We start from the raw sequence: 144,179 nt of genomic DNA, 5'->3' as shown, positions 1-144,179 counted from the left end.
TGGATATAGGAAAACAGAAAATTCCCATGTATCTCTAAAGGACAAAGGGAAAATGGGATTTTCTTGTGTTAAAACACAAATCCAAAAACAAAATACATAAAAGAATTATTGTTATTTTTTCACTAAAATCAGCAAGACATAAAACTTATATCATCAGCTAATATCTTGTATAAGGATGGATGAGTCAACGCACTTTCCTTAAAAAGAGCTTTGACTCTTTGAAATGTCATACCCCACAACTGGATACAGAAGATCAAAATCCCAGAGGGATTTAACCAATGAGGAATATGTGTATTTGCAACAACCACAATATTAGTAATCTATATAACAGTATGGTCCATCAGTGCCCATATGGGACCCCAGATAATGATTCATAACTGCAGATATGATATCCAACAGACATATAAAAACAAGGTACGCCAGACTGAGGAACCACCCCACTTGCAACAAACCAGTGCATATAATAAACAATGCCAGAAATCAAAGGATGAACCACAGGTTAGCATAAGGATTGTCAACATTAGACATCAAAACTCTGGGAATTGAGAGATGTCCACAATGGTGGCAACACGTGTGGTGACAATCCAAAATTTGGGATTTTCTGTCACTTTTATTCTCAGAGATAATGGTAAACACGACAAATCGAGAGAATGAAAATCCTTAATGAGGCACAGAAAGCAAAAAAAAAAAAAAATTAAAGGTAAGTAATCCTATAATAATCACTACACGTATTAGGATTAAATTGCTCATCAGACTTCTTTAGTGACAGTGTAAAGAACATGTGTGTCTATTGATGACAATTGTTAGTGTTTGTAAACATCAGACATAAAATAGCATCAAAGCATAGTCCTCTACAGTGTGTACTTGTCTCAATCCAAAGTACTAAGTGTCATTTCTGTCTGCTGCCTCATTCCTTTGCTGTAAGCATGCATCACTTCTGATGAGTTTTCCTGATATCAGGAGAAAAATGGTGACAGGGGAGGGACCTCCAGCAGATTGATAGTCTCAGCTCTGTTCCTGTGTGAAGGGAGGTGTGTCCTTTCCCTCTAATCAGCTCTCAGAGCTCTCTTCACTGACTGGCAGCTTGCCACCCACTGCTTCTCAGAGCTGAGAGATCCTGTGTAAATTCTGCACTTTGAGGCTCCATGCACACTAGTGTTTTCATAAGCTAAAAAAACACTAGATAAAACCATTGGATGAAAAATGCTCATAATAGCATTTTTGTGCTGGCTTGTAGTAGCATTTAGAAGTGTTTAGGAGCATAGCATTTTATTAGCATTTTTACAGTACATGAAGGAAACAAAATGCTCGAAAAAATCGGGTGCCACTTGGCATGTGATTTGCATGCCAGGCGACTTGTAAATCATATGCCAAGTTGCACCCTATTGTCCACTATTAGAGCAGTCATATCGGTGCGGTTCTGACTTGGTCAGACCCGCACCGATTTATAAAGTAGTGCATGCGTAATTTGCATAGACATCTGTGTCTGATGTCTTGCAAATCGCAACTGAAATCGGCAGGTCACCTGATTTTGAAATCACGCAACTTCACTGTAAGTCGCATGATTTCAAAATCGGCTTTGATGTGAGCAGGGGCTTAGGGGCATTTTAGTAGCATTTAGGAGTGTTTAGGAACATTCAGCGTTTTCCTCTGCTGAGAAAACACTCCGAAAAAACTATACAAATTTTTTATTTTTTTTTGTCCTGCTCCTACAAGCTGAAGCTTGAAAAAAACTTCTAGCATAAAATAGTGTGCATGGACACATAGGAAAACACTTAGATTCTAGTAGCATAAAAAAATTGCTCGTAATAGCTTCTAAGACCTTGAAAAAAAAAATGTGTTTGAATGGATGTACAGTAGGGGAAAGCTGCCATAGATAAACAGGTACAACTTATGTAGTAGGATTTGTTTAATTTCTGTGTGTCACCTGAGGTCAGTCACTTCACTGGGTATACATGAAGGTTTACAACTACTTTAAAAAGAAGATTGATATGAGCTGAAATTAGTGGCTATAAAAAGATTCTATGGTATTGATTTACTAAAATTGGAGTATGGAAAACCTGGTGCAGCTCTGCTTACAGACCAATCAGCTTCCAGGTTTTATTCGCAACGCAGATGTTAGACATTGATGGGCTACCATGCACAGCTGCAACGGATTTTGCACTCTCCAGCTTAGTAAATCAACCCCTTTGTATTTAATAACAGGTGTAAATTCAAATGATCCAACACAATCTGTGAACAGATTTTCATTTGTGCTTTCCTGCGTATGTTGTAATAAAGTGATATTGTGTTATATACAGTACACAGTATTTCACCAAAGAATAAACTCAACAAGAAAAAGATGTATTAGTTAAAGTGGAAATGGAAGTTTTGGGCTGTATCCATTGTCTAGCAATAAATGTGCTGTATTGTTCTATCTCAAGTAGATGCAAAGCTACATAAGAGTTTTATGCAATAGATAATAGAGGCTCCTAATTATAGCAATGCTCAGAACCTGCATTATGAATCATATTCCTACAGTTTCCAAACACTTTAGGAAATGCCATAGGGGTGAAATGTCTTTGTTCCATCATAGTGGCATTGAAAGAGTTGCTACTGTGTGCAGAGAAGGCTCTTGGAGCTAAAGCTGTGGTTGATTTCCAGATTGCAAACCAGAACCCCACATGGACATAATTTATGTTGAGATTTCGATCAGCACCTAACATAAATCCATAGGCTTATATAATCTTTTTTTCCCCACTCTTTCTTTCTTTCTCATGAGTGTTTGGTTGATTTTTTTGATTCAACCAAATTGATTCTATGAACCTTTTTTAGGTGAAATCATGTTTCCTTAGGGTGATAACATTGATACTTTGTTATTTGCTAAGGCCACTTAATGCATTTTAGGAATTACATTTTTAGCAAGGATACACATATTTTTATGTGTAACATTTTATTTGTTTCTTCTGTTGTTTATGAAAGTACTCTAAAGATTAAATTATGCTCCCATCCCTTTGGTTGAAAGGAATAGGAGTATCAAACCAGATTCGTGTGTGTTAGATAGTTGTTATTTATGTATTTATTTTGGGTACTTACATAGCGCTTTCAATTTACGCAGCACTTTACATACAGGTGAAACTCGAAAAATTAGAATATTGTGCAAAAGTTCATTTATTTCAGTAATGCAACTTAAAAGGTGAAACTAATATGTGAGATAGACTCATTACATGCAAAGCATGATAGTTCAAGCCATGATTTGTCATAATTGTGATGATTATTGCTTACAGCTCATGCAAACCCCAAATTCACAATCTCAGAAAATTAGAATATTACATGCAATCGATAAAACTAGGATTGTACATAGAACAATATTGGACCTCTGAAAAGTATAAGCATGCATATGTACTCAGTACTTGGCTTGGGCCCCTTTTGCAGCAATTACTGCCTCAATGCGGCGTAGCATGGAAGCTATCAGCCTGTGGCACTGCTGTGGTGTTCTGGAAGACCAGGATGCTTCAATAGCGGCCTTCAGCTCTTCTGCATTGTTCGGTCTCATGTCTCTCATCTTTCTCTTGGCAATGCCCCATATATTTTCTATGGGGTTCAGGTCAGGTGAGTTTGCTGGCCAATCAAGCACAGTAATCCCATGGTCATTGAACCAGGTTTTGGTGCTTTTGGCAGTGTGGGCAGGTGCCAAGTCCTGCTGGAAAATGAAGTCAGCATCCCCATAAAGCTAGTCTGTGGAAGGAAGCATGAAGTGCTCCTAAATCTCCTGGTAGACGACTGCATTGACCCTGGACTTAATGAAGCACAGTGGACCAACACCAGCAGATGACATGGTTCCCCAAATCAACAGATTGTGGAAACTTCACACTGGACTTCAAGCATCTTGCAGTGTGTGCCTCTCCATTCTTCCTCCATACTCTGGGTCCTTGGTTTCCAAATGAGATGCAAAAGTTGCTCTCATCAGAAAAGAGGACATTGGACCACTGAGCAACAGACCAGGTCTGTTTTTCTTTAGCCCAGGTAAGACGCTTCTGACGTTGTTTGTTGTTCAGGAGCGGCTTGACAAGAGGAATACGACATTTGAAACCAATGTCCAGGATCCGCCTGTGTGTGGTGGCTCTTGATGCACTGACTCCAGCCTCAGTCCACTCCTTGTGAAAGTCCCCAACACTTTTGAATGGCCTTTTCCTGACAATCCTCTTCAGGCTGCGGTCATCCATGCTGCTTGTGCACCTTTTTCTTCCACACTTTTGCCTTCCACATAGCTTTCTATTAATGTGCTTTGATACAGAACTTTGGGAACATCCAACTTCTTTTGCAATTACCTTTTGAGGCTTTCCCTCCTTATGGAGGGTGTCAATGATGGTTTTCTGTAAAACTGTCAGGTCAGCAGTCTTTCCCATGATTGTGATTCCTACTGAACCAGACTGAGAGACCATTTAAAGGCTCAGGAACCCTTTGCAGGTGTTATGGCCTAATTAGCTGATTACAGTGGGACACTTTGAGCCTAGAATATTGCACCTTTTCACAATATACTAATTTTCTGAGATTGTGGATTTGGGGTTTTCATGAGCTGTAAGCCATAGTCATCACAATTATGACAAATCACGGCTTAAACCATCTTGCTTTGCATGTAATGAGTCTATCTCATATATTAGTTTCACCTTTTAAGTTGCATTACTGAAATAAATGAACTTTTGCACGATATTCTAATTTTTCAAGTTTCACCTGTATACAGTCAGGTCCATAAATATTGGGACATCGACACAATTCTAACATTTTTGGCTCTATACACCACCACAATGGATTTGAAATGAAACGAACAAGATGTGCTTTAACTACAGATTGTCAGCTTTAATTTGAGGGTATTTGCATCCAAATCAGGTGAACGGTGTAGAAATTACAACAGTTTGCATATGTGCCTCCCACTTGTTAAGGGACCAAAAGTAATGGGACAGAATAATAATCATAAATCAAACTTTCACTTTTTAATACTTGGTTGCAAATCCTTTGCAGTCAATTACAGCCTGAAGTCTGGAACGCATAGACATCACCAGACGCTGGGTTTCATCCCTGGTGATGCTCTGCCAGGCCTCTACTGCAACCGTCTTCAGTTCTTGCTTGTTCTTGGGGCATTTTCCCTTCAGTTTTGTCTTCAGCAAGTGAAATGCATGCTCAATCAGATTCACCACCAGTCAGACACTCTGCCACCACGTTGGGCCATCCTAGTGGTTTGGTAGGCCTTTGTAAGCACCTCATTTTGTGAGTATGTTTGCCGTTCTTATATTTTTAATAAACCTTGGATAATGTGCTAGGTTTTTGCGCCATCTGTGTGCTTCTTTTTCCCATTTTTGGTTTGATCTCCCAGTCAGAGGAGGGCTGAATCACCAAGGCTTTACTCCAAGGCTACTAACACGTCTGAATCCATGGTTTCTTCCTGATAGTGACCCCTTTGAGGCCCTGGAGAGGTAGTTCTTTTTGCCACCAAGAAGTGCCTACTCTTGCCTTTGTCACTTTAACACATTACTTGTGTTTTTACACCTGAGGAATTCCTCTCCTAGAGAACTGTTCCCTTCCCCAGCCCAGGAAATAAACTCCTAAAGCTTGATACTCCTAAAGCTTGATACAAGTGCAAAAGTGCTTGTATCAACATCTGTAAAACCCTTGAAAAAAATGCCTAAAATCACCAGGTATATGCTCAGCTTACACTCTGCTCAGGTGCGAATGCAGGCTAATACATTTTTGGATGTTATTTTGAAGATCCATGGTGTTCGGGCAATATATGCTTTGACTTTTACTGATGAGATCCACAGTTGAGGAATACAGGGGTCAAATCACTAAAGGATATTTGTGTTTTTTCTTTATTTTTTTGAATATCACATAAAATAAAAAAGTAAATTCATCAAATAAAAATATTAAATATGAGGTAAATACTGCACATTTGATAAAATGTAAGCTAAATACCGCAAAAGATACGTCACTAAAATCAATTCACAATAAACCCCCCCACACACACATTGTTATTTATCACCTGGTGTAGGCAACCATTATTTTATGAATGTACAAAATAACAATGAGGTGAACTCTGCACCAGAAAGTGAAAAGTATACAATGTATCATGTGGAAAAGTTCTCCTCTGAGCTCAGGAATGAAAATAAATTGTAACATTTCACCAGAGGGAAATAAATTGTAACATTCCACCAGAGAGTGATCGTTTGTGAATGAAAGCACACTAGAATTACTTTTTTTTATTGATCTTTGGTTGTTTCTATTCTTAATTATCTTTATATTTATGTACTAATTGTATTAATAACAGGGGTGCATAGTTATACATCGGCCGCCTACATGTATCGGCCGAAAATATGCTTATTGGCATTTTGCCGATAGAAAAAAAAGGTGCTGATAATGGCCACTGAAAATAGAAAAGTTAATGCTACCGGGTTAGCCCTGCCTCTCCTCCAAACTTAGCATTCGGGCCCGCCTTCATTGCGCATGTTGGCAGCCAACAGCCCGCTGATTGGACATTCTAGGCAGCCCAAATCATGCGATCTTGGCTGTCCCACCATCTGATTGGCCAGGGCTGTTCGTGCTGGCTAATGATTGGCCCCTGGCCACTGTCAGTCAGGGCTGTCTAGTCCTTTTCATTATTTTCAGTCAAGATCAGGCTGGAGATGCTGTGTAGCCTCCACAGTATCATAGTGCTCACTGGAGGCGGTGAGCTGAGGAGGCTGCACTGTGCTGGGAAGAGTGCGCCGCTCACTGTCCCTGCGGGACACTGACTGAGGGAGGGGAAGCGGAGCTGGACCCCCTTCCAGGGTATGTGTGCTGTGCTATCCTCGGGCTCCATCCACACGGTGTCCCAAGACCTGTAATCCCCATCCTGACACCCAGACTAAGGTCCAGAGAACTCACCTCCACCCCTGTCCATTTTGGTTTTTGGTCAAATGCATCCTGAATTTTCTGTTTTGGCAAAGGAATTATCATTTTGGTGCACCACTAAATATTAATACATTGTTGCTGTATCTACATTTGTATAAGTGGCACCTTAAGGCCCCTTTCACACGCAAACCTTTGGGCCCGTTTTTCAGGCAGACTCAATTTGACAATCCATTGCTCTCTATGGAGCAGCACATATAAACGGACATGTGTCTGTTTGCACCTGCCTGCATCTGATCTGCTAAAAACAGACCGATGAGGATCTATTCCACATTCGTCTAGCGGATTGGATGATAGATGGAAAAGAACAGGCAGTCCATTTACATCCGACCATCAAAATAGGACAGTGGCCTGTGTCTGCTCTGCATAAGCGGTGCAGACACAGACCTGTCATCCGTCTGCTCAGTGGGGATCAGCAGACAGATCCTTCAATGAGAAGGTGGATCCATTGGTGGAAAGGGACCTAAAGTGACAGCGCACCTGTTTAGTGAGAAAAATAAAGCATGCAGACATGGATGGATAAGTTTGCTTTGAATAATGAAAATTAATTAAACAGTGTTTTCAGTTTGTGGTGCTCAGATACAGTTAAACTTCACGTGGAACTTTAGTCAGAAAATTAAATCTTGCTAGATCACTTCAGGCTGACCCCTTTTGCAGAAATAGCTATGGAAAAAATTAAAAATAAGTGCCTATACAGTTTAAAACCAGTAAAACACTGTCTCACCCTGCTCTGCACTTGCTCAGTTGCTCTTCATTTTAGACATTTTTAGGCACTGTGCTGAATTTGTCTGCTAACAGTCTAAAGATTAAAGCGGAAGTAAACCTACCAATTTGACAGTTGCAAAAAAACAGTTAGGGCCAATTCACACTGACTTGCGCTAAAATGTATAGCAAATGGATGTACATTTCCATCCATTTTAGTCACATGCTGACCTTCATTGCCATAAATTTTTGATGTCCATTGACATGCATTTTAGCACGCGTTAAAGCGTACTGCATTTTCAATGGATATCCTGTGTGTTGTGTTGACATCCTCTTATATTCGTTGCATTGCGATAACAGTGTTATGGTGTAAATAGGACACATTGGAAATTATTGTTTTTCAGATGTCCTTCCGTTGATCTTTTTGCAACTGCTCTAAAATGCAGATCAGTGGACTGGTGTAAATTGGCCCCTACATTCCTGGCATTCCAGGAATACCAACTGCCACATTTGTTTGTGTTCTTAACCAAACTGTCAAACCATCAACAGACTGGTGTTCATATGTGCAGCATCATGGCAGTTGCAGATCAAACAGATGGAAGTTTACTTGGCTGAAAAGATAGGAGGGTTTATTTCAGTTTAACTGCTGCTCAGGGTTCTGGGCTTCAACAAAATGGCAGCATCCAGCAAGAAGAAAGAGGAACAATGCTGGGGGTAATTTATAGCACACACTAATATTGGTTGCATAATTATTAATGTGGTATATATGTTCCTTGGTAAAGAAATTATTTTTTTTATCAAGTTGTTATGAGTAAAGTTCTGCTTTCACTTTAAAGTGGAACTAAACCTATCAGTTTAACGGTTTAAAAAAAAACAGCATTCCCAGCATTGCTAACTGCCCATTTGCTTTTGTTCATAAACTGTCACACCATCAAATGGCTGGTGCAGGGGCGGACTGACAACTCATGGGGCCCCCGGGTAATAGGGGATCATGGGGTCCGTGTCCTTGCCCACATTCAAATCACACCCAAAAAAGCCTATAAAAGCTGCCAGGGGCATTTCATGGGGCCCTCTACTGACCCCCGGTCCTCGGGCAGTGCCCGAGTACTCAAATGGTCAGTCCGCCCCTGGGCTGGTGTCATAACTGATCACATGTGCAGCACCATGGCAGTTACAGATCAAACAGAGGCTAAGATGGTAGCTTCCTTGGCTGAAAAGGACATGAAGGTATAGTTCCGTTTAAAATTGGATCTTCATGCATGAAGGTAAAAATCCTTCTGGCTGCAGCACCCCCTCAGTCCCCCTATTACTTACCTGAGCCCCATCTTGCTTCAGCAATGTGCACGACAGTCATGACTCTACCAGCTCTTTCTCACCTCACTGGCTTACACAGCAGCAGAAGCCATTGGCTCCTGTGGCTGTTAATAACAGCCAGTGAGCCAATCAGGAGAGGGTCGAGCCGAGCCATGATCTGTGTGTGAATGGACAATGTCCATTCACAGGAGTGTGACTTGGGAGTGAACCTGCTTGAGTGCCCCAATAGGAAGAGGCTTGCTATTTGGGGCATTCAGCTGGTTGGAGGAACCAGGAGAACTGGTGGGGGGCCAAAAAAAGGAGAGGATCAGAGCTGCCCTGTGCAAAACCATTGCACAGAGTAGGTAAGTATGACATGTATGTTATTTATTTTTTTTTAATCCAACCTTTAGAATCACTTTAAGTCACTGGTTAATGCCCCAGGAGTGGAATCCCCTGTGCTCAGAGGCATTGTCAAATTTATTAAGAAATCCACTCTTTCACTTAAAGAAGGTTCTGATCCTACAAATCAGTGCTAAGCATGCTGAACCCACCTATGCCAGCCCTCCAGGAAGCTGTCTTCAATCATCTACAGCTGGTGCATTCTCCACTCACACATATACCCACCCCTTGCATAGATGAGGCTGTGGGGAAAGCCCAAGGTACAGATAATTGGCCTGTTTAGGTGACAACTTTCAGGGTTTAAGCCCTTTTCACACGAGTGGACCGATTAGGTCCGCCTGCCCGTTTTTCAGGTGGACCCGATCGGACCACTCATTGTGCTCTACAGGGAAGCAAATGTAAATGGAATATGTGTTGGTTTACACCCACCTGCATCCAATCCGATAAAATCAGACGGATGGGAATACATTTAAATTTCCACCGGCCACCAGCGCAAGGGGGCAAAGTTCCACCGACCACCAGCACAAGGGGGGGGAAAGATCCAGCGACCACCAGCGCAAGGGGGCGAAGGATCCAGCGACCACCAGCGCAAGGGGGCGAAGGATCCAGCGACCACCAGCGCAAGGGGGCGAAGGATCCAGCGACCACCAGCGCAAGGGGGCGAAGGATCCAGCGACCACCAGCGCAAGGGGGCGAAGGATCCAGCGACCACCAGCGCAAGGGGGCGAAGGATCCAGCGACCACCAGCGCAAGGGGGCGAAGGATCCAGCGACCACCAGCGCAAGGGGGCGAAGGATCCAGCGACCACCAGCGCAAGGGGGCGAAGGATCCAGCGACCACCAGCGCAAGGGGGCGAAGGATCCAGCGACCACCAGCGCAAGGGGGCGAAGGATCCAGCGACCACCAGCGCAAGGGGGCGAAAGATCCAGCGACCACCAGCGCAAGGGGGCGAAGGATCCAGCGACCACCAGCGCAAGGGGGCGAGGACCCAGCGACCACCAGCGCAAGGGGGCGAAGGATCCAGCGACCACCAGCGCAAGGGGGCGAAGGATCCAGCGACCACCAGCGCAAGGGGGCGAAGGATCCAGCGACCACCAGCGCAAGGGGGCGAAGGATCCAGCGACCACCAGCGCAAGGGGGCGAAGGATCCAGCGACCACCAGCGCAAGGGGGCGAAGGATCCAGCGACCACCAGCGCAAGGGGGCGAAGGTCCACCGACCACCAGCGCAAGGGGGCGAAGGTCCACCGACCACCAGCGCAAGGGGGCGAAGGTCCACTGACCACCAGCGCAAGGGGGCGAAGGTCCACCGACCACCAGCGCAAGGGGTAAAGGTCCACCGACCACCAGCGCAAGGGGTAAAGGTCCACCGACCACCAGCGAAACGGGTAAAGGTCCACCGACCACCAACACAAGGGGCAAAAGTCCACCGACCACCAACGCAAGGGGCAAAGGTCCACCGACCACCAATGCAATTGGGCAAAGTTCCACTGACCACCAGCACAAGCTAAAATCTTGTGTTAAAAGCAAATGTATTAAAACTCTCAGCCAGTCCAATATATATATATCCCTGGCAGCGCACTGACCAGCCATGCGAATGCTCGGACAAGTCGTGGCTTGTGACGTTATCTCCTGGTGCCGCTACTCCTTGACGAGTATGCACATATGTGCACTGTTATCTGCTGCTCAGCTGCTGGGGCGACTTGGCTCACATGCCAACAGAGAGGGCTCTGAGTGAACACTGCGGCACACATGCCATAGGTTAACCACCACTGGTCTAGTGAATTGGATGACAATCAGATGTAAACATACAGTCTGTTTACATCCGACCACCCCATAAGGAATAGTGGACACAAACCGGTCATTCACCTACTCAGCGGATAGATTCCCCGTTGAGCAGGCAGATCCGCTTGACGGAGTCTGCCCCCCATGAAAGGGGCCTTGCACACATGGGCTCCTAGTCCAAACACATCAGGACTCCTCACTATTACCTGAAGATCTAGGGAGGCCCATATTTTATACGCCCCACGTAGAAAAGGTATACAGTATTATTGGTCTTATTGGTTGCCTTTGACATTTTGGTAAGAACTAGGCAATGTTGTGGCCAATAAACCAGCAATGTGAAAGTTCTGTCAGAAGCCCTCCTTCAACATTCTCCCGGGCTCTCAGTTCACACTGCGTACGCTCCACCCACTTCCTGCTTCACTCACTAACATCACTTCCGGGTTCTTCCAGTGGTTGGGAAGTGTCAGCTATATTGCCAGTGGTGGACCAGTCGGTGTTCCTATAGTGGCAGTGATGAGTGGCCGGTGACATAGAGAAGTACAGCCATGCGCTCCCTCAGCTACGTCCAGCGGGCCGTGTTGGAGTTCAGTGGCTCGCTCTTCCCGCATGCGCTGTGCCTCGGGGACGCAGATAATGATTCGGTAACCGGGGAAGGGGGCGGTACACGAGGGTGCCTGGTCATGTGACTGATGTATTCACCACGCCCCCTATACCTCTCTCCTTCCAGCTGAATGAACTGATCCTAGGAGACACCAGCGGGAAGCTGCATGTGTACAAGAACGATGAGAGCAAGCCCTGGCTGACCCGCTGCTGTACTGGCATGGTGAGCGGCCCTCATACTGCTACATGGACACCTTCTGTCTAATATTTGATTTATGTCACGTATACAGTGCTGTCAATTTATGCAGCACTTTAACACACACACACACACACATATATATATATATACAGGGATGGACTGACAACTCATGGGGCCCCCAGGCAATAGGGGATCATGGGGCCCCTGTGTCCTTGCCCAAACTCAAAAAATCCTATGAAAAAGGTACCAGGGGCATCTCATGGGGCCCCCTACTGACCCCGGGCCCTCGGGCAGTGCCCGAGTTTCCAAATGGTCAGTCCGCCCCTGTGTATATATATATATATATATATATATATATATATTTAACATCCACGTCAGTCCCTAACCCTCAAGGGGCGCACTATCTAAGGTCCCTAACTCACATTCATACATACACATATTAGGGCCAATTTAGACAGGAGCCAATTAACCTACCAGCATGTCTTTGGAGTGTGGAAGGAAACTGGAGTACCTGGAGGAAACTCACACAGGCACAGGGAGAATATGCAAACTCCAGGCAGGTGGTGCCGTGGTTGGGTTTTGAACCAACGACTCTAGTATTGCCAGGCTGGAGTGCTTAGCCACTGTGCTTCTAGGACTTCCATTCCTGACAAGTGACCCTGATTGCTAGGAATAATTGTGGAGTTAACAGGTTTGTCCCTCCCTGGAAATGATCTAAAATTGTAATGAAGATATTGCCATTTGAAATATGTAGTTTTTTTTTTTTTTTTTTTCCCGAAAAAAAAATCGGCCGATTTTCGCACCGTCAATGGGTTAATTGGTCGGCCGTTTTTTGGGGTTTTGGCACATTTTTTTTTTATATCGGTAAAGTTGGAAAAGAATCGGCCAATTTTCCTGGCAATGATGGGCAAATCGGCCGATCGTTTACCGATAAAAAATCTGAGCATGAGCCGTGACCTGCAAGAAGAAGAAAAAGAATAAGAATTCCGGTCCGCTATTATATTTGAGAAGAAAAAGTATTGCGGTTGCAACAATGTATCTATTTGTATCCGAATAAAAACATCTGTATCCAAAATGGATACAAATCGACACATTGTTGCAACTGCAATACTTTTTCATGTCAAATATAATAGCGGAGCTCTCTGCAAGGGACAGAAGTAATTAAATGCCGGCCATAGACTGGACGAAAATCGGCCGTTTTTTTTTTTTTAACCATTGGTGGTAACGTCGGCCTATTGAACGACCGATTTTTTTACATTTTTTTAATTTTTTTTTTGTTTTTAAAAAACGGCCGGTTTTCGACCCGTCTATGGCCTGCATTAAAGTGGAACAAATTTAATGGTTTCAAGTACATGCATGCTGGAAATGCAACTGTCACATTTGCTTGTGTCTTCTGCCAAACTGTCAAACCATCAAATGGCTGGTGTCATAACTGATCACATGTGCAGCACCATGGCAGTTATGCAGGCCATAGACGGTTCAAAAATGGTTGTTCTGCTGCCACCAATGCTTACGAAAATCGTCCGTTTTTCATAAATTTTCCAGCATGACCGATGAAAGAAACGAGGAGGAACCACGAAAATCGGTCGATGACGTTGCCCCACTAACAGTGCGAATATCAGCCGATTATTCTTTCGGACAAAAAGTCGGCCGATAAACGAACCGTCTGTGGCCTGCATAACAGATCAAACAGAGCCTAAGATGGCAGTTTCCTTGGACGAAAAATATTTAGTTCCACTTTAACCACTAGCCTACAGGGCACTTATACCCTCTTCCTGCCCAGGCCAATTTCCAGCTTTCAGCGCTATCACACTTTGAATGACAATTGCGCGGTCATGCAACACTGTACCCATATGAAATTTTTATCATTTTTTTGAGACAGAGCTTTCTTTTGGTGATATTTAATCACCTCTGGGATTTTTTTTTCTTAAACCAAAAACCACTGAAAATTTTGAAAAAAAAATGTTTTTTCTTTAGTTTTTGTTATACAATTTTGTAAATAAGTGATTTTTCTCCTTCATTGATGTGCGATAATGAGGCTGCACTGATGTACACTGATAGGCTGCACTGATGGACACTGATAGGTGGCACTGATGAGGAGGCACTGGTAGGTTGCACTGATAGGCATTGACAGGCATCACTGATGGGCACTGACTGGCAGCACTGATAGGTGGCACTGATTGGCATTGATAGGTGGCACTGACTGGCACTGATGGGTGACATTGAAAGGCAGCTCAGATGGGCACTGATATGTGGCATTGATGTGCACTGGTATGCACTGATATGTGGCATTGATGTGCACTGGTATGCACTGATATGTGGCATTGATGTGGCACTGATGGGCACTGGCACTTGGCACAGATCAGATGAGCACTGACAGGTGGCACTTCTGGGGCCACACTGATCATCAGGGCACACTGATCATCAGTGCCCTGATGATCAGTGTACATGTCCCCTCCGCGGAAAGCCGATTACCGGCTCTCCTCTCCTCTCGAGCTGTCAGCGTGACAGCTCGAGAGGAGAGAAATGCCGATAACCGGCATTTCCGTGTTTACATGTGATCAGCTGTGATTGGACACAGCTGATCACATGACCGAGCCAACATCTTTGGCTCTTTCCATGATCCTGCGCGCTCCCTGAGTGAGTGAGAATGGTAGGACGTCATATGATGTCCTATCAGAACGAGAGAACCACCTTGCGCCCGTCGTACTATAGGGCGGGCGGGCGGAAGGTGGTTAAAGTGGTTGTAAACCCTCACATATACCTAGTGAACTGACTGGCCTCAGGTGATACACAGAGATGAAAGCAATCCCCCTACATCCATTCAAAATGCAGAATGTACACAGGATCTCTCAGCTCTAAAAGGCAGGGGGCTGAATTTTATATCCGTGAGGAGAGTTGATTAGAGGAAGGGACATACCCCCCTCCAAGCAGGAGCAGAGATGACTGTCAATCATAGCCTGTGCCCACTCCTGTCACCATTTTTCTCTTGGTGTCAGGAAAATCAGTCAGAAGTGAATCATGCTTATAGCAGAGGAACAGGGCAGCAGACACAAATGACACTTAGTACTCTGGAATGAGACAAGCATACACTATCGAGGGATATGATTTGTTCATATTGCATGTTTGATATTTACAACCACTTTAAGAATATATTCACGTCTCACACAGGTAACGCTCCTGGCCGGTAGGGAAGACAAAATCATTTCTGCTTGTACCTGGGTGGGAAGTGGATATCATCTTCTGCTGTGATGTTATGGGAGTTAACCCTTCCCCCCCCCCCCTCATTTGCTCACATTGCGTACTATACCTACCAGTATATAGAGTCCTGAAATCTTTGATAAGCATCACAGCCCCTTTCACACAGGGCAAGAATCTGATTAACAGGTCCATGTCTGTTCAGTTTATGCAGAGTGGACACAGACAGAGTCTACTCCGCTCTATGGCCGGTTGGGTGTAAACGGACTTGACCTGTGTTTTTTTTTTTTTTTTTTTTTTTTTTTATAGGATCAGAGATAAGCAGTCCATAGGAATACATGGACCATCCAATCAGGTCCTCCTGAAAAACTGACAAGTGGACCCGATCAGATCGCACATGTGAAAGGGTCCTTACAATTATTGTTTTCATCTGATTCCTCAAGAAGCAATACGCAAAACATGCTGGCCATACCGAATACCTTCTGACTAATAAAAGCTTTCTGTTAGTCCTGGATACTTGGACTTGAGATTTAATTTTGTATGCTTCGTATGTAAATTGGTATTTGGCGTATTTAGCCTATTTGCTATGGGGGGCACTCATGCGGTTTTGTTCCTGAATCATGCTCTGTGTGTCTATTGACACACGCAGTGTGGCTTTGCCCTATCCCTCGCTCTCTCCTCACTGGCTGTTAGCTCCGTCCTCACTGGCTGTGATTGACAACAGCAGGAGCTAGGGTGTGCGCGCAAGCTGCCATACAATGCCTCGGCTGTCAATCACTGGGTCCCTGCCGGTGATTACTCGCCAACACCCAGTGATGGTCGAGCATTACCGACGGGGGAGAGAACTGTATGTAAACAATACAGTTCTCTCTGCTGTCAGCTCCTGCAAACTGCTCTGTATGGCTCTGCATACTAGAGCCATACAAAGCAGTGTGTTTACAGTTGAAAGCACACTTACAGCATACTGTGAAACAGCACACAGTTAACCCTTTGATCACCCCACAAGTTAATCACTTCCTGCCCAGTGCCATTAGTACAGTGTCAGTGCTTTTTATTAGCATTGATCACTGTATTGGTATCACTGGGGATGTCAGTGATACCAAGTCAGTTCCCCCCAGTGTCAGAATGCCCGCTGAAGTCTATAAGTTGCTGATCGGTACCATTACTAGTAAAAAATAAAAAATTCCAATATGTATAGCAACATTTTTTAAATGCTATATCTTTCACATAAATCAATTAATTTACACATATTGGGATTTTTTTTAGCAAAGACATGTAGCAAAATACATTTTGCCCTAAATTTATGATGCTATTTGATTTGTAAATTTTTTTTTTTTTTTTTTTTTTATTGGACGTGTTTAATAGCAAATAGTCAAAAATATTGTGGTTTTTTTTTCTCAAAATTGTTGGTCTTTTTTTTGTTTATAGAGCAAAAAAATAAAAAATGCACAGGCAATCAAATACCACTGAAAGAAAGCTCTATTTATGGGGAAAAAAAGGATGTACATTTTATTTGGGTGAAGCGTTGTATGTTGCGCAACTGTCAGTTAAGGTAACGGAGCACCGTATCACAAATCATGGCCTGGTCAGGAAGGGGGGTAAATCCTCAGGAGGCAAGTGGTTAAATTTTACCTTTTAGGTAAAATATGAAAAAAAAAGGCGTTTACCTACACTTTAAGGTGAAAAAAAACCTGCTTCCTTTAGAACCACTTATTATTATTATTATTATTATATAATATAATAAATTATATAGAACCACTTAAACTTACTCTATTGTGTGATTTGTTGAGGGTGCACCTGTGATATTTTTACTGTGGTCAATTTAATAAAACAAAGATTTTAGAACAATGGTGGCTGTGCGGATTGATTTCATTTGCACCTAAAAAGCCCTGCAATAAATTTTTGTTCTTTTTGACATATTTGTTTGGTATGTGGTATAACTTTAAATTCTTTGAGAGACCCCTTTTTTCCTGCTCTATCCAAAATGAAAGAAGAAAGTTTTGCCTTTAGTTCTGCTTTAAGGAAACATGAATACACGTAGTGCTGCCTGGAGGTCACTTCTGTCTACTTCTCACTCATTTACATTTTACTTCATGTGACTTATTTTCCAGCTGACCTGTGTCGGTGTTGGAGATGTTTGCAACAAAGGAAAGGTAAGAGTAAAGATGTCCCAGTTTGTCTGCAAAGATTTCAAATGTTTATCCTGCATGTTTTCTGTTTCTTTTTTAAATTTCTGAGTTTTATTTTTTTTACAGTATAACTCCAGCCAAAATAATAACCTTAATTAATAGCCAGTTAAAGTTTTTAAATCAACAAAATCAGCTCTGTTGTTAAGCTTAAATCTAGAGATTTCCCTTGCAGTACTTTTTCTGCTGTTAGATGTTCTTAATCTGATGGAAAGCATCATTCCACCCAGTTTCTCTGAGCCCATGTCATCTTGGACCTGTCCCTTCCTATTACTGGACAGTGAATAAAGAAGCAGCACAGTGGTGCACTCGTGTCTCTGTCACTCCTATCGACATGCTTCTTGTCAATGTATGAATCCTCCCAAACTCCCCGGTCACAGCAGAATGCTGAACCGTTCTGACAGGCTAATAACAGACAGTTTTGGGTAGTGTCAAAACTTGCTATTAAGCCTCCCCGCATGCAGTATCATAAGCAGGCTTACTGGTCAGTAGGAATGGCAGGGGGCAGAAAGGACCTCTGTATTATCAAGACATGTTGGCACTATTCCTGGCAAAACAGCTTAAGATTCAACATCCTGAGAGCATTTAGGAGGATGTTACAGCTATGGTGCAGACACCTCTAGGTGCTTGTTCATCTTACCTAGAGCAGTTTACCCTCTTCTCCCCTAGTTGACAGACTCTCCATTATCTTTATACATGTGAAAGAGTATATGTTAGGATATTTTCTTCAGAGTTTATTTTAATTCTTCCATCTATGCTCCAGTATCGAAGGTAATATCCACTAATGATGGCACACTACAGTGTTGGTTAAGGAAACCTGTACTAAGTAATTGTGCAGGCTACTGTTGCTGGCTTTGTCTTCTGAAAATGCTGATCACTTGACTATCATGATTATCTACTGATTTCCATACATTAATTCACTGATTTTGAAGGGTAACTCCACTTTTGTGGATAAATATGTCAAATACAAAAAAAATATAGTATATACAATTGCAGCACAAGCCATATTGTGATTTAATGTTCTTAAAAATGACTTTTCCTTTTCAGTCTGCAGCACTGTAGCTTTCTGTAAAATTCAGTGCAATATGGCAACCTGGAGGTGTTCTGTATACAGTTGGTGTACAGAACTTCCCCAGAAATGTCATTTCTTGCTTTTGTGATTGGCTGACCTTATTTTCCCAGACATCTGCACTGATAGTGTCAGATTTAGGCATCCTCTGCAGCAAAAAGTACCTTTTTGGTGGAATTCTCCTAAAGGGTTAATCACTTCTAAAGGTATGCAGGCCTTGCAACTTTCCTCATTAGAACCCTGCAAATGCATCAGATCAGTAATAAAAGTCACCCCGTTAAGAAACAGTATCCAAAAGACACAGAAGAACAAACTGCTTTTTCTTCAGAGCAGAAATAGGTAGACATCTACAACAAAGTTTGTTAAAATCCCTGTTCAAAACATGAACATTGATCACTGAGTACTTGAGTGTTTTTTTTTTTTTTTCATCAACAAAAGTGCAGTTACTCTTTAAATCAATATTTAATAAGACAAAAAGCAAACATTTTTGGAATAAACTGAAATCTGTTGGTAGCGCTTTGTATATTCATTGCTCTTTGCATTACCTTTAAAAAAAAAACAAAAAAAAAAAACACATGGTACAGTGATTGATTTAGACCTTTACTGTTCTTTATCACTTTTCTTTAAGAATCTCGTGGTTGCAGTCAGTGCTGAGGGATGGTTTCATCTTTTTGACCTAAGCTCCAAATTGGATACTACATGGGACTTTATGGGAGAGGAAATGAAAGCCAACTACACTCAGCATCTGCCTGCCAATACAAAGCTTGTTTTGATAAGTGATATAGGTAAGTGCTGATTTACTGAAATTCCATACCTTTTGTGTTTATTGATGGCTATATTTGGAAGATGTGACTGTTTTTTATAAGCTTTGTATTTTTTTTTTTTTCTTGAGATTGAGGCAGGGGCATACAGTTCTAAGGCCTCATGTACACTGGATGGTTTCAACGTGGCTGTTAGGGGTGTCTGGTGTGGCTTTTTTTTTCTGCCTCTAAATGCCCCTGTGTGTTAGCCTATGTGTCCATACACACTTTTAGAGTAGTTTAGAGGCAGGGAAATTTAGTGGCAGAAAAAAAACTTGGCCTGTCCAGGAGAAGCGTCGTTTTAGCAGAAAAAATGCTTGATGCATGTAAACCAGCAATGGGCAAACTACGGCCCGGCGGACCTTTTAATCCGGCCCGCGGAGCGTGATACATTGGCTGTCAGGGTGTGTATGCGGGGCAGCGTGACAAACGTGAGGGGAGCTAGGCTCCTCTCACAGCCCGCCCTGAAGACCGGAACGGCGCGGGAACACGGCGAGAGGAACGCGCGGAGCAAAGGTAAGTGAATTGACACAGGGGGGACTTGGCTTACTACTTGGGGGGAATAATACTGTGGGGGATGAAATACTATATGGGGGATGAATTAATATGGGGAATGAATTACTATAGGGGGGATGAATTACTATATGGGGGATGAATTACTATATGGGGGATGAATTACTATATGGGGGATGAATTACTATATGGGGGATTAATTACTATGCGGGAATATTACTATACTTACTATGGATGACACATACACATCATTCATCTACTCTTGGTCCGGCCCCCGGGTCCAATATATGAACCCATTGCGGCCCTCAAGTCAAAAAGTTTGCCCACCCCTGATGTAAACGCACGTTCATGCTAGGCGTGTTATTCTGTCTAATAAAATAAATTAATGCCCAAGTGCTTGATGCATCTAAACTACAAGCATTTGTTATGCCAAAATGCTGCCAGAAGGAAAGGCATCTAGGAGAAATGGTAAAACATCTGGTATGCAAGAGGCCTAAATCTTCCCTTGAGGTGCATACAGGGAGCACAACCAACCTACTTAGTACTTTGGTTTTATTATAGATGTATTGCACCAGCTCACTCCACTACCTTTTGTTCATAGTCCATTGACCTTGGAACTGGACTAGCCAGTTGTTTGTTTTGATTCATTACCTTAAAGCTGGCCAGTGGAACAGCAGTGAAGGTAAGATGCTCTCAAATATAGTAAGTATTTTGGTTCTTTATAAAGTTTACATGTTTTGAACTGACGTTTTCAGTTTCAGAGCTGTCTCTTTGATGGATACATTAAAGCCAGCTTATAACTGTTTCACAGTGAATGCTGCTTTACCAAAGCTAATACAGGTTACTAAATTTCTGCTTACAGTTCTGCCAGTAATATTGTATGACTATGTTTTGAGTGTTCAGTAGTTCTCTATAGCTTATGTGCAGTTTTCTTGTTTAGATGGAGATGGCCGCTATGAGCTAGTTTTGGGTTACACTGACCGTGTAGTACGTGCTTTCCGATGGGAGTGTCCCCCAGATTCTGACATATCCTATGGTCAGCTTGTACCTTTGAAAAAATGGCTTCTTGAGGGACAGGTAAGTTATTTAGAAACTTGTAAATGTTAGTTTGGTTGCCAAACACAGGTTAATGGCTGTGATTTCTGGTACTGTATTGAATCTTGACTTCAGAGTATTGCAGTTAGTTTTAAACTATTACACTCATTACACTCTGGCTGTATAATCTCCTCTAGATCTATCAGCAGCTGTGTAGTACAAGGGCCTGCCTAATTGGATAGAGATTGATAAGATAGGTACAATATTTGCAAAGTGTTATTATTTATGAGGAATTTGCCTTTCTTTTCACAGTGCTATTTAACTGCTACTCCAAAGATATGCTGTTAGGTTATAGTATATGTAAACACTTGTAAAACAACCCAACCATCAGCAGTGCACTGATACTCCCAATAAATGGCTGTGCATAGGGGGTGTCAGAACCTTGGCTCACTCAAAGCCTAGGGGCCACACAGCAGCTCAGTCCCATTATGGCTGTGTCCCTTGGACACAGCGCATCACAGATCGGAACATGGGCTCCCTGATTGGCCCTCCTGATCTTGTGATGGGTATGTCCAGTCAAACAATGTAAACAGAGGCACGTGTCTCCTATATTGGCTGTCCCTCTAAGCTGAGGAGAGTGAGAGTGGGATTGCTGCAGCCTGTCAGCGATCTGTGTGTAGCTGCTGTTTACTGTACAGCTACACACAAATCACACACAGTGCAGCCATCCCACACCAGTGCACCAAGCACCATCTGTCCCTGTCCAAGTGCACATCAATATCTGTACCAGTGTCCCATCCACATCTGCCGCTTTGTACCAGTGCCCCATCAACATCTGTTGGTGTCCCAAGTGGGCCTCTAAAAATGTGATAGGTAGTCAAGAATTTGGATAATTTATGTCCCTATAATGCCTCAAGGTGCTCCTTGGATTTTGGGCCTTTCTATGAGGCTAGGCTGGGAAAAAGTCTCACACATGTGGTATTGCCATACTCATGTGGAGTAGCAGAATGTATTTTGGGGTGTATTTCTTAGTATGTCCATGCTGTGTGTTAGAAATATCTTATAAATTGACAACTTTGTGTACAAAAAAAAAAAAATTTCTTTCCACATTTTACAAAAACTTGTGGCAAAAAAGGCGTGTTCACAAGACTCATTCCCCCTTTAAAATACTTTGTAGTGTTTGGCTTCCAAAAAGGGGACATTTTGTGGGTGTTTCAATTGTCCTGATAGTCCAGGACCTTCAAAAGTGCCATAGTTAGCCAGGAAACGAAATGTGTAATTTTATGTGCTTCTTGGATTTTGGGGCCCTCTGTGACTAAGCTGTGAAAAAAATCTCACATGTGGTATCCTCTTACTTGGGAGGCGCAGCAGAATGTGTTTTGGGGTGTAATTGCAAGTATACCTATGCTGTGTGTGAGAAATAAGTTGTTAAAATAACAATTTTGTGGCAAAAGGAAAAACTAATTTTATTTATTTTTTTTTTTTCAAGGAATTGCAGGGTAAAATACAACTTCAAAAAATTCACCATGCCTCTGACTAAATCCTTTGTGATGTCTACTTTCCAAAAAGGGGTCATTTTGGTTTTTTTTTTACTGCCCTGGCATATTAGCTCCTCAGGAAATTAAATAGACCATCAGTACATAAGGATTGGTAGATTTTTCATATACCGTATTTTCGCTCCATGACCATAAGACGCACCTAGGTTTTAGAGGCAGAAACCGGAAAAAAAATATTCTGAACCAATGGACTGCAGACGTAGTACAGGAGATAACCAGAGACTGGAGACATAGTACAAGAGATGACCAGAGATTGCGGCCACAGTACAGGGGATGACCAGAGACCCCAGCTACAAGGAGCGATTTACATAGATTAATCACTTTTGAAAAGAGGTGCTTAAAAGGGGATATGATTACAATATACAAATATATGAAAGGAGACTCGGGTAATTGTAATGAATTGTTTATTCTAGTATCCCTGAAAAGGACACTTTGCCATGATTTGAGACTAGAAGAATGTAGGTTAGGTCGTGGAAGGCGTTCTTTACTGTTAGAGTAGTTAATGTGGAACTCTTACTTTAAAGTGGTACTAGTTGAGTTGAGTGACTTCAAAAAGCTTATGAATGCCTTCCTCAGAATTTACAGGGCTATGGTAATTTTTAGGGAATAAAAATCACGCACAGGTTGAACTGGATCTCTCTCTCTCCTATCATATATATATAATGTGTGTGTATTTATGTAGCGGCAACGGTTTGCTCAGCGCTTTACATTATAGTGGGAGACAATACAGTTCAATACAAGAGGGATTTGAGGGCCCTGCTCCTTGGAGCTTACAATCTAGGAGGGAGGGGTGAATGGTACAGTAGGTAATCACTGTGGGGAATGGAGTGGTTGGAAGAGTGGAGGATTCCAGAATTAGCAGAGGGTGGGATAGGCTTTCCTGAAGAGAGAGGTTTTCAGTGATTGCCAAAAGGTAAGTAGAGTAGGTGATAGTCTGATAGATTGGGGTAGGGAGTTCCAGAGGATGGGTGACGCCCTGGAGAAGTCTTGGAGATGAGCATGGGAGGAGGAGATAAGGGAGCTAGAGAGTAAGAGGTCTTGCGAGGAGCGGAGTGTACGGTTTGGGTGACATTTAGAGATAAGATCGGTTATGTAAATTGGGGCAGTGTTGTGGATGGCTTTATATGTCATTGTTAGAGTTTTGAATTTTATCCGTTGGGCAACTGGGAGCCAGTGGAGGAATTGGCAGAGAGGGATGGCGGATACAGAACGGTTAGTGAGGTGGATGAGTCTGGCAGCAGCATTCATGATAGACTGGAGGGGGGATAGCCTGCGATGAGGTAGGCCAATGAGGAGGGAGTTACAGTAGTCGAGGCGTGATATAACAAGGGAGTGAATAAGTTGCTTAGTGGTTTCTGGGGTTAGGAATGGTCGTATTTTGGAGATGTTGCTGAGGTGAAGTCTACATGATTTTGTCAGCGATTGGATCTGGAAGGACAGATGGGAGTGTAGGATTACACCTAGTACCCAGGTGTGAGGGGATGGACTGAGGATGGTGTTGGCAATGTTTTTGGTGAAGTCAGTGGGGGTGGCACGGGCTGGGGGGAATACTAGGAGCTCAGTTTTGGAAAGGTTGAGTTTGAGGAAGTGGAGTGACATCGTAACCGATTTGTCACTTAGTAGGCTAGCGATGCGGGTGGAAACTGAAGGGGTGAGGTGAGGGGTAGACAGATTTGCGTGTCATCAGCATAGAGATGGTAATTGAAGCTGTGGGAGCTTATCAAGTGACCAAGGGAGGAGGTGTAGATGGAGAAGAGAAGGGGTCCAAGGACAGAACCTTGGGGTCCCTTACAGAGAGAGGGAGTGAGGAGGTGGTGGCAGCGTTATAAGTAACACTGAAGGAGTGCTGCGATAGATAGGAAAACCAGGAGAGAGCGGAGTCTGTGAGGCCAAAAGAGTGTAGTTTTTTGAGGAGGAGGGGATGGTCAACCGTGTCAAAAGCTGCGGAGAGGTCGAGTAGTAGGAGTATTGAATAGTGGCCGTTGGTTTTTGCAGTTAGTAGGTCATTAGAGAGCTTTAGTAGGGCAGTTTTGGTGGAGTGTAGGGGGCGAACGCCAAACTGTTAGACTGTTTATATATTTTTTTTTTTCCTTCTGAAATATGTGTCCCTCTTCAATAAATCCTATATCTAACACTAGAGTCTCAGTAATAACCTGATACATCCGAGTATGGGACTTGTGTAACCAGTCATGGTGCATCCTTGATATCTACTGTAAGTGGGCAGTTACCAGGCCAAAGCACTGTCACTTGGGAGTGTCTGCACTGTCCTGTGCAAGTTTTTTAAGTCATGATCTGTAAAGGATTTTAAGGGAGGTGGCTCTAAGAAAGCATCTGTTGTATGCTGCTCTGTTTTGAAAGGGTCTGGCTGTAGTACATGGTTTTTTTTTTGTTTTCTCCTTTTTTATAGTTTGTAATCCTTTATAAAGCTGTGTCTGTTCTCTGGGACTAGAGATGATGTTCTGGATATTTTGAGACTTCAAAATATTTCTTGCTTTGTAGGTGGACAGTCTTTCTGTGAACCCAGGAGCAGACGGTACTCCGGAACTAATGGTGTCCCAGCCAGGTTGTGGATATGCAGTTTTGAGGTGTACTTGGAGTGATGAAACTAGCCTGGCATCTGAGGGGCCAGGAGCAGCTGAAGCAAGGTGAGGAGAGAGATTTTTTTAAAAGCCATAGCGGAATAATTGTAGCCTTTTCTAAATTACTTTAAAAATATGAAAATAAACTACTAAGATTTGACCTGTTAGAGCAGTATTAAGTAATAGTGCAGAAGCTCAAACATGTACAGTAGTATTGTCATTTGTGCATTTAATGACTTGCAATAGAACACCACTTTTTAGTTATACAGTGCATTCATAAAGTATTAAGACTGCCTTCACTTTTTTTCAGTTTTGTTATGTTGCAGTCTGATACTACAGTTGTGTAAATGTATTTTGTTTCTCATTAATCTACACTCAGTACCCCATAATGACAAAGTGAAAACAGAATTATAGAAATGTCTGAATTTAATCAAAATAAAAAATTGTAATCTCTCATGTACCTAAGTATTCAGGCCCTTTAATCAGTCATTTGTTGAAGTACCTTTGGCAGCAATTACAGCCTCGAGACTTTTTGGGTATGATTGGTCCAGTCACGTGATCTCCCCAAGCGGCTGTCTTCAGGGGAAAAGAGAGAGCAGCAACAATGGCTGCACTGCCTGGGTGGTGATGTCCCTTATAGGCTTACTATGGGGCATCCGCCGTTGTCCCTTCTCTGGAAGCCACCACTGGGAGCCAACCATGTGACTGACTGGAGCTGCATGAGCTAAGAATAGGTAAATAAAAGCATCTTCCTTCTATAATATAGGGTAGTTGGTATAGGATTTAGAAGGGGGTGGGAGCATATTTAAGCTTAGTTAATAATAATCTGGACTTCTTCTTTCAGTTGATAACACTTTATTATGCCTTGGAGCCATTTATATAACTGCATACAGTACATATCTGATCTATCAGCTGTGAAATCCAACTCCCTTCATATTTTTCAAATCATGCAGTTTTTCTCTGTTTTTAGGGAAGTTTCTTCTAGAGATGTAATCCTCCATCAAACATCTGGCCGGATTCACAATAAAAATGTTTCCACACACCTCATTGGTAGCATCAAGCAGGGTGGGTATGTAAAGCTTGTAGGTTTTTTTTTGCATTTACAGAACAATGCTCAGCCTGGTGTCACTAATAATGCAGTTGTCTTTCAAAATTAAATTTGACTATTGCTAATTTTTGAGGCCCAAGAAGAAAACTTCTGGGTAAAGTGATAGTGATGAAGAATAGGGGACATTTATCAATAGCAGTCACTAAAAATTAATCATGCTAAAGAAATGCAAAGATTTTTGCAGCAATCTTTCTTAGCTGCTGTGAGTAACATTTGTAAACTGCTGTATACAAATAGCAGCAAGGAGCATTTTTTAAACTTGCAGATGTGTTTTGCTTCCTAAATTAGACACTGAACAATTGCAATGCTAAGAAATCTTCCTGAGGACTTAGTGTTCCTAAACCCAGGACCCTGCATTCACTATATCTGATCTCCCACAGTACACAGAACACGGAAGTGCAATTATTTTAGTAAATATAAACTGCTAAATATCTTTTCTTATGAGAAGTTAGAGCAGTCTTGTGACATATATCCGTGTCCAGCAGAGCACTGGTTAAAGCTTGTAGGAGTTTTCATTCTGCTCTAGGAGGATGCAGCACCCCTGATCTCTGTCTGGACAGTGCTGATTGACCCTGTGCAGATCACATGCACTCTCCCAAGAAAAAAAAAAAAATCTCTCTAGCAATACACACCAAACTGAGCATGTGCAGAGTGTCTTCACACAATGTCTTATCAGGAGATAAGAGGGGGACACTTGCAGAAGGGGAGGATCAGAGAAGTCAGGATCAAACTGCCTTAACAGATGCCTTAACCATTACACTACAACACTAATGTTGTTTGTATATATAAAGCCAATTCAGTATATATAAAGCCAATTCACTGGGTGCATGGAGAGCCTATCAAATTGAATCCTGGACAAATAAAGGTAACTGTGCAGGAGAATAACATTGCCATATGCTTTTAATGATGTTGCGACTGTACACATACAGGATGTATATGTGGATTTAGATATGCCCTACATCCAGGATCCAGCTCCAAATCATGAAAGAAGGTTTTTTTGTTTTTTTTGTTTTTTTCATGCAAAGTCTAAATTTTGTGATGGCAACCTAAAATAGACATGGACCCAGCCTAGCTCTAGCGGTATTATTGTGGACCTTGTGATTTTATTAGTGTGGCAATCCCTTCTTAGCTATGGTGTTTTAATACATGGTGGTCATTCTTTAGTGTGATATTAAAGTTGACTTGATATCAATAAGGCTATTTATATTAAACATTTAAAAATGTTAAGTATAAATGATGCTAGAAGTGAAAAAATAAAATAACAGAAGGCACAGCTTCTAAAGATCCTGGCGCTGGATGCCTACTGGCAGAATAAGCGATCATTCACAGAGTGGACAGGAGCCTTCAAAAAGAATCTGAAGAACAGAGCAGAGCTCGTCATGATCAGCACTCTTCTGCTCATCCCAGAGTCGATTATACTAGCCGCATGAACACATAGGAATCTTAAAGGAACCATGTATCATATTGCCTGGAAATACTGTGCAGAACATCTAGAGAGACCCCAGTGGACAGGAGGCTGAAGTCCTAAGGAGCTGAGAGATTGTAGTGTATTATGTGCTCAATTGCAGTATATTGGAGGTGTGAGAGTTCTGGGAGCCTTGAGGAGGCACATGGTGTATTGCAGGGGCACTTTTGTTTCTATTGTTGTGAGAAACCACGAAAGATTTAAACCATGTATAGGAAAGTTTCTTGAAGTTTTCTGGAGGACTGTCACATAAAAATCTATGAATTGATCTAAAATTTTTTATTCGCTTGCTGGTTTAGCATTGTAATATTTTGTTATTGATAGCTTGAGCATGTGGACGGATTGATGGGTATGTTCATATATCACCCTGTAAACACAATGAATGAACATGCAATACATAATAGTCCTTTTTTTTTTTTCATTTCTAGCTGTGCAACACCATCATTTATACTAATTATTTTATTTTTGTGGGAACACAAACCGGTGTTAGAAGCAGCAGGTCACATTTATTTTTCGTTTTGACACTTGCATTTATTCACATTTACTGGTAGCTCAAGAGGTTCACATCCTCTTTAATTAGAAATGTTAGTTGTGTCCATGTAGAACACCTGAAGAAAAATGATCCTTTTTGAATTCCTACTGGAAATAGCAGCGCACATTCTGGTATGCGAGGGTGCCTAGGCACTCCTGTACCTACATCCTCATAGCTGTATACCTGCATTGTGAGAAAGTATTGCTAACACTGACTGCTAGTCTCAGGAGATTTGATCAGCCCCTAGTTGTATTGGTCAGTGCTGAGAGAGAGAGAGATTTTTAATGGTGATACCTTTTCTCAGAACAGATTAGGCAGAGACATTGGGAGCCTTCACTAATGCAGGCATATATATGTGTATTTTTTTTGAAGGACGCTACCTCTCCCTCTTGTGCATTACCTTTTGGCTTTGATTTCTGGTTACCAGCTTCACGTCAGTTCCCTCTATGCCCATAGCCACATCATGAGGGCATTTTCCTGGTTTGAGTCAAACTTCCCCCTTTCTTGGGGCTACTTGGTGACATCAGCCATATTCAACTGCACTCTATGAACCCCTGAACAAGCAAAATGCGTCAGAATATAGGCACCCCCTATATGTATAAGGTGGTTTGCGGTATATAGAATATGTATTTAGGATATTGAGGAGGGAAGGTGCCTTTCTGGGGAGCTGTTGTTGGAGGAATATGGTTCACTTTGATCTTTTAGGGAATTATTTATTCCCCACTTGATTTTAAATGAAATCTTGTAATAAAAACAATTGAATATTTTTACCTTTATGTCTCTGCCTAATCTGTTTTGAGTCCCACTTTTCTTTTCATTATCTTTCTCAACATGTCCAGGGATGTGGTGACTGTACTATTCAACTGAACTTATTGATTTGCTTACATATGTTGATTGTGATGATCACTTTCCCTGTGTCCAGTATTGATCCATTACTTTGTATTTGAAGGCTCACCTGGCCACTTAGTCCAGCATTGTACTTCGTCACTTTTCTAGGTTTCCTACATTCCTCTGGCATTTGAAAAAAAATGTCTCCGGCTTACTGGCTGCTTGGCTAAATGTTATGTGATCAATTATAGAGAGATGGAGTGGAACAACAGTCAAACACATGTTGTGTAAGTGACAAAGAGAAGAGGGACCAGCCAGGTGTAAATTTTATTGGCCACAGTGACTTAACACCAATTATTGACCCAAGTCATTATTTGTGACTTTTAATTCAGAAATGTCTTCTGTTTAGGACCAGGTGTGGGGAACAGAGAAGCTGGTTTGTTTGCACTCTGTACACTGGATGGTGAGTAGATATATTTTATTTTAACCTGTATTAGATTAAGGATATAATGCATTTTGAGGGGGCACAGGACAACCGACACTGTCAGGTTATACTGATACCTACAGGAGGATTAGACTTCCAAACAAATTGTAAGCCGGCCCCTGAATAACCCCCTCCTCTCTCCAGCCTAAACTTTTTTTTTTTTTTTTTTTTTTTTTTTTTTTTACTGGTGGCCTAGTAGGACGGGCATGTCTTCAGCTGTGCTGTGAAAAGTCTAACCAGTCTTAATTAGACTTTTTTGTTTCTTCAACTTCAATCACGATTTCTCGTTATGTTGCTGCTTTAGCGGTGTTTACGTAGGATCTATCCTAATCGGCCTCTCCTAAGCCTGACTTCGGAGTGCCATACCTGTACCCTGCTGGACTGGGGTTCAGGGCTAACCTGTAATGCTGCCTTTGGACATTTGGGCTCTGTATTGTGGTGTGTTTCAGACCTTCATGTACTGGCAGGAGGTATCTTCTGAGCACTTTACAACTTTTACTGCAAATGGCTTGTATGGCCGGGTTGCCCTCATCTGAGCACCAATTGTCACCATCCAACCGTTTTGAAAGTAAATGGTCTTTATTGGTCTCAAAATCAAGCAAACACAAATCGTTTTCTTAAGTAAAGTAAATGCAAGCAGTTCAAAGTCCTGTATAACTAAGACCTTACAAAATGGCTCACCACCAGTATCTTGATCCTACACCTGTTTCGGGACCAGATTGCCCACACAATCTCACAGCTGTGGATTACTCCACTCCATCTCATCGGTATGCACGGCCTTCTTCCTGCTGCTTTTCCTTTCAGGTGGGTTAACTTTTTTGGAATTCAAGTCCCCGCAATCAGGGTTTGGCTTTTTCCCACCCAGTCTTTGAGTCTCCAAATTCCGGGTCCCAAATGAGGACAATCTTTTTAGAACAGTATATTGGACCTTTTCTCTCCAACAGGACTACCATTGAACTACTCGCTCTGCATGGGTGGGAATCTCTGAGTAGGTCAAAGAGCACTTTATTTTTATAAAGGAATCGTTTTCTTCCTACTCCAGTTTCATCCTCAAATCACAAATGCAATCTCAGATCATTTGTAATGTATGTAGTGCCACATGGTGTTATAGCATAAAAAAAAATTATTAGAAGTCTATTAAAAAACACCCTCTGATACACTTACAGTGCTCTGCATTAATGGGTACACCCCAACAGATTTGTCAGAAAATATTTACTTTCCTTTGAGAATGAATATTTTCAATGGGACGCTATACTACAAAATACTCCCACAAATGCGGGACATTGTTTGCAAACAAGAGTTGTTAACCACTTGCCCTCCTAAGGATTTACCTCCCCCCTTCCTGACCAGGCCATTAGGACGCTGTGTTGCTTTAATGACAATTGCGCGTTCATGCAACACTGCACCCAAATGAAATTTACATCCCTTTATTTTCCCCACAAAGTGAGCTTTCTTTCGGTGGTATTTGATCACCTGTGAATTTTTTATTTTTTGCGCTATAAAAAAAAGACAATTTTGAGTAAAAAAAACTATATTTTTGACTATTTTGCTATTAAATATGTCCAATAGAAAAATTTTAAAAATCTAATTTCGCCATCAATTCAGGCCAAAATTTATTCTGCTTCAGTAATGGCGGCAATCAGCGACTTTTAGCGGGACTGCGGCGGACATTCTGACACTGGGAGGAACTGACTTGTTTTCACTGACATACCCAATGACACCAATACAGTAATCAGTGCTAAAAAAAAAAAAAAGCATGGTCACTGAACTAATGGCACTGGGCAGGAAGGGGTTAACATGAGGTGCGCTAAAAGGGTTAACTGTGTGCTGGGTGTGTTTTTACTATGGGGCGGTGTCTGTGTGCTTCACTGTAAGCACACTGCTTTGGATGGCTGCACTGTGCACAGCCATCCAAAGCGGTGTGCCCGCGCTGACAGGGAGGAGAACTGTTAGTAAACAAAGCAGTTCTCCTCCCCATCAGAGATCCTTGGTAATTACTGGGCACCGGTGATTGGCTGACGTGCCCGCAAATGGCGGCATGGGTAGGGTGCGCACACCCCCTATCCTGACATGCAAAATTGCGCGTGTGTATGTATGTGTGTGTGTGTGTGTGCGTGTGTATGTACAGTGAGGAACAGAAGTATTTGAACACCCTGCGATTTTGCAAGTTCTCCTACTTAGAAATCATGGAGGGGTCTGAAATTCACATTGTAGGTGCATTCCCACTCTGAGAGACAGAATTAAAATAAAAGTTCAGGAAATTACATTGTATGATTTTTAAAGAATTTATTTGTCTTGCACTGCTGAACATAAGCATTTGAACACCTAAGAAACAGCAAGAATTCTGGCTCTCAAAGACCTGTTACTGTGCCTTTTAAAAAGTCCACCTCTACTTCACTCATTAATCTAACTTAGTAGCACCTGTCTGAGCTCTTTAAACACACCTGTCCACCTCACAGTCAGTCAGACACCAACTGCTACCATGGGCAAGACTAAAGAGCTGTCAAAAGACACCAGAGACAAAATTGTGGACCTCCAGAAGGCTGGAAAGGGCTACAGGGCAAGTGCCAAGCAGCTTGGTGAAAATAGATCAACTGTTGGAGCAATTGTTAGAAAATGGAAGAGGCTAAAGACGAATGTCAGTCTCCCTCGGACTGGGACTCCATGCAAGATCTCACCTCATGGGGTATCACTGATAAGAAAGGTGAGGAATCAGCCCAGAACTACAAGGGAGGAGCTGGTCAATGACATGAAGAGAGCTGGGACCTCAGTTTCAAAGGTCACTGTCGGTAGAACACTACACCGTCACTGTTTCAAATCATGCATTGCACGGAAAGTTCCCCTGCTCAAGTCATCACATGTCCAGGCCCATCTGAAGTTTGTCAATGACCATCTGGATGATCCAGAGGAGGCATGGGAGAAAGTCATGTAGTCAGATGAGACCAAAGTAGAACTTTTTGGTCTAAACTTCACTTGTCGTGTTTGGAGGAAAAAGGATGAGTTGCATCCCAAGAACACCATCCCTACTGTGAAGCATCGGGGTGGTAACATCATGCTTTGGGGGTGCTTTTCTGCGAAGGGGACAGGACGACTGCACTGTATTAAGGAGAGGATGAATGGGGCCATTTATTGTGAGATTTTGAGCAACAACCTTCTTCCCTCAGTCAGAGCATTGAAGATGGGTCATGGCTGGGTCTTCCAACATGACAACGACCCGAAGCACACAGCCAGGATAACCAAGGAGTAGCTCCGTAAGAAGCATATCAAGGTTCTGGAGTGGCTTACCAGTCTCCAGACCTAAATCCAATAGAACATCTTTGGAGGTAGCTGTTGCTCAGCGACAGCCCCGGAACCTGACAGATCTAGAGGAGATCTGTGTGGAGGAGTGGGCCAAAATCCCTGTTGCAGTGTGTGCAAACCTGGTCAAGAACTACAGGAAACGTTTGACCTCTGTAATTGCAAACAAAGGCTTCTGTATCAAATATTAACACTGATTTTCTCAGGTGTTCAAATACTTATGTTCAGCAGTGCAAGACAAATACTAACCTGGATGTATGGTAGCCAATCAGCTTCTAACTTCAGCTTGTTCAATCAAGCTTTGAAAAAAAAACTGGAATCTGGTTCTATGCAGAGTTTCACCAGATTTTGCACTCTCCAGTTTTAGTAGATCAACCCGATACTGTAAATCTAAAGCTAAATTGCTTATTGTTTATGGCACATAGATTGTGTGCTTACCACTTTACATATTTTTACATCTCTTTTAGGCACTTTGAAACTCATGCAGGGTTCCGATAGGCTTTTGTGGTCAGTTCAGGTTGATCATCAGTTGTTTGCTTTGGAGAAACTAGATGTGACGGTAAGATGCTTCCACAAATTTTCCTATGTGCTCTTTATTCTGTTAGCTACTTTGTACTTATTCTTTTATATTTGGTTCGCACCGTTACGACTTCATGCACCTGAAGTCGCATCTAATGTATTTCTATGGCACTGTCTTAATAGGTGGGATTTCAATTAGCGCAATTTGAAAAATTGTTCCTGCATTACTTTTTCACCACTTCAGTGCAATTTAACTCAGACTATAAGGTAAATGGCACTAAAATCGCACCTGTGTCTTTATCAGCACTACTTTGAAGTTGTGCTTTAAATGAGACCAAATCACATCACTTTTAAATTACATTCGGTGTGAACCAGGGCTTAAAGATTTAAATCAATAGCAGCAGTGGTGGGAGCTATTGATGTGGTGGGAAGGTTGTCCAACAGTGTTTTACTCCTTCCTCTGATTTTAAAAGTATAGGACCTGTGTCCATTGTTAATCAGACTAGTGTGTTTGTGTGATCAGTCTGATTTTTTTTTTTTTTTTTTTTTTTTCTTTTATCTTGCAGGGAAATGGCCAAGAGGAAGTTGTTGCCTGTGCATGGGATGGACAAACGTACATTATTGATCACAATCGCACAGTACTGCGCTTCCAGGTTGATGAGAATGTTAGTGCCTTCTGTGCCGGTAAGTGACAGTCTGTATATAGTGTGATAGCAAGTCTTTGCAGATGATATTTCATTACATATTTTTATGTACATTTATGATTCCATGCTGTTTTTACCAGGGCTGTATGCCTGCAGGGGAGGTCAGAATAGTCCATGCCTGGTTTACGTGGGTTTTAACCAAAAAATCTATGTATACTGGTCAGTGATTCTGGAAAGAATAGAATCTTCCAATATCCTTCGTGTTTTGGAGGGAAATGAAGAATTTGCTTCGGTTCTTAAAGAATTGCATGTGGGTAAGTGTTTCCTGTATTAATATTATAAATGAAAATGTTAAAAAACGTATTAATGGACTAGTTACACTCAATGTATCTTTTGCTGTGAATGTACACCGTTTTTATGTGTACTAGCAAATGTGTCCCTGTTGTGGAACAGGGTACTAATAAAGTTGAACTCCAGGCAAACAAATAACCACACACATTAAATACCCATAATGGAGTTGATATTTTTTTCTGTCCATCCAGTCCTAAGTCTTGCATAGCTCTGCCATACCACACAGCCATGTCTGGCAGTGCAGCAGGCCTGTGTTTTTTTTTTTTTTTCTCTTTTTCCTTTTCTCTACTACACTTGCATGTCTTCAACACCCCCCACCGCACTGACAGCCTGTGCCTGGACAGCACTCATTGGGGTTGATTTACTAAAGGCAAATAATCTGTGCACCTACTTGCTCTAGATCTGAGGGGAAGCTTTGAAATGAAGGGAAGCTCTGCTAATTTCTATCATCCAGTCATGTGCAACCAAAAATGTTTATTTTCCTTACGTGTGATTAGGTATTCTTTGCCAAGTGGAGCTTTACCTCATTTACTAGGTTCTAGAGCAGCAATGGGCAAACTACGGCCCGCGGGCCGTATACGGCCCGGCGGACCTTTTAATCCGGCCCGCGGAGCTAGGCTCCCGCAAGGCCAGTGGTCGGCAAGCTGCGGCTCTTTACAAATTTAGATGCGGCTCTCCTGTGTGCCGGGCGCCCGCTCCCCTCCCTCCTCTCCTCCTCTCCCCTCCCCCCTCCCTCCTCTCCTCCTCTCCCCTCCCTCCTCTCCTCCTCTCCCCTCCTCTCCTCTCGGATGGCCGCCCCCCTCCCTCCTCTCGGACGTCAGGACTCTGCAGCTGTCAGGATGTAGGCGGGGCAGCCAGGATGTAGGCGGGGCAGCGTGACGAACTCCTCTCACAGTCCTCCCTGAAGACCAGAACGGCGCGGGAATACGAGAGGAACGCGCGGACCAAAGGTAAGTGAATTGACACAGGGGGGACTTACTATATGGGGGACTTACTATATGGGGGATGAATTACTATATGGGGGACTTACTATATGGGGGACTTACTATATGGGGAATGAATTACTATATGGGGGACTTACTATATGGGGAATTAATTACTATATGGAGGACTTACTATATGGGGAATGAATTACTATATGGGGGACTTACTATATGGGGAATTAATTACTATATGGAGGACTTACTATATGGGGAATGAATTACTATATGGAGGACTTACTATATGGGGAATGAATTACTATATGGGGGACTTACTATATGGGGAATTAATTACTATATGGAGGACTTACTATATGGGGAATGAATTACTATATGGAGGACTTACTATATGGGGAATGAATTACTATATGGGGGACTTACTATATGGGGGATGAATTACTATATGGGGGACTTACTATATGGGGAATGAATTACTATATGGGGGACTTACTATATGGGGAATGAATTACTATATGGGGGACTTACTATATGGGGGATGAATTACTATATGGGGGATGAATTAATATGGGGGATGAATTAATATGGGGGATGAATTAATATGGGGGATGAATTACTATGTGGGGGATGAATTACTATGGGGGATGAATTACTATATGGGGGATGAATTACTATAGGGGGGATGAATTACTATGGGGGACGAATTACTATATGGGGGACGAATTACTATATGGGGGACGAATTACTATATGGGGGATGAATTACTATATGGGGGATGAATTACTATGGGGGATGAATTACTATATGGGGGATGAATTACTATGGGGGATGAATTACTATATGGGGGATGAATTACTATATGGGGGATTAATTACTATGGGGGATTAATTACTATGCTTACTATGGGGGAATATTACTATACTTACTATGGATGACACATACACATCATTCATCTACTCTTGGTCCGGCCCCCGGGTCCAATATATGAACCCATTGCGGCCCTCAAGTCAAAAAGTTTGCCCACCCCTGTTCTAGAGCAACTGCACTTGCAGTGCACCGTATATTTGCGTTTAGTGAATCAGCCCCATAGTGTTGCTTCTCCTTCTCCCAGTGTTTGCTCTGCTGTACTGAGACTACAAAAGACTTGAAGTTATATTCAGGTATTTGAACTGCGTATATTTGAGGAACTAAACTGTAAAACCTGTGTTCAAAGATAGTTGGCTAGTGCAGAGGACTAGTCACCAGAATTGCCTGTAGGTTCTCCGCAACTGATCTTTCCCCATTACTAAATTTCTATACCTTTTTTCCTGCACAGTGTCTCCGTGGAGGTGGCCATATTGGTGGAGGCAGCGTTTTTGCTTCCTCAAAAAAAGATTGAGCAGCCCAGTAGTGACGACATCATATCTCACTCAAAATCTCCTATGGCTAGTGGTCAGAGGCAGCTGGTTCTTAGCCATATATCTGCACTGTGATTCTATGTAGGCTTAGAAGTGCCTAGTCGACTTACAGGAGTAGTTGAAGAAAAGGAGAGATTTTTTTGGGCACTGCTAAGGCACAATTCATTTCTGAATGTTTTGTATAACTTGGCATATCTTCACTTTTGAGTCTGGGCCCATCTAAAATAAATTACATGTAATAACATGTAATGAATTATTAATAGATACAGAGCTGCATTGATTTTGTTTATATCTGATTGGGGTTCACCTGTTAGATGATCTATTAGAGAAGCATATCACATAATGCCACAGCAGAACAGACCTTAAAGGATAAGGTCACCTTTTTCAGCCAGAATTTCACTTTTCATAATAAATAGAAGCGTTTTCCAGTGCCACTTATTGCCTAGCCATCTTAATGTGCTTCTGTTTCACCTTATCCACAAGAGGTTTACTTTTTTGTCAGTTTATTTGACTATTTGAACAAATTTTCAGATTGCTTCATTTCTTGTAGATGGTCTCTCACCATTCACTTCCTGTAGGCCACTTCCCAGAAGCCTTCACTTGTTGCATCACAGAAGGGAGTGTGATAGGGTGTGTTCACCACTCTGGACCACACCTCCCTAATTATAATATTACCTGCCTATACAATCGGATTGTAAAATCTCATTTAGATCTTCCATCAGTAATGTAGTACAAGGATAGAAGCAGTGCAACTAAATTTTGTATAACGTACTAAAATGTGCAAAGAGAATGATAAAAATAACGGCAAACACATAAAACACAGTGATATAACTGATGATAAAGCAAATAGAAAAAATGCGGTGCAACTACATATGTTAGAATAAAGCCAGTGAATGGCAATCTCCCAGGGATTCCTCTTCACCACTAGTGCTTATATGTGAATTGCACACTCACCAGAAAATTTTGACCCCCCCCCCCCCCTTTTAAGGATGGTCAAACTGTGCTGTATCTCCCAGACATGATAGTCTCCAGGCTTTCATTCATTCCAATATGTGCTTTAAATGAGCAGGAAACTGAGACCCGCTGTTAAAGATGGTAAAGCAGTGCTATTTTCCCCAGACATGGTGGTTCTCCAGACTCTCCTCCATTCCAGTACATTCCTCATATAAGCTCAGTAAACGGCAAACATTTTTTAAAAAGCATCAAAGTACAGTAGTTAAAATGGCAATAAAACAAGTTTGAAAAAAACACTCACATGATTAGGTGCCTAGAAAATACCAGTTTATACAGCCTTTGAGTGTAGATGCAACGCATCTGCTATGGCGGCCAGCGTGCATCTCAAGCCTCGATCTGGTGGGCCAGAAGTGGGGACCCAGAAGTGACGGTCCACGATTCAACGTAAGTATTTGCCCAGACAGTGTCTTCAGGCAGTGGTAGGCTGTCATTTAGGGACTTATTTATACAACCAAATCTCTTATGGTTGGATAGCTCTGCCAAAATGGCAGCCACCCAAAAGGCAGTCATGGCTATCAAATGTTTAATGGCTGTACAAGCTGTTGTTTAGTATATGTTGTAGCTCCCTCTATTGATGATCGTCATAATAGTACATAGCTGTGAGCCCCTAGGATCATCACACCCTCCCCCCTTGGGCATTTTGTATTAATCATTAGTCTTTATAATCCTTGTATTAGGTCTTTTAGTCAGCTCCTATTGTGATGTTATTCATTATTTTTTGCACTATATAGGAGCAGTTTAGGTACAGTTAAACGATTGGAAGGGATTTTCACTTTCCACTTTGGCACTTCATAACAGGGAGCCTAGGCGGGGAGATTTTCCAATGTGATTATCCCACAGGCTCCCAGCTATGGACTACTATGAGAATCATCAATAGAGGGAGCTACAACATATGCCAAGCAGCCATTGTAATTGAATCCCATGGAAATGGTACTTTCTCTATATATGTAAAGTTCCTGGTATATGTTTGTAAGTTTGTGTCCAAAACTTATTCTAAACACGTTCTTTTGAGAAGCATTGTATTTGTTTAGGTATTCGGTGATTGTACCACATCAGCTTGTACAGCCATTAAACATTTGATACCCATGATTGCCTTTTGGGCGACCGGCATTTTGGCAGCGCTATCCAATCATAAGAGATTTGCTTGAGTAAATAAGTCCCAGAAACGGCGGCTTGTCACTTCCTGAAGATGCCATCTGGGCATATCGTACATTGAAGTATGGACTATCACTTCTGGGTCCCTATGACGTCACATCCAGCCCACCAGATTGAGGCTTGAGACCCATGCCGGCCGCCATACCAGATGCGGTGCATCTACACTCAAAGGCTGTATAAACTGGTGCCGGTATTTTCTAGGCGCCTTTTATCATGTGAGTGTTTTTTCACACTTTGTTTTATTGCCATTTTAATTAACTATATTGCATTTAGATGCTTTTTTAAAAGTCTTTGCTTTTTACTGAGCTTATATGAGAAATGTATTGGAATCGGGGAGAGTCTGGAGAACCACTATGTTTGAAGAAAATAGCAATGCTAAACTATCTTTAACAAGGGGTCTCAAATCTGCTCATTTGAAACACATATTGGAATGAATGAAATCCTGGAGACTATCATGTCTGGGGGGGGTACAGCGCTGTTTGACCATTCTTAACAGGGGGTCTCAAATTTCCTGCTCATTTGAAGCACATATTGGAATGAATGAAATCCTAGAGACTATCATGTCTGGGGGATACAGCACAGTTTGGCCATCCTTAACAGGGGGTCAAAATTTTCTGGTGCGTGTGAAATTCACATATAAGCACTAGTGTTGAAGAGGAATCCCTGTGAGATTGCCATTCACTGGCATTCTTCTAATGGATGCTCAGTTTAACCTCTGGGATATGCACATTTTTGGACTGTAACTAAGGTTTTTTTGGTTTGTTGTTCCATTTGGATTTGTTTTGTTAATTTACACAAATTCTTTTTATTGTTTTGAGCAAGTGCCCTCATTCATTGTGTTCTTACGTTAGTGGTTTACACCTACTAGGGGCAGCTGTTCTTATTCTGCTACTTTGGTGTTATCACTTTCATTGGAATAGGATTTGTCAAAATTGATTCACAGTAGATTTATCACATGTATTGTATAGTTAAGTAGGCACCAAAATATTGGTTTTTGTATATGCAACTAAATGTGCATAACTCACTATAAATGTGCAAGAAAAATTATAGAAATAAAACATGATCTACATATAAAACACAACTAGTGATACAGCGGATGATATAACTAGATAAAGTGCAATAAAGCCCAACTTCCCTTGGGCATACAGTGCTTAATAAGTCATAATTCCCCTTTTAAACTTCATAAATACAATGGAAAAAAAAAAGGATGTAAGCGCATACACATAAAATGAATATAAAAAAAATACATTGATAATTGACTAATATAAACAAACAAATAAACTAAAAATTCTAAGTCCCAAAATATCCAGTGAGAGAATTGTTTCTTCAAAGTATTGTGTTTCATGACATGTATATGCCATAAGTGCTCAATAAATACTTGCTGATGTGCTCCACCACAGCGAACTATCTTCCAATGCTGCCACTTACCTCAAGGTTTGACCTACACAAAGGTAAGGTCAAACACGTTTTCCCTAAGTTATTAAACCCAGAGTGTTGGGAAAGCGTGTTTGACCTTACCTTTGTGTGGATCAAATCTTGAGGTAAGCGACAGCATTGGAAGGTGGTGGTTCACGGGTGGTAGAGCACATCAGCAAGTATATTGGGCATGCATAAAGTATGCATGTCATGGAACAAATACTTTGAAGAAAGAAATCTCACTGCATATTTTGGGATTTTTGTGAATTTTGTATTTGTTTATATTAGTTTTATGTGTATGCGTTTTTTTTTTTTACATGCATTTTTTATAGTATTTATGAAGTTTAAAGGGGTATTACGAATTATCAAGCTCTGTACTGTATGTACAGGGGAAGTTGGGATTTATTTCACTTTATCAAATTATATAATCAGTTTTATCACTAACTGTGTTTTATGTGTTTTACATGCATTTGTAATTTTTTTATTTTATAGTGAGTTATACACATTTAGTTGCGCTGCATTTTTTTTCTATTTGTTTTCTCATCAGTTATATCACTAATTGTGTTTTATGCATGTACGTGTATTTTGTCTTTTTTTTTTTTTTTTTGTGCTGTTTGCACATTTATAGTGAGTTATACCCATTTAGTTATACTTCTTTTTTTCTACATTTTGATTTCTATTGGTGGTTGAACACACAACAGTGAGGAACTGCAACATATGTGGGTTTTTGATACACATATGGGTTAGCACAGAGGTTTACATCTGTTTGGTATGTAGTACAAGGGCCTGCCTGATTTGAAACAAATGGAATAGATTGTTCAGGTGTGTCCTCCTATTCCATAGTTCTGGTAAATCTAAAGGAAATTGTACAATCAGATTGCATAGTGTATGGCCATCTTTATACAAGTACATAGGAGGGAGTGGATGGAGGCGCTCAGTTGTCAGGCCCCTTTCACATCTCCATGTAGTGAAGGCTTACATTCCTGCATGCATTTTGGGTGTTCTGGAGCGTTTTCACTTGTGTCATATAGGGCAGCCCATTCACTTGAACGGCTGCCCTACGCGCAACAGTCACCCCAGAAAAGCTCTAGAAGGTTTTTTTTGTTTTTTTGTTGGAGCGGAATACGATGTGTTAATGCAGTTTTTGGTGTGTTTTGCCTCACTTGGGGTGCCTTTACCATGTAATGACAACACAAACACAATGCACATTTACAGCATGTTTCTAAAACGCATGGCAAAGAGTGCATTTTCTGTGCCGATTGCCATGCATTCGGGAACACACAGATGTGAATGGAGCCTCATTGTTCTTGTGTAAACAAACCACTTTCACTTTCAGGACCCATTCACACCAAGAGTAGTGGGAGCGCATTTTTTTTGGCTCGTTTTTCCAGTTAAATGCTTAGGACAGCTCATTGATTTCAATGGGCTGCGCTACACGTGGCAAAGTAGTTCATGGCACATTTTGGCATGGTGCGAGTTGCATGTATTTTACTGCACATTTTGCTGCATTTGTCCCCCGTATTTCATGTGGCATAATGTGTGTTTTGTTTCTGTGTTTGGTGTGCAGTTAACAATTAATGACACTGAAACTGCAACTGGGTAATTTTAGGTGTGTAAATCTGGCCATACACTATACAATCTCTGTACGATCTCCTTTTAGATTTACCAAAACTATATAATTGGAGGACAAAACATCTATCCAATCACTTTCTATCCAATCAAGCAGGCCCTTGCACTTAATCAGGGGTGTCCCATGGGCTAAATGCAGCCCAGGGAGTTTAGCATACGGCCTGAGCCTGTCTGTAGAGATGCTGGAGTAGCCATGAAAATGCACTTGTGGAGAGATCTCGGGGATGCTGTGAAAAAATAGTTGATGGGTAAAGGGTGTGTGCTAATGAGGTCAGTGCAGGATGTACACTACATTGCCAAAAGTTTTGGTACTCCTGCCTTTACACACACATGCACTTTAATGGTATCCCAGTCTTGGTCCGTACGGTTCAATATTGAGTTGGCCCAACCTTTGCAGCTATAACAGCTTCAACTCTTCTGGGAAGATTGTCCACAAGGTTTAGGAGTGTGTCTATGGGAAAGTTTGATCATTCTTCCAGAAGCGCATTTGTGAGGTCAGGCACTGATGTCGGATGAGAAGGCCTGGCTCGCAGTCTCCGCTCTAATTCATCCCAAAGGTGTTCTATTGGGTTGAGGTCAGGACTCTGTGCAGGCCAGTCAAGTTCAGTTCCTTCACCCCAAAGTCGCTCATCCATGTCTTTATAGACCTTGCTTTGTGCACTGGTGCGCAGTCATGTTGGAACAGGAAGAGGCCATCCCCAAACTGTTCCCACAGAGTTGGGAGCATTAATTTTTCCAAAATGTCTTGGTATGCTGAGTTCCCTTCACTGGAGCTAAAGCCAACCCCACACCGTAATCCCCCTCCAGCAAATTTTACACTTGGCACAATGCAGTCAGGTAAGTACCGTTCTCCTGGCAACTGCTAAAACCCAGATGTCCATCCGATTGCCAGACTGAGAAGCATGATTTGTCACTCCAGAGAATGTCTCCACTTCTTTAGAGTCCAGTGGCGGTGTGCTTTACATCACTGCATCTGACGCTTTGCATTGCACTTGGTGATGTAAGGCTTGGATGCAGCTGCTCGGCCATGGAAACCCATTCCATGAAGCTCTCTAGGCACTGTTGTGTTAACCTGAAGGCCACATGAAGGTTGGAGGTCTTTAGTTATTGACTCTGCAGACAGTTGGTGACTTCTGTGCGCTTCAGCATACTCTGACCCCGCTCCGTCATTTTACGTGGCCTACCACTTGGTGGCTGAGTTGCTGTTGTTCCCAGTTGCTTCCACTTTGTTACAATACCACTAACAGTTGACCGTGGAATATTTTACAAGGAAATTTCACAGATGGACTTATTGCACAGGTGGCAACCTATTATGGTACCACGCTTGAATTCACTGAGCTCCTGAGAGCAACCCATTCTTTCACAAATGTTTGTAGAAGCAGTCTGTATGCCTAGGTGCTTGATTTTATACACCTGTGGCCATGGATGGGCCACCTGAATCCAATGATTTGGAGGGGTGTCCCAATACTTTTGGAAATAGTGTATGTGCTAATGATATCAGCTGGTAATCTGCTTCCTGGTCATACTTGCTACTCCGTCCTAACTTTGCATACCAGGAAGTGAAAAAGCATTCTATGAAATATAGCCAGGGCTAAGGGGTAAGGCCTTGCTCTCCAAATCAAAAAGAGCTTGTATTTTTTTGCAACTGAGGTACATTAATGATATATTGCTACCTAAGGGAGCTGGATTTAAGAAAAAAAGGTGATCTTATCCTTTAAGAAGATGGCATATGATGTTCATTATGCCCCCTTCCCACTCTTGTTTAACTTTATCGAATAAGTTTTTCTTTAGTGCTTTTAAGACAATGCAGTATGCTACAAAGCATACATTAAATTAACACGTGCTCTAAATAAATAAAAAATTAGGGTTGCCATGACCCAAACAGTATTGGATTCAAATACCGTTTTTAATATTGTGATTTTATGTTTCAGATGCAAGTGATACTTCTGCTGTTCGTGAACTTATCCATCAAACCTTGTATTCTCCTACTGGACAACATTAACATCAATCTAAAGAGAAGTGTTTGGTGACCTTGGGAATATGACCACTTACCTTGTGGATTTGGATATAACTTTAATCAACTTTGCACAATGTGAAGTGTTCATTGATGGAGAGTGGCTTTCACTGGCTTTTTACAAACTCCTGAGATGCAGTTGAACAGCTGTACTCATTCCAACCATGCTGTGGCCTTTTAGATGTTGGCTGTCAATTTCTGGAGCACGCTGTTGTCTACCATCCAATTGGCTGTAGAAAATCTGGTTATATGAAAGTAAATAGTACCCTTGGGTGATTGCTTTTTCACCTGCCAATCTCTTATTTTAATACATATTAAGTGAACGACAATTGTGTCCTCAGTTGCTATCTTTTTTGCCTTCTTGTCAAAACAAAGCGTAACAAAACATTGCTTTCCCTGTATATTGTGTGTACAGGTTATTAGTTGACAAAAAATAATTAGCTTTGTATGTGTATTTAATAAACACTTTGGCAGAACCATGTGAAATATGGAGACTAATTCAATAATAACTCTATTCTTGAGCAGTAACCAGCCACACTTCATCTTGTAGTGGTTTGACTTAATCAGTGTGAATTCTGATTGGTTGCTCTTAGGTACTGCGCTTAAAAATATGTTGTCATCATTGAGGGGCTCTAACATATATGAGGGGCTCTGTTCACATAAAACAGGAATAGCATAATCTACATTTATAAAGGTGCAGCTCGGGTATAGACCAAAACCGAACTAACATACATGAAAATAAGTTTCCACAAACAGAAGAATAGGCAGGGAATTCCCTGATGTCTTGCAAGATTTTTGGGAATTGAGTTACCATACAACTGGTTTCCCTAATCATCTGCTAGGACATCATGTGGAAAGATGAGTGAGAAGATAACCTACTAAGGAGGGATGACAGCCTGTAGAACTTTTTCTGCTGATGGTTTGGTCCTAGTTTGACGGAAGGTTGATCTGGTAAAGTTCTCTGGAGAGATGAAAGCTTGTTTAAGGTTGCTGCTGTACAGATCTGTTCAAGCAATGAAACCTGTGTTTAGTGCAACAGACTGAAGATGGTGTGTATTGGTATTTTGAAACTTTAGAAAAAAAAATTAAAAGGGGCAACAGGCAGGAATTTTAATGCAGAAGAGACATGCTTTGTCTCTTCTGCATTAAAGATACTTGCCTACCTGTCCTCCTTTGTACAGTGCGCAGCACACGTGCAGCTCACTGTACAAATTCAGCAATGCCAAATCTGACTGAACTCCCACGCATGCGTGGATGTGATGTCATCCCTGGCCAACAATTGAGACCTGGAAGCTGACCGCCAGAAGATGTCAACGGCTGGGCATGGAGATGGGACACCTCATCGCTGGAGCCACGGTAAGTGTAGTTCCACTTTACAGTGGAATTTTAGTCAAAAAATTGCCATGATAGATCACTTTAGGCTGGCCCCTTTTGCAAGTATAGCTATGCAAAACCTTAACATAAGTAAAATAAAAATACAGTAATACACTGTCTCACCCTGCTCTGCACCTGCTCAGTTGCTCTACATTTCCTGGCACTGTGACTAAAATCCAGCCACTAGAGGCTAATCAGCTGACATCTTTGACATTTTCCCTTGCTGAAGGGGGAAGAAAGCAACAGGAATGACAGACTATGCAGAGGGAACACATTAGGGAGGTAGAAGAGAAAAGCTGGAGAGGTGACAGGACAAACTCTTCAGGAAGAAAGGAGAGAACATCAGGGAGATAAGACAAGACACTATCCTTGTTGTTTTAACTCTTTTGTGTCTCCCTGACAGCAGTCTTGTCAATTTCAGAACTGTAAGGCTACATGTACACGAGAAGCTCCTAAACTCAACTTCATAAAATCCTGTGTTTCCATGTACACATAGGCTTTTAGCAGAGTTTAGGTGCTGCTGTGTTTAGGTGAGGTTAAACCTCCCTCTCCTGTACGCAGAAGAATCTCCCTCAGAATAGGAACGTTTTGACTGCTGACCACAGGAAAATGCAAAAATTGCAGTACTGCGTTTTGCCGCGATTTGCAGTTTCCTGCGGTCAGGGTAGGCTTGTGTACATGGAGCCTAAAGCTTCTGTTAAGGTTGGAATGTATATATATGCCACTATACAGATAGTGGCATATAGTTGTTTAGAGCAAGGAGATGGGGAGTTTCCAATAAGGAAACGACTGCTGTGGACTTCAGCAAAATGGCAGCCTCCAGCAAGAAGAAACTGTAGTAATGTTGGAGGCAATTTACAGCACTGACTTTTGTAGCTTAATTATTGTGTAATGTATTTTTACTAGACTTTGGGCATGCTAAACACATACACTCAAAGAACTTAATTATTGTACACAGGACCCAGTAACTGTAAAAAAAAAAAAGCAGTCTGATTCAGTGTTTTTAAACAACACTGATCCAGACTGTGGTTATACATAGATACAAAGTAACCTATTGTTACATTTGTATCTTTCTGTTCATTCATCTGCAGATCTAAGTAATGAACGTGGATGTGCAGATGTTGTTAAAGCAATTGACAATTGATTTATTTTTTGTTTGGTAAATTGTTCCTCTGTTTAACCCCTTATTAACCCTTAGTTTCTCTAATCAGCTCTTATTTACTCCTTGGTCTCCTCAACTTTTATTTTCCTGGTGGTTTTTTTTTTGTTGATTTTTAGTTTATTAACTAAAAATATTTAAATGGTTTTTGTGTTTTGTTTTGTTAATATTTTTGCAGAATGAACATATATTGACACATTTAGCATTTAAGAAAAGTGCAAAATTGAAAAGAAAAACCACTTAATTTGGAAATCGCTTTGCAATGCTTTGTACCAGAATCGTTCTTTTAGTGTCAATTTAAAGCAGAGTTCCAGCCGGTTTTGTGTTTTTATTAAGTCAGCAGCTACACAAACTGTAGCTGCTGACTTTTAATAAACACACTTACCTGTGTAAGTGATGGAATTCTTCTGTAATGGATTTCAGTTCCTAAAATATTAAGATGTGTGTGCCTAACAGCACTCCTATGATCCCTGTATTGTTAATTGTTCCATGTAAGCACCCCATCCCCAGGTGCTGACATTTCTGCTTATCAAGGTTGGATTCAGTTCACTCCACAGTTTGATTGCATACAGCTGATCACATGGTATAGGGCTGCTGCGATTGGACCTTTACCTCAGTCTGTGGTCAGCTGTGTCCAAAGGATCACCCCTGATATGTGTCGCAGGGGGAGAACATGCATGGATGCCCTTACAGAACTAGACAACAATGCTGCAGCTGTCTTTTGGCTATACCATGTTGAAGTGGTTAAAGTGAAAATTTGTGTTTTGATAAACCACTGTGCAAATATTGTATGACAATATTGGAACAACCTTATTTTTTTTTTCCAGGCTCTTCAGTTTATTAGAAAATATATAATGGTTAAGGGGTTTAGGTAATTTTATAGGATAAAATGCAGATCTTTACAAGTATGTGAGAAATGTTAGAATTGGGTTTGAAGTGGTTAAAGTATAAATTTATGCTTTTATTACACATTTCTACAAATAATTTTATTCAATCCTAAAAACTGTGTGCTTGTTACAGTATCAAGTATGGAATAATTTTCTTCTCCATTAATACTTGCCCTCCTACACCCCACTGAAAAGCTACTTGTGATTTGTGCGGCAGAGTTTCTCAGCTAGGGTTCCTCCAGAGGTTGCTAGGGGTTCCTTGAGCAATGAGTAATTTCTGACTCTTCGATAAGTTCCCAATGCCAGCGTTGATTTTTTTTTTTTTTTTTTTTTAAGTTTAAGATATCTGAATGGGGGTAATTCTTCTCAATGTTCACAAGTGTAAGGAGCATGCTTCTCACTGACTATCACACTAATGTATCATTTGTTGTAGAGATAGTAATTTTTAGCAGTGGTTCCCTAAGAATGGAAAGTTTATTTCAAGTGTTCCTCTGTGTTGAAAAGGTTAAGAAATGCTGATATACGGTATTATACAGAATCGCTTTCATTTGTTTCCAATACTTGAATCATTTGATAGGATGATTCAACAAATACTGTATACTGCTACTTCTGGGAGAAAAAAAAGATGAGTCTGAAAAATGCACAGTGCATAACCGTATCTCCAACATATTATAATCCAGATACACTTCAATTCAATGATATTGCATGATTGTATTCTCCACCATAGACTACCGCTAACCCCAAATGCGTTCCCACATACAGGGTAAACTCGAAAAATTAGAATATCGTGCAAAAGTTTATTTCAGTAATGCAACTTAAAAGGTGAAACTAATAGGAGATAAACTCATTACATGCAAAGCAAGATAGTTTAAGCTGTGATTTGTCATAATTGTGATGATTATGGCTTACAGCTCATGAAAACCCCAAATCCACAATCTCAGAAAATTAGAATATTACATACAATCAATAAAACAAGGATTGTACATAGAACAATATTGGACCACTGAAAAGTATACGCATGCATATGTACTCAGTACTTGGTTTGGGCCCCTTTTGCAGCAATTACTGCCTCAATGCGGCGTGGCATGGAAGCTATCAGCCTGTGGCACTGCTGAGGTGTCATGGAAGACCAGAATGCTTCAATAGCGGCCTTCAGCTCTTCTGCATTGTTCGGTCTCATGTTTCTCATCTTTCTCTTGGCAATGCCCCATAGATTCTCTATGGGGTTCAGGTCAGGTGAGTTTGCTGGCCAATCAAGCACAGTAATCCCATGGTCATTGAACCAGGTTTTGCTGCTTTTGGCAGTGTGGGCAGGTGCCAAGTCCTGCTGAAAAATGAAGTCAGCATCCCCATAAAGCTCGTCTGCGAAAGGAAGCATGAAGTGCTCCAAAATCTCCTGCGTTGATCCTGGATTTAATGAAACACAGTGGACCAACACCAGCAGATGACATGGCTCCCCAAATCAACACAGACTGTGTAAACTTCACACTAGACTTAAAGCATCTTGCAGTGTGTGCCTCTCCATTCATCCTCCATACTCTGGGTCCTTGGTTTCCAAATGAGATGCAAAAATTGCTCTCATCAGGAGCGGCTTGACAAGAGGAATACAACATTTGAAGCCCATGTCCAGGATCCGTCTGTATGTGGTGGCTCTTGATGCACTGACTCCAGCCTCAGTCCACTCCTTGTGAAAGTCCCCAACACTTTTGAATGGCCTTTTCCTGACAATCCTCTCCAGGCTGCGGTCATCCCTGCTGCTTGTGCACCTTTTTTCTTCCACACTTTTCCCTTCCACATAACTTTCTATTAATGTGCTTTGATACAGCACTTTGGGAACATCCAACTTATTTTGCAATTACCTTTTGAGGCTTTCCCTCCTTATGGAGGGTGTCAATGATGGTTTTCTGCACAACTGTCAGGTCAGCAGTCTTTCCCATGATTGTGATTTCTACTGAACCAGACTGAGACCATTTAAAGGCTCAGGAACCCTTTGCAGGTGTTATGGCTTAATTAGCTGATTATAGTGGGACACTTTGAGCCTAGAATATTGCACCTTTTCACAATATTCTAATTTTCTGAGATTGTGGATTTGGGGTTTTCATAAGCTGTAAGCCATAATCATCACAAATTATGACAAATCACAGCTTGAACTATCTTGCTTTGCATGCAATGAGTCTATCTCATCTATTAGTTTCACCTTTTAAGTTGCATTACTGAAATAAATGAACTTTTGCACGATATTCTAATTTTTTGAGTTTCTCGTGTGTGTGTATATGTGGTATATGTATGTATATATATATATATATATATATATGTACACACACACACACACACACTATTGCCAAAAGTATTGGGATGCTTGCCTTTACATGTATATGAGCTTGAATGGCATCCCAGTCTTAGTTTGTAGGGTTCAATATTGAGTTGGCCCACCCTTTGCAGCTATAACAGCTTCAACTCTTCTGGAAAGGCTGTCCACAAGGTTTTGGAGTGTGTCTATGGGAATGCTTTACCATTCTTCCAGTAGCATATTTGTGAGGTCAGCCACTGATGTTGGACGAGAAGGCCTGGCTTGAAGTCTCTGCTCTAATTCATCCCAAAGGTGTTTTATCGGGTTGAGGTTCTCTACCCCAAACTCATTCATCCATATTTTTATGGACCTTGCTTTGTGCACCGGTGTGCAGTCATGTTGGAACAGGAATGGGCCATTCCCAAAGTGTTCCCACAAAGTTTGGAGCATTAATTTGTCCAAAATATCTTGGTATGCTGACACCTTAAGGGTTCTCTTCACTGGAACTAAGGGGCCAAGCCTAACCCCCTGAAAAACCCTACACCATAATCCCCCCTCCCCAAAATGTTACATTTGGCACAACGCAGGTACGGTTCTCCTGGCAACTGCCAACCCCAGACACATCTGTTGGTTTGCCAGACAGAGAAGCATGATTTTTCACTCCAGAGACCACAGCTCCAATGCTCTAGATTCCTGTGGCGGCGTGCTTTACATCATTGCCCTTGGTGATGTAAGGCTTGGATGCAGCTGCTCGGCCCTGGAAACCCATTCCATGAAGCTCTCTTTGCACTGTTGTGATAATCTTTAGGCCACATAAAGTTTGGAGGTCTTTAGCTATTGACTACAGACAGTTGGCGACTTTTGCACACTGTGCGCTTCAGCATGCGCTGACCCCACTCTGTCATTTTACATGGTCTGTTCCCAGTTGATTCCACTTTGTTATAATACCACTAACGGTTGACGGCAGAATATTTACGATGGACTTAATGCACACGTGGTAACCTATGATGGTACCATGCTTGAGTTCCTGAGGGCAACCAATTTTTTCACAAATGTTTGTAGAAGCAGTCTGCGTTCCTAGGTGCTTGATTTTATACAGCTGTGGCCATGAAGGTGATTGAAACACCTGAATCAAATGATTTGGAGGGTTGACCCAATACCTTTGGCAATATATTGTATCAGAATCTAACAATATCACAGTGCAGGAAGGTCATAAAATACCACTTAATAACATATCCATTACAGTCATATATACTGCTCAAAAAAAACTAAAGGAACACTTTGAAAACACATCAGATATCAATGGATAAAAATATCATGCTGGATATCTACACTCCTATGTACTGGGCAATGTATTAGGAGTGTAAGGATGCTCCATCGTTTGATGGAAATTTAAAATTATCAACCTACAGAGGACTGAATTCAAAGACACCCCGAAAGTCAAAGTGAAAAAATTATGCAGCAGGCTAGTCCATTTTGCTGAAATTTATTTGCAGCAAATCATAATGGTACTCGGTAGTTTGTATGGCCCCCATTTGTATGCATGTCTGACAATGTTGGGGCATGCTCCTAATGAGACGACTGATGGTGTCCTTTGGGTATTTCCTCCCAGATCTGGAGCAGGTCATCCCTAAGCTTCTGGACAGTCTGAGGTGCAACCTGGCAGCGGCAGAAGGACCAAAACATGATATCCCAGAAGTGTTCTATTGGAGTTAGGTCAGGCGAGCGTGTAGGCCATTCAATGGTATCAATTCCTTCATCCTCCAGGAACTGCCTGCATACCCTCTGCTCATGAGGCCGGGCATTGTCTCGCACCAGGAGGAGCCCAGAACCCACTATACCAGTGTTAGGGTCTGACGATGGGTCCAAGGATTTCATCCCGATACCTGATGGCAGTCAGGGTGCCATTGTCTAGCCCAGCAATGGGCAAACTACGGCCCGGCGGACCTTTTAATCCGGCCCGCGGAGCTAGGCTCCCGCTAGGCTCCTCTCACAGTCCGCCCTGAAGACCGGTGTAGCAAAATCTGTCTCCTATGAGGATCTGTCCCCCTCGACGTATCTGCGCATGTGCCGGAGATCGCCGATCGGCTGCTAATGCCTGAAACTGGCACATGCGCAGATACGTCGAGGGGGACAGATCCTCATAGGAGACAGATTTTCATGCTACACCGGAACGGCGCGGGACACGGGAGAGGAACGCGTGGAGCAAAGGTAAGTGAATTGACACAGGGGGGACTTGGGGACTTAATATGGGGAATTAATTACTATATGGGGGGTGAATTACTATATGGGGGATTAATTACTATAGGGGGGTGAATTACTATAGGGGGGATGAATTACTATAGGGGGATAAATTACTATAGGGGGATAAATTACTATAGGGGGATGGATTACTATATGGGGGATGAATTACACTATGGGGGATGAATTACTATATGGGGGATGAATTACTCTATGGGGGATGAATTACTCTATGGGGGATGAATTACTATATGGGGAGTGAATTACTATATGGAGGGTGAATTACTATGGGGGGATGAATTACTATATGGGGGATTAATTACTATGCTTACTATGGGGGGATATTACTATACTTACTATGGATGACACATACACATCATTCATCTACTCTTGGTCCGGCCCCCAGGTCCAATATATGAACCCATTGCGGCCCTCAAGTCAAAAAGTTTGCCCACCCCTGGTCTAGCCTGTAGAGGTCTGTGTGTTGGTAATAAATTGTGTCTTGACTGTATTGGATGAGGCAAAGAAGCTATAAAGTGCTGTACAGTATTTGCACATATCTCCAACTATCTAATGGTACTGTACCCCATTTTTCCTGTAACTCTTGAACATAAAAGGCCCCCCTTCATTATGTTAACTGTATGTGTTTTTCTTTACCCAATGTCAAAAAAAACAAATTATTTTCTCTGCAGCATGTCAGCAGTGGGACAATCAGTATTGTAACACAGGGAGTCCATAGCATAGATGCCACCCATGCTTCATGCTGAGTGTTTGTTCTTCCCCCTTCCAAATAAGCAAAATATCATCAATATTTTACCTGATAAGCCAGAAATCACGTTTAGGAAAGCTATACCTTTAAGGAATAAAATGGCACCTAATATAAGTAACCCTCCATATAATATTTCCTTTTTTAATGGTTTCGTTGGTTTCTTTCCATACAATAAGAGTGTAATATGTACATGTAACACACAGAGGAAAAAGGTGAATAATTTTGTCTCTTCCACTACCGCTAAATCTTACAGTATTGATAAATTCATATCTTGCACTAGCAAATATGTGGTATATCTGCTTCAGTGCCCATGCAAAAGACAGTACATAGGGCAGCCTGTTCTCACGACTCAGTGCTAAAGGAACTTATGCGCTCTCTTCTGCAGACGGGGCTGGCTGACGTATATTTATGCATGTTCATCAGCTTCTCTTGGTCAGGTGGATATCTATCCCCTCCTTGCCCTTGTCAGACCACGATCCCCTGGTCCTACTCCTTGCCCTCTCAGGGTTGGTACTACGCCCCTTTCACTGGCGCATTAACGAATCATTACGAATCATTAACGAAACGATGCGGGAGCGCCATCTTTTGGATCTTCATTCTCTACTGGCCTCTGCAGATGCTCGTTGGAAGTCAATCTTATCCGCGGCCCATAAACGCATAAAACGGACTCTCTGGCTGCAGAATTGGATCTACTTGCTTCTTCAGAGGCTGAACGGGCCTTGCATTGGACGAAACATACATATTATTCCTGTGCTAATAAGCTGGGTCCGATGCTGACCAGGAAACTAAATTCTGTGGGGAAACCCCACAAACCGATCTGTTTGCAACTTACTGCGGGTGGCTGTACTTCCAATCCCCAACAGATTGTTTCCTTTCTTTCCGTTCTTTCAAGATCTCCAACTTCCTGGATTGTCCGAAGCAGCGCAGATGGCCCTCAACACTGGTGTCACCATATTGGAAGTGCTTCAAACTATCAAATCCCTGTGGTCCACCACAGCCCCAGGCCCTGATGGCTTTTCCCGTCACTATTATAAGAAATTTGCGGCCTTGTTGGCACCCTTCTTGGCTGACTATTTCAATGCGTTACGACAGGGCTCTTTGCCCTCTCCAGACATGCTCAGAGCTCATATTTCAATGATTTCTAAGACGACATGATGTGCAGGAGCCGCAAGCCTTTCGGCCCTTTTCTCTTCTTAATGAAGATATTGGGCAAGATCCTTAGTCTTCGTATCAATAAATATTTGCGTAGTCTGGTCCACAGGAACCAAGTAAGTTTCGTCCCCGGGAGGCAGTCGGTTGATAACGTTCATAAAGTGGTCCACCTTATACACCTACAGCAGCGGAAAATCCCGGGATTCTTACTGTCCTTAGACATATACAGTATAAAACATTTGATTCTCTATCGTTGGAATATCTACAGTTTGTGCTGTCTCGTTGGGGCTTTGGGGAATCCATTCTCTTTTGGATTCAAACCTTGTATTTTTCCCCTTCGGCTTCGGTTAAATATGCTAAGTATTTCTCTGATCCCTTTCCTATTTGGCGAGGGATGAGACAGGGATGCTCCATGTCCCTGGCGCTCTTTGTCCTGGCACTTGAGCCGCTGGCTTTAGCGTTCCGGGTTGATTATAGCATATCGGGTGTTTCATACGTAGGACAGGAATTCAAGTTCAACCTTTTTGCCCTCTTGACTCTCACTAATCCCCTGACGATGCTCCCAAATTTGCAACAGGTTCTTGTGCATTTCTCCTTGATTTCGGGTCTCCGTATTAATTTGGATAAGACTCTCAATATTACTTTGACTTCAGATTTGGTTTCACGCCTACAATCCCACTTTCCTTACAAATGGGCCTCCTCTATACTTGAATACCTAGGCATTCGCTTGATCCCCACGTATGGCTTGTTGTTTGCTACAAATTATTATCCTTTGCTTTGCTACAAATTATTATCCTTTGCCACGTTGGAGGTGGCTTACAAAGTATTGTTTCGTTGGTATTGGGTCCCAGCTCGGTTGGCCCAGGCGAACCCTGCGTGCAGTGATTGATGCTTTCGGGGGTTGTGGTCATTGTGGAGATGTGTTAGATATATGCCCGAAATTGATTAATTTTTGGTCTCGTGTTTGTGGCCTCCTTTTCACCTTGTTCCATCTCTCCATATGCCCGGATGTATTCGGTACGCCTTGCTTCATTGTCCCATATCGGGCCTGTTGGCTCACCAGCAGAATTTGGCTTCCTATTTGTTTTTGTCTGCTACTAGAACAATTGCTCAGGCATAGAAGAGCCCGTCTGTCCATCTTCATGGGGTGAGGGACCGTATGATGCTCCATGAACAGATGTCGATTATCTGTAACGACTCCCAACGGAAATTTTTGAAAGTATAGGAGCCGTGGTTGACATGCTTTTCCCACACTCCCCCTGGCTAGTCTGGGGTTGTGATGTTGTTCGGTATTGGCGTTCCCAGACCCCTGCTTCTGGTCTTGTGTTCTTCCTTTTCTATTCCTCTTTCCCTTCTATTTTTGTTTGTTTATTGTAAGGCAGAGGATAGCTGCCTTTGAGCTACTGTCTGTGTTATATCACTGTTTTTGTAATCTATGTGCCATTGATAGCCCCTGCGTGGGCACACCTTTCGCTCTGTTGGTGTTAGAGCGCTGTTTTCTTTATTTTTTTATGTGCAATTGATAGCCCCTGCGTGGGCGTGTCTTGTTGCTCATGTTTTCTTGAAATGTTTATAAGGTAATAAAAATCTTTTGAAATACAAAAAAATGCCTTTAGTAACATTTTAAAGTGGAACTTTGACCTCTTCTTTACAGCCTAGGATTGCATCTTAGCTTTTGTTTGATCTGTTTTTCCCATGGTGCTGCACATGTGATCAGTTATGAAACCAGACATTTGATCGCTTGTCAATTCGGTTGAAAGCTCCCATAAGCACACTAGTAACTGTTATCATTCATGTCGTGCCTTAAATGATAACTGTTTTAGGAGACAGTTTAATTGGTTTAGTTCTGCTTTAAAGTGAAACTAAATCCATACATTCAACGGTTTCCCAAAACCGTTACATTCCCAGCATGCTGGGAATGCTGTCACATTTGCTTGTGCTCTCAACCAAACCATCAAATGCCTGGTGTCATAACTGATCACATGTTCAGGACCATGGTAGTTGAAGATAGATCAAACAGAGGCTAAGATGGCAGCTTCCTTGGCTGAAAAGGAAAGGAGGGTTCAGTTCTGCTTTAGTGAAATGCATATTTTGAATGGGGTCTCAGACAGTTTTGTATAATATGGGTTTAAGCACCACTTAGGGCTCATTAACAATGGCATGCAGGCATACAGCTGGGTGGGTACAACCAGCTGTTTGTCTGCATTTGGACCAGGGGCAGACTGACAACTCATGGGACCCCCGGGCAGTAAGGGATCATGGGGCCCCTGTGTCCTCACACTCAAACCACACACTTGGGCAGTGCCCGAGTTCTCAAAGGGTCAGTCCACCCCTGATTTGGACTATGAATCTGTTCCTAACTGCTTGTAATCACTCCATATGTGATTACATAGGAACAAGCTGCTATCAGTTTGCCATTGACTTGCATTGGTTGCACAGACATAGCCAGATCTAAACACCTAGCCTTACCAGACACAGAAATACTCTTAGTAGAGTGGTGTATGGCCCCGGACATCTGTAATCCCTTATGTATTCTTTGGCAGCCATGAGGTGTGTTCCCCTGGACACACTCACCAATGCTCGGGACCAGGCAGAGACCATGGCCCTGTGAAAATCAAACATTATGGCGATTCCCCAACTTAGGAGTGAGCTGTGCACCATATGCAGTAGTGTGAAAGGCAGAGTTCCTCTGTAAAGCCTTCCATCCCATGTCACTTGCACATCTTGCTTGTGAAAGGTTGCATTTAGGCCAGAGAGCCTGTGCTCTCTCCACCTGTCCAGCATACCTCTGAAATTTCCCTCTCAGTGGCAGAATGGGGTCCTGCTATGCACCCAGTGTGGACCTCATGTGTTTACTTGCTAACTCATTCACTCTCATACCATGCAGCTAGACTAGGGGTTGCTGTAGTGCAGGTTTGGTCCCAGTTGGTTTGGGAAATCAACCTCTGGAGTGGGAACCAGCTCATGACCCTCTCTCTTCTTAAGGACGTATTACCGACATTGGGTACCATGTTTCACGGCTGGCTGCAATGTTCCTTGCTCTAGTTTTGGGTTACCTATGACTACTGCTGCTTCTCTTTCTGGGTAGACCTTTTGTGGTGGCTTCATACCCCACTTGTGCTTTACTGACTAGTTCTTTCATACACCAGGAATCATCATGCACCCCTTTATAGTAACTTCAGACCAGGCTTAAGACAGTAGATGCCTTTCTACTGAACATTCTGCAACACAAAATCTCAGCTGGGCTGCCCAGACATACCCCAGCAAGGTGAAAGTCCATAACTGGTGTTTTCCAAGGCTTTGTGGATCTCTGGGGTCTCTGTGTCTTCCAATGGCCTGCTGGGCGCTGTCCCTTTCGAGCACCACAGCAATCACGGATCTTCCTGTGTGGGCTGAAGCTGTGGTACCCGACCTTCCCACTATTTATATCACAGGGTGGATAGGCTAGGTCCAAAAAGCCTGGGAACAGAGGTGCAGATCATTAACCCCTTCTATAGCCTGGGCCAGCCAACTACCAAACCTACTGTAGGCAACCTGCCTTCATACTAGAGGTTAAACGGGTGCTGCAACAACTCCTGACCAATCACAACATTCAAGAATGAGATATCACCAGCACACCAAAAGGATTGTGCCATAGCCAAAAACCTCTTTTTACTGCACGTCCACATAGTTAGAAAAAAACTTTTGGACCATTCAAGGGCCCTTTATTAGGTATGCTAGATGACTGGTCCCTTCAAAGTCCTGGAATGTTGTTTATCAATGTGATCATGCAATAAAGGGAACTTTTGAATTTGAAACAAGCTTGGCCATGTGCTTGTGATATATCTTACCTTAAAGTATTTTAGATTACCTTCATTAACTGTTCAGTGGTGGTTTAAAAAAATGCCTTACAAGCATATTTTGCTCAAAAATAAGAATTTGGTCTTCCACAACCATGAATGGAATTAATGGAAATGAAGTACAATCAGGGGCGGACTGCCAACTCATGGGGCCTCTGGGCAATAGGGGATCATGGGCCCCTTGTGTCTTTGCCCACACTCAAACCACACCCAAAAAAGCCTATGAAAGGTACCAGGGGCATCTCATGAGGCACCCTACTGACCCTGGGCCCTCGGCAGTGCCCGAGTACCCCAATGATCAGTCCACCCCTAAATACAATATAATGTTTTATGTGTATTTATTACAGGAAAAGTTTCACAAATGATTGGACAAAAGACAAGGTGTGGTTTTTTTTTAGCTATTTAAAGTGTTACTAAGCCCAGGACCCTGAACTCACTATATCTTGTCTCCCACAGTACACTGAACATGAAAATGCAATTATTTTAGTAAATATAAACTTCTAAATACCGTTTCTTATCAGCAGTTAGACAAGTCGTGTGCCTTCTATCAGTGTCCAGCAGAGCACTGGTTAAAGCTTGTAGGAAGAGTTTTCTTTCTGCTCCAGAAGGATACAGAACCCCTGACCACTGTCTGGACAGTGCTGATTGGCCCTGGGCTGCTCACATGCACTCTCCCAAGAAAAAAAATATCACTAGCAATACACACCAAACTGAGCATGTACAGAGTGACTCCAAATGATATGTTTTATCAGGAGATAGGAAAGGGACACTGGAAGAAGGGGAGGATCAGAGAAGTCAGGATCAAAGAACATTTTTACACAAGATAGACAATTAACCCCTCAAGATCCATAGTGAGTATAACACGCATGCTTTCTGCATATACAGACTGATTTTACTGTTGTGGGTTTAGTAACACTTTAATGCAGGAAGTGTTTGTTGAAATACAACAAATATGTTTGATGTATGTTTAAATATTTACTGTAATTAAAATGCAAATATTTCCCTGGATTTTATTTTGGAAGTGTTGGTAATGACGCTATACCATGTTATTTGTATACCTATCCTTTTTATGTGCAATGTATGTATTTTTGTGACCACTTTGATGTGTTTTATACTAGTATTGGTGTTACGCTCACGGAAATGATTTAATTGTTTTCTAGAGTACTTTGATTTTGAATAGTTTCTTTAACAAGTACTTCAGTTAAGGCCTGTTTGAACTTGAGCTTGTCAGATTTAGTCACAATGCTTCTTGTTAAACATGCCCACTAGGGTATGCCAGTAGAAGAGCAGCCTTCATCCAATAGGTGTAGGCGGGACTCCGTCTTTAGTATGAAGCGCTACTTCGTTTGCCCTAATTAAAGATGGCGCCGGTTCTCCGGTAGGAGTCTTAACCATGTGGTCTCGGAAGATGGCCAGTAGGTAAAATGGCAGACGTAGCTTCACGTACGTGCCGGATGCCAGCTGCGCCGTAACCTTTACCCTGTTGGCAAGGGGCGTGGAAATGGTCTACAGCACGCCGCCATATTGGCTGTTGTCCTGTCCAAAGCGTCCAGATCTGGGCTGTTGACTTTGGGGGGGATATTTTTGGTGTTGGGGTGAGTCGTGTGAGTCCGGGGGGCCGTCTAGAAGAAGGAGACATGACCAGGAGGAGGAACAAGCAAGGCAGCACCCGAAGGGAACGTGCAGTGGGCCAGCAGAGGCCGGGGAAAGGCTCTCCTGCTTCTGATGGAACAGATACAGATGCCAGAGAGAGGCTGGAAGATGTGGGGAAAGGAGGACAGGTAATGTGCCACACCCCCTACATACCTTTCTTTGGCAGTGTATGTACCCCCCACTACTTGCAGGGTACACCCACAGAGGATACACACCCCCTCCTACATATCCTGCACCCCACATACTGTCTCCCTCATCTTCATACCTATCATTGTCAGTGTGTATACACCCCAATACCTGCTTGGTACAACCACAGAGGATACACACCCCTCCTACATATTCTGCACCCCACATACTGTCCCCCTCATCTCCATACCTATCATTGTCTGTGTATATACACCCCACTGCCTGCCAGGTGCATCCACAGAGGATACACACCCCCTCCTATATATCCTACACCCCACATACTGTCCCCCTCATCTCCATACCTATCATTGTCAGTGTATATACAGCCCAATACCTGTAGGGTACACCCACAGAGGATACACGCCCCCTCCTGTATATCCTGCACCCCACATACTGTCCCCCTCATCTCCATACCTATCATTGTCAGTGTATATACACCCCACTGCCTGCCAGGTGCATCCACAGAGGATACACGTCCCCTCCTACTTATCCTGCACCCCACATACTGTCCCTCTCATCTCCATACTTATCATTGTCAATGTATATACAGCCCAATGCCTGCCAGGTACATCCAAAGAGGATATACACCCCCTTCTACATATCCTGCACCCCACATAGTATTCCGCTCATCTATATACCTATCATTGTCAAGGTTTATGCACCCCACTAACTGCAGGGTACATCCACAGGAGTTACACACCCCATCCTACATATGCTGCACCCCACATAAAACCCTCTCACCTACGTACCTATTATTGTGAATGTATATACATCCCACTACCTGCCAGGATAATGCACACTACATCCTACATATCCCACACTGCACATAGTGCCCCTCTGGCCTACATACCTGTCAGTGTGTATACGCTCCACTACCTGCAAGGTACACCCACAGGGGATACACATCCCCTGCTACATACCCCGTACCCCACATACTACCTCTCTCGTCTACAATGCTATCGTTGTCAGTGTATATACACCCTACTACCTTCCAGGTACATACAGAGGAGTTACACACCCCCTCCTACATATCCTGCACACCACATACTACTCCTCTCACCTACATAGCTATCATTATCAGTGTATATACACCCCACTACCTGCCAGATACATCCACAGAGGATACACACCCCCTCCTACATATTCTGCACCCTGCATAGTTACTTCTCACTTACATACCTATCTCTGTCTGTGTGCATCCAGAGGGGATTCACCCCTGTTGCTTACTTTGTAGTGCACATTGTACCCCTTTTACCTACAGTTGCAAGAAAAAGTATGTGAACCCCTTGGGATTACGTGGAGTTTTGGATGAATTGGGCATAAAATGTGCTCTGAACGTCATCTAAGTCACAACAATAGAAGAACACAGTCTGCTGAACATAATACTACACAAACATTAGATGCTGCCATGGTTTAATTGCACATAACATGTAAACATTCACAGTGCAGGGAGGAAAAAGTATGTGAGGCCCTAGCTTAATGACTTCTCCCAGAGCTAATTGGAGCCAGGAGTGAGCCAACCTTGACTCCAATCAGTGTGATGATATTGGATGTGTTGCTGACAGCTGTCCTGCCCTTAAAAAACACACACCTGTTTTGGGTTTACTGGTTTCAAGAAGCACTGTCTGATGTGAACCATGCCTCGCAGAAAAGAGCTCTCAGAAGACCTACGATCAAGAATTGTTGACTTGCATGAAGCTGGAAAGGGTTACAAAAGTATCTCCAAAAGCCTTGATGTTCATGTGTCCACGGTAAGACAGACTGTCTACAAATGGAGAAAGTTTTGTACTGTTGCTACTCTCCCTAGGCGTGGTCGTCCTGTAAAAATGACTGCAAGAGCACAGCGCAGAATGCTGCATGAGGTACAATCTACAATAAGGAAAACATTAAACAAGAATAGAGTACATGGGAGGACACCACGGAGGAAGCCATTGCTGTCCAAAAAGAATATTGCAGCACGTTTGAAGTTTGCAAAAGAGCACCTGGATGTTCCACAGCACTACTGGCAAAATATACTATGGACAGATGAAACCAGGATTGAGTTGTTTGGGAAGAACACACAACACTATGTATGGAGAAAAAAAGGCACAGCACACCAACATCAAAACCTCATCCCCACTGTAAAACATGGCGGAGGGAGCATCATGGTTTGGGGCTGCTTTGCTGCCTCAGGGCCTGGACGGTTTGTTGTCATTGATGGGAAAATGAATTCCAGAGTTTATCAAGACATTTTGCAGGAAAACGTACGACCATCAGTCCGCCAACTGAAGCTCCGCAGAGGATGGGTGATGCAACAGGACAATAACCCAAAGCATACAAGTAATTCAACAAAACAATGGCTGCAACAGCACAGAATACGCCTTCTGGAGTGGCCCAGTCAGAGTCCTGACCTCAACCCGATTGAAATGCTGTGGCATGACCTTAAGAGAGCAATTCACACCAGACATCCCAAGAATATTGCTACACTGAAACAGTTTTGTGAAGAGGAGTGGTCCAAAATTACTCCAGATCGTTGTGCAGGTCTGATCTGCAACTACAGGAAACGTTTGGTTGAGGTTATTGCTGCCAAAGGAGGGTCAACCAGTTATTAAGTCCAAAGGTTCACATACTTTTTCCTCTCTGCACTGTGAATGTTTACATGTTATGTGCAATTAAACCATTGCAACATCTAATGTTTGTGTAGTATTACGTTCAGCAGACTGTGTTCTTCTATTGTTGTGACTTAGATAACGTTCAGAGCACATTTTATGCCCAATTCATGCAAAACTCCACGTAATCCCAAGGGGTTCACATACTTTTTCTTGCAACTGTATATACTCATGATACCCTGTACTCTTCACAGCATACCATAACCCTCTTACTGTATGCACCACCTTGTGACTAATATACCCTTGGTGTGCGCAGATCCAGTGACAACATTAACATGCATCCACACCACACACAGCTACCTGAACTCCAAGGACATTTTTTTTTTTGTTTTTAGTTTTAGTGATGTTTGAGCACTAGTCCCTGATCTGTAGTTTAGTTTCTGATAAAGTGTTATGGTCCAGAAGACTTGAATACATCAACAGTAATTACCAGTTAGACATTATCATTTTTTTCATATAAAGTGAAGGCCTTTTTAGGAGACCATGCAGTGACAAGCATTTTAACCTTCTTAAAATGTGTTGATATATGAGAATGTGTGTCATGTTTGGTGGTTTCCTCTTGGTTCACTTTTCCTCTAGACATCCCCAAAAGGAATTTGTGGAGGCCAATTCTCACTTACCATTTATGTCTCTTTCAGCATTGGGCGTAATGTGAATTGTGTGTCTGGGGCTCACTGTGCAAATGAGCAAATCAATGGTATTTCCCGCTACTGCGCTTAGTGTGCATATAGTGCCCTTAACAAAGAATTGCTTTAAAACTGGTTTTTGCAGAATATGTAAAGTGTAACTACACTGCATCCAAGCACCACAAACAAAAAATGCTATTTAAAGTGGTTCTAAAGGCTCAAGGTTTTTTTTACCTTTGTGCATTCTATGCATGAAGGTAAAAAAAAAACCTTCTGCGTGTAGCTGCTTGCTATGGGGGCACCTGAGAGGAGTGAGGGGCCAGTACCCGCCAGTAGGGGACCTGAGAAGAGGAGGATCTGGGCTGCTCTATGCAAAACCACTGCACATAGCAGGTAAGTATGTCATGTTTGTAGTATCACTTTAATTCATTTTATAGTATTCACAGTAAATTAATTTATATATCCATGCTTTATTTTGCTGAGAAATCACTTTGAAAAACACCCCCTAGTATTTCTGGCCATTTTGCATAAGAGCAGATGATTCATGTAGCATTTACTTCCTGGAATCCATCTGCCCTTAGCTCAGACATGTAGGCAGGAGAGGATGTGCTTAGCTGAGAAAACCCCTCCTGAACATTCCTGGGATGTATGACTTTATTTGCCTAGGCCTGGAAACTAGGAAGTAACTAAAGAAATATAAAAAAAAAAAGTATAAAACAAGTAAGTATGACATTCAAAGCTGCACAGTGTTTTTTTTTTTTTTTTTTTTTTAAACAGACACCCCTTATCTGCATAGGCAGTTTTTTGGTAAAGTGAACTAACTTGTTGAAGGCCTGTACCTCTGTATAGGCTTTCTGTTAGAGAAAGTGTCAATGAACTATAAAGGTGCTCATCAGCACCCTAGCAGTCCATTGAGAACTACAAGCTGTCTGCCGCAGTGGCAGATGGGTCTTCCAATTCCTTTTCATTCACACTGTGAGTGGATGACGAGGCTGCACGGGCAGAGCCCCATACAGCTGCTCTATTTTTAAAATGTGACAGCGGGTGCGCAGAGAGGATCTTCCATCCACTGTCACAGTAGAAGGTGTGAGAGGGAGGATGAGCTGGAAGGTCATTTTCATTATTTTTACTTCTGATGAAGACTGCAAGTGCCTGTTTTTAAGATCCATTACACAGATATGGTTCATTGTTGTCACCTTCCAGAAACTCACCCTGAGAAATGTTATGCGGCCCTTTCTGGAGTGGATGTATGTAAGCTGGTTGCAAAGAGGCTGCAGGAAATTGGCAGCAAAGAGATGCAAGCAGTATATTATTATATAAAAAATATTATATAACAGCACTTTAGCAAACAAAGTTTAATTCACAGTTTACAACTACTTCAACCACTTGAGTTCCCAGCACCGTTGGCACAAGCTGTGGATCACCAATTGTCCACGACAATTGACATCCAGCGCTAAGCCCAGTAGCTGAAACAATCAGCTCCTGATGTTCCAATGTAGTTAAAGATTGCTCCATATAAGAACACTTTAAAAGTGAATGTAAATACATTTTGGTTGACTTTATCAAAATTGGAGCAGATGTGCATGGCAGCTTCTGTCTTCATCTTGTTTAAAGAGTTACTAAACCCACAACAGTAAAATCAGTCTGTATATGCAGTAAATCATGCTTGTTATACTCACTCTGGAACCTAAGGGGTTAATCCTCCGTATTGTGTAAAAAGTCTGGCTGATCCTGACTTTTCTGCCCCTCCTCTTGTTCAAATGTCCACTCTGATAAGACAGACTGAACCCGTAGCCCTCCTGCACATGCTCATTGTAGTGTGTATTTCTAGAGAGGTTTTTTTTTTCTTGGGTGAGTGCATGTGATCAGCACAGGTCCAATCAGTGCTGTCCAGACAGAGGGTCAGGGGTTTTGCATCCTCCTAGAGCAGAAAGAAGACTCCTCCTACAAGTTTTAACCAGTGCCTAGCGGAAGTCACAAGACTGCTCTAACTGCTAAGAAAAGGTATTTAGCAGTTTATATTTACTAAATAATTGCATTTCCATGTTGTGTGTACTGTGGGAGACCAGATCTAGTGAATGCAGGGTCCTGGGTTTAGTAGCACTTTAAGCTTTGAAAATGAAAGAGGCTGTTTGGTTGCCATGCACAGCTGCCCCAATTTCTAGCTTCTAAATGCTTCTGTGTTGTGTTTACATTGGGAGTATGATGGCGTTATGAGTGATGTCACAGCACTTCCTCTGAGTATGAAGGCTGGTGAAGAGCTATTACAGCTCTGTCTGGTGTATTATTGCTATAGTGATCTCTTATTGACTATTTTCAGTGGGCGGAGCAATGCTGTGCCAGCTCTTGGTCTAATAGCTGGTGGATGGAGAGGTGCTGCGGTTTACAAAAGAGGCTGTCGGTCTTAACTGGTGGACAGAGTAGTTCTATGTTTCACAAAAGCAGCTGTCTGTATCTGCTTTCCTGTACAGCTGTACTCCTAAGAATTCTTACCTAAGGGTGGCCCCAGGGGGATCCTGCAAGGCAGTGAAGCCACCCTATAGACATAATTGTATTCTTTCAGTTCTTTTGTTTTCCGAAACAATGGTATTGAGGATTAAAGGTAAATATCAATTGGTCAAGTATGTGAAGGATGCATCCATGGTTTTTTCAGGCCTAATGCACATTGGCGTCAAAAACAAACTGTTCAGGTCAGCAAGGAAAACATTCTTTAACAGATCTGAATGCCATCCTATGGTTTTCTATGTACTTTTGTAAGAGTTTACAAACTCCGTGTTTAGATGCACTTACCAAATCAAGAAAATCTTGCATTCACTGTCCAATTTTAAGGAATTAGGTCACCTTTTGAAAAAATAATAAATGCATATCTTTTTGCAAGTAAAAAAAAAAGTGCATTTATTTTATTTTTTCTTAGAGCCTAGAAAGCATTGCACCTGCGATCAGCAGATTGCAGGTGCCATGCAGGACTCTTGCAGACTTGTCAGTGTATCTGTGCTTGTATCTCATACAGGAAGGCAGATACACACCTGACAGGAAGAGACAATGTACTACCACAGCACTGTGATAGTTCATTGAGAAGTAAAAGCCGGCAGCCGCAAGGGCTATTGGTACTTCTAGTTTTCCATTCACAGAACTCTGTGAATGGATGACGTGGCTGGATGGATGGAGCCCTGCACAGCCGTGTTTTTATTTAAAATAGTGACAACGAGGGGAGAAGATCCCCCTACTAGCTGTCACTAGATGCAGCAAAGTGGACAGCTGGAACATGTAACCTGTTCCCAAAGGTGAACTTATTCTTTAATGTTGGTTTTGCAGAGTTGAATGTAGCAGAGCAGATGTAAATGCATGTAAACTTGCTTTAAAGCAGGAACATTTAAATGCAGGAAAACTTGATCTAGATATCATAAAGTTCTTTATACTTCCCAGATATCTTCTGCATTTAGAAAAGCTAAACACAGTTGTGCATGAAGCCGTATAATACACTATAATAACACTTTTTAATTGTCCTTAGGCTTTATGTACACTGCTGCTCCTAAACGTGAGTATAGGTGTTTTGGGCATTTTTATGCTCTTATACATGCTCAGGCTTTTACTAGAGTTTAGGGGCAATTAAACATTCCTCTCCGGAACACAAAAGAATCGTGTTCAGGAGAGAAACCTTTTGGCCAAATAAAACCGCTAAACGCGTCAGCATGTGTCTAAGTGTTGGCCGCGTTTAGCGCTTAGGCGTTTATGCATTTGATTGACCACAGCATTTACAGTTGACATGAATAAATGTCGAAGCGCTATACGTGGTACCACATTTACACGCAATTTTGCTGCGTTTAGCATTTTTCTGCTGCCAGTAGAGCTAATTGCCTAGGGGACTTCATGTGTACATGAGGCCTTACTTTCACTTTTTATCTAGCCTCAGTACAGGTCACTGGTTCAGAACTACAGTTGAGAAGAATACTTGGTACAAATAGGCTTCGTGTCAAAGCAGAATCCAGAAGTTCACACTAAAAGGCCTGCAAGTGTTTTTTTTTTTTTTATTAAATGCTAAAAAGAAAAAAATTTACCAAATTTTGTGCACAATGATGCTAAAGACTTCTAGGAACTGTTTGGATGCAGTCATTACAGCTATGTCTGAGTTCACATGGACATTGAATGTTGAAGAGCATCTGTACTATTAAAGTTGCATGTTGAATTGGTTTTCCGGGGGGGTTGGTAGTAGTCAGGACTTAGGAAGTGAATTGCTAGCCACTACCTGAACACTGCACTGAAGAATTGAGCTTGCCCTGTCTACTTAGTGCTCACACATTCTGAGCCATTCGGCTAGGTTCACATGTGTGCGGGGGCTCCCACTGCGGGTCCACACCTGTTCCCACAGCCACAACTACCCCCCACAGAAAAATGCAGGAGATTTGTGCTGGTGCCATTAATCCTCCTGCCCTGGGAATCACACCGCACTTGTAATTCCCGTGTAGACTTCAATTCCAAAAATGGTGCTGGGACCTTTTCTCTGTGTTTCAGGAGGCACGGCAGCCCTTTCAAATGAATGAGCTGCCGTGCCCATGCAAAACGCAGTTTGAAGAGAGGCATAAATGTGAACCTTTTAAAATCAAGCATAAACATGACCAAAGGGGCACTTACCTTTTCACACATTTGTTAAAATATTTTGTGCATTCTCTAAAGTTTTCTTTATTTGGATGCCCTTTCTCCGTTATTAAATCTTGATTTGAACTTGAAGAAACTTGTAGGAAATTATTTTTTATTATACAGGATTTATATAGCGCCAACAGTTTGCGCAGGGCTTTACAAAATGAAGGTAGACATTAGTTACAATACAATTTGTTACAAGAGGAAACAGAAGGCCCTGCTCGTTAGAGCTTACAATCTAAATGTGTACAAATGGTAAAGCAATGCACACTTCTTACTATTTGCCCCTGACTTCCATTGTCTCCAGTTATATCTGCCCTGGTCTTTGTCATTGGGCAGTGTAAAAAACAGTGATGATATGCAGTGTGTGACAATCAAATTTGCAAATAAAATTGCCTCTATTGTAAGTTATATTGTCAGGCCATGTGGGGCACTGCCACCCATAGCTTGAATTTCTGCCGATTTAGCAGAAATCAGCTGAAATTCAAGTCATGCATGGCTAACGTAACACTCTGTGCCATATGTACGAGATATATTAATCTCTGGCTGTAAAGTGTAGCCTTTCTTGCTCTGCATTAGCTGCAATGTTGGACAAAAAGAAGCAGCGACAGCTGGTTGTTTTAAAGAGCACAGTAACCTTCCGTTTATAGGCATTTGGTTTCAGTGGTACAAACTGAGAGGAGACTTTAGTTTTTAACTTTCTGTGTATATGCCAGTTACAGGCACAGGTAAACCGAACCTATTCAGCTTTATTGTGATGTGAGTGGCATCAAACTAGCTTGCAGAGAATGACTGCACCACCAGAAACCTTTGAGAGAGTTGGTAAGTAACTGCCAAATGGAATGCCAGGCTTTTAAGGATACCTTTCTGCTAGAAGTGTGCAGCAAGTTTACAAACAGGAATTTAGAGGTGAAACTCTGAGACTGGTGGCATCTTACAAGTTAAGGTTCACTTTAAAACCAAAGTCTGGCCAAGTGTGACAAATTTGGAACCTCTGTTATTTGCCATGCGTGCCTATTTTGTGAACTAAACCCTCCTATTTGAAAGGATGGCGCCACCTTGGCTCTGTTTAGATCTGCAGTTCCTATAGTACTGAACACGTGACCAACCATTTAATGGTTTGAAATTTCAGGTGAGAGCTCACATAAACGCAACAGCAACTGTATGGGTTATCACCAAAGACATGCCTTGAATGCAGCATATATTGCACATGTAATAGGCAGAATGTGAGTAAAAATGCTGCAGAAAACAACAGTGATATGTTCGATTAAAATTGATCTTTACATAAAGTATAGAAATGTGCAAACAGCCTGGGTTTTTTTTTTTTGCTTTGCAAAAGAGACATACACATGATGTCTCTTCTTCAGTAAAGGATTCTTACCTGTCTGTGATTGGCTTTCTGAACATATATACTGAGCTGTGCATGAATCAACTATGAAAAATTTTAGGTACTGTAGTTTTTTGCCGTTTCACAGGCACAGGGAGTTCCATCTTCCAGTGGTTACTAGGAGCTACTTGAGCTGTGGCTGATTTTGACCTTCCTTCTTGTGTCTATAGTCCAGTGCCACTTGGCAGAGTCAGGAGCATCAGACCAATGATCTTTGTAGCTGTCTGTAAGGGGGGCATTGACCACCAATGTAAGGGACATTTTTCCAATGCCCTCCCCCCATAAATTTATTTAAAGTGTAACCAAAGTCAGAACTTTTTTTTTTTTTTTTTAAATTTTAGATAGAGTGGTGGAAAATTAGAACCCCTCGCAGATTTTTATTGCTGTTTGTGCCACCATTAGGGAGATTCGCCCTCTCTAGGTGTCAGATTTACCATTATCCTCAAAAGTACAAAAAAACTCACATTTTGGGTTGTCCCTGGAACATTATTATTATTATTATTATTATTATTATTCAGTATTTATAAAGCGCCAATAGTTCGCTCAGCGCTGTACATTACAAAGGGGGACAGAACATGTGACAGAACAATACCAATACAATGCAAAACATGAGGGGATCAAGGGCCCTGCTCTTTCAAGCTTACAATCTAGGAGGGAGGGGATGGTGGCACAGGAGGAGATAGCTGTGGGGGATGGAGTGGTAGGAAGAGTGGAGGAGGTCGGCAAGTTAGCAGGGGGCGGGGTAGGCTTCCCTGAAGAGATGGGTTTTCAGGGTGCGCCTAAAGGAGAGGAGAGTAGGTGATAATCTGATGGGTTGGGGCAGGGAGTTCCAGAGGATGGGTGACACCCTGGAGAAGTCCTGGAGGCGGGCATGGGAGGAGGAGACCAGGGAACTAGAGAGAAGGAGGTCTTGTGAGGAGCGGAGTGTGCGTGCTGGGCGGTACTTGGATATTAGGTCAGTGATGTAGTTCGGGGCAGTATGGTGGACAGCTTTGTACGTCAGTGTTAGGATTTTGAATTTGATCCGTTGCGCAATCGGAAGCCAGTGGAGGGATTGGCAGAGGGGGGTGGCGGAAACGGAGCGGTTGGAAAGGTGAATGAGTCTGGCAGCCGTATTCAGGATGGACTGAAGCGGGGATAGCCAGCGGCGAGGCAGGCCAGTGAGGAGGGAGTTGCAGTAGTCGAGTCGCGATATGATGAGGGAGTGGATGAGCTGTTTAGTGGTTTCTGGAGTTAGGAACGTGCGGATTTTGGCGATGTTGCGGAGGTGGAGTCTGCATGAGTTTGTTAAAGAGTGGACTTGGGGCTGGAAGGATAGGTTGGAGTCCAAAATGACACCAAGTACTCTGGCCTGCGGGGCGGGTTTGATGGTGGCGTTGTTGGACATGATGGAGAAGTCAATGGGGGGTGGTGTCCGGGCTGGAGGGAAGACAAGAAACTCGGTTTTGGAGAGGTTCAGTTTAAGGAAGTGGAGCGACATCCAGTCTGATATGTCGCTCAACAGGTGTGTGATTCGGGCGGAGACCGAGGGGGTGAGGTGGGGGGTTGAGAGATAGATTTGTGTGTCGTCGGCATAGAGGTGGTAGTTGAAGCCGTGAGAGTGTATGAGTTGGCCAAGGGAGGAGGTGTAGATGGAGAAGAGAAGGGGCCCGAGGACAGAGCCTTGGGGGACCCCAACAGAGAGGGGGAGTGAGAGGGAGGTGGTGGCATTATAGGTAACGCTGAAAGAGCGTTGTGACAGGTAGGATGAGAGCCAGGAGAGAGCAGAATCTCTGAGGCCGAGGGAGTGTAGTTTTTTGAGGAGGAGGGGGTGGTCGACTGTGTCAAAGGCCGCAGAGAGGTCAAGGAGTAGGAGCACTGAATAGTGGCCATTAGCTTTGGCGGTTAGCAGGTCGTTGGAGAGTTTGAGTAAGGCAGTTTCGGTGGAGTGTAGGGGACGGAAGCCGGACTGTAGGGGATCGAGGAGGTTGTTGTCGTTGAGGTGAGAGCATAGGCGGGCGTAGACTAGGCGCTCGAGGAGTTTAGATGTAAATGGGAGCAGGGAGATGGGTCTGAGGTTGTTCGGGTCATTGGGGTCCAGGGAGGGCTTTTTAAGTATGGGGGTGATGTGTGCATGTTTCAGAGGGGAAGGGAAAGTGCCGGAGGAGAGGGAGAGATTGAAGATGTGGGTGAGGGAGCGTAAGATGGAGGGGGAGGGAGGTTGTAGGAGTTGTGTGGGGATAGGGTCAAGGGGGCAGGTGGTGAGGCGGGCATCAGAGAGGATCTTGGAGACTTCTTCGATGGTAGTAAGGTCAAAGGTGCGGAGTGTTGGGGGAGCTTCAGTATGAGGAATGTAGGGTGGGGTGGGAGAGGAGGTCAGAGCAGTGGTGGGGCCGTGGGAGAGGGGTGTAGAGGGGGTAGCTGAGTGAGGGGGAAGGGGGTTGGAGGGAGTTTGAGCAGCGACGAAGTCCCTGTGGGTTATGTCGAGGGGGAGGGGGGATGAGGGGGTAGCTGTGTGAGAGGGGACGGGTTGAGAAGGCGTGTGAGTTGCGGCAATGTCCTTGCGAATTGTGTCAATCTTGTTTTTGAAGTGATTGGCAATCTCAAGGGCAGTGAGTGAGGTGCTGGGTGGAGGTGGGGGTGGCGAGAGTAGAGAGTTGAAGGTGGAGAAGAGTCGGCGAGGATTGGAGGAGAGGGCCTTGATGAGGGTCAGGAAGTAGGCTTGTTTGGCAGTATGGAGGAAGGAGGTGTAGGTGTGGAAGGCAGATTTGTATCGGGTGAAGGCTTGTTGGGATTTGGTTTTGCGCCATAGTCGCTCCAGGGCACGACTGTGTCGTTTGAGGGTTTTGGTGTGATCAGTCTGCCAGGGCTGGAGCGGTCGGGGTCTGATGTTGCGTGTGGTTAAAGGCGCTAGTGAGTCAAGGGCTGTTGACAGCGCATTGTTGTAGGCGGTCATAGCCAAGTCGGGGCAGGACAGGGGGAGGATGCTGTCATGGAGTTGATCAACTGCGGAGTGGAGGGAGGCAGGGTTAAGGTTGCGGAGGTTACGGCTGGTAGTAGTGTGACATTTGGAGGGGTAGGCGTTGGAGGATGAGGAGATAGAGAAGGTGATCAGGTTGTGGTCAGAGAGAGGGAAGGGGGTGTTAGTGAGGTTGTGGGGAGCGCAGCGGTTGGAGAAGACAAGATCAAGGATATTACCGTCGGAGTGGGTGGTGGATTGTATGCACTGTGCAAGTGCAAAGGAGGAGGTTAAGTGGAGGAGACGGGCTGTGTCCGGGTTGTCGAGGTTGACAGGGATGTTGAAATCCCCAAGGATGATAGTGGGTAGCTCAGAGGAGAGGAAGAAGGGTAGCCAGGAGGAGAAGTCTTCCAGGAAGCGGGGTATGGATCCAGGAGGCCGGTATATCACAGCAATCTTCAGGGGGGTTGGGGAGAATAGTCGGACGCAGTGGGCCTCGAAGGAGGAGAAGGATAGGGAGGGGGGGTTTGGGAGGACTCGGAAGGTGCTCAGCGGTGATAGGAGCAGGCCAACCCCACCACCTTTACGACCGTTGGGCCTGGGTGAGTGGGTCCAGGTGAGACCGCCGTAGGAGAGTGCAGCAGGGGAGGTAGAGTCAGTGGGCTGGATCCAGGTTTCCGTAATCGCCAGGAGGTTGAGGGAGCGGGAAACAAAGAGGTCGTGGATGGCGGTAAGCTTGTTGCACACCGATCGGGCGTTCAGGAGTGCACATGAAAACGGGGGGGAGATTTTAGGGAGCAGGGGGACAGATACTAAGTTGCGGGGGTTGTGGCAGGACGTGGAGGCGGGAGGGTTTTGTGCGGGTGAGGGAGGTGGTGGAGGGCCAGGATTCGGGGAGATGTCCCCCGCGGTTATGAGGAGGAGAAGGGTGAGAAAGGTGGCATGGGAGCGGGATGTGCAGGAGCGTGAGAAACTACTAGTGGAGGTGTTGGGGTCAGTGGGAGAGTGGAGTAATAGGAGGAGGTGGTGGGTGCCATAAATGGGTGAGGGAAGCAGTGAGGGCACAATATACAAATGTTTGGGAGGAGCAGAGGGATATAGTGAATGGATTTTGGGAACAGAGGAGAGGAAAATGAGAAGGAGGAGTGGAAGAGGCATTTTGGGGAGGTGATGAAAGCAATAGTAGGGAGATGATAGCAATGAGGGGGAGATGTACAAGTTTTGGGGTGGAGCAGAGGGGTAAAGAAATGAGATTTGTGAACAGAGGATAGTAATATGAAGAGCAGAAGAGGGGTGTATTATATAAAGGTACACGGAGTGGGACTCAGGTGTGTAAGAGATGTTTCCCAGGGTGTTTCCTTGCAGTCTGTCCAGCATGCAGTAGAGTTTCTTGCTGTTGTTGTGTCTTCCTGCTGCTTAAGGAACATTAATAGAGTGGAGATTTTCCAGTGGTGACACTAGTTCTGGTGACTCCAGGGATTTCCTCGCTTTGGAGGTATTTCCTCTCGCTTCTTGTTTTGGCTGTACAGAAAGTAAATAAAAATCTCCCCAATGAGACAGAGGTTATAACCTTTCCTTTCTCTACCCAAAATGAAAGGCTGCCTTAAGAGATCTGTGATGGGAGTGACTTTGGGTGGGGGGCCCATGGAACACAGCTCACTTTGGAGGGGTGGGGAGACCCCTGTCTCCGCTCCCCATATCCTTCTTATGTGTAAGTCGCCCTGTGCCTGTATGGGGTGCAGGGTGAAATGTCCTGATATTATGTAGACATGTATAGGAGATAGGTGGGGATTGTGGATTGTTTGGTGTTATGTGATTGCATCCCATTGTTCTATTGTGTGTCTTGCTTGGGAGCAAACTATTATGGGATGTATGTGTTTGTGTATTGGCTTGGTGGGAGGTGTCTTCTGATGTGTTTCTTGTTGCTAGATTTGGTTTGCCCCGCCCTGTGTCCTTATACAGGGAGGGGAGAATTGTTCCCTTGAATGTATAATATCTTGTGTGTGTTAAAATAAAGCAATCTATTTCCTGGTTTCGTTCAAGAGTGGTGTCCATGGATCTGTTTGGACAGAGAAACTGGAGTCTAACGGAAATACCCTAGTGCAGTTGGGGTCCGGTTCCGTTACAGGATCTGTTTCTTGTCTGTGAAGGGTTTCAGGGCCGGTTTACATTGGAAATGGCACAGGAGTGTGCTATGCATTCCTGTGTGGCGTGCACCCCATCACAACAAAAGAAGTACATGCACTACATTTTATAAACAAACTACTACCTCATTGCATGGTACTTCTATACCATGTGATCCTGCGCCAGCAAATGCACTGCATTTGCAACCTTTGTTTGGGGTGTCAATAATTTTGCGATATACGCTATCTGCAGTGCTATTTGAATGCTGTGTGGGAAACACAGATGGAATGTGAGTTTCCCACACCATGTTCTGGTATGAACTGGCCCTTATTCTAGGTAAATGTGTCATACAGCAGAACTCTCTGTGCAACATTGTATCAATTCTCTATAGCATCATACACTTCCTCAGGGATGTTGGGTGCCTGATGCCTGGGACATGTAGTTTCGGGCGCTGGGCAGGTAGTTTCTTTCTAACTTTAGCCCTGCTGCGGGCAATTTTTAATGGTAAAAAATAAAAGTCACACTCAAACACATACCACCCCCCCCAAAAAAACAATATTGAGACCCCCACATATATACGCACATACAAACGTAAAAGCACACGCTGGGGTGCCTATGCATGAAACCGTCGATTGTGATACACATGTCACATATATTCGCACTCGCCAGAATGAGAGCAATAATTCTAGCACCAGACTTCCTCTGTAACGCTAAACTGGTGACCTATAAGGAGCTTTAAAAGTGTCAACCTATAGAAAATATAGGGTACTGAAGTTTGCTGCCATTTCACGAGCACGCACAAATTTAAGGTTTGCCAAGTTGGATTTCTATTTACTCGCTGCAACCTCATCTATTATATTTTACAAAAAAATAAGGCAATTTATTGCTTTTTTTGTGCCCTAAAATTACTTTACTTGTATTTTTTACTGAGAGTTTGGTAATGTCATGCGACATAAAAAATTGGAACTGCCACTGTTTTATTCTCTAGGGTCCCTACTTTCAAAAAAATATATAATGTTTGGGGGTTTTATGTAATCTTCAGGCCTAAAATTATGTTTTAAACGTGTACAAAAAACGCCTCTGGCAGCGAAAGGGATAAAGTATAAGCCCTGACCCACCCTTTCCTGAGGAGCAGCCAATCGGTGCTCATTACACTGCAAGGTCTCTATCCTCCCTGCTGGTCCACAGGTGGTGTGCTGGAGACAGGCAGGCAGGGAAGGTGGAGATAAACTGTGCAATGTTAAAACTATGACACATTTAAGTCGCCATAAAGCCTCTTTTTGTTTTTAAAAGCCCCAGACATTCCTAAAATCACCTCCGATTTAAATACAGTTTTGGTTAAATTTTTTTTTTTTTATCTGGACAAGTAGATTGTCATGAGTAGATTGAGGCTGCATTTTAGTCCCTGGACAAGTAGTTTTTTAAAAGATTTCCACGTCCCTGCTATGCCGTAGTTGATTCATTACACTGTTGGTGGTGAGTACAGAAATCCTCATACAATTTGTACACAGTGCAGATGTCTCCCTGATAACATTCTCTTCTGGTTTTTAGCTTACATTTACTTTTTTTTCACTATTATTTTAGGCTCCAATCACATCTGGGCGATTCTGCTCGTGATTCCAACACTCTGTACAAAAATGACAAATCGCACCACACATGTTCAGTTGCCATTCATTTTCAGTGGCACCTAAAACTCGCAGCAGTTCTCGTGTTGCGATCATAGCAAAAACCATCACGCGAAGCTTGTCGCCAAAAAAGGAGCAGCAGCTTCTTTTGGGGCGACAAGCTTCACGCGATGCAATTTGCAGCCATTGCAGCATGAGTTATCGCAACAGTTTTACGTGCCTTTGAAAATGAATGGCACATGAATATGCGTTGATGCGATTTTGTCATTTTTGCACAGCATTTAGGGAGCGCCCAGATGTCAGTGGAGTCTAAATTTTCTTCAGCTCCTCTGGTTGAACATCATTCTTAAAGCAGAACATCACCCAAATGGGAAAGATCAGTTTTCCTCCTCCTCCCCTCCTCCTTTAACTTTTTTGACACATCATTTTTTTTTTGGGTGGGGGGGGGGGTTGACAGGTAGGCAATCCCACTTTTGCTTTGATCACCTAGGCAATCCAAGCAGAAGTTCTGTTGCACCCCTCCCCCTTCATCCTTTTGGGACAAGTCACTATTCACAAAGCACAGTGCAAGCAGTCATAGCCAGCTAGCCACAGTTAATTCGGCACTGAGTACTGAAGACTGGTGAAGAAACAAAACCAGGTTAGGATAGCACTGGATCCTGGGACAGGTGGGTGTCTGTTTATTAAAAGTATCTGCTTTTTTAAATTTTTGCGCAATCTACTGCAGAACCACTTTTTTCTTTTATGATTGAATGTTATAGAATGTTACATTTGCCTTGTGAAAGGCAGCAAAAAGGAACTGACATTTCACACACATTATAAATTTTGCAGGTATTATTTGTGACTTTTGAGCAGATGCTGAGACATTTGCAAAATAATGTTTTTATGGCTTTCCATAGTAGTTGGATTTTGCATTTGTTTAGACTATCATGCAGGAGACTTTAGTCATGCTCTAAGTTCTGTTGCTGCTGCCATTTTATGTCCTTACTACTATTCTGAAAGTCCACATCTGCACATACAGCGGATATAGAAAAGAATTACCCACCTTAAAATAATCTTATTTTGTTTCTTTGCAGCCTGAAATGAAGACTTACAGTTTTTTTTTTGTTTTTTTTTTATCCAGCTGTATTTTCTCAGTACAACTTATAATATCTAAGTAAAAGCTATAACATCAATATGTTAGAAAAAAATTTAAAACAGAATTGGAGTTGGGAAAAAGGATCACCCTCCTAAAAATTACTTGTAAACTTAATCATGTGTAGCTAATCACCTTCTCAGTATCACACAAAGCCATTTAAGTTTCAACTTTGATCATCTATGGTCATTTTGATTATCTCGAAATGAAGAGCTTTCCTGGAGCATCTATTGGTGGCAAGGCACTGTCAAAGGATCTCTTGGGGTAAAGTTGTGGTCAGGCACAAGTCAAAAGATGGATACAAAAAAATTTCAAAGGCTTTATCAATGCCTAGAAGCACAGTGCAGTCTATTATTAAGAAGCGGAAGATATTTGGTACAACACAGGCCCCCCCTGGATCAGGATATCACTCAAAATTGGATGAAAGAGCCAGGAGGAAACTGGTCAGAGAGGCTACCAAGAGGCCTACAGCACCTCTGAAGCAGTTGCAGGAACTTATGACAAAGAGTGCTCATTGTGCGCATGTGACAACAATATCACAAATTCTCCACAAATGTGGCTTGTATGGAAGGGTTGCAGGGAAAAATGCTACTCCTCAGGAAAGGCCACATGCAGTAACGACTGAGCTTTGCCAAAACACAACTTGAATATTCTGAGGCTACATGGACAGATGAGTTTAGTTGGCCTCAACACTAAGCATTATGTCTGGTGGAAATCCAGTACAGCTCACCATCCAAATAACACCATTGCTACAGTAAAGCATGGAGGTGGTAATATCCTGTTATGGGGGTGTTTCTCTGTAGCAGGGACTGGAGCAATTGTCAGGATAGAAGGAAAAATGGATGGGGAAAAATAAAGTCAAATTCCTGAGGAAAATCTTCTGCCATCTGCCAGAAAGTTGTCAATGGGAAGAAGGTTTATCTTCTAACATGACAATGACCCAAAGCACACAGCAAAAATGACCACACAGTGGTTGAAGGAGAACGTGAATGTCCTTCTATGGCCTAGTCAGAGCCCAAACTTAAGACCCAGTGAAAATCTCTGAAATGACTTGAAGACTGCAGTCCACAAATGGTTATCATCAAATTTAACTGAAGAGTGGGCAAGTATTGCAAAGTCTGGATGTGCAAAGTTAGTAGAGTCATTCTAACAGACTAAAGGCTGGAATTAAAGCAAAAGGTGGTTCAACAAAATACTGATACAAGGGGGTGGGCATTTTTTTTTTGTTTCGATTTTTTTTTTTTTTTCCTGACATGTTGGCGTTATATCTTTCACTTGGATTTTTTAAGTTGCACTGAGTAAATACAGATGGAAAAAACAAAAATGGTGTCTTAATTTCAGGCTGCAAAGCAACAAAATGTGATTATTTTAAAGGGGGAAGGGGGGTGATTCTTTTCCGTACCCACTTTATATATGCTCGTACTACTGCTTTGTGCAATTTTTTTGTTCATGCACCAAACACTATATTATTGGAGATAGGGGTGTAAACTGGTGTGCTCTACCACACTAAGTTTTACATGGGTGGATACAGCAGAGAATGGGGAAATTGTGTATAAGAACTAAAGGTACTGTTGTACATGTTGAGGGTGTTTGCTAGTGAAAGAGTTTATGTGGGTTTCCTTTAGCATTAACCGCTTTCCCGCTGCCCTATAGCAGATATACTGCTATAGGGTGGCAGGGGTGCGCAAAATCACGTAAATATATGTGATGTTGAATTTCTGGGTAGGGGGCGCGAGCCCTACCCACACCGTTATTTTCAGCCTCGGCTGTCAGTCACCGGGTCCCGGCCGGTGATTAATCACCGGCACCTGGTGATCAAGGAGCTTTACTGATGGAGGGAGAGAACTGTAAGTAAACTATACAGTTTTCTCCCCTGTCAGCTCCTGCACACTGCTATGCATGGCTTTTCATAGCAGAGCCATGCAAAGCTGTGTGCTTACAGTGAAGCACACGCACACAGTAAAACATCACACAGTTAATCCTTTGATCACCCCATGTGTTAACCCCTTCCTGCCCAGTGCCATTAGTACAGTGTCAGTTCCCCCCAGTGTCAGAATGCCCCCCGCAGTCCTGCTATAAGTCATTGATTGCCGCCATTACTAGTAAAAATTAAAAAAAAAAAAAAACAAAATCCAGTATTTATACCACCATTTGTAAATGCTGTAACTTTCACATAAACTTTAATGTACTCGTGTTGGGATTTTTGTTTAGCAAAGACATGTAGCAGAATACATTTTGGCCTAAATTTATGAAAACATTTTTACTTGACGTGTTTAATAGCAAAAAGTCAAAAATATTGTCTTTTTTCTCAAAATTGTCGGTCTTTTTTTTATAGCACAAAAAATAAAAATCACACAGGCGATCAATTACCACCGAATGAAAGCTCTATGCGTGGGGAAAAAAAGGATGTAAATTTAATTTGGGTGCAGCATTGCTTGATCGTGCAATTGTCAGTTAAAGTAACTCAAAAAAATGGCCTGGTCACGAAAGGGGGGGGGGGGTAAATCCTCTGGAGGGCAAGTTGTTAAAGTGGTGTTTTTTTGTTTTTTTTTTTTTGTGGGTTTTTTTTTTAATAATTGTTTACACACTGGAACCCTATAAATTGTCTGTTTTCCTAGTAAAGTCTCTCATTTCATCAATGGCCAATGATTTGAACAGGTTTTTTTTTTTTTGGTGTAAAGGTTAGACATGTATTACCGGCAGACTTGTTAACAGTAGATATGTCATTTTCACATCACATGCTAGTATTGCTGCCAGATCTAGTGCAGTACTTCAGTCCTACAAAGTTAAAAGGCTTATTGGGATTGTTGTAGATTCAGCAGTTTTTAGATTGGCATTTGACTGCTTAAGGGTTATGAATCCTTTTCTTTGCAGTACCCTTCAGCCCTTTTGATGCACCTGTCAGATACTTGTTGGATACCTCCTTTAATTAGAATGAATGTGTTTGTATATGCAAATAAAATGTTACTGGGGACCTAAAGCAAACTTTGGCAAAGCTGGACAGCTCCAAGTAGCTACTTGGAGCTTAAAGCGGAGCTCCACCAAGAGCGCAAGTTCTGCTTTAATGACTCGTTCCCCTGATCCCTGTTAAGGATTGGCAGGCAGAAAATGTGGCAGGCTCTGTTTGTTTTCCGCAGCTTCTATTATACATGTGGAGGAACTTGCAGTGTGCAGAAAAATCAGAGTAAGCAATTTCAGTACAGAAGTGGGTCTTTACAATTGTGCAGGAAAGAAGGTAGGAGTGCAGCTTTAAAGCGCCATTAAACACATAAACAAAATGTTGTTATATTGCAACTTTTCATTTCTTATAGTCTTCCCCTGATTTGCTCATGCTCAGTTGCTCTCTGTTCTCAGCACTGTGCCTAAAATCTGAGCCACTAGAGCAGTGGTTCTTAACCTTGTTGGAGGTACTCAACCCCACCAGTTTCATATGCGCATTCACCGAACCCTTCTTAATTGGAAAAATAAAATATGATTTTTAAAATTCAAAACATGGGTATATATTTATACATAGGTGCACAAAATGAACAAAACCGTTAAGAACAAAGAACAAAACCATTAAAACATGATTTTCACACAAAAACAAAAACATAATAATGAATATTTACTGCACGAATCATATGAGTCGGGTGTGGGTCTTCACCTCCGCCGAACCCGCGAGACTGACTCACCGAACCCCTGGGGTTCGATCGAACCCAGGTTAAGAACCACTGCACTAGAGGCTGTTCAGCTGATAGCTTTAAGACTGATGCAGGCCATAGATGGGGAGAAAAACGGCAGATTTTTCTTTTAAAAAATGAAAATTCGGTCGTTCAAGCGGCCGACGTTACCATCAATGGTAAAAAAAATCGGCCGATTTTCATCCCTTCTACAGCTGGCAAAAAGTGTCCCTGCAGAGAGCTCCGCTATTTCTGACAGTTCTCTGACAGTTCCTTCACATTTACAGCGGTTGAAACATTGTATCTATTTGTTTCCATTTAGGATACAGATGTTTTTATTCGGAAACAAATAGATACATTGTTGCAACCGCTGTAAATGTCAGAGAACTGTCAGAAATAGCGGAGCTCTCTGCAGAGACACTTTTTGCTGGACTGGAATTCTTCTTATTTTCATCCTACTTCTTCTTCATCCTCATCCTCTTCTTCTTCTTCTTCTTCTTCCTCATCCTCTTCTTCTTCATCATCCTCATCCTCTTCTTCATCTTCATCCTCATCCTCTTCTTCTTCATCCTCATCCTCTTCTTCTTCATCCTCATCTTCTTCTTCTTCATCCTCATCCTCTTCTTCTTCCTCTTCTTCTTCATCCTCTTCTTCATCCTCTTCCTCATCCTCTTCCTCTTCTTCTTTTTCTTCTTTTTGTCTTCCTCTTGCAGGTCACTGCTCATGCGCAGATTTTTTTATCGGCAAAAAATCGGCCGATTTGCCCACTAATTTCCGTGAAAATCGGCCGATTTTTTTCCAACTTTACAGAAAAAAAACAAACCGGCCAAAATACCGAAAAACGGCCGACCAAATAGCCCACTAACGATCTGAAAATCGGCCGATTTTATTTTCGGCCGAAAAATCGGCCGATTTTCGACCCATCTATGGCCTGCATTACTGTTGCTGAAGGGGGAAGAAAGCAACAGGAATGACCCAGACTGTACTGACGGAACACAGATTAGAGAGGGAGAAAAGAAAAGCAGGAGAGGTGTCATGACTAATTCTGCTACCAGGGAGACACAAAAGAGGCCATTTCAAATGGGCAGGATGCTGTACCAATCAGCAGGCAATCAGCTCACAGATCCCCTGCTAATCGGAGCAGAGCAGGTAGATGACACATTCATGTCTGCTTAGTTTATGCAGAGCAGAACAGTGCCCGCTTCACTCTGAGTGGCCAGGAGTAAACGGACTCTTGTCAGTTTACACTTGGCTACCTCTGCTCCGCCTAAACAGAGTTGTTGTGGTGTGGTTTCTTTTTTTTTTTTTTTTTTGCAGACCTGATTGGACCTGGAGGTAGGTGGGTATAGACACAAGTCCATTTACACCCACTGTCCATAGAAATTCATGGACCTTCCAATTAGAAAAACTGAGGGGCAGACCTGATTGGAATGCTCATGTGAAAGGGCCCGTAAACTTCCATGGATAGTGTATAATTTCGCTGATTCTCTTTCTCCCTCATGGGCAGCCTGTGAACTTTAGTACTGTAAAGATTTCTATCAACCTTCCTCTTGCTAAGCCAAGACATACAATCATTGTGTGAAATGTACATATTTTAATTACAGAAAATGACATATAGTTGTTGAGACTAAAGACGGGGAGAGTTTCCAATAATCAATTGACTGCTTTGAGCTTTGACAAAATGGCAGCCTCCAGCAAGAAGAAATAGGGGCTGTGCTGGAGGCAATTTACAGCACATACTAATTTTGGTAGCAAAATTATTCATGTGGAATGTATGTTCTTTTGTTAACCACTTCAATACCGGGCACTTTCACTCTCTTCCTGCCCAAGCCAATTTTCAGCTTTCAGTGCTGTCACACTTTGAATGACAATTGCACGGTCATGCAACACTGTGCCCAAATGAAAGTTTTTTTTCTCATTTTTTTTAAGCTTTTCGAAACAAACAAAAAAAAGACAAATGTTGAAGCCCCCCACCTTTTTGTTATAAAATTTAGCAAATAAGTAAATTTTCTTCACTACTGTGCACTGATATGCTACACTGATGGGGCTTCACTGATAATCAGTACCCTGATTATCAATGTAAATATCCATTGTCACTGGAAAGCTGGTTACACTGTTCAACAGGTAAAAAGTTTTGGGCATAAAATTAGCTAATCTTACATAATTTTGGGGTGCTGAAAACGAAAATGACCCTAAAAAATGTTGATTGGCTCTAGTTTCCATGATATATTCACCCATCTAATGACGTAAGCCATTCAAAATTATGATGCAACTTCAGCTGCATATTGCGCAATTGATACTGGGGACCAATAGAAAATTGCATGTATACTGAGATGATGCAATATTAGCCTTTAATTGCATCACTTCACTGCATAAAAGCTGCAGTATCTGTAGCTGATTGTAGTTCGACAGCGTCTTTACATTTCGTTTTATGCTTATATAGGCTACTCAGTAATGCCTCGAACTTGTGTGAATAAAGCAGATAATTTCTGCTATATCTGCGGTGAAATAACTGTTATCTCACAAAAAAGGAGGATAACAGGAATGATTAAGAAAGCCTACAACTTGTATTTTGGCTGCAAGATAGGAGACCAGGACAAGAGCTGGGCACCACATATATGCTGCAATTCTTGTGGGACGGCACTGGAGCAATGGTTGAATGGAAAAAAGGCATCTATGCCTTTCGCTGTGCCAATGATTTGGAGAGAGCCAACAGATCATGTTAGTAATTGCTACTTTTGTATGGTGCCTCCAATTGTAAAAGGGCTAAATAAGAAGAAAAAGTTATCTGTGCACTATCCAAATATTCCATCGGCAATACGTCCAGTTCCTCATGGAGAGGGGCTACCAATTCCTAAAGCACCAGAATCCTTCGTGGTTGAGTCAAGTGAGGAAGAACCTGAAGCGTGTAGTCACGTGCAGTTGTAAGAGAGAGCCCTTTCCTCGAATACAAGAGAAAAGCCAAGAGAAGCAAAACCAACACAAACTGAAGACAAAACTAGTGAGAATCCTAAGTATTAAAATGATTCAACTTAGCTTATGGCTATAATTTTTCTTGGTAATCCTATGCAATATATTATGCCATTTAGGCTTTGTTATGTAGTCAATATCACTTGCTTTATATTTGTGGAAAGACATCTATCTATATAATTATTGTGCATTATGTAGTCATTACACCTATAGTAGAAAACTTTCCGTTTACAGAAAAACTAGAGCCAATTGACAAATTTAATTGTTATATTTGAACTCAGAATGTGAAATTCATTAAGAAATGGATCCTTTTGTTTCCAAAACTGGCAAAAAATAAAAATTTGTTGAACAGTGTTATCTGATTTATTTTCGTCAGACAGTGACTGGGCATCATTGGGTCTTTTCTCTGTTCGGTGATACACTGTGTCCGAGGGACTCAGCTCACCACTGATTGCCATGCTGCATGCCAATAATAGAAGGACGTTATATGACATCCTCCCAGAATGAGAGCAGTCCTGTCTGGCCTATTGCACAATGACCAGTTAAAGAACCTTAATTGTTCTCAAACTGTTGGGGGTAAAGGTCTGCTTGCAGAAGTAAACCCAATGGTTTAACTGTATCCCAAGGTTAGTGTGAGAATTATGGCAGTGCCAAAATGACTAAGTTCCTGCACATGCACAGAGGTGATGTGACCTTGGCCCGGCAAATGGAAATTGGCAGGGATCGATACCCGGAAGCCACCGGGCTGATGTCAGTGGCTGGTGGGGACCACCAGGGGGTCACATCGCTGGAGAAGAGGCAAGTATAGCTCAGATATAATGTGTTTTACGTTGGCTCTCAACCGAACTCTTAAGACATCAAATGGCTAATGTCATAGCTGATCACATGTGCAGCACCATGAGAACTGCAGATCAAACAGAGGCTAAGATGGCTACTTCCTTGAATGTAAAGAATAGCAGGATGTGGTTCTGCTTTAATTAACAAAAAAAAAAAGTAGAATTTGGAGGAGGCTGAGAGCAATAGAAGGTAATTTTATGAGTTGTTTTTGTTTTTTCGTTTTATGTAAAATCTTTATCCCAAAAGGAAAAAAAATTCTGATGTAGGTGCTTAAAAAGTTTTAGCTTGAGTTTGGCTCTAAATTTGTTCGTCAAGTCCATCTAATTCTACTAGTGCATCTAACACTAGCCTCTTCCCAGATTGTCAATGCTACTGTCTAAGGGTGATTCTGCTGCACCTCCATCCTGAGAGGAGTCACTCTAAGACAGGAAGTGTTATCGGCCTGTTACCAGGTGAAAATAAAGAGAAAAGACTCTACTTTAACCTATATTATAGACAGATCTAATGCTGAATAAATGAGTTTGAAATGCATCTTTAGGGTGTATATATACATTTGTGGTTTCTGCTGTCACCATGCTGTGAATTTGCCCAGTAATGACATTTCAAATCACATTGCAGATCGCAGCTATATCAAAAATAGATCCAAAGTATGTCTATAATGCTCCAGGCATCGAGAAGGACATGGATCTGTACACATCATGAGGTCTTTATTCAGAATTGATTGAATGCGGCAGTTGATGCCATCCCAGTCTTAGTTCGTAAGGTTCAATATTGAGTTGACCCATCCTTTGCAGCTATAACAGCTTCAGCTCTTCTGGGAAGGCTGTCCACAAGGTTTCAGAATGTGTCTATGGGAATGTTTGACCATTCTTCCAGAAGCGCATTTGTGAGGTTGAGTACCGATGTCAGATGAGAAGGCCTGGCTCGCAGTCTCCGCTCTAATTCATCCCAAAGGTGTTCTATCTGGTTGAGGTCAGGACTCTGTGCAGGCCAGTCAAGTTCAAGTCATGTCTTTATGGACCTTGCTTTGTACACTGGTGCGCAGACATGTTGGAACAGGAAGGGGACATGTCCAAACTGTTCCACAAAGTTGGGAGCATAATATTGTCCAAAATGTCTTAGTATACTGACGCCATAAGAGTTCCCTTCACTGGAACTAAGGGGCCAGCACCTGAAAAACAACCCCACACCATAATCCCCCCCTCCACCAAAGTTTACACTTGGCACAATGCAGTCAGGCACTTACTGTTCTCCTGGCAACTGCCAATCCCAGACACATCCATTGGATTGCCAGACAGAGCGGAGAAGCATGATTCCTCACTCCAGAGAACACATGTCCAGTGCTCTAGAGTCCAGTGATGGTGTGCTTTAAACCACTGCATCCGACGCTTTGCATTGCACTTGGTGATGTAAGGCTTGGATTCAGCTGGTCGGCCATGGAAACCTGTTCCATGAAGCTCTCTACACACTGTTGTTGTGCTAATCTGAAGACCACATGAAGTTTGGAGGTCCTTAGCTATTGACTCTTCAGACAGTTGGCGATTTTGCACACTGTGCGCTTCAGCATTCACCGACCCCCGCTCTGTCATTTTTCGTGGCCTGCATTGCTGTTCTGATTTGCTTCCACTTTGTTACAATGCCACAAACCGTTGACTGTGGAATATTTAGTAGCAAGGAAATTTCAAGGATGGACTTATTGCACTGGTGGCAACCTATCATGGTACCATGCTTGAATTCACTGAGCTCCTGAGAGCGACCCCATCTTTCACCAATGTTTATAGAAGCAGTCTGCGTCCCTAGGTGCTTGATTTTATACTCCTGTGGCCATGGAGGCGATTAAAACACGTGAATCCAATGATTTGTCCCAATAATTTTGGCATTATAGCGTGTGAGTGTGTATGTATGTGTAATATACATAAATTATTTGTGTGTGTAACCAGGGGCGGACTGACAACTCACGGGGCCCCCGGGCAATAGGGGATCATGGGGCCCCTGTGTCCTTGCCCAAACTCAAAAAAGCCTATGAAAAAGGTACCAGGGGCATCTCATGGGGCCCCCTACTGACCCCGGGCCCTTGGGCAGTGCCCGAGTTTCCAAATGGTCAGTCCGCCCCTGTGTGTAACTTTTCTTTACAAACTTCATAAGACAGACTTATGCTTATATTGGACCTCCTTGCCTCAGTTTACCTCCCTTTATGTGTGTTTACTGTTATAAGTGAAAGAAAATTCCACATTTTTGATGTGTCCCCAAATAATAAAAGAGGGGAAATCCTTGGATTGAGACACTTGTTCTGATGAAATCAGAGTGACACTTGATTTTATGTCACTTTTTGTTTTGGCTGTGGAACAAGAAGTGAAGGGAAGTCTCCTTAGTGGGACACTGATGACAAAAATAAAAACTGGCAGGGGTTATAACCCTCCTTTTTTAGTCTATCCAAAATGAAAAAAAAAACAAAAGATAAAATGTAACTTTTGCAGTTTATAATACTTGTGCTGTGGAGATGCCAGTGTGCAGGGAAAGGAGATTAAGACCTTTCAACACAGGAGAGGTTTGTCTACAGGTCTGCAGGAATAAAGGTAAGGTTTAGCTTTAAGGAATCTTTCCAAATGTTTGAGGTTTTGTCTGACTCTAGTATTAAAAGAATTCTGTCATAAAATATGGCTTTAGGGGTAACTGAATGTATCCAAATGTTTAAACACATTCCATCCTTTTACAAAATGAAAATATCTGAGCACATGCTGAGGAGCTCAGATATGTACTGTATAGCTTTGACTGGTTTCCATCTGATCATGACCTGTATATATAGAAAAAAAGTCCTTATGTATTGGTATGTTTTATTGGTGAAGGCTTCAAGGATGAGGATGATTGTTGGTAAAAATACAGAGGGGGTTATTTACTAAAACTGGACAGTTCAAAATCTGGTGCAGCTCTGCAGAGAAACCAATCATCTTCCAGGTTTTATTGCCAAAGCTTAATTGAACAAGCTGAAGTTAGAAGCTGATTGGCTACCATGAATGGCTGCACCAGATTTTGAGTGTTCCAGTTCTAGTAAATCATCCCTACTATGTCTTAAAAAAAATTGAAGGTGTGCAATCAAAACTGGCCATTCCTATAGTAATAAAGAACCCTTTCTGCCATTGTATTAGGACCAGTCCGAAAGAAGCCACAAATGCAGTGCATTGCCTATGTGTTCTTGACACCCTAAAACAGAATGTGGATCCTGGTGGTCTAGCCCATATTTTCTTCCTATTGAGAATCTGTCTTTTCTCCAAGTCACAGTATAGGTAACAGTAATTCAGAGAGAATGTTGATAAAGACATGTTGGTGGTTATCTAAGCAGCTTCTTTGGTTAAGATGGTTTTTAATGGAAACAAACATTTTAGACACCTATTTAGCTGAGACCAGTTATGGTTTTAGCCTGTTTTCTGAAATCCATCACTGTTTTATTTTAGGTATTGCCTTCTTCAAACGAGTTTGTACAAACGTGCTGTCTCTTGTGTCACCGAGAAAGGAAAGATTGGTTGGGTTCAGCGCCTCACAATGGGGTCCTCTCTCCTATGGATGAAATTCCTGCTTCTTTCATGCCTTCCTTGGCACAGAACCTTTTGGGGGAAATGCCGCTATGGATTTGCCAGAGCTGCCGGAAAAGCGTGGAGGAAGAGGAGAGACAAGCAATGCCAGAGCAGCCGTTAGCGGTGAGTGTTCTATCCATTCTCAAATTCGCTGAGGACTTTCTGCTGTTCTGACCTCATCGGCTTTCTAGTTTTTGGTAACTGACTTATGTTGTTCTCCCCTCTGTTGTTTTTTCCTACATATTGTGTTAGGCTTAATTGGTGTGCTTTGAATGTTTGTTTTTTTCCTTTTTTTCAAATCTTTTTAATTGATGCTTTAAACCTGGATGTTGAATTTAGATAAACTGTGGTTGGCTAGCAATAGCTTGCTGTCACCTACAGAGATTTGTGATGTATGCCAAATTTAGTACAGTGGATCAAGCTTTTAGGATTCATTTATACTGTTATAGTGAGACGCAACACACACACAGTAACATGCACTTGCATGTTAAGAGAGACAATTAAGTATTAATGGGCTGCCAACGTACCACTGACTGCATGACTGCAAATTTTTAAAGGGATACAGCACAATGCACAAAATGGTTCACATTTCTGTTGAAGTGCACTTGAATACAAGTGTGCTTTTGCTGCGCTGCCTTGGACCGTTTTGCACCATGTTTAACATAATGCAGTAATGTGATCTAAGATACGGTTGAACAAGTGCTCTCTGAATTTCAGTGTGCATGGCATTTACAAGACTTCAAATTAAACTGTGTTTTATAGCACTTTTTAATTTTCTGGCGTGCTGTTTGTTATTTTATTACATGTAGAGAAGTCTTTTAGTCAGTAGACAAACCACAAGAGCCATAGTAGATTGACCAGTACAGTGGTTCGGACTTTACCTGACTACTTACCAACTGTTGAGATAAGGTATTGAACACTTCGAGAATGCATTATTTCAATGAGTCGACTGACACATAGAGATTCATTGGTAAATTAGCAATAAAATATCCCCCTTGTTCAGCACTGCAGAGCAGTAAGTTGAAACTGTAGTGAGCAAATATAATTTTCAAATCTTTTTGTTGATTAGTGCTACTGACTAGAAATGCGCAGCTCAAAGGCCATAGTCTTTCTGCAATTCCCTCTATGCTTCTCTATTTGCATTAGGGGCAGAGACCACCAGTAAACAGAATAGTGTGGCTTCCCCAGTCCCACCCAGTGTTCTGCCTTCTTAAATGATTGACAGCTGCAGTTAGTGAAACAAGTAAGACGTGTCCAACTAAAAGCTGGGGAGAGTGAGGATTGTAATTTTTGATAGAACCATCCTAATACGTTCCCAGTTCCTAACAAAAGATGAGAGCTGTCCTACAGAGAACTTCCTGTGAGGGAATAATTACATCACTTCCTTCCGATCAGTCATCACCTAGTTCTGTTCTAAAGAGACCCTATTGTAAGACCAATAATTTTAACAATCTTCCCATCTGATTATATGTGTGGAATTAATGTATTTTCTGCATGTTGTTATTAGCCTCGAAAAACCTCCCTTTTTTATACAGACATCCAAAAGCCTTGAGACTACTGCCAGGCACCCCTGTCTTGCGTGAAATGTTAGCAGTCCCAGCAAACTCAGAACTGTTACTCAAGTAACACTCTGTAGTATTCCCCTTTGTACTCTACCCGGAAGCTGCATAAAAGGTTTTGTGATGGGGGTGGAGGAGCTGGGGCAGCACAGACAGTATTTGGACACTTCCAGATGTGGAGAGGGATATGATATGCAAGGTAGGAGGGGGGTTCATTTCTAGAGATTTGACTCTTCCTGAAATAGTCAAATTTTCTAGCAAGTTCAAAGGCATTGCAAATAAATACAAAGTCCAATAATGGATAAGTATATAGCATCATGTGGAATAGACTCCCTCAAGAGTTGGTTCTGGCCAGCTCAGTGGATTGCTTTAAAAAAGGCCTGGATTATTTCTTAGATGCACAGAATATAACTGGATACGAACATTTATAGATAAAGTTGATGCAGGGAATATCTGATTGCCTCTCGGGGGATCAGGAAGGAATTTTTTCCCTTGCAGGAGCAAATTTGATCATGCTTTGCTGGGTTTTTTTGCCTTCCTCTGGATCAACTGTGGGCATAGGAGTATAACTTTTTTTTTTGAATGGTTAAACTGGATGGACTTTTGTCTTTTTTCATCCAGACTAAGGGCTCGTTCACACTTGACTTAATTTCTAACTCTTGCCAAACGCCCCTATAGTGTTTGACAGGCTTTAGACAGGTGTTTGGGAAGCGTTTTTAACGCTCCTCAACTGCTTCCCAAACACCCTATGCGTGGTTTTGAGGTGGTTGATAGGCGTTTGCCAAGCATTAAAACCGCACCACAAACACCTATAATGAAGGTAAATGGTTTTAACACCTCGCAACCGCACCGCAAATGCCTGCCAGGCGTTTGCGAAGCAACACCATAGACTTGAATGGAAGGCTTCAACTCCTCCTGACTGGACACGAGGCGTTAGTTTTGCAGTGACGCTTCAGTGTGAACACTGTGTGCTGCCATGTGCAGAATTTTCATAGGCTTTTGAGAAGCGTTAAAAACGCTTCCCAAATGACTGCTTGACACCTGCTGACAAAGCTAGTGTGAACTGAGCATAACTATGTAATCAGCACACATCTTCAGCATCCTACAAGAGCTTTGTATTTGTCACAGTTAAAAAACATAGTGGATACCAACGCTTTATAACTATGACAAATTAAGCTCTTGTTGGATTCTGAAGACGTGCACTGCTGCTATATACATATCTACTGTGGATGGTGAGCCGGAGCTGTCAGCAAGCACTGTGTCTGCACAGCCATTTGAGGTGGCTGGGGGTCTGAGCAGCAGCGAGTGTTTAAAATCAGTGCAGATGTGTTTTTTTTGTGACAGGTTCTGTTTAGTATTTTTTAAACATAGTAACTGATTTTGTATATCACAATAGATGTAACTCATCTTGCTCATAGTAATCTGTATGATTAGCATTGTTTTTCTGGTTGTCAAGAGAACTGGGTTTTGTTGAGAAATGCTGTCATTTTATGACTTAAAGAACATGAGGAAACAAGCTATTGGGAAGTGTAACAGCAGACACAATAGCAGTTGTTGAAATCCATTACAGTTTCCGGAGTTCTGATGCAACAAAGGCATATTTCCAGTTCACCAACCTTTTATGTTTATCTAGTAGTATGCCTTGGGGTATGTAGGTGACCTTCATAGCAGCGCTTAGAGGAGCATGTTTCAGTTCCTTGTACATTTGCATTTTTCTTCACTTGGGAAAGCGCACAACGGATTTATATTCTATTTCACAGTAAGATAGAATGGTAGTGAGAACATTGAGAGAAGATGTGATTCATTTATATCTAAATCAAAATTGCAGCGCTAAAAACACACAAATAGAACCAGTGTACTTGACATATATTGCAATATAAAGTGACAAGTGATATTTAAACCGCTGATAATGAGCGTCACAAGGTGACAAAAGTGCGTCGTCCTATGATGGACGAATAATAGTGACATAAACGCACATCGAAAAAGTATAACAGTTCATAAACTAATCCTTAAAGTGTTAATATCATCCGATGTATGGTCATATGGTCCGATGTATAGAATATCGGTCATTTCTCAATGGAATTGCATAAATATGGTGCTCATGACTTCTTGTGGATAGGAAAAGAGGTGTGCTTGCACTCACCGGACGCACAACCAAATTGTGCATATAAATGGTAATCAGAAGGGCACTGGTGGTCATCTAAGAACCGATGGGGATAAGGCACTTCTCAGGTACTCGCTATACCCTGGGTACGGACTCCAGACCTAGAACCCTCTCAGCAAACAGGGACCGCTCCTTGGCATCAACTACACCCGGCTTCACAGCAAGTTAGCAGCACTGGATATCCACCTTAAAGCAGCTCCAGGAATAAGCCACCAAAAAAAAGGCTAATATGGTGTAGTATTTTTATTATTAAGCCAATAGCATACCAGCTTATATAATTGCAGCTGTAGTAGGTATTCAGTCCATTATATATAAATGCAGAGTTGTAAGCAGCAATACCATAAATATAGTAGAGATTCCAATGGAAAATAAGTACTGGGAATGACAGTGATTCCACTAAGCAGTAATAAAAATGGCTGCCAGCCTTACATGTGGACCTGGCAGCGTGTGACGTCAGCGCGGCAAGCTCCTCTCTGACTTGTTTCGTGCACTAGCACGTTGTCAAAGGGATCCCAAGTCCATATAAATCTGCTAGTCTAAAGCCGGCCATACTTGGATTGAAATTTGTCTGGTTCAGCAGGGATTGGACAAATTTCGATTCCCGTATGGGCCCTGAGATTACTGCTTGACTGTACAACCACCCTGTTGCATTTTCCCTGCTCGATCTTCACTGCAGGCTATAGGTGGTCAGTGTATTGTGACAGGGGGGAATTCACCCCACTGCCAGAAGACAATAGCTCATGGGGGAGAATTCCCTCATTCACATCAAGTGTGTGGATGAGGGAAACAAGCCAGTGGGCTGAATGTAAAAAACAGTCTGAGGAGTGGGTGGTGTTATGCATCCCGTAGATGAGTCTGACAGTGCTTCTCCATCCAGAAAAGACTCCCTAAGCCTAGGCACACATCTGTGTGGGTTTGTGGCCTTTGTTTGCATGGGCATGTGTTTCCTGCAAAAAAAAAAAAGGCTTGCACCTTTTTCAAAACGCAACTGCAGAGAAATTATATGGTTCTTTTGCACCATGCGATTTCCCAGTGGTACCCGCAAACATGCTGTGGTTTGAGATGTTTGGGGATGCCATCAAGAATTAATGATAGCCCGTGCATCTCTACAGAGCAGAGTGATTTGGAAACAGCTGCGATACCCACAGCCACCCGCTCAACTGTAAATCTAGCCTAAGACAGGAAGTGTGTTGCTGGCAGGATCACCAGATGAAAATAAAGGCAAACAAGCCTAAAAAAGAAAAACTTATTCAGCTACCACATTTTAAGCATTGGTAAGTTGCAATATATTACATCTCTGTTTTTGGGTTTGATACTGTTTTAAGTGGACCTTATAGGACAGTGGTTCTCAACCTGTGGGTCGTGACCCCTTTGGGGATCGAATGATCCTTTCACAGGGGTTGCCTAAGACCATCGGAAAACACATATTTCCGATGTGTAAAGAGCAGCTACTGTGTAGAAAGCAGCTGCTGTGCTGAAAGCAGCTACTCTGTTAAAAGCAGCTACTGTGTTGAAAGCAGCAGTATTGGAGGTAAAACGACACTTCATGAATTATAATTACTGGGTAAATAATTTTAGGATTGGGGGTCACCACAACATGAGGAACTGTATTAAAGGGTCGCGGCATTAGGAAGGTTGAGAATCACTGTTATAGGAGAATGTCTTTAAAGAACAAGTGTATGGGAAGTTGCAGAACAGAACTATGTATGAACAGAATGTAATCCTCCTTTCCTCCATAAATTCCAATCCTCCACTTATTTCAGTGGTAGGAATTACACAAATATATATATATATATATATTTATTTATATATATATATATATATATATATAATTTTTTTTTTTCAACTAAGTGTAGTGTTGACTTTGTTTATTTCCCCCTTTTTTTTTTTTACCACGATACAATGTAGCAGTATATTTAATTCTTGGCTAGGAAAGTGCAGTTGTTGTTTTAAATGCCATAGAGTTAGGTCAGAAGTCTGGACTGTATTCCGCAGTCTCGAAAACATTGTTTAGACCAGCATCTTGTCAGGAAGTCCTAACGTTGCGCTCTGCAGAAAGAACTTTGAAATGCCCAGCATGAAACAACTAGAGGAAATTCTTTTATAAAGCTGCTTCATCTCTAGGTGTTCGCTGCAGATTGTTGTCCTCATTGGCAGCAGTGCATCCATTGTTTTATATCCAGCTCAGTGACTCTTTGACAGCAGGATAATCATAAAATATTGTAAGTTTCCCTTGAGAGTAGTTGTATGTTTACAGTAGTGATATTTGTCATTGGGTCCTTTTTTAAACACATAAACATTCATTAACACATGCTATTTTATTCTATTTACATGCACCAAGAATGCTCATTCACCTATGCGTTTATGCATATGTGTGTTCATTTCACATGCACAATTAGGCTGGTTTCACACTGCTGCGATGCAGTTTGGACGCAGTGCATGTGTACCCTCAGGTTTGGTGCGGTTTCCCATCAGGTTGCAGAGAAGCGTGATTTGTCACTCCAGAGAACATCTTTACTGCTCTAGAGTCCAGTGGAGGCGTGCTTTACACCACTGCATCCAATGGTTTGCATTGCACTTGGTGAGGTAAGGCTTGGATGCAACTGTTATTCCATTGAAACCCATTCCTTGAAGCTCTCTGCTCACTGTTGTGCTAATCTGAAGGCCACAGGAATCTGAAGGTCTTTAGCTATTGACTCTGCAGACAGTTGATGATTTCTGTGCACTTCAGCATGTGCTGACCCCACTCTGTCATTTTAAGCGGCTACCACTTCATGCCTTACTTGCTGTTGTTCCCAGTTGCTTCCACTTTGTTATAATACCACTAACAGTTGACTGTGGAACAGGGGCGGACTGACAACTCATGGGGCCCCCGGGCAGTAAGAGATAATGGGGCCCCCTGTATCCCCGCCTACACTCAAGCCAGACCCACACAACACCCTACCTACATATTCTATGCTCAGCTGCTTAGAAGGGGCATTTAAATATTTACTAAAGCAAAGACTGCATGAATGTTCCCGGCTTCTTTCCGTAGAAGCCACTGGGCACTTCCAGGTTTAAAGATGGCTGCCATGTGGGGGAAGTGAAAGAGAGAGGAGTGAGAGGGTGAAAAAGAGGAGGGGTGTGTGTGTGAGAGAGAGGAGGAGGAGTGAGAGAGGAAGGGATGAGAAAGGAGGGGTGTGTTTTTAAATTGTGCTAAAAATTGGGCATGGCTTAAAATGGGTGTGGTTAAATAGTGTCTGAGATGACTTCTATAGTGCAGAATGAGGTAATGTTAACTAGGGAATGTACAGCGTGGAGTGTATGTCGGTGGGCAGTATGTACAGGGAAAGGAGTGCGGAGTGTATGACAGTGGGTAGTATGCACAGGGAGAGGAGTGCGGAGTGTATGACAGTGGGTAGTATGCACAGGGAGAGGAGTGCGGAGTGTATGGCTGTGGGTAGTATGTGTAGGATGGTGTCAGTAGTTCTTCATTTTTATTATTATTTTATTTTTTTTTACAATTGTATTTTTTACAAATTAATGTTTTGTTATTTTTATCTTTTTTTTTTTTTTCAAAATGCTTTTGGGTGGCCAGTGGATGGTGTCAGCAGAGCAATGGTGTGGGTGTAAAATTTTTTTTAATTTTTATTATCTAATTTTGTAATTATTTTTTACAATTTCTCTATTATTTTTTTCACAATGATTTTGTGGGGGCAGTGGACAGTGTCAGTAGGGAGCACTAGTATATGTTGGGCTGTCATTAGATTGGGATGAATAAACAGAACCTTATATATCGGAAGGGAATGGATTGATGGAGGGAAGGAAGGAAGAAAGAAAAGGGAGGGAATGGATGGAGGAAGAAAGGGGAGGGAAGGAAGGAGGGGTGGGAGGAAAGAATGAAGGGAGGGGATGGAGGAAGGAAGGGAAAGAAGAAAAGGGAGGGAATGGATGGAGGAATGAAGGAAAGAAAATGGATGGAGGAAGGAATGAAGGAAAAGGAGGGAAGGGAGGAAGTTAGGATGGGAGGGAGGGAATGGATGGAGAAAGAGAGGGAAGGAAGGAAGGAAAGGGAGGGAATAGATGGAGGAAGGAAGAAAGGGGAAGGAAGGAGCGGTGGGAGGAAGGAAGGGAAAGAAGAAAAGGGAGGGAATGGATGGAGGAAGGAAGGAAAGAAAATGGATGGAGGAAGGAATGAAGGAAAAGGAGGGAAGGGTGGAAGTTAGGATGGGAGGGAGGGAATGGATGGAGGAAGAGAGGGAAGGAAGGAAAGAAAGGGAGGGAATAGATGGAGGAAGGAAGAAAGGGGAGGGAAGGAAGGGGAAGGAAGGAGGGGTGGGAGGAAGGATGGGAAGGAAGAAAAGGGAGGGAGGGAATAGATGGAAGGAAGGAAAGAAAATGGATGGATGAAGTAATGAAGGTAAAGGAGGGGAGGAAGGAAGGAAGAAAAGAGAGGGAATAGATGGAGGGATGGAGGAAGGAATGAAGGAAAGGAAGGAGGGGAGGAAGGAAGGAAATTAAAGGAGTGGAGGGAGGAAAGAATGAAGGGAGGGGATGGGGGAAGGAATGATGGTAAGGAATTAAAGGGAGGGAAGGAAGGAATGAAGGGGAGGGAAGGAAGGAGGGGAGGAAAGAAGTAGAAAAAGGAGAGCGGAAATAGATGGAGGAAGGAAGGAAATTGATGAAGGAAGGAAGAAAAAGGAGGGATGGAATGGATGGAGGAAGGGAGGGAAGGAAGTAAGACATGGAAGGGAATGGATGGAGGAAGGAAGAAATGAAGGAGGGGGAGGGAAGGAAGGGAGGAAGGAAGAAAAGGGAGGGAGGGAATGGATGGAGGAAGGGGAGGGAGGGAGGAAGGAAGGAAGAAAAGGGAATAAGTAGAGAAAGGAAGTAAGGGCAGGAAGAAAATGGAGGGAGGGAATGGCAGGAGGAAGGAAATGAAAGGAGGGGAGGCAGGAAGAAGGATATGAAAGGAGGGGAGGGAGGAAAGAATGAGGGGATGGATGGATGAAGGAAGGAAGGAAGGATTGAAAAAAAAGGGAGAAAGAAGGAAGAAATGGTTGAAGGACGAGGAGGAAGGGAAGGAAAAATGAAGGGAGGGGATAGAGGAAGGAATGAAGGTAAAGAAGAAAAGGGAGGGAGGGAATGAAGGAAGGAAGAAAATGGATGAAGGATGGAATGAAGGAAGGGGAGGGAAGGAAGGAAGAAAAAGGAGGGATGAAATAGATGAAGGAAGGAAAGAAGGGGAGGGAGAGCAGAAGGAAGGAAGGGAGGGAAGGAAGGAAAGAATGAACGGAGGGGATAGAGGAAGGAAGAAAAGGGAAGGAGGGAATGGATGAAGGAAGGAAAAAAAGGGAGGGAAGGATTAGAAGGATGACGGAAGGGAGGAGTGAAGGAAATGGAATGGAGGGAGGAAAGAATGAAAGGAGGGGATGGAGGAAAGGAAGAGGAGAGAGAGAGGGAGAGAATGAATGAGAATCACAGAGCTGACGGCTGATCTGGACAGGGGAGGCAGAGAAGATCCTCTCTCCTCTGCTCTGCCTCCCCTCTGAGGATGGGGGAGAGGGGCTGGACACTGTCAGACAAGAGGAAGCATCAGAGACCTGCAAGAGGGGGTATGGAGCACAGAGGGGGGGGGGCCCAGGAGGGAAATCTGATGCACAGTCAGGGATGATCGATGCAGTGGAGGGATAGTGACAGCACCGATCTCTCTGCATGGATTTCAAGGAGGCAGCTGGAAGTCTTTCAGCTGCTTCGTTGAAATCCATGCAGGGAGATTGGTGCTGTCTCTCCACTGCACCGATCACCTCCGACTTTGTTCCTGATACATATCATCCATGGGGGAAGGGTGTGTGCAGTGAACACCCCACACCCATAGATGATATGCCTCTCACCTTCCCACTGGCCACCGGCTCCATCACCAGCACAGTGTCCGGACCCATCGCCCGACTCACTCTGCCCCCACGTGAAGTGACAGGTGAGCTACTTCTGGGTCGGGATCTGACACCGCCTCCTCCTCCACTCCCCACACTGTCACTGGACAGTGATCCTCTCGCGGGCCCCCTACTGACCCCGGGCCCTCGGGCAATGCCCGAATGGTCAGTCCGCCCCTGCTGTGGAATATTTTAGTAGCAAGGAAATTTCAAGGGGTGAACTATTTGCACAGGTGGTAACCTATCACGGTAAAATGCTTAAATTCACTGAGCTCTTGAGAATGACCCATTCTTTCACAAATGTTTATAGAAGCAGTCTGCATGCCTAGGTGCTTGATTTTATACACCTGTGGCCATGGAGGTGATTGGAACACATGAATCCAGTGATTTGGAGGGGTGTGCCAATACTTTTGGCAATATAGCGTATGTGCTCTGACTATAATAATTAAAGTTGAATTCCAGGTATGACTTGTTTTGCATGGTTACATTGGTCCAGCCTGGTATGACTATTTTTTTTTCCCTGTAGTTACATTGGTCCAGACTGGAACAATGCCAAGATGCATATGTCATACCTATGGGATCCCTAGAAAGCGGGTAATCACTGTAGCAGTCCTATGTCATTCACAGTATGCCTTGCATTTTTCTCAACTAAAGCAAACTGGTGGTTTCTCACAGACTTTCTATTGGGTTGCGCATTTTTTGTGTGCTTTCTGAAAGCGCCCCAAAGATGAAGCATGCAGGACTTTTGGTGTGGTTTTAGAAAACTCTTCAAAAACATACAGCCTAAGGAAAAGTATATGGGAAGCCATGGATTAAATGCATGAAAACCAAGGGTACACCAGCACTGTGGCCAAAACCGTGTGAAACCAGCCTAATTGTACCTATGAAGTGAACAGATATATGCATAAACACATATGTGAATGGGAATTCTTGGTGCATGTAAGACTCCATAAAGTAGCATAGATTATAACGTGTTGAAAAAATTAGCAAATTGCCCTGGTAAAAAAGTGGCTAACCTAACATTACACCTGTCAGTCACCAAGGTCAATCCTTTTATTAATTTGACAGACAGTTATGTGTTCACAAAGGGAACAGGCGTGGAGAGGGAGAGTCCCTATAGAGTATCTGTACTGCACTACAGTTGAAGAATTGAGCACTTAAAGTACAGTAATACCTCGGTTTACAAACTCCTCGGTTAACGTAATATTTTGTTTACGAATGAAAATCCATTGAAAATAATGCCTTGGTTTACAAATTTTTTACGAATTTTTTTTGCAATTCAAAGTGTATGTCAGTGTTGATTTTTAAATGCAATTGCCAGCTTTTTTTTTCTTCACTACAGCTCACTGAATTAGCTGTCACTTTCCCTGGAGTTAATGGAAAATTTGTTTCTTTTAAGAAACTAAAAGGAAACATTGTTTCTCTTAACTTAGGTTAATAAACTAAAAGAAAGCTTTCTTTTAGCTGGGGAGAAAGTGACCGCTGAATTTCTGAGCTATAGAGAAGAAAAAAAAAAGTGGTAATTACAATTAAAAACCGGCACCGTAATAAATAAACCGTTGTGGGGTCCCTCTCCCATCCATACCAAGCCCTTCGGGTCTGGGATGGATTTCGAGGGAAACTCCAACGCCAAAATTAAAAAAAAACTGGCGTGGTGGACCCCCCCCCCAAAATCCATAAATCTATACCAGACCCTTTATCGGAGCATGCAGCCCGGAAGGTCAGGAAAGGGGGGGGGCAAGCAAGTGCCCCCCTCCCTCCTGAACTTGGCAAAGACCATGTACTGTCTTTTTTCACACTACACTTTTTGTTTTTTGTGAATGAGTAGGGGTACCTACTTGAATGAGTAGGGGTACCTACCATTGTTAAAGGGAGCTTCCAGATTCTGATAGGCCCCTGCCCGCAGACCCCCAAAACCACCAGCCATGGTTGTGGGGAAGAGGCCCTTGTCCCCATCAACATGAGAGCAAGGTGCTTGTTGAGAGCATGTGGCCTGGTATGGTTCAGGAGGTTCCTGGTATGGTTCCTGACCTGCCGGGCTGCATGCTCGAATAAGGGTCTGGTATTGATTTGGGTGGGAGCCCCCACGCCTTTTTTTTTTTTTTTTTTTTTTAATTTTGGCGTGGGAGTTCTCCTCAAAATCCATACCAGACCTGAAGGGCTTGGTATGGATGGGAGGGGGGACCCCATGCAGTTTTATAAATAAGTTTTTTAATTGCCGACAATTCTTTAACATTCAGCTGTCAGTGTATAACCCGCAGCAGGGCTAAAGGTAGGAAAAAATGACCTTCCCGATGCACGGGCGTCGGGTGATAGGAATTCGAACATCCCTGAGTCATAGGAAAGATTATTTCCAGTGGGAAAGTATTTTATTTATTACAGGTACTTATATAGTGCCGTCAATTTACACAGCGCTTTACATATATATTGTACATTCACATCAGTCCCTAACCCTCAAGGGGCGTACAATCTAAAGTTCCTAACTTACATTCATACATAAACATACTAGGGACAATTTAGACAGGATCCAATTAACCTACCAGCATGTCTTTGGAACTTGGGAGGAAACCAGAGTACCCGGAGGAAACCCACACAGGCACAGGGAGAACATGCAAACTCCAGGCAGGTGGTGCCGTGGTTGGGATTTAGACCAACAAGCCTAGTACTGCCAGGCAGAAGTGCTAACCATATAGCCACTGTGCTGCCCTATAATGTATTTTCAGTGAGCACGTCCGTTATTTTTATTTGGTATAATTGGCATTTTTTGATTTGTCCATTATTCTTCATATAGATTTCCCTTCATTAGATACCCATATTTCATTGCCATCACTGCTACACAGCTGCCGAAATAATGTATTTTCTGCGTGGCTAAGATGTTGGTTGTGGTCAGCCACAGAATTTCTTTCTGCCAGTCATTTCTCCATGGTGATAAGAAATTTGGGGAATGAGAATATATACAACTCGTATACAAACAAAATACTAATACTCATTTAGTTGTGTTCAGTTGCATTTATTGAAAGTGTTTCTTAATTTTAGAAGCTATTTTTTTTTCCAGGGAAAGGATGCAAAACCTCTAGTTTAGCCTCTTTTACTACCACACAGCATATCACATCTCACTTTATTCTCTTCTAACAGGTGTCTCTGTCACACACATCCTGCAAGTCCCAGTCCTGTGGTGGTGGTTCACACTCTTCATCTTCCTCCTCCTCTTCTTCTACTTCTTCTTCTTCCTCATCCTCTTCTTCTTCGTCCTCTTGCCATGGAAACTCTGGGGACTGGGACCCTAGCTCCTTCTTGTCTGCCCACAAGTTATCCGGTCTCTGGAACTCTCAGCACGCCAATGGAAACATAGGAGGAGGAGCAGCAGGTGGGTTTAGAAACTCTGTGTATAGGGTATATGTGGATAAAACATAGAATGCAAATTATTCTTCAGTTCTGACAATTTAAAACTCATGTCTTGAAACCCCACACTTGTTGAGAAAAAATAATTGAATTGTTTCCAGGCCAAGTACACACATTGCATTGTACCACTTTCTTTATAGAATCATATTTTTTTTTTCTTTTTAATTTCTGTACACATTGCTATCACTCCCTTAAACTGCCAAAGCGGATTAGAGAAACTCCGCATCTTAACATCCTCTTAGTTATGTAACACCTTGGCCAGTGTACCATAAAAGGCTTGATGCAGTAAACCTAAGAATGGTGCTGGAGGTTCTTTGAATTTCACCTCCAATTATACAATAGTTACTTTCATCAGAGCTTTTTAAAGAAGTGCTTTACCATTAAGGCTACTTTCACACTGCTCTGCTGAAACACACCAAAAACATATATGCGTTTTTGACACATTTTTCCTGTGGTGCGTTGCGTTTTTAATGCATTCGTTTTTCCCCACTGGACAAAGCACTTCCCACAGGTGCGTTGTGTTTTTGATGTGTTTTTGCTGTAGTTTCCAATCATTTCAATGGAGGGATTCATTTTTGATACATTTTTTGTTTTGTTTGTTGTTTTCTTTTTAATTGAACAAGCATGTACCAAAATGCAGCAAGCAGGATTTTCTTCGCTGCAACTGAAGCGCAGCAGCTCAGTGTTTAGAGCGCCGCAGGATTTTAAGGGATGCAGTTTTCTTCCGCTTTTTTTTTTTTTACTGTAAACACCACAAGCTGATCAGTGAGAAAGCAGACTGAGTTTCTTTTGAATATGATGTTTCCAAGTATAAATATTTATTTTAGTTTCATAGAAACCTATATTTATACAGATGGATTAAGGTACACCAAGGGTACACTTTCACTATTGCTTTGTTTAATGCATGCACGTTTTATTGCTGCAGATGGCTAGACTTTGATTGCACAATCACTTAATTTCCCCATCCATGCTAACCAGCTGGAGGAATCTCCCCTGCTGGCTATTGTACTCAGACAATGGCAGCACCGACAGCTGCCTGAATACCCTAACAGTGACTTGCATCTGTTTGGATGCAATTGCGGGTTGACCATCAATTTTCCAGGGAGCTAATTGATTTTTAAATGGACTTTTATCAAGCCAGGTGGTGCTGACAGGGCCACCTTCTGTTCAGATTTCAGCCGACGCTGCAGGAATTTGACAAAGTTGAAGGCAGGGGCGGACTGACCATTTGGAAATTCGGGCACTGCCCGGGGTCAGTAGGGGGCCCCATGAGATGCCCCTGGTACCTTTTTCATAGGCTTTTTTTAGTTTGGGCAAGGACACAGGGGCCCCATGATCCCCTATTGCCCAGGGGCCCCATAAGTTGTCAGTCCACCCCTGGTTGAAGGCATGTATGGCAAGTTTATGTCTGGAAGGGGAAAAAAAACATTGTACATCTTTGCAATACTTGCACATTTCCCCATGTTTTTTCTCTTTTTAAAGGTACGGCAAGTTAAAATGTCTGATCCTGCCAGAGGTCCAGCATGCTCCCAACTTCCCCTTTGAGATGACAACCTAGTATCTATGTGCATCTATTGCAGAATGTACTTTGTTATTTTTTTTTTTTTGCCCAGACATACACGTAAAGGGCTGCTTAAAGCCCAACTTCAGGTAAAACTTTTTATTTATTTTTATTTTTGTTGGAATTGGGAAGGGCTGGAGCTTCTATCAGACCTTATTGCTTTGTGTCTCTATTGAGGAGATGGTGCCTTGCTTCTTGTTAGGACAAGATGTGATAATAAAATTCTCCTACAGAGACACAGACAAAACAAAAACACATTTTAGCAGAGAGAGGAAAGAAGGAAAATTGTGACAATGTGTTTTTTTTTTTTTTCCAACCTCCTGTGTTCTTCTGTCCAAATGACACCCACAAAATCAATTTCTGGCACAACTGTTACAGTGCTTGGTGTGAACAGGGCACATGATTGAACTCATTGTGCTCTTGCAGAACGTGTGCAGAAAAACTGAAATCTCTGCACACTGGTGTGAAGGAGGCCTAATGGCCACTGATGTCAATCAGATCAATGCAAATTACTTGGCATTTAGAGCTTTTCATGTCAGTGTAAGGGCACCATAAAGAGAAGTTTACTTGATATTCTTATTAAGATGCTCAAGGGATCTTCAAACTGAACTCCATTTGAATGAGAATTCAGCAACAATACAACAGTTACTCAAGTGTGTGTTCATGATAATCAGAAGGTGTGATCAATTGTCTAAGATGCTATCTACTCCGAAATGCAGGATTGTAAGACATGATGCAGTTACTATAAACAGAACTCTGTAACTGGAATTATAATGTAAATGTAAAATGTCTGTTTATATTTGGAAGGTGCGTATGAATAAGCCCAGTGATGGGTACAAAAGCCTGTATGACATCTTACATCAGAGTTGCAAAGCAAGATATACTGGTGGGGGTATTTTTCTGAATTACATTAGCTTTTTGTGGGTAAAGGCTATTTACAGAGCTCCATGTCTATTTTGGGTGTGGATGAGTTCAAGAGCTGTGTTTATCATTTGTAAAGATGGAGGCAGGGACAGATGGTGGGAATTTAGTTGATGTGGGGGGAAGCAATAATGGGAAAGAAACAATAGGCTGGCATGTCCGTGTGTACGTGCTCAAGTGGTAAGGGAGTTTCATTTGGTATATTGGTGTGCTAATAGATATTGAGACTAAGATTGGCTTGGTATAGAGGCATATGTGGAGCCCATAGACTGTTGAGCTTGTTTGTAGGAGAGGCTTAGATTAGATGAGGGTTAAAAGGACCCCATATTTGAGCAGCTTTGTGAAATGGAAGGTAAGGCTGAAAGCATTCATCATCTAGTGTCTTCTGTGTCCCTATTAAACAATAATAGAAATCACAGTGCAATGGGAACAGTGTTTACCAGCATTATTTGTTTTAATTTGGTTATAGGCAGTCAAATATGTGGGCAGAATACAATGCTGCTGTTATAATATTGGTCCTTTCTAATTGTTATTAGACCTTGGTGTTACAATAAACAGTATTACAAAAGGACCTTATATAGGACAGCTTGTTTAGTTTTAGATGCTGCCTAGACTTGATCTTTTCCTTTACTTTTTTGGAGAGCATGTGCATTTTGTTCTATAGGGGAAAAAGGCTGCGGGCTTCCGGCATCGCCGGAGCGTGGTAGCAAGACATCGAAGCTGTCTGGTTTAAAGGTGTGTCCATATAGCCCATCTGGAACCAGCACAGGAACACTCCCTACCTCACTTAACTTCTGTAAATCTCCAAAACAATTCAAAAGCATGTGCCATAGGCCATCATCCCCAGGTTAGTGCAAACTTTAATTTTTGTTATCATTGGATGTATGAGCTTGGCATGCCCTTTTTTTGTATTTACATAGTAGGCTACCTGTTTGTAACTGCTTTATAACTGGATGTCTAAACAACTAGAAAAGTATGAGATACTTTTATTTGATTCAGTTTGTATCTGTCTTCTTGAACTTGGCCATCTTTTGAGCAGATAAAATTAGTGACTACCATATCGCAATCCTGGGCAATTCATACTCGGAATGTAATTGCAGAAGTTACTTTTAAATGAAAATAACTTCAAAATGATCAGTAGTCCAGAGATATAGGCAGCTAAATGTACAAGGTAATCTTGTTTTTTCCTGTAAAAGCTGAGCTCTTAGACCCTTTCTACCATCTGAGCCTCAGTATTAGTCAGAATAGCTGTTCTTCAGACCCAATTGTGAAGCTTTGGAATGCATAAAGTACAGGGTTAAACGTGACTTTTATGGGAGATTAACATTTAACTTCATCTGACTATATATCTGGATATAACAACAATCCTGACATGCAGTTTTCACTGCACCTAGGCTTATTTATATGCTCAGTTTTAATAACACAGGATTGTGTATGCTTTAAGTCAAACCTGTCGCTCACATGACTTTACTACTATTCAACCAGGAGGGTTGCAGGTGAGCCCTGCACACCTTTTTTTGCATCTTCCAACATGTAATGTCATGGTCTCAGTGACCTACCAAGAAGACTGGGTGTTGCCATTTAGTTTTCTTAGTAGGTGGAGGTACAGCCGTTTCCACATATACCATGTTTGCACCACTGCTTTCCTGAGTTTACTTAGTAAAATTTGCTAGTAACAGTTTAGCTTTAAGCTGACTTACTTTAGCCTGAAAAAAACTTTTATCTATTTCTACAGCTTGAACAGGTGACTGGAGTTGTAACATGCAGTGTAGCATACACCATGTTTAGTTATATGGTTTTTCGAGTATAAGTTTATTGTTGTGCTTTGAATGTGTGACAGATCTGATAATGGCATTTAGGAATATTTGCCAACACACTCCAATACAGCTTTTTCTTAAATCAAACTTGAGGATGCCTACAGTTTACTCAGAATTATTATTATAGGTACTTATAAAGCACCATCAATTTACTCAGCGCTTTTACATATATATTACTTCCATGTTGTGCTTTCAGCACAGGCTTAGAAGTTATTTACATAATCACTTCTATCACAAATCCCACAAACAAAATGTTTATTCCTCACAGAACAGCTGGTTTGCAACACTGTTACCACTTAAAATATAAAGCCAATTATCCAATTTTTAAATAGCGGTTTTCAGCTGTGCTAGTTCTTTGCAAGATTAATAATCCATGGATAGTATTGTGTAGGATATAGGTCTCATGTACACATGAACTCCTCTATCTCTCCTGGCAGCAAAAAAATGCTAAACGTGGTAAAAACGCGTGTAAACGCAGTACTGCATTTAGCTGCTTTTGGCATTTATTCATTTGATTGGCCACAGTATTTTCCATTGACATTAAAAGCACAAGCGCTAAGGCCTCATGTACACATGTACTCACCTTGTCGTTAAACTCTCTTGGCAGAGGAAATTGCTAAACGCGTCTAAAACACATGTAAACTCTGTACTGTGTTTATTCGTGTTTAGCGATTTCATGTTTATTCATTTGATTGGGCAGAGCATTTTCCACTGACATGGATAAATGCCCAAGCGGTTTTTGGCCAGAACGTTCCTCTCCTGAACGTGATTATTTTGCTTTTAGAAGAGCAGCGTTTACCTGCTCCTAAACTCTGGTAAAAGCCTTATATGTACATGGACACGTAGGCTTTTACTGAGATGAGTTCAGGGCTTTGGCAGAAAAATGCCAGAAGTTCCTAAACTCAGATTTAGGAGCAGCAGTATACATGAGGCCTAAACGCGGCTAGCGTTTCGACATGTTCACACGGATTTTTGCCGTGTTTAGCGGTTTTTGTCCAAAACATTCCTCACCTGAACGCTATTCTTCTGTGTTAAGTAGAGGAATGTTTAACTTCCCCTAAACTCTGCTGCTCCTAAAATCTGGTAAAAGCCTGGGTGTGCATGGACACATAGGCTTTAAATGAGTTGAGTTCAGGGGCTTTGGCAAAAAAATGAGGCCTAAGGTGACACTGAGACAAGTATAATCAGTCATTTGAGGGTGTGGTGGGCTAAACTTGGTCGTGGGTCTGAAGTGGTGTTATGCACAGAACCTTCCATTTTGAAAAGTACAATACTGTTTGTCACTGCAATTTACTGAAGAGCTTTTATCATTACTCTCAACCAATATAAATAAGATGTTTATAATAAAAAAAAGTTTTATGTGTGATTAAAAAAATGCTAAATTTTTTTCCATAAGTAGTAGTATGTGATAATTGCTGTTTTTAACCTTTATGATTTGTTTGGTTGTACTTCACAGATTGTGTTCTTTTAGGGGAAGCTTATCATTCAGACCACAGTCGTCATTCGGATCCTACTGCTCCTCCGAACAGTCCAACAGGATTAGCATCTCAACCTCCAGTTTCTCCTCACAGTCCTCCACACCCATACCTCTCCTCATCCAATACAGCATCCCCTTTCTCAGCAACAAGCCTCTCGTCTCACACTGCACCCTCTAAAGCTACTGTCTGCCCCACATCTGGAACTCACAGAAGTCCTCATTTAACAGGGTCCAGCCCATCTCTCCTTAAAGTAAATCCACCTCCCCCACCACTCTCTGCCTGTAGCCATCCTTGCAATGGGCACTGTAATGGCACAAATGCACTACAGGGAGGAAGCACACCTGGCACCACCACCAGGTAATTACCCTGAAAATGCTTTTGATTTTTCTTTGGTTTATTGTCATTCGCAAAACATTTATAAAGTGTTTTTTTATTATGTTTAATAAATTGCAACAGTGCAACTCTTGAGTAAAAAGTAAAAAGTGATAAGGTGAATGCGGTAGTGTAACTCTGCTCCTTTTCCTCTAAAAGTACTTTAATAAAGCCACTTTGTTGTGAGAAACGTAGGTTGGGCGCCTTTGCTGGCTTCCTAAAAATGCTACATACCTAACTGTGTCTGACTTCAGTATGAATCTGTCACAGTCCCAGAACAAGCATGCTTCAAATGAGTGTCCGAAAAGTGGCCAAAAATAATTTTCTCTTTTGTTCATTGGAGGACGCAGCTCTGCTTTAGATCACAATGTACTGGGTATAGTGCCACCTGTAGAAGTAGGATGTTAGGCACAACTAAAAAACAAAAATCAGCCCCTACTGGTGGCCAAAGCAGCCGCCACACTGTCGAACAACTTGGTTACTAAAAGAGACATTTTAGGTTTCTAGAAAACAAACCTATATACTCACCTCTGCAGTGCAGCACAGGACTTGGAGCAATTCTGTGATGTCAGCTGATGGAGGGCTTTATCAAAAGTGCACTCCTGTGACCCAGAAGAGAAGTATGACCAAAAAAAAAACTTTGGCCATACTTCTTTTTAACAAAGCAAGGATCCTTAATCTCACTGTCAGCTTAAGCTCTCTCTTTGCAAATCTTGGTCTTCCATTTCTGACCATAAGCAGTTTTTGTTTACAGGGAAATTGTTTAAGCCCTCTACCTCTGAAGAGGGTAAGCTTCTCTGGCAGTCCAAGACCACAAGTCTGCAGAGAAGGCCTGCTTCACTCCATGAAGTTTTAACCTCACCTGTTCAGGGACTATTGACTAACCTATGTGTCATACAAATGGGTTTGCAAGTTGGTAGCCTAGGGCTGCAAAATTGAGTTTCACACACCCCATCTACACTTATGTCTATGTTAAAGTCAAAATGTCAGAATGATAGCCAGGGTACTAGCATTATTAAAGTGGCAGTAAAACCACTTTTTTGGTATTTACCTATAGGTAAGCCTAGAATAAGGCTTACCTATATGTACAGTAAATATCTCCTAAACCTGCACCGTCCCCGTCACATGTGCTCTGAAGGAACGGCATACCTCTGCGTTCCTTCAGAGCTCTGTGCTGTGGCTGTGATTCCCGCGTCATGTCATCGTGGCTTAGCCATTCATACGGCTGAAGCCTGCGAACTTGGAATGAATACCTGGTGAAGAAGGAAGTGCTGTGACCCATGACGGCATGCTGCTGGAGGGCTTCGGTTTCAGGTAAGTCTGTCATAATATGCTAATATTCAGTGCATACTAGCACATTATGACTAAAACCACCTGGAAGCTCTTTTTTTTTTTTTTCTCTCCTACTCCTTCTTTTTCTGTGTGATTTACTACAGCGTTAAGTACTTTTCTGTTCAGCTGGTTCCATTTGCCTGTGTTTTTTACAATATTCCAAAAACATCTCTTTAGTCTGTTTACTTCAGGCAGAGGGAGCTAGAAGCGCTCTAATTTAGATGTTTTAAACTGGCCCTATAAAGCAACTTGTATTCTCTCATTCATCTTACATAAAAGAAAGTAGATGCTTCTTATTCCCAACTATCCTGCTAAAAAAGAATTCCAAGTACCTTTTTACACATCCCCCATGTTGAGGGCATGTTGCCTGGGCCTCGCTTGTCTTCCCACCCCCCCCCCCTTTCTGACCTGCCATGCTGCATGCTCGGATAAGGGTCTGGTATGGATTTTGGGGGGTGGCACGCAACATTATTTATTTTTTTTGGCGTGGGGGTTCCCCTAAAAATCCACTGGGGAACTGACTGCTGAAACATTAACGCATGTTTTTAACTACTACAATACTGCATGACTTGATAAAATAACTCATGCAGTATTTTAGTAGCATTTTTGTAGTGAATTCAAACGTTTTTTTTTTTTTAAATGTGGTATCCTACCATATACTCGGATACTGTAAGATACCGCTTAGTAAATTTTACCCAATATCATCTATTGCATCATTTGTTGGTAGGTTTTTGGAATAAAAATTTGCTGAAAATGTGAAAATCTGCCCAATTTGAGCTACAAAAGCAAGTCACATGTCCAGGATGTTCCGCTTGAAAAACACTTCAAAAATGCTCCAAAAAGGCTAGTCATTTTTCCAAGTGTTTTTGAGGCAAACCAGTGTAAAAGCAGCCTTAGCCTTTCCAGCTGCCAGCTTCCAGCTGGTATTTTGTATCCTTTGTAGCAGAATTGTTGGGGTATAAGGAGTAGTTACATTGTTTCTTGCAGGATTAAATGTTGCACTTGGTTTTGTGTTCAAGATGCTGAACAGGGACAGTAAGAGAATCACCTTGTAGTTTTTTGAGATCGCCAAAGTACCCTCTTCTGTGCACCAGTTTGAAACAACCCTGGGTTATGTCTACTAGAGACTCCTCTGTCTCACCTATCCACTGTGCCCCTGCTTAGAGAGAATGGAATTGGTCACCAAAGCAGTCATAGAGGGTGGGTAGAACATTGGCTGGGCTTGACTTAAGACCACGAGGACTTGCCAGCCAAGTTGAGCCCTTATCAGCAAGGTTTAAACAGGATAAGAAGAGCTCATAGAAATTTTTTTTACTATAAATTTTGTAGTTTTTTTTTTAAACATGCTTTTCTCTTTTTTTTAAAATAATAATACCCCACTTAATAAAAAAGTTAGACAGAAAATGTGACGATGCTCCTTTTTAACGTTTAAAAATAAAACAAATTAAAATTGTAAAATTTTAAGTGCTATTCTCAATCTTACATTTTAGTGTAAACTAATCTGTGATGATGTCAAAGAAATGAAAACATTAAGGAATGAAGAACATTGTTTGCTTCACTGCGAATCTTCTGAATGTTTTAGGGATGCAACATGTCGAGGACACAAGTTTTCCAATGTATCAGGCTGCTCCAACTTGCAACCCTGTGAAGCAGACGAGGGTCTGGGGGAAGATGAAGACAGTAGCTCAGAGCGTAGTTCATGCACTTCTTCCTCCACCAACCAGCGAGATGGCAAGTTCTGTGACTGCTGCTACTGCGAGTTCTTTGGCCACAACACGGTAAGCTAATCTAAGTTCAGCTTGCACTAGAGGGTAACAAAACTAAAAATGTCTAAAAACAGACCTTAAAGGCTAATCCCACATTCTTTATTAATGGGTAGATGGCAGCGTATTAAAGACCCGTACACATGATAAGAAAATCATACAAAAATTTCCATGCGAGGAGCGATCGTCCAATAATCTGATCGTTAGTACACAGCTTTCAAGAGCCAATCATGACAGTTCATGCGGCAATATCTGAAGTGACAAACACGAAAATTCTTTTTGTACTATACCAGAGCGAACAATTTTTGTTTAATCAGTACAGTAGTCATCTAAAAAAGTTTGGAAGACCAAGACAACGCACACTAAGAAACAAAAGTATACGTTACATCACTTACAAAGTTGTATTCTACTGTACAAGAATTTTCGTAACTTTTTAGTAACCTCCTCATTTTTAAAATGAGACTAGCATGCAAAAAAAACAAAACAAACGGATGATCATTCGCCAATATTCGCATCGTGTGTAAGGGGCTTAAGTCTCCCATTAGCTGTTTGTCTTGCAGTGAGATCATCCAGTGAGATTATCCTGAGTTTCCAACAATCTACTGTGGTCATGTTTTTATTAGTTTTCATCAGGAGTGTTTTTTATAGCAGTTTTCCTTATTTCAGTGGAGAATTTCTTTCCATGTTTTTAGCCACCGCCAGCCCCCACAAGTCGAAATTATCCTGAGATGCGTGAAAAACTTAGATCACGTTTGACCAAGAGGAAAGAAGAGGTCCCACAGAAGCGGCACCCTCCAGGAGAGCAAGCTGTGGACCACCGTGATGTTGATGAACTTTTAGATTTCATAAACAACACTGAACCCAAGGCAACCAGCAGCAATAAAGCTGCAAAGCGAGCACGCCACAAATTAAAGAAGAAGGTAGGTGTGCCTTGCACAAACAATACAAGTAACCTCCTGCACCCCACACCCTTTCCATCATGAATTTCATTTTTGTACACCTTTTTCAAAGAATAGGCTTATTCACAAGATATTTTTTTTTGTGACTGTCTACTTTCCAAAAGTGGTCATTTGAGGGGTATTTGTACTGTCCTGGCATTTACTGGCCTCAATGAATGAAATAAATAAAAAAAACCCAGTGGTGATTGTATACTACATAGAAGAAATCTGTTTATGTGAAAAAAATTATAAAAATGTCAGCAGTGTTGCATGACTGAGTAGTTTTCAGAAGTGTGACAAAGCTGAAAATTGGCCTGGGCAGGAGCATTTACAATCACTTTAACTGAACAAGCTGAAGATTTGAAGCTTATTGGTTGCCATGTACAGCCGGTCCAGTTTTGATAAATCCCCTCCCAATGTTTGGAATCGTTGAGCTGATTTCTGATTAGTACAGTTACATCTTACTTTTTCACATATTTAGAAGCAAACAAGTGTGTTTTTCCTTGTCTTGCTTTTCTTTCCTGTCTGTTTCCAGCACTCTACCATTATAGCTATCCTTCACACTATCCTCTTCAGCCCTGAAAGGTTTTCCCCCTTCCAGACCAGGCCATTTTTTGCTGTTTGTCACTGCACTATTTCAGCTGGTAATTTAGCGGTCATTTTGTTTGCTGTACCCAAACATAATTTAGGTCCTTTTTTTTCTTTTCCAATAGTTTTGTTGAAAAAGTGTTTTACAAGAGAAAAAAATGCAAACAAAATCATAAGATGTTGCCATAGTAATGCCAAGTCATATATCTCCACCAGCTTATTAATTCAAGAAACATTACAAATCCACTACAGAACACAAGTGCTCTGAGCCTAACCATACACACAAGTATGTGAGTACACACAGTAGTGCGATCATAGCACCCAGTTCAATTCAAGTTGGGTTTGCTCATGGTCATAACAACCGCTTCACCTGTTGGTAAACGGCTCAAACTCATTGCATCGTGTGCAACTGAATTACAATAGAAAATAGTTAGACTTTATTGAAGATACACAGTGCACTAATATTATGCTTGGTTCTCAGCCTCCACTTATTGGAGGGAATAACTTTGCTTCAGAATGGGAGTGGGCTTCCCAGAAAATTGGTATGGGAATGTCACACTCCCCATAGAAAGAGCAGATGGTTAAGAACTGGGCAAAAAAGGATAAAGACATGGAAGAAGGAAAATAGAAAACCAGAAATGCCATCTCCCTAATCCCAGACCTCTATCTAAGCTGAGAGGGGGTCTGAGTGTCGCCAGTCAGGTACTGGATCCAGGAATTCCAGGTTTTTTCAAACAACTTAAGTTTGTCATTCAGTTTAGCAGATAAGCACTCGTTAATCATGAGCTACGTAAGTTTAGTCTTAACCAAGTCTAGAATTATTACTGCTGACTTCCATGATGTAGCTATGGCTATTTTCACAGCCATAAAAAGAAATGTTAGTCTGCATCAATGTCTCTGGGCGTTCTTCACGGGGGCCGAACAAAAGTGCCTATATTGGTGATTTTTTAAAAATGTATTTGAGTAAGAGAATCAATACAATTATAGAGTCTAATCCAGAAACATTTCACTTTGGGGCATTGCCACCATATGCGGTGTGAGGTCCCCTCCTGTCCGCAGCCCCTTAATTGGAGCGGAGAAACCCCCGGGACATACAAGGCAATCCTGGCCAGCACCATATACCATTGGTTGATCACTTTAAAATTAGCTTCCATTATGGAGGTGTTTATAAGTGACTTGGATGCAGAGTGAGCTATCTTATACCAGTCGTCTAATTCCAATATTTCACCCGTATTTTTTTCCCATTGATGCATATAAAACTTTCATATTCATAGAGTTTAGGATAGAATATATTTTAGATATAAAGCCCTTTAGCTTATCATTTTTATTACACAAGTATTCCATAGATTTCATAGTTACAATATCTGATGAACACTTTAAAGTATTAAGATAATGTGTTATTTAGGTATAATGGAAACTTTCAGCCTCTGGTATCTGATACTTTTCTATCAAAACTTGGTTTGGCAGCAGTCCCTTAGAATTGCAAGATCTGAAATGCGTACTAATCCTTTATTTGTCCACCATTCGAAGGCTCGGGGGTTGAGGACCGGGATGAAATCAGGATTCCCAAGAAGGGGTGTCAGGGAGTTGTGTGGGGATTTAAAATTGTGTACCCTGGTTATTCTGTTCCAAACTCTGTTCCACGCTCTGAGGGAGAATGACAGGGTTGGGAACAATAAAAACAAAACAAAACTGGAGAGCCAGCTTATCTCCTATAGTGAGAGGGGCTTATGTGAGTATTGGGGGGGGGCATGCATGAAGGTAAACAACCATCAGCTCTTACAACCATTTTAATCGTACTCTCTCTAATATGCTTTGATCTGGCCGCTGTTTGTACTAGTTTACCCCAAATGACAGCCTTGTGTTTCCCAATCGATAGTGGAGGAAGCAGCCGACAATGCATTCTATTGATCTAAATATCACTGGATCATTAGGTAGCGACGCATGCAGGTGCCATGAAGAAGGTGGTGGTTTAGTCCATAAGTGTGTAAGCATCAATCTTAACGGGGAATCATCCAACCAAGGCGTGGTAAGGTTTTTGGCCGAGGTTACAAATGGTAACAGAGGAGTTAGGGCAAGAATATGATCTATCCATGAATAATGTGTAAAGTCACGAGTCGATGGGTTAAGTTCCCTCCAAGTGTCAATCAAATCATATTGATGGAACAACTTAGCTATTTTACAACTTTGTTTAGGGATGTTTATAAGAACTGCTTTGTGAGGGTTAGATTTATCCAGAACATGGTCAAGTGGAATATTGCTGTCTCCCCCATCCCAACAAGACCCAACGCTCGAGGCAGCAGTATTTCGAACTTGTGCTTAATAAAGTTTGTTTGACCCCCCCCATTTGGAGCATAGTAGGATGTATAGGTGACAGATTGATCATTTATCTTACCCACCACCATTATGTATCTGCCATCTTTATTTTTGACCACTGTGGAAGGTGTAAATGATATTAGTTTCAAAATGCAGATTGCCACCCATATTTTCTTTTCAGAGCTACAGTTGCAAGAAAAAGTATGTGAACCCCTTGGGATTACGTGGAGTTTTGCATGAATTGGGCATAAAATGTGCTCTGAACGTCATCTAAGTCACAACAATAGAAGAACACAGTCTGCTGAACATAATACTACACAAACATTAGATGTTGCCATGGTTTAATTGCACATAACATGTAAACATTCACAGTGCAGGGAGGAAAAAGTATGTGAACCTTTGGACTTAATAACTGGTTGACCCTCCTTTGGCAGCAATAACCTCAACCAAACGTTTCCTGTAGTTGCAGATCAGACCTGCACAATGATCTGGAGTAATTTTGGACCACTCCTCTTCACAAAACTGTTTCAGTGTAGCAATATTCTTGGGATGTCTGGTGTGAATTGCTCTCTTAAGGTCATGCCACAGCATTTCAATCGGGTTGAGGTCAGGACTCTGACTGGGCCACTCCAGAAGGCGTATTCTGTGCTGTTGCAGCCATTGTTTTGTTGAATTACTTGTATGCTTTGGGTCATTGTCCTGTTGCATCACCCATCCTCTGCGGAGCTTCAGTTGGAGGACAGATGGTCGTACGTTTTCCTGCAAAATGTCTTGATAAACTCTGGAATTAATTTTCCCATCAATGACAACAATCCTTCCAGGCCCTGAGGCAGCAAAGCAGCCCCAAACCATGATGCTCCCTCCGCCATGTTTTACAGTGGGGATGAGGTTTTGATGTTGGTGTGCTGTGCCTTTTTTTCTCCACACATAGTGTTGTGTGTTCTTCCCAAACAACTCAATCTTGGTTTCATCTGTCCACAGTATATTTTGCCAGTAGTGCTGTGGAACATCCAGGTGCTCTTTTGCAAACTTCAAACGTGCTGCAATATTCTTTTTGGACAGCAATGGCTTCCTCCGTGGTGTCCTCCCATTGTACTCCATTCTTGTTTAATGTTTTCCTTATTGTAGATGTGTCAACAAAAATGTTAGCATGTGCCAGAGATTTCTGTAGGTCTTTAGCTGACACTCTGGGATCCTTTTTTACCTCACACAGCATTCTGCGCTGTGCTCTTGCAGTCATTTCTATAGGATGACCACGCCTAGGGAGAGTAGCAACAGTGCTAAACTTTCTCCATTTGTAGACAGTCTGTCTTACCGTGGACACATGAACATCGAGGCTTTTGGAGATACTTTTGTAACCCTTTCCAGCTTCATGCAAGTCAACAATTCTTGATCGTAGGTCTTCTGAGAGCTCTTTTCTGCGAGGCATGGTTCACATCAGACAGTGCTTCTTGAAACCAGTAAACCCAAAACAGGTGTGTGTTTTTTAAGGGCAGGGCAGCTGTCAGCAACACATCCAATATCATCACACTGATTGGAGTCAAGGTTGGCTCACTCCTGCCTCCAATTAGCTCTGGGAGAAGTCATTAAGCTAGGGCTTCACATACTTTTTCCTCCCTGCACTGTGAATGTTTACATGTTATGTGCAATTAAACCATGGCAGCATCTAATGTTTGTGTAGTATTATGTTCAGCAGACTGTGTTCTTCTATTGTTGTGACTTAGATGACGTTCAGAGCACATTTTATGCCCAATTCATGCAAAACTCCACGTAATCCCAAGGGGTTCACATACTTTTTCTTGCAACTGTATTTTTTCTGTGCTATTAGACATATTGCAGTCAGGGTATTTTGCATGAAGCTATTTGGGGACTGATGTATCAGGATATCTATGCCATGTTTATAATAATACTGGAAAGCTTTGTTATGCTTCACTGGGGAATTTAGTCCTTGCACATTACGAGTGACAATAGAGTACTTGGTCAACAGAGTATTATGCATCATGGCTTGGCAGAATATACTCTCCTCTGGATCGTTTCATCAGTCCTGAGAATCCCATAGGAAGGATGCTAGCGTTCCCTCTTCCCTCGTCTGGGCTAGAAGAGTTGGCACAGAAAAATGCTGAAATAAGTAAACGGAAAAAGAGGAGGAAAATAAGGTTCAGTAATAACCAACAACGTGACCAAAGGCCAAATGTTAAACGTAGGTAATCCAATACTACATATGAGTAGGTCCTGTGGACCTGTGGCCAAGGAGAGAAACAATCCCTTACCAAAAGGTGTGACATAGACCATCCAGTTGATAAGGGCAAAGTCACGGGTCGTGGCATGTGTGTCCACCCCGGCTCATGTCCATATGGCTCATATATAAGAGGTTGGGCTTGAAAATTAGAATATAGCAAGATAAAAGGTGACATCTAGACTCAAGCGGGGAGTATCATAAGGACCGGAGAAATCTGTAGTAATCAGTGGACCGAAGTCAGGATACAATCTAAACAATCTACTTAATGGCTTTAGAAAGCCTAATGCATTGAACTTCATAACATATCAGCAAAAGTCCAAATTCAGTAATCCATTAGGTTCATGGAGGCATTTTGAGGTAGAGAAAAAAAGGGGGAGGGGGGATAGTGGGGGAGGGGCAGGGAAAAAAAGGGGGAGGGGGACATTTTTCTTTTTCTCCCCTCCTCCCCCATCCCCCCACATAAAACGTGGGAGGTCATCTAGAAATATTGGATCTTCGGCTAATTCTTATCACAGGGAAAAGCCAAAAGACCTATAGAGAAATCAGCTGGTTAATGGGGCTAATCGGTAGTTCAAGTAATGGAATGTGGTCTCCTGACCAATGATGGGGGTTGGTTGGACCATATTGGAGATGACGGTCGATCGGCTTCTCTCGAAGAATGAGACTGTGGAGGGACCCCAGAGATGATGCACATACTCTATAAAACTTCCTGTCCTTCTTGTAAAGTGGAAAACAAGTAAAATTTGCCTCTGTCAGTGAAGGAAAGCTAAAAGGGAAGGACCACCAATATTTGATCTACTGATTCACCAGTTGCTGGAGAAGTGGTTTCATGTTCCTGGATCGTGGATGGGGCCAGATCTGCACAGAGCTGGATGGTCATGCCCTGTATGGAAAGCTCAGGTCGAATTTGAGCCACAGGCAGCTTTTCTTCCCAACTCCTCCTCCTAACCTCCTCTTTCACGCTCACACAGCACACACAGTCCTCCACCCACACCGATGGGAACACCCTGGAGTTCGTTTTCTCCCACCTCTGCACCCTCTACAACTTCACTAACACCCCCTTCCCCCTCTCTGACCACCACCTCCTCACTTTTTCCATCTCCCCCTCCTCTAACTCCCCCCCAAAGCGTCAAACCATCACCAGCCATAACCTCTTCAACCTGAACCCGGCCCATCTCCACCCGGCAGCTGACCGTCTGTACGACAGTATCCTTCCACTGTCATGCTCTGACCTGGCCACTACTGCGTACAACGACTCGCTGTCGGTAGCCATCGACTCCCTGGCACCCCTAACCACGCATAACATCAGACCCCAACTGCTTCAACTCTGGCAGAACGACCATACAAAATGTCTCAAATGACGCAGTCGTGCGCTGGAGCGATTATGGCACAAAACCAGATCCCCTTGTGCGTTCTCCCTCTACAAATCCACCTTCCTCACCTACACCACCTCCCTCCACGCCGCCAAGCAAGCCTATTTCATAACCCTCATCAACACCCTCTCCACCTGTTTTTGCGGGCTCTTCTCCACTTTCAAATCCCTGCTCTCTCCCCCCCCCCCACCTCCACTCAGTACCTCACTCACCGCCCACGAGATTGATAATCATTTCCAAAACAAGATTGATGCAATCCGTAAGGACATTGTCAATTCACAATCTACCTCTCCACCTAGCCCCCCTCCCTCCATCACCCCCTCAACTCTCCCCTCCTCTGACCTCGTAACCGCACTGCCCCCCACCATACCTAACGCCCCGCACACTATCACCTCCCCAATGCTCCGCTCCTTCAGCCCTGCTACCACTGAGGAGGTCACTAAGGTCTTCACTGAAGCCCGCCTCACCACTTGCCCCATGGACCCTATCCCCTCACAACTCCTCCAGTCACCCCCCTCCTCCATCATTCGCTCCCTCACCCACATCTTCAATCTCTCCCTCTCTACTGGCACATTCCCCTCACCCCTAAAGCACGCATACATCACCCTCATACTCAAAAAACCCTCCCTTGACCCCACTGATCTAAACAACCTTTGACCCATCTCCCTGCTACCATTCACTTCCAAGCTCCTTGAGCGCTTAGCCTACAATCGCCTAAGCACCCACCTCACTGATAACCTCCTTGATCCACTACAGTCTGGCTTCTGTCCCCTACACTCCGCCGAAACCGCCCTACTTAAAATCATTAACGACCTGCTAACCGCCAAAGCTAATGGCCACTACTCAGTCCTCCTGCTCCTTGACCTCTCCGCGGCCTTCGACACAGTCGACCACCCCCTCCTCCTTACCAAACTGCACTCCTTTGGCATCAGGGACGCTACTCTCTCCCGGTTTTCCTCCTACCTATCCCAACGCTCCTTCAATGTCACCAATAACGCTGCCACCTCCCCCTCTCTCCCCCTCTCTGTTGGAGTCCCCCAAGGCTCTGTCCTCGGTCCCCTCCTCTTCTCCATCTACATCTCCTCCCTTGGCAAACTGATACACTCCCACGGCTTCAACTATCACCTCTATGCCGACGACACGCAAATTTACCTCTCTGCCCGCATCGCCCACCTCCTGAACGACATATCAGACTGGATGTCGCTCCATTTCCTCAAGTTAAACCCGTCCAAAACCGAGCTCCTGGTTTTCCCCCCAGCCCGCACCCCCCCCAATCCTCTCCATCACGACTAGCAAAGCCACCATCAATCCCACCCCACACGCCAAAGTCCTGGGTGTCACCCTGAACTCAAACCTTTCCTTCCAGCCTCATGTCCAATCACTATCAAAATCATGCAGGCTCCACCTCCGCAACATCTCCAAGATACGTACATTCCTCACCCCAGACACTACTAAACAACTCATACGCTTCCTCACCATCTCACGCCTGGACTACTGCAACTCCCTTTAACTGCCTACCCAAAAAAACGCTGTCCCCACTCCAGTCTATCCTAAACTCAGCAGCTAGACTCATCCACCTCACCAACCGCTCCACATCTGCCACCCCCCTCTGCCAATCCCTTCACTGGCTTCCGATTGCCCAGCGCATCAAATTCAAATTACTAACGCTGACCTACAAAGCTATTCACAACACCGCCCCAAACTACCTAACTGACCTGATACCCAAATACCACCCTACCCATGCCCTTCGCTCCTCACAGGACCTTTCACTCTCTAGCTCCCTGGTCTCCTCCTCCCACGCCTGACTCCAGGACTTCTCCAGGACTTCCCCCATCCTCTGGAACTCCTTACCCCAATCCATCAGACTGTCACCTACCCTCCTCACCTTCAGGCGCACCCTGAAGACCCATCTCTTCAGGGAAGCCTACCCCATCCTCACCTAACAACTGATCTTCTCCACTCCTCCCACCACTCCATCCCCCACAGCCACTTCCTCCTGTACCACTATCCCTTCCCTCCTAGATTGTAAGCTCGAAAGAGCAGGGCCCTCGAACCCGTCATGTATTGTATTGTTACTGTATTGTAACATGTTCTGTCCCCCTCGCTATTGTACAGCGCTGAGCAAACCCTTTGGCGCTATATAAATACCATATAACAATAATCCTGTAAAAATGTGGCTTTACTATAATGTCTCGTGGGAGGCCATCTGATCGAGGAGCTGTTAAGTCACGGTGGATCCTGTCCACTTTCATCTAGTGTGGTGATGTATCGGAGATCAAATCCTTTTTAAGTATGTGGACCGCCCCCTCCAGGTAGTAGTATTCGTATACAGGATTTATATACTAGTTCAATACAAGAGGGTTAGGAGGGCCCTGCTCCTGGGAGCTTACAATCTAAGAGATCAATATATATCATTGTTTGCAGAAATAGAGATTCCAAAAAATGTTTCCCAAGGCCAATAATTTCGAAGTCAGATGGCCAGTCTATCCAAAAATGATATTTGGTGTTAGGTAAATGCTGGAGAGTGAAAGCTGAATTCCAGAAATTTGACCACTTTGCAAAAAAATGAAGACACACCACGAGTCAAGTCCAAGGAGTTGCATAACATCTCCTGAACTTCTCCTTTGTTTTGTTTTTTGACCGGTTTATTTTTTTCTAAGAATACGCTTGGACGCTCAGGGCCGTGAAAAAGAGCAGAGAAGCAGACAGAGGAGCTATGCCTGCTCCTCCCTTCCGCCACCCACTCAGAGAAGCTCCTGCATTCTGTTAATGAGTTCACATAATATAAAGGCCTCTGTGACTGGGTAGGAGGACGGGAGGGGAGGTCAGCGGTGCTTTCCGGATGTCTCTGTATGCGTGCATTATACCGGCATGACCCGTTTTCCAAATCTTCAGTTTTAGCATACACTTCTTCCAGTCTGTCTTGAAGTTCAGAAATCATTGTTGAGTTTTGATTTGTCATATGTCTGTCCATTGAGGATGCTGGGGAGACCCCCAATTCCAAGGTACCCAGGGGAGAAACTGGAGAAGGTACAGAAGGAGTTGGCTCTCTTAGTCTCCCTTAGGTTCCCATGCGAATTGTCTGGCAAGAGTTGAATTTGGGTGGGCAGCGATGTATTGTGTGTCTAAATTCTCTTGGCCCACAATCAACTGATACATATCTCCCGTGTAAAAAAATCTTCAGTGAAAAACAGCAGAGGGGCTAAACGCTAGTGCTAGCAGCAAACAGGGCTGATCCTGCTAACACTGCGTTTTTGGGGACATTATACTAAGGAGGCACTAATATAGTTCTGTTTGTGATCAGCATATTGATCTGTACAAACACTATACTAGTATTGGGGGTGATAAACGACCTATAGTGTGCGGGCAATCTAATGCTTGCTGACCCTGGCTGGGAGGGGCACTAACTGATCCAGATGTTATCTGATGTCGCTAGTGGCAGTAATGCAGTAATCAGTGAAAAATTCTATATACTGACACTACTAATGGCACTGGCTGGGTGATGGGGTGATCACAGGGTTAATAGGGGCGATCAGAGGGTTAAAAGTGCTAATCGAATGTATATTTGTGTGTGTGTAAAATGTAGTGCTTTTACTCAAAAATAGAAAAGTGACTTAAAGGGTACATTGCTTTGCCCAGAGCTGCCGCTTGCCCGCACATCGCGGGTGGGTCGGCAAGTAGTTTAAAATTTAAAAAAAATTAAAAACCATTTTGCTCAATTTTTTTTCTTAGCATAATTTTAGTATTTTTTATTTAAAAAAAATAATATAAAACTTGCATCAGAGTTGCGGGAAGTTGGGGGGGCTGTGTTAGTACAGCCAGAGCAATTTACTGGTATGTTACTCTGCCTGTAATTGCTGCCCATCCGCAGTACAAGTATGGTACGGGCGGTTGTCAAGTGACTTTCCGATTCTAGCCTTATGAGTTTTGGCAGTTCTACTGAGGTCCCCTTAAAGTGATTGTAAACCCAGAAGGCTTTTTAATTTAATTTTATGCATGAAGGTAAAAAAACCTGTGTTCAGCTCCCCGCAGCCCCCAAGATACCCATCTGGGCCTAATCTTGATCCAGCACTGTGCTCGAGAGCAGTGGCTGTGTGTTCTCTCTCTTCTATGGACATGGAGGCAGCAGCAGGAGCTATTGGCTCTAGGTACTGTCAATCAAATTCTGTAAGGAGGGTGCAGGGCCTAGTCACACTATAGATAATAGACACACAAAATAGACACGGAATCGAGCCTGCACCAGTGCCACCATAGCATGTTGCTTGCAATGGGGGCGCACACAAGAGGGGAAGAACCAGGAGTACCAAAAGTGTAGGTTTGGGGCTGCTCTGTGCAAAACCCATTGCACAGAGCAGGTAAGTATTTAAAAAAATATATACTATTTTATAATCACTTTAAACTTACTTTTAATTGGTTATGTTAATATTTAAATAAATATGTTGAAAAGAGCAGATGTGTTTTTTATGGGAGTGCAGATCATATGCACACCTGAATCAACCAATCATTTATTTAAATATCAGTTTCCTTGATACCTGATATTCAGTATTGACAGTATACAGCATTGTGTGTGTTAGTTACATAACATTGTGCTATGATTTTAAATTAGGATCTGATGATTGCTTAGAGTACAATATTTGGTATTGATGTTGACTGTAAAAACATGATATTTTGAACAGGTTCATTAACTTTTAATTTCCGTATGTCTAGGAGAAAGCCCTTCAAGATGTTGGAACTGAGAAATCTGACATCTATGGTTCATCTGTTGAAGACACAGGGGCTCCATCTTCAGGAGAAAAGTTGCTCCAGTGGCCTCAGCTTGAGTTGGAGCGGGTGAATAGTTTTCTAACAAGCCGGCTTGAAGAGATCAAGAATACCATCAAAGACTCTATTAGGGCTAGCTTCAGTGTCTATGATTTAAATCTCGATGTCAATGATTTCCCTAAAAAAGCTGCTGTGCTGGAGCAGAAAAATTTGCTTTCCCACCTTAACGGTTCTTCTGATCTCCAAGAGATTGATCTTGACCTGTCCCCCCTTACACTTGGTGTTTCAAAAAGCCAGGAAACAAAACTGGCAGAGAATGAAGTTCATAATTCCATTCAGTCTGCAGAAAATGGTGTTGTGAAAAGGCTAAGTGCTGTTCCTAATCTCTCTCGTATGATCTGGGTTCAGTCTCAGAAGAACTCAGAATCTGGGGAAAATGGGGATAAAACTTCTTCCAGTACCCTAGAAAACCAGGTATTGGTTAGTTCTGAAAATCAGAGACTCCAAGTTCAGCCAGGGGCTTCTCTCTCTGGAGGTCGTACAAAGAAGAGCAAAAAAACGAACCTCCAAACACGAAAGTGTGACCCTCATATTGGGGAAGGTGCACCGCCTAAAATAATTACAACAGGAGTAAAAGCCCAACGCAAGCCTTTACTTGAGAAAACGGAAGAGACTTCAAGGCAAGGACCAGACACTGTGAATTCAGTTACCTCCAGGCCAGAAAAAGAGAAATATGAGCCAGCTGGATCTGAAAGGACAGATGCCAGAACCACAGCTGGGTCTAAAAGCAAAGCCAAGAAAAGTAGGAACAAAATGGATAAACCAAGTGTATCTGTTGGTATGTTTCATATTTTTTTTTTTCCAGATCTTTTGTTTTTCTACTAACTGTACCTGTACACTGGGGTAGATATACGAAACTTGAAACGGTAAAACTTTAAAATCAAGTCAGATATAAGGTTTTCTTTTTCCCAAAAAATTAAAAATCAAAACCAATAGGTGGAGTCATTTTTCAAAACTGGAGTAGACCGAATCTGTAGCAGTTGTGCATGGCAACCAGTCGGCTTCTGTCTTCAGCCTGTACAGTGATGCAAAGTGAAAGACTGGAGTTGATTGATTGCCATGCATAGCCACTCCAAATTCTGGCTGCTCCAGTTTTGATAAATGCCCCTCAGTGTGTTTTAGTTGTTACAGGATTAGGCTGTAAGGAAAAAATCATCCAATGGGAAAACCTGTCACTGTGAGATTATTATTATTATAATACAGGATTTATATAGCGTCAACAGTTTGCTCAGTGCTTTACAATGTAAAGGGAGACAATACAGCAATGATACAGTTCAATACAAGAGGGTTAGGAGGTCCCTGCTCCTTGGAGCTTACAATCTAAGAGGGAGGGGCTGGTGGTTCAAATGGTAATAACTGTGGGGGATGAACTAATAAGAGAAAGGGAAGATTTGGTTATTGGCTGAAGGAAGCATTGGCTTCTCTGAAGAGAGAGGTTTTCAGAGATCGCCTAAAAGTGGGCAATACTTGGTTAGATTGGGGTAGAGAGTTCCAGAGGATGGGAGAGGCTCTGGAGATGAGCATGGGAGGAGGAGACAAGGGAGCTAGAGAGCAGGAGGTTGTGGGAGGAGTAGAGAGGATGGTTTGGGTGATATTTGGAGACCAGATTGGTGATGTAATTTGGAGCAGAGTTATAAGTGGCTTTAATATGTTATTGTTAATGTTTTTAATTTTATCTGTTGGGCAATGGGAAGCCAGTGGAGGGATTGGCAGAGAGGGATGGCAGATATGGAACGGTTGGTAAGGTGGATGAGTCTGGCAGCAGCATTCATGATAGACTGAAGAGGGGATAGCCTGCGATTAGGTAGGCCAATGAGGAGGGAGTTACAATAGTCAAGGTGAGAGATAACAACGGAGTGAATGAGTTGCTTCGTAGGTTCAGAGGTTAAAAACAGGTGCATCTTGGAGATGCTGCGGAGGTGAAGTCTACAAGATTTGGACAGTGATTGGTTTTGGGACAGAAAGGACAGATGGGAGTCTAGGATTACACCTAGTACCCTGGCATGATGGGAGGGACTGATGGTTGTATTATTGATCTTTATGGAGAAGTCAGGGGAGGGGGCAGGGGCTGGAGGGAATAGTGTGAGCTCAGTTTTAGAAAGCTTTATTTTGAGGAAGTGGAGTGACATCCATGCTGATATGTTACGTAGTAGGTTAGTAATGCGAGAGGAGACTGATGGGGCAAGGTGAGGAATGGATAGATTTGTGTATCATCCGCATAGAGATGGTCACTTGATAAACTCCCATGGCTTCAAGTACCAAGGGAGGAGGTGTAGATGGAGAAGAGAAGGGGTTCAAGGACAAAACCTCAAGGGACCCCTACAGAAAGCGGAAGAGGAGACAGAGTTCAAGGTAATGCTGAAGGAGTGGTGCGATAGGTAGGAGGAGAACCAGGAGAGAGCAGAGTCTCGGAGGCCAAGAGAGTGGAGTTTTTTGAGGAGAAGGGGATGGTCAACAGTATCAAAAGCTGCAGAAAGGTCAAGTAGTAAGAGTATGGAGTAGTGGCCATTGGTTTTAGCAGTTAGTAAATCATTAGTGAGTTTTAGTAGGGCAGTTTCAGTTGAGTGTAGTGAGCGAAAGCCAGACTGTAAAGGGTCCAGAAGGTTGTTGTCAGTGAGGTAGGAGCTCAGGCGATTGTAGAGTAAGTGTTCTAAGAGTTAAGAGGCAAACGGGAGTAGGGAGATAGGTCTTAAGTTGTTCAGATTGGTGGGGTCCAGTGAGGGCTTTTTAAGTATGGGAGTGATCTGCGCATGCTTTAGAGGGGAGGGGAAGGTACCAGTAGAGAGGGGGAGATTGAAGATGTGAGTGAGGGAGCATAGGATAGAAAAAGAGGGTGACCATAGTAGTTGTGAGGGAACAGGATTCAGGGGGCAGGTGGTGAGATGAGCTTCTGAGAACACCTTTTAGTGACCTCTTCAGTAGTAGCAAGGTCAAAAGAGGAAAATGTTGAAGGAGGTTTAGTATAAGGTATGCTTGGTGGGATAGGTGTCTGTGTATTGGAGATGCCCTTACAAATTGCATCAATCTTGTTTTTGAAACAATTGGCAATCCCGTAAGCAGTGAGTGAGTTACTGGATGGAGGTGGAGAAAGTAGAGAAATAAAAGTAGAGAAGAGATGACAAGGTATTAATAAGAGTGACAAAGCAGGCTTGTTTGGTAGTATGGAGGGAGGAATTGTATTTTAGGAAAGCAGATTTATATAGGAGGAATGCTTGCTGGGATTTGGTTTTATGCCACAGTCGCTCCAGTGCACAACTATGTCGTTTAAGATTTCTGGTGTCGTCAGTCTGCCAAGGTTGTAATGGTCAGGGCCTGATACTTCGTGTAGTTAGAGGAGCAAGTGAGTCTAATGTGGATGAAAGCAAGCTGTTGTAGACAGAAGTGACCAGGTCAGGGCAAGACAGGGGAGAGATTCTGTCATAGAGACGGTCAGTTACAGAGTGGAAAAGAGAAGGGTTAAAGTTGTGAAGGTTTCTGTGGGTAATTGTTTGCTGCTTGGAGGGATAGGTGTTTGAAGACGAGGACACTGTGAAGGTGATGAGATTGTGATCAGAGAGAGGAAAGGGGGTGTTTGTGAGGTTGTAGGGAGTTCAAAGATGGGAGAAAACAAGGTCTAATGTATTCACATCAGAGCGAGTGGCTGTGTCCATTGTGTTAAGGCAAAAGATGAGGTTAGGTTGAAGAGTTGGGAAGTAGCCGGGTTGTTCACATTAAAGGGGATGTTATCTCCAAGAATGATAGTGGGTAGTTCAGAGGAGAGAAAGTAGGGTAGCCAGGCAGAGAAGTCATCAAGAAAGCACAACACTTGTCCAGGAGGCCAATAGATCACTGCAGTCCTTGGGAAATGGGAGAAAACAGCTGAATGCAGTGAGTTTCAAGAGACGGATAGAGAGGGAGGGGTAGGGAGGACTTGAAAGGTGCTCAGTGAAAATAGAAGCAACCAACTCCACCTCCTTTCTGACCACAGGGTCTAAATGAGTGAGTGGAGGCCTCCATAGGAATGTGCTGTGGGAGAAGTAGAATCTGCTGCTTGAAGCCAGGTTTCTGTAATTGCTAGTAGGTTAAGAGAGTGGGAGACAAAAAAGTCATGGACAGAGCGGGCATTCCAGAGTGCGCATGAAAAAGGGAGGGTGGTTTTTAGGAACATGGGGATTGAGATTAAATTGAGTGGATTGCAACTATTCCTGGAGAAAGAAGGGTGCCTGGTGTGGAGGTGAGATACTGGAGGATCGGGGTTCGGGGAGATATCCCCAGAGGTTAGGAGAAGGAGGGTGAAAAAAGTAAGATGGGAGCGGGATGTACAGTTGTGGCCAAAATTATTCAACCCCCAATGCTGTAAAGGGGTTTAGGGACTATAGTGTACATTTGGAATTGTATTCAGAATCAAATCCTACAAGGACGTTGTAACTACCCAAATGCAACTAAAATGACATCAATTGTTTATGTAATACAGTAGTAAATGGTTCTTATGTGGTTTCTTCATTGCCACAATTATTCAACCCCTTAAAGACTACCACTCTGAAGAACAGAGGTTCATACAGGTGCTTTCCATCAGGTATTGAAAACACCTGTGGATGTCACCGAGCAGCAATCAAGCATAATAAGCACCAATTAGGCAGCTTTAAAATGACTGTGATACTCAGCTCCTTCTAGACATTTACTGGTGTGGTTACAAACATGGTGAAGGCAAGAGAATGGTCCAGGAAGACAAGAGAAGAGGTGATTTCTCTTCACAGGAAGGGCAATGGCTATAAGAAGATTGCAAAGATGTTAAACATACCAAGAGACACCTTAGGAAGCATCATTCGCAAATTCAAGGCAAAGGGCACTGTTGAAACGCTACCTGGTCGTGGCAGAAAGAAGATGCTGACTTCGACTGCTGTGCGCTACCTGAAGCGTAGAGTGGAGAGAAGTCCCCGTGTGACTGCTGAGGAACTGAGAAAAGATTTGTCAGATGTGGGTACAGAAGTTTCAGCCCAGACAATAAGACGCACACTGCGTAATGAAGGCCTCCGTGCCAGAACTCCCAGGCGTACCCCCTTGCTGTCTCCAAAGAATAAGAAGAGTCGACTGCAGTATGCCAAAAGCCATGTGGACAAACCACAAAAGTTGTGGGATAGTGTTCTGTGGACTGATGAAACAAAATTAGAACTGTTTGGGCCCATGGATCAACGCTATGTTTGGAGGAGGAAGAACAAGGCCTATGATGAAAAGAACACCTTGCCTACTGTGAAGCATGGTGGAGGGTCAATCATGCTTTGGGGCTGTTTTGCTTCTGCAGGTACAGGGAAGCTTCAGCGTGTGCAAGGTACCATGAATTCTCTTCAGTACCAGGAGATATTGGATGGAAACGTGATGCAGTCCGTCACACACCTGAGGCTTGGGAGACGTTGGACCTTTCAACAGGACAATGATCCCAAGCATACCTCCAAGTCCACTAGAGCATGGTTGCAGAGGAAAGGCTGGAACATTTTGGAGTGGCCATCGCAGTCACCAGACTTAAATCCGATTGAGAACCTCTGGTGGGACTTAAAGAAAGCAGTTGCAGTGCGCAAGCCTAAGAATGTGACTGAACTGGAGGCCTTTGCCCATGAAGAATGGGCGAAGATACCCGTAGATCGCTGCAAGACACTTGTGTCAAGCTATGCTTTACGTTTAAAAGCTGTTATAACTGTAAAAGGATGCTGTACTAAGTACTAAGATTGAATGTCACTTGGGGGTTGAATAAAACTGATAATGCTGTGAGCACAGAAAAGACATTTGTGGTTATTTCATTATAACTGTTATGTTATATTTGTCTGACCTACAAGTGCCTCTTTAATGTAAATGTAAGCAAGATGACTGAATGATCAAAAGCAATGTCAAACTGGCCAAAACACTCAATTTCAGTGGGGGTTGAATAATTTTGGCCACAACTGTATGAGTGCACTTGCCTTCCTGTCCTGGTGTTTGGGTCTGCAGGTGAGATAAGTAACAGCAGGAGGTAATGAGAGCGGTAGTAGGGAGATGGTAGAAGTAAGGGTGATATGTATAAGCTTTGGGGTGGAGCAGAGTGGTAACAAAATGAGATTTTGAGAATAGTAATATGAAAAGGATGAGTAGAAGGGGCATATTAAAAGGTAGATGGAGTGGGAATCAGACTTGTAGGAGATGTTTCCTAGGGTGTTTTGCTTGCAGTCCTTCCAGAGTGCAGTAGAGTTCTTTGTTGTATCTTCTTGCTGCTTTAGTTTTCCTGCTTTTAGTTAAACTGCTTTTAGTTAAACTTTTGTGTTCAACTACTGCTTCACACTCCAGCAGAAAATGCACTCACGCAGGACATTTGTCTAAGAGGGGATATCCCATCAATTCATGGAGCTCTTTTCTTCCTGCTGTGTCTCTGTGTCCCATTGGAGGCATTTCCCTTCACTTCACTTCTTTCCCAGAGAGCAGAACAAAAACTTGCGGGTCTCAACCATTCCCACTCCATTCAAAGCTAAAAAAAAAAAAAAAGCTTGTCATTGCATAATAATTTTTAAAAAATAACAAACCTGTTATACTTGCCAGCTCTGTGGAATAATTTTGCACAGAGCAGCCACAATCCCTCTGTTCTCCGGTCCCCCGCTGCCGAATGTCCACCATAGCAAGCCACTTGCTGTGGGGGTGTTCATGTGTTCTCATAGCCAATCCCTGCTCTGTATGTCCATAAGGTACACAGAGCGCTGCTTGGCCCTGCCCCCTCTCCCTCCTCACTGGCTGTGATTGACAGCAGTGGGAGCCAACCTTCTATTTTTAGAACCACTACATCTCATGCATATTATACATATTTCCAAGCATTTTGTGATGTAGGTAAAATATATCGAGAAATTCTTTCCTCTACATGATGCATTTCCACTTTTGGAGCACATTGGGAAAATCACACATGCTGCCTTTTTTGTGTTTTTTTTTTTTTTTATTCCCATTTCAGTCTGCTGAATGGGACCCTTTAAAACAGAACCACTCATTGGAATGCATGTTACCGCATGTTGCAGTGTTATCAAGTCCTGAGGGTGAGATTGTACAGCTCATGGATATAGAAAAGCATCCAGAAGAACCCTTGTTTTGTAAACACTGACCAGCCTGTGCTAATAATGGTGTCCCAGTGAGACGGCCTGCCATAGGAAGTAATGGAGATCTTTGGGATGGCACAACAAGAAAATTGCATGCAGTGTTTGTTAGTGCTACACATTTCAATGCTTAACAGATGTGGAAATGTGTACCTTTTCAAATCAGGAGGTTAAGGATAGCTTGGAAAGGGGAGGTTACACTTTGTAGTGGGCATTTTTGAGGCCTGTAATGTTCTGCCCATTTTAATTCATGTCTGCATGAAACCAAACCTTTTGTTTTATTTTTGTCCTACTTGCTCACTGCTTCAATGTGACACAGTTTGTGGTGGCAGTGCCTAATTGCTATGGTGGCCAACAGCACTTTCAGTCTGGGGCTATAGTAGTGTTAGATGGATTAGCAGTTTTAGATGGACATAACCAACAAATTAAAACTAAACTCTGCAACAGTTTTTTTTTTTTTTTTTTTTTTTCCATTTGGGATAAAGGTTTTACAAAATGACTAAAAGCTGACCACTGTAAGCACCCCTGTCAGTGTTAAAAGCTTTGTCTCAACCCTCAAACTGACACTCCTGCTGGACAGTTTGGACTGGTAATGGAAGTTGAAAATAACAGATTTACTGGCCAGATCACCAGGTAAAAATAAAGAAAAAAATCTGTAAAAAGAAAATGACTGCAGCCACCACAGCTAAGAACTGGCAAGCTGAAATATAAGTTTTGTTTTTAGGTTTAATACCACTTTTTTTTTTTTTTTGCTAGAACTTAGACATTTGAGCTCTGCTAGCCATCAAATGTGCATTCATGTATTAACCGCTTTCCCGCTGCCCTGTAGCAGATATACTGCTACAGGGTGGCAGGGGTACGCAAATGTACATGTGTGTGTATATGTATATATGTATGTGATCTTGCATTTCTGGGGAGGGGGCACACACCCTACCCAAGCCGCCGTCGGCGGCCTCACCTCTCGATCAGTGATTCCCCGCCGGCACCCGGTGATCGTCGTGCATCACCGACAGGCGAGAGACCTGTATGTAAACAATACAGATCTCTCCCTTGCCTGCTCTTGCACATTGCTTTGTATGGCCCTACGTAGCAGAGCCATACAAAGCAGCATGCTTACAGTGTAAAGCACACAGTAAAACAGCACACAGTTAACCCTTTGATCGCCCCAGATGTTAACCCCTGCCTGCCCAGTGTGATTAGTACAGTGTCAGTGCTTTTTATTAGTACTGATCACTGTATTGGTGTTACAGGGGATGTCAGTGACCATTAGTTCCCCCCCCCCCCGGTGTCAGAATGCCCGCTGCAGTGCTGCTATAAGTCACTGATCGCTGCCATTACTAGTAAAGAAAAAAAAAATTCCAGTATCTATACCGCCATTTGTAAAAGCTATAACTTTCACGTAAACCTGTTAATTTACACATATTGGGATTATTTTTATTTATTTATTTTTGCAACGACATGTAGCAGAATACATTTTGGCCTAAATTCATGATGAAATTAGATTTTTAAAATCTTTTTACTGGACATGTTAATAGCAGACGTCAAAAATTACTGTTTTTTTTTTTTTGTCAAAATTGCTATAGCGCAAAAAATAAAAACCGCAGAGGCGATCAAATACCACCGAAAGAGAGCTCTTGCAACAACCCATTCAATGGGAAGCAGTGGGAAGAGTGTCTCAGTGGTGGTCACAATGCCACCCTTACAGACAGCTTTGGGTTCATGCAGCTGACTCTGCCAAGTGGCCTTGGCCCTAGATCTATGCAGGTAATGGGAGGTCAATCAGCCACAGCTCAGGGAACCCCTAGCACCTCTGGAGGAATCCTAGATGTCCATGGAACCCTGGTTGAGAATTGGCTGGATTAGATGTTTAGGTTCTACATAGTTGTAGAGGAATTTGACGACAACCAGATTGTTAAATGTGAGTGTGGACAGTTTTAGAGATCTAAACTGCCTTGAAAGCTTGTAGTTATAATCTACAGGTTTAATCTACACAGCTAAATGAGTCAATAAATACAAATGTATTACCACAAAATACTTATTTTGTTTGATTTTTTGAAAACCTCTCTTTGCTTGTAGATGATGTGTTCCTTCCTAAGGATGTAGACAGCATGGAAATGGATGAGACCGATCGAGAAGTAGAATATTTCAAGAGGTGAGATGTGAGAATTTGTTTTTTTATACTTTACTACTCAGTATGTTTGCACTGTCAGGTTAAGGCTGCTTAATTTGTATTGTTAATACTATACAGTATGTATTATGTTTAATTTGTGCTCCATGGAATCATCCAGGAAGGAATATGAGAGCTGCGGTTTATTTTATGGTTTTCTGTGTCTTTGTTTGGGAGAATCTTTTAACTTACTGCTTGATCACTAGGACTTGAAATGAGGGCAAGTCTGCCAGATGGCTGTACTTGTCCACTTTACACACTATTGCTATACCATTTGTTACCTTTCTGGCCCAGTATCGGTCCTCTTTAACCACCTCCCGCCCACCATATAGTCCAATGACGGACGCAAGGTGGTTCTCTCGTTCTGAGAGGACGTCATATGACGTCCTCCCGTTCTCACCGCGCATGCGCGGTTCAGGGATTGCGCAGCGTGGCAATTAGCACTGCGCTGTGTCCCTCGGACACAGCGGATCACCGGTCACGGAAGGAGCCGAAAATGTCGGCTCTGTCATGTGATCAGCTGTGCCCAATCACAGCTGATCACATGTAAACACGGAAATGCCGGTTATCGGCATTTCTCTCCTCTCGAGCTGTCACGATGACAGCTCGAGAGGAGAGGAGAGCCGGTAATCGGCTTTTCGCGGAGGGGACATGTACACTGATCATCAGGGCACTGATGATCAGTGTGCCCTGATGATCAGTGTAGCCCCAGCAGTGCCACCTGTCAAAGTCCATCAGTGCCAGCTGTCAGTGCCGATCAGTGCCAGCTGTCAGTGCCGATCAGTGCCACGTGCCAGTGCCTATCAATGCCACATATCAGTGCATACCAGTGCACATCAATGCCAAATATCAGTGCCCATCTGAGCTGCCTTTCAGTGTCATCCATCAGTGCCACCTATCAATGCCAATCAGTGCCAGTCAGTGCCACCTATCATTGCCAATCAGTGCCAGTCCGTGCCGCCTATCAGTGCCGTATATCAGTGCCATGTATCAGTGCTGCCTTTCAGTGACCATCAGTGATGCCTCACTCCTCTGAGCCAAGGATGTTGTCATGATATCAAAGGAGAATGTTGCAGAGAGTATTGCCCCTTCATTGCATGTTATCTGCAGCTTTCAGAACCCATTCAATGCTAGAGAAAGAGGAGATCCCATGATTTCATATGATTAGACCAGTGACATGGTATTATGCTTTGGCAGCAAAATAGTCCCAAAATGCAATAACTATCTATTTTTTTTTTTGTTTCCTAGGTTCTGTCTGGACTCTGCAAAGCAGACACGGCAGAAAGTGGCTGTAAACTGGACCAACTTTAGCCTGAAGAAAACCACTTCCAATGTGGCACAATGATGCCTGCACTTCCTACATTTCCCCTCTCTTCTAATGTCATCAGTAAACTTGTTTTAACAAGTTTTCTGACCTCTGGTTCCCCACTGCTCCATTTTGCACACTTTCACAAGCTGTTTAAGGGTTTTTAATACTGCGTCTCAATTGCCCTTTTTTATTTGTATTTTTTTCTATCACGGCCAACAGCATTTTATAGCTCTTGTATTCAGGTCCTCATTGTTGGCATCACACGTGGCATGAAATCTGTTTTGCATCACTCCCCTGCATTGAAGTGGCATGGGCAATATTTGTGTGTTAAGAGAATGAATCCTACATGCCATAATGCCTGGAATGTCTATGTTCACTATTTCTCCATAAATTATAAACCCTAGCTTCCTAAGTTGTTAATAGTTCATCCACTACAATAGTATCACACAGGGAACAATAAATGGTCAATTTTATGAGGTAAAAAAAAAATATATTTTTTTTCTGCCTGTAAGATTAGGACCAGCTTAATTTTGGTAATTGCATTATGTAATCCAAACACTACATTGAAATTACAACAGTTACATTACTTGAGCTGCTAGGGTATTTTATTGTTTTTTGGTTTTTTTTTTTTTTTTTTTTTTTTTACGCAAAAGGTGAAACAGTCCCTAAATCTAGGTCATATACACATGCCCCTTTATTCCCTGCAACAGGGACTTGCAACAAAGCTGTGGACAACCTATAACCATAGAAAAAATTTGGGCAGCTTGAAAGTCTTCTGTCAGTGGATCTTTGATTTGGCTCTGCAAGTGTTTTGAGTGTAGAGACTTGAAGAGCTTTTTGCCTTACTGATTTTAGACTTTTAAGAAGCTCAAGGTGTAAAGTGTACACTTTAAAACTAGGGAGGGGCAGCAGATAAGATTGATTTGTAGGAACAACAAATCTAACAAGCCTCATCAGCACTAACAATATGTTTTTTTTCTTTAGATTTTGTCATTGGTCTTTTTCCCTTTTTTAACCTGAAGCATGCTTTCTTAGCATGTTCTCCTTCATCACAAAGCAAATTAAAAGTGTGGTTAAACCAATGTACAGGAAGCCTTAACAATCTGAAATGCTTTTTACCCCCCTTCCTGAATGCTGGCTCCTGAAATATCTGCCAAACTAATTCAAATCTCACAAATTAATAGATTTTAGATACTATAATATTCCATAAACAGGAACTCATTAGAATATTTCTTAATGAAGTTAGAGATGTCTAACATCTTGCTTATCAGTCCCATTAAAAAGACTGTAGGAGCATAAGCCACCATTGTTTTAAATATGTTACTGCATCTTTTAATCTGTCCTTTACCAAGCACTTGCATCACTTCAGTTCCTCCACTGTGTGTCTTGTGTGAAGCCTTCAGAAGGGTGCATTGGGGAAGGTACTTTGCCATTTTAACCAGAGCACCTTTTAATAGCCCCTCTTCCTCTGCTATGTGTATTTCCCATTCATTGTCTTTTACCAACCAAAATAATGTATCTGGCTACAGTAGAGCAAGACAGAAATAATGTCTTATTTCTTTATTTTCCTCTGTATTCTTTCATATTATTTTTACCTGACAGCTGGTGCTATGTTCGAATACACCATGGGATTCTGGACTTAATAAGCAGGATAAGCAGTTCCAGTTCTCTGGATTCGGCATTGGATTTTATTAACGTTCTGTTCGCCAAGTGTATATTGGCTTTGCTGTGTTTTTGTTTTCATTTTTTTATTATTATTTACTTTTTTATACTGTGAAAATCTTTCATTCAGAAAGATTAAAATGACATTTGACACAGGTGAAATTGAGTCTAGTCTTTTTGTCTTTATTGTCTGTTATGGTTTAGCTAGTGTATTAAATTCTCTGTAAACCTACATCCTTTTATGTCTAAACAGACACACACCTCTCTATATATGAATTCTGGTCACACTTTTCCTTAGCCAGTGTTTGCAAGGCAGCATATGACATCTGACAACACAAGCAAACCATTTTAATTTAATAGCTTGTATGCAGGAAAGTAACCTGGGTCGATGCAGAAATCAATTTGGATTTCAACTGACTGTGATAGATTTAACCTAGAAATATCAATGGTAAAACCCTGATTTTGAGTACTGAAGCATAGCCTACCTGTTTTAATATTTGTCTGAAAAATGTATATGATTGTGATATCAGTGGAAAGCAACTTACTGTGGCTGACCTCACACTCTTTGACATTATAAGATAAAAATACCTTCAATTGCTTTCATTACAATGGTTGTATGTTCCCTATAGCACTTGGTTCCTTAGTTGGCTTGAAACATTACTTTGTCATTCTAGCAGATTGGATGAAGTTCTGCTAGATTGGTAAGGCTGGCATGTATTTCACAAAGGAAGGGAATAGTAGAATATAGAATTTGTATTTACATCCCCATATTTCAATAAATCAAGGATTCTGCACCAATAATGCTGAAAGAGATACAAAATATATCTGAAGGCAAATTAAAAGCAGGACAGGAAGTACAGCCAGAGGCATCCCTGAAAAACTGGCAGCGGTCTTCTCCCACCTTAATATATTTACTTTTAAAAGCACTGCAACAAATTTCTAATGATTACAGTTCTAAACTGTTAAAAGTAAGTTCCACGAGTGATTTTATTATTATGTGGACGGTTGGGTACAACGGTTAGAACATTTTTTTTTTAAAGCAGACCTTTCATGCCATACAGTAGGTTCACTTTTATGCCAGCCCATATCCCCAGCACAAAATGGCTTAAAATTTTCTGGACAAGCCCAATGCCCCCCCCCCCCCCCATCTCTATGGGTGCTGAGAGAATACTGTACATTGTAGTAATTTTTTTTCGTTGTTTGTATTTTTTAGGAGGGGGGGGCACCATGCTTTTGTTTGCAAATAGCTTTGTAAAGCCATTGGGGGGGAGGCTGAGCAAAAAAGCCAACCTGTATACCCAATGCTGATGACGAGTTAAAAAATATTATAGTTTATTTTCAATAAGCTTGTATATTGTGTTGTATGATCTAGTCAATTTGTTAATTTGATATGACTCATTCTTTCATGATTGCAACCAGCCCCGTACAGTATGAAGAGTTGTGTATCTTTCTATACTAGCTTTGAGCTGCATGTGGGCAGTCTATATAAGTGAATGGATATGCATTGGCTATACAGGCTGTATACATTGACTGAATGGACATTCAGGCTCTGCATCTGTTATCCCATTTGCCCCTTACACAAATTCATAATTTCTTTTGTTCAAAGGCCATTGCTTTGCTGTTTGTTTTACATCCGGCTCCACAAGTCTTCACTGTGATGCCCCCACCTGCATATTTTCAGCTCCATAGACCTCTACAGAAGTCCGAGGGGGTCTCATAGAAGTCTAAGGAGCAGTATTGCACAGATGCAGCCAGGATAGTGACGCAAATCTAAATCCACACGGCAACTAGGCAAAAACCTAGGATCTGTTGGATGTCCAGGGGGACTAGTTGCAATGGACAGTGCAGTTGGTCAAAGCTGTGCACCTGCCTGTAACTTACGAGGGAGGATGTATTTATTGGTTTCCAATGGGACTATGACAGTGGAAAGAATACAAATAGGTTGGTTTTTTTGTGCCTATTAGATTTTTTTCTCAATGTTAAAGTGTTGGAAGAAGGTCAAAGCTGCTACCTTGCCTAGGGTCCCATTACACCTTAATTGCTTGCTGATATGTATGGCCTCAACAGCAAGCAGTTCTACCAGGAATGTGGCTGCAACTGCAACAATGACAGATCCTCCCTCAACACTTCTGGGTTTAACAACCATTCCCCGGCATCAGTTTCTGATGACTAGGAAAGTCCACCTGCGAGATTTCCACTCCCTGAATGTACGCAGTAGATATGGCTGGAATATTTGTCTCCTCCTAAGTCTAAGATGAGCTCTGTCTCCTGAGTTGTGATACTTCATGTGCCTCTATTATGGTTCACATATAACCACTGTGGCATTTTTGGACTGTATTCTGACTGGAAATTCCATGAGAAGGTCTTTCAACTGTAGAAGGGAAAGACTCCAAACTCCAGCTCCAGGATGTTGATTGGAACTTGAGCCTTCCTCCGAGTCCCAAGTCCCCTGAGCCATGGGTGTCCCCAGCATCCATGGGGAGAACGATCCAGTTCATCGGAAGGAAGGATTGGCCTAGTTCCAGCAACGGATTTGACATTCACCATATCAGAGACTTCCTGGCTTTAGGATGGTCCAGTGCCTGGGATGACCTGCTGCTGGTCGGCACAATTTGTATTGCAGGGGTCTGGAATGCCACTGAGCATTTGGGACTGCCTTGATTGAGGCCACCATGGATACCCAGGACCCTCATGGATGATTTCACCAAAGGGATTTACAGTGATTGTCCACTGGAAAAACAAAGGAAATGTTTGTGTGGAGGAAGGATCGGGATGTGTAAATAAGCATTCTTGATATCCATCCATGTCAAGAATTCTCCCGAAAGAAGGGCTGCTATAACTGATCTCAGAGTCCATCTGGAACATTGTAACTTTCAAAAAAAGGCTTTAAAGATTTCAGGTTCAGAATAGGTCTTGCCTCCCTGTTTGAGTAGAAACCCTAGCATCTCTCTTCCATAGTACCTGTATCAGAACTCCTAGTCTGAAGTTGGGATACAGTTTTCAGTACATCCACTCAGTGCTGCGGAGATGAAAGCACATTTGGTGGCCAAAACAGGCACAGGGCTGGTTCTGAAATTCCAGCTTGTAATTGGAGGATATGACCACGTGTACCCAGAAGTCTCCGGCATCAGATGTTTGCCAGTAAATGTCCCCCCACTGCTTCCAGTGGGGGAACCCCTTCATTGTGAAGCTGATTTGAGACCTGATTTAGAGTGCAAGACCAAGACTTGTGGCAAAAGGAATTCGCCCAGTCTAGCCATGGAAGTAGAAGCCTGTGGAGAACGAACGTTTTACTTTCTCTTTGTCAAGGAACCTGACTTTTATGAGGAAATCCACATTTTCTTTTTCCTGGGAAAACATACTCTTTCCACCTGTAATCTTCTTGATGTAGGCATCCAAAAAGGTGTTCACCTTCAAATGGCATTATTTCTAGCCTTTTCACACAAGCTGGTTCAGCAGACCAACACTTTATCCAGAAGAATTCTCTGCACCTGTACAGAAATAAGTATAATACGCAATAACTAATGGAACATGTCACTCATGCCATCCACACAGTAGCATAAGGCTGCTGGAAACAAGTTCAACTGACGTTGGAAAGCAAAACTACGTTTAATACATCTGGGATTTCTAGCTAGATGCCTGGACAAAACTTAGTGTCACTTCGCCATGGCAACCACAGTTGGTTGTGCGATCATCCGGATATTTAAAGCAAGGCCTATAGCAAAGTCTCAATGTGCTTATTTAGGGGATCCCTGAAAGTAGGTAAGTCCTCAACTGGGAATGTGAAAAATTATTTTTGAGGCAAGCTGGGTCTACCTTGGGTACAGCCATGTATTATTTATTTATTTTTGAAAATTCCTCGTCCAAGGGATTTGTTGTACACAGTGCTTAGGAGGAACATAAACCTTTTCTGTATGCCCTGACCAAGACATGAACTGGAGGTTTGGTGATGTCATGGCTGAAAGACCTTCTTCCACAGACGAATTGTCTTGAGTCAGAGAAAGAATCTGCTCTGGTTACATCCTCTTGTTCCAACCAGTTGGAAGATTCTGTGTCTTGGTTGAGAGGAAATTGAAGGGATGTGGGTCCTAGGCTTTTTAGCTGTTTTTTTTTTTTAGATGTCTTCATTTCCTCCCTAGGAGAGGACATTTTGACAAAGAATTCTTCTTTGCTTGGACAATAAGAATGAGGTGTATTGGATGATGCTGTTCCTCAGTCAGAAGTTAGGAGGATTCCTGACTGGGGGATAGAAGAATCCTGTTTCCTGTGGGGAAAAAAAACTCAAAGCTCTGGAATGTAGGAAGACACTGCGAAGTTGGTCAGACTGTACTTAACCCCCCCTCTGTACTAATGTCCATCCATACTGCTTCTATGAAGTACTCTTGCCCTACAAGTAGCGATTTCTCACAGTGTCTGGTCCCCAGCAGGTACACAACTGTCCATGATCCTTGGCATGCTGTACTTTGCCCCTCTTTGCTGCTTACCTCACTAAAGGGAACACTGTGGCTCTAGTGATCCAGAAACTGGGAGCCTCTAAAAAACTAATGGTCTGCGTGCCAGGATGCTGAAATTGGTACCTGTACATAGGTAGTAAACTCTAAATTGGTGACCATGCATGGGAACTAGATCCAATATTGCCCTGCGTGCTCATGCAAGCCCCAAGATAGCATCTAAGCATGCGTAGTGAGATGCAATGAGGGGCAATATGGCAGAGTGCTTTTGAGGTGAATTGAAAAGGTGGTGAAGTGCTACTCTGACAGCAGAACAAAGTCTGCGCCCAGAGAATTAGGCCAAATCTCCCTGGTAACCACCAGGGGCATAGGTGGGGAATAAAATCCCCAACTACCTAATTAGAGCTGTACTGAACAGTTTTCAAAGGGCCAGCTCCTGCTTACTACTCCTGGAAAATGTTCTTATAGGACCCTCAGTTTACCTTCACCCACTTTGGTCCCCTACACCCCCCAATTTATTTTTGTAGTGCACAGTTTAAAGTCTTAGTAAACCAATATGTACAAAATTCAATATAGGGGTAGTGTAGGGTATCATCAGTATTATTCGATAGATAGATAGATATATATCTATCTCCAAACTAAAATGCTTATACATTTTTTTTAATTATTCTTATACATGATCATGTGATCTTTATGCAGTTATCTACAAAGTCCATGTGAATTATGTGGGTGGAGCACATTTCCAGCACATTATGTGAAATTCACATGTCACAGCAGTTTGTTGTGTCTTTTGTAGCTGCTGACTTTTAAAATACAGACACTTACCTGTCCCTCGGTCCAGTGGTGTCCTCACCACCGCTGGTTTCACCAGCCGTCTTCTCTCCCTGGTGCCAACATCTTCAGTGTGGGTACCTGGCTGTGACAGCTTGCTGCTTTACAGCCCACTGTGCATGCGCGAGAAGCGGTGCGCTTTGTGAATGGCCCCGTAGTCTTATGGGACCTGACACGAGGGAGGGGGAAGGACAACTTCTGCTTCCGATTGCCTAGGCGATCGCAGCGGAAGTGGGAGCGAGTACCTGTCAAATTTGGTTACCCGCTCCCCAAAGGTGCCAATCCTTAATTTGGAACGGGGGGGGGGGGGGGGGCGCGGCAAAGGCTTAAAGCGGAATTTCCCCTTTTGGGTGGAGCTCTGCTTTAATACCATAAATAACGTTAATAGATTTTTACTCCAGTAGTATATCATGAGTTTTGCAATTCTAGAGAAAATGCTTAAATAATGCATTACAGGAGTATAGCATCAAGTCAGTTAAACTCCTGGGATATTGATCTGGTCAGTTAAGCAGTAGAGGGTGATGTTAATCAGTTTCAGTTGCTTTGGTGTTAATGAAATTAACAACAGCTGCACTAGATGGGTAGCAATGAGACGACCACCAAAACAGGAATGGTTTTACAGGTGCGAGGCCACTGGCATTTTTTTTTTTCCCCCTTCTCATCTTTTCTGACTGGTTTTCACTAGTTTTGCATTTGGCTAGGGTCAGTGTCACTACTGGTAATATGAGGCTATACCTGGACACTACAGAGGTTGCACAGCCAGGCCAACTCCTCCAGGATGGCACATCAATACGTGCTATTGCCAGAAGGTTTGCTGTGTCTCCCTTTCACATCTCACATGTGATAGACGTGAAAGGGTTTGGAGAAGCCATAACATCATTCATCATGACCATTTTGGTGGTGGGTCAGTGATGGTCTGGGGAGGTATATCCACGGAGGAATGCACAGACCTCTACAGACTACACAATGGCACCCTGACTGTCATTAGGTTTCAGGATTAAATCCTTGGGCCCATTATCAGACCCTTCGCTGGTGCAGTGGCACGACAATGCCTGGCATCATGTGGCGAGAGTATGCATACAGTTCCTGGACAATGAAGGAATTGATACCATTGAATGGCCCCTATGCTCGCCTGACCTAAATCCAATAGAACACCTGTGGGCTATCATGTTTTGTTTTTTCCACCACTGCCAGGTTGCACATCAGACTGCCCAGGAGCTCAGTGATGCCCTGGTCCAGATCTGGAAGGAAATACCCCAGGACACCATCCGTCGTTTCATTAGGAGCATGCCCTGATGTCAAGCATGCATACAAGCACGTGAGGGCCATACAAACTACTGAGTACCATTTTGAGTTGCTACAATGAAATTTCACCAAAAGGGATTAGCCTGCTGCATCATTTTTCACTTAGATTTTTTGGGTGTCTTTGAATTCAGTCCTCTGTAGGTTGATAATTTTTATTTCCATCAAACGATGGGGCATCCTTACATTCCTAACACATTACCCAGTCCATATCCGTATAGATATCCAGCATGAGATTTTTCCCCATTGAGATCTGATGTGATTCCAAAGTGTTCTTTTAATTGTTTTGAGCAGTGTACATAGAATAATGTTATGGTGAATTGCCCTAATAGGGACAAAGACAGCAGTAAAAACCTGAGAAGTGTTCTATTCCCTCTCCATAGCTTAAAAAAAAAGCCTTTACGTATAATTTAAAAGCTAAGTTCAGCTTTAGTAACGTTAATATATTTACCGAATTTAGGGTGTAACATTTTACTATGCAGCATCTCCCCCTTCCTCCGGCTTTCTAAGGTACGGCAGAAAGTTGGAGGGAGAGTGTGCAGGAGCCTGACGTTGCACCTCCAAACTACTAATCATGGGTGCAATGCTCTGCATGCTCCTGTGAAAAAAAAAAATAAATACATTTTTATCCTGCAAAAATACGTGCATTTATAATTTTTTAAAAAGAGTAACTTCTCTTTCAAAATGGTACTGAAGTCTAAACATGTTTTATACTAATGCATTCTTTGCATTAAAGTGGAACTAAACCCTCCTATCCATTTCGGCCAACTAAGCTGCCATGATGCTGCACATGTGATCAGTTATGACACCAGCCATTTCATGGCTTGACAATTTGGTTGAGCGCACGAGCAAATGTGACAGTTATAATTCCTGGTATGCTCGGAATGTAACTGTTTTTTTTATAAACTGTTAAATTGATGGGTTTAGTTCCGCTAAAAAACACCCCACTACCTGCCCTACCTAATGCAGGCCATAGACTGTTCGTTTATCGGCCAATTTTTCATTCGAAAAACGAAACATTGTTCGTTCTGTAAACCGATGTTGCCACCAATGATTGCGAAAATCGGCAGTTTTTCACGAATTTTCCAGCATGACCGATAAACGAAATGAGGAGGAGCCGCTAAAAACAGCTAATGCCATTGCCCCACTAACAGTGCGAAAATCGGTCGATTATTCTTTCGGATGAAAAATCGTCCGATAAACTAACCATCTATGGCCTGCATAAACACCTGGCTACATATCACTCCCCTCACTTTCTGCTTTCACAGGAAACATGGAGGGCAGTGGGGCCATATGCTCCTGTTGCTGTTAGTCAATCTTATTTGAGGAGGGAGGGGTGGGTGTGGCTTAAAGGCACTGTGTGTGTCTATGGATGCGCACAGCCCAGCTAAGGTGCAGGCAAGCACAGATGCCTCTTTAGCACCTAGCTGGCTAAAGGAGGCACCTGAAGGAGGGAGGAGCTTGCAGCACCGAGGGACTTCCAAAAGTGGAGGAGAGCTACCTTTCTGTGCAATACTGTTGCACAGAAAAGGTAAGTATTACTTCTTTTTTAACTGCTTGCCAATCTATAGCAATACATTTACTGTGGCAGGTCAACTCATACAGACACAATTACATACCTGTATGTTGCAGCTTACTTCTGAGTCCACTCACACATGCGTGCACAGACCCAGAAGCCTGTGCTGTCATTTGCTGCAGCACAAGCTGATCAGCAGGTCTCGGCCAATGATTTATGGCTGGGACCTGCTGAGCAAATGACAGAAAAGAGCCCTGTGTTGGTAAACAACAAAGGGCTCTATATATAGTGCAGTGACGTGACGTTTTTTTCCTCCCTGCAAAGCAGGGAGTAAAAACCGGCACATAGCTTAGTAAAATCATCACCAAACATTGTTAGGCACACATTTAACCTCTTGATCGCCCTTCCCAGCTAGTATCATTAAGTGACAGTGTATATTATTAGCACTGATCACTGTATCAGTGTCACTGGAGGTGGCAGTTAGCGTCAGATTGCCTCCCACACTATAAGTCACTGATCACCGCCATTACTAGTATAAAAAAAATAATACAAATTCCAGTATCTATACCATAGTCTGTAGATGCTATTACCTGGACACAAACCAATCAATATACACTTAGTAGGATATTTTTTTTTCCAAAGACATGTAGCAGAATACATTATGGCAAAAATTTATGAATAAATTAGATTTAAGAAAAAAAAAGGTTCTACTTTCTGCTATAAAACATATCCAATACATGTTTTTTTTTTTGAATTTGGGGTCTTTTTTCATTTATATCACAAAAAATAAAAAACCCAGTGGTGAGCAAATTCCACCAAAAGAAAGCTCTATTTTAGACTAAGCTCTAAGCGGCAGAGCCCTCTGTTTCCTACTGTATTTAATTGAAAATGTACCGATTTCCTTCATGTTGTAAAGCACTGCACAGAGTGTTGGCGCTATATAAATCCTGTAAATTAATACAAATTTTGTTTGGGTTCAGCATTGCATGACCGTGCAATTACCAAGCAAAGCAGCACAGTCCTAAATAACAAAAAATGGCCTGGTCATGAAGGGGGTAAAACCTTCCAGAGCTCAGGTGCTTACTTAACAAATATAAATCAGCTTTTGTATCACTTTAAAGCGGCGCTCCACCCAAAAGGGGAAGTTCCTCTTTAAGCCTTTGTCCCCGCTCCCCATTAAGGATTGGCACCTTTGGGGAGTGGGGGGGAGTTGTCCTCCTACCCTCTCTCCCTGTAGTCTTCTGGGACATGTGTCAGGTCCCAGAAGATTACAGGGCCATCCACAAGTGCAGCGCTTCTCACGCATGCGTAGTGGGCCCCCGGCTGTGAAGATGCCATGGAGAGAAGACAGGCAGTGAAACCAACGGTTGTGAGGACACCGTTGGACCAAGGGACAGGTAAGTGTCTGTATTTTAAAAGTCAGCAGCTACAGTTTTTGTAGCTGCTTACTTTCTTTCCAGGTGGAACTCCGCTTTAACCGCCTCCCGCATGCCATATTAGAAATGACAGGCGGGCAGCAGTTCTCTCGTTCTGGGAGGATATCATATGACGTCCTCTCACTCTAGCTGTGCATGCGTGACCCCAGGGGTGGGTGGCGATCAGTGGTGAGCAGTGTCCCTGGGACATAGCAGATCAAATTACTTATTTACAAAATTTTATAACAAAAACTAAGAAAAAACTTTTTTCAAAAATTTGTCTTTTTTAGTTTGTTTAGCAAAAAAATAAAAAACCCAGAGGTGATTAAATACCACCAAAAGAAAGCTCTGTCTCAAAAAAATGTTGTTTGGATAAAGTGTTGCTTGACTGCGCAATTGTCAGAGTGCAACAGCGCTGAAAGCTGGCCTGGTGAGGAAGAGGGTGAAAGTGCCTGGAAAGAAAGGGGTTAAGGAACAGGAGCAGTCTGCAGGCTGGCTAAACTTGTACCTAGCCATTTTGTGGGCACTTGGGTCTATATTTATATAAAATCG

General features: G+C 42.6%; 2 protein-coding genes across 6 annotated transcripts; both read left to right on the top strand.

Annotated features, from left to right (window-relative positions):
• The first annotated feature begins 11,529 nt into the window (after positions 1-11,529).
• ITFG2 (integrin alpha FG-GAP repeat containing 2) lies at positions 11,530-44,103 on the top strand. Of its 2 annotated transcripts, none has more exons than XM_089671143.1 (12): positions 11,530-11,742; positions 11,829-11,924; positions 17,210-17,251; positions 18,982-19,138; positions 20,607-20,743; positions 24,757-24,902; positions 25,807-25,901; positions 29,179-29,232; positions 33,018-33,109; positions 33,636-33,753; positions 33,854-34,023; positions 43,545-44,103. In XM_089671143.1, exons 1-12 carry the CDS (start codon positions 11,647-11,649, stop codon positions 43,641-43,643), a joined length of 1,302 nt encoding a protein of 433 aa, XP_089527269.1. In that variant the 5' UTR covers positions 11,530-11,646; the 3' UTR covers positions 43,644-44,103. The 2 variants fall into 2 exon arrangements, with proteins under 2 accessions (XP_089527269.1, XP_089527271.1); XM_089671145.1 differs by having other exon boundaries at positions 11,531-11,742; positions 33,854-34,027.
• Positions 44,104-58,853: 14,750 nt separating this feature from the next.
• Positions 58,854-134,274, top strand: FAM193B (family with sequence similarity 193 member B). Of its 4 annotated transcripts, none has more exons than XM_089671140.1 (10): positions 58,854-59,119; positions 87,217-87,459; positions 100,107-100,338; positions 103,520-103,702; positions 106,144-106,507; positions 109,437-109,632; positions 110,310-110,537; positions 121,779-122,670; positions 131,051-131,126; positions 132,390-134,274. In XM_089671140.1, the coding sequence occupies exons 1-10, from the start codon at positions 58,976-58,978 to the stop codon at positions 132,484-132,486; spliced, it is 2,655 nt and encodes an 884-aa protein (XP_089527266.1). In that variant the 5' UTR covers positions 58,854-58,975; the 3' UTR covers positions 132,487-134,274. The 4 variants fall into 4 exon arrangements, with proteins under 4 accessions (XP_089527266.1, XP_089527265.1, XP_089527268.1 ...); XM_089671139.1 differs by having other exon boundaries at positions 106,129-106,507; XM_089671142.1 differs by lacking the exon at positions 103,520-103,702.
• The last annotated feature ends 9,905 nt before the right edge of the window (positions 134,275-144,179 follow it).

The sequence above is a fragment of the Staurois parvus genome, unplaced genomic scaffold (assembly GCF_062004578.1).
Source record: "Staurois parvus isolate SC_StPar_1 unplaced genomic scaffold, SC_StPar_1.0 ptg000099l, whole genome shotgun sequence".
NCBI classification, from domain to species: domain Eukaryota; kingdom Metazoa; phylum Chordata; class Amphibia; order Anura; family Ranidae; genus Staurois; species Staurois parvus.
Note: the sequence above shows the minus strand (reverse complement) of the source record. Positions and strands in the feature narration are given on the sequence as shown.

Excerpts from the sequence above, each read along its gene's own strand:
- ITFG2 (XM_089671143.1), top strand. The coding sequence starts at position 11,647 with ATGCGCTCCCTCAGCTACGTCCAGCGGGCCGTGTTGGAGTTCAGTGGC. Across the intron at positions 11,925-17,209 it reads CCCGCTGCTGTACTGGCATG|CTGACCTGTGTCGGTGTTGG; the intron begins GTGAGCGGCCCT and ends CTTATTTTCCAG. Across the intron at positions 24,903-25,806 it reads CCAGGAGCAGCTGAAGCAAG|GGAAGTTTCTTCTAGAGATG; the intron begins GTGAGGAGAGAG and ends CTCTGTTTTTAG.
- FAM193B (XM_089671139.1), top strand. The coding sequence starts at position 58,976 with ATGACCAGGAGGAGGAACAAGCAAGGCAGCACCCGAAGGGAACGTGCA. Across the intron at positions 59,120-87,216 it reads ATGTGGGGAAAGGAGGACAG|GTATTGCCTTCTTCAAACGA; the intron begins GTAATGTGCCAC and ends GTTTTATTTTAG. Across the intron at positions 87,460-100,106 it reads TGCCAGAGCAGCCGTTAGCG|GTGTCTCTGTCACACACATC; the intron begins GTGAGTGTTCTA and ends CTCTTCTAACAG.